At 45.7% G+C, this 130876-nt stretch overlaps 1 protein-coding gene and 1 long non-coding RNA gene across 3 annotated transcripts; both read left to right on the forward strand.

Moving 5' to 3' along the window:
* Nucleotides 1–18447: 18447 nt before the first annotated feature.
* On the forward strand, nt 18448–78312 carry LOC147737345 (uncharacterized). Its single transcript, XR_015296585.1, has 3 exons — nt 18448–18568; nt 31784–31853; nt 77391–78312. It is a non-coding gene; the product is annotated as an uncharacterized LOC147737345 (long non-coding RNA).
* Nucleotides 78313–78742: 430 nt separating this feature from the next.
* On the forward strand, nt 78743–80958 carry LOC147737346 (uncharacterized). Of its 2 annotated transcripts, XM_086925460.1 has the most exons (2): nt 78743–80255; nt 80340–80958. In XM_086925460.1, exons 1-2 carry the CDS (start codon nt 78812–78814, stop codon nt 80597–80599), a joined length of 1704 nt encoding a protein of 567 aa, XP_086781586.1. In that variant the 5' UTR covers nt 78743–78811; the 3' UTR covers nt 80600–80958. The 2 variants fall into 2 exon arrangements, with proteins under 2 accessions (XP_086781586.1, XP_086781545.1); XM_086925419.1 differs by having other exon boundaries at nt 78743–80958.
* Nucleotides 80959–130876: the final 49918 nt, after the last annotated feature.

Raw genomic sequence — 130876 nt, forward strand, 5'->3', positions numbered from 1 at the left:
GCATCAGGCTGGGCACCGGATGAGAAAATCGTCAGCCTGCGCTGAGCCGGCCCGCTGGGCACCCTACGCCGCTCACTTCCCACTCAGAGCAGAGAATCCGCTTCCTCGGGGCTTCCCCACTCAGCCGTCTCGTCCCAGGCGCAGCCTGCAATGGACATCGGTATCAGCGCGGTGGCGATCGCCTCACATGGAACGGCGCCGCATCTAAGTCCTCGGCGCTATGCTACTGTTCCGGCCATTTCCGAGCCTCCAAGAGCCGATGACGAACGGCATTGCAGGCGAGTGTCCGGGGCGGAGGACATTACTTCGATTATCTCCGGCATCCGGGCAGGCTGAAACGTCGGGAAAAGACCGAAGTATTCAGCTCATCCTCACACACGTTCCGCCACCGGGGTCGATCAGGATGGAGAACAGGATACCGTTGCGGAGCTCAAGGGCCGGTGGAGCCGGGTGACTACACGTCTGCTCCGGTCGCCATCTTGGCTCCTCCCCCCACCTCAGTCACTATTGCAGACACCGCCTATGAGTATATGGACAGTTTTTAATCTACATGGGCACACTTTTTCTTTACAATTGTTCTAAAATGCCTAGAACTGTTACAGCCTTCCAGAAGACTTATTTTCTTACCATGCTCACCTTCCTATAATTCTTTATTAGGGCGGAGAGTCACCCAAGGCCGCATGCCACGGTGAGTTGAGGCACATTTCCCGACATCAGCAGATTAACCTTTCTACAGTATATTATTATTGTAGTGAATCTTGTTGTATAAATTATTTTATTTCCCACCTATACTAAGAATAACAGACATTGACTATACAGTATATGGTTGTGTCCTGTTTGAACGGGTTTGTATGTCCTGGACTGAATAGCTTTGAAATGTAACGCTAGCACAGTTGTTCAAATGTCTGACCTAGATTTTTTCAAACCATTCTTATATTTCCTATGTATGTATTCTTTTAGGTACCACCAGTGAATTCACCACTCTATGTAGATCAATATGATCACTGGATGGTTTTGTATATCACAACCCTTCTTTATACTTATATTGGTTCGTACACCATTTTTAGGTTTTGCCTGAGCCAGGCCGCATGCGTTGTTCAGCGAGGCTTTTAGTAAGGGCTTTAAACTCTGAACACATGTGTGTGTGCTTATTTATCCTTGCTGTCTCTGTTTATCACCTTCCCCTTTTCTGCCTTTCCCTCTCTTGCTTTGGGACCTTTTCAATGTTTAACAAAAAGCTGTAAAACCTGCTGACCGACCTTTGTACTTTTAATAAAGCGTTTTTTTTATCACCCTGTGCCAGGAAGCTGTGGCAGATTGGAGTACGACAAACCCCTGAAAAATTGACCTTGTCTGCCGGTTTCTAAGCATTAACCAAGGAGAAATGTATTCCGTGATAGCTTGGAGAGATGAACTGACCAGTCAGAGATCCCATGGCAGCTCTGTGGAGACTCAAATTCAAGAGCTCCTTCTTGCAAGGAGTTATGGGAACCAAATCATGCACGCCATGCCCTCTGACCTTTTGCAGGCGACATAGTTAATTTTAAATCCTCCCTTGCACACAAAAATTCAGAATTCCTAAGAATCCCTTCTTTTGAGGTCTGGAGCGTGGGTCTGTCTTCTATATCTATGCGTTTTAATACAAAATAATGAAAGCGCCTAGATTTTTGCACCATATAAGTCAAGGTAGTTTACTAGAACGCTGCGTACCCCATTGCATCTGTTCCCTGCGGCACGTGCATCATTCCAGAAATCCGACCCAGAGATGGAGGCTCCCGTTGCATTCCTGTGCTTTGGTAGTCTGGTTCATCGAATTGTTGCCTTTTGAAACATTTAACCCCTGTTTGTCCAAAATGCCTTCAGTATTGATACAGTGCCTATTTATTCCTTTACATTTACTTTCCAGTTGGCCTTGTAACATTTTCTTTTTGGGAGGAGGTATGTTTTTGATAATTCAAATGTAAGTCCTGTAAAGGCGCACATTTCCACAGAGGATATCGCATTCACAGTGTATCCTTCCTGCTATATGGTTGATGGGTGTGGGCCGGAACGTTTTTCAAAATCATCCAATTTTCTTTTGTATATTTAGAAAGCTTTTTTCCTATCCTTGTGCTTGCGAACATGACATGTATTAAAAGTACAAGCCTTGACTGAGCCAATAGACTCTTCGATAGATATTGTTTGCTGTGTTTTTCTCTGCCAGGCTCATAACATATAGACTGTTCACAGACTTTCTGTAGTATGCTTCATTCTGGGTAGATCAACTCTAAGCCCCACTCTACTTCTATCCTCGTGTTAGTGCAGCCCGATGTAAATAGTAACTATAATGTATTTGCATTTATATAACGCTTACTGCCCCTGACGAACATTGAGGCGCTTTTTCGGCGAGTAGTACGCTACTCCAGAATCCAAAAATGATTAGTGGTGAATTAGTGTAGGTAAATATAAAATTAATTTGAGAGCTGGACATGTTGGTCTGTTAGTTCGGTTGAAAAAGAGAGTGGAGGGATAGAAGTGGGAAGGTTTTCCATTTATATAGCGCTTACTACCCCTGATGAAGTGTTGAAGCGCTTTTCAGCGAGTAGCATGCTACTCCAGAACCCAAAAAGATGAATAGATAGATCAATTATTGTGGGTAGGTTGTTTTATTATATAAATACAACTGTACGAAAATTTATAAAATTCTGTTGTAAAGTTGTATCCAAGAGGCAAGTATAGTCTCTGATAATAATGTATACAAAGTTGGCTTGCCATCAAGACTGATGCCCCGTAATATTGATGCAAAGTCAGTGGTGCTGAAGTATTTTAGACTCTTGTTGAATTGTAACATCCACCTTGTAGGTACTGTTGTTTGTATCATGTCCACATTGTAGGCAGACACAAACGCCGAAATTATGCACTATTTACATTAAGCATAATGTAGGTGTACAGATGACAGTAACCACTGTACAAGCTGTAGTAGGTGCTTGGAAGTAGAGTGACATAGAGGGCAATAATCACTCCACTCTGTCACTAGCTAAGTACAGACGAACGCCAAAGGTCCTCGTACATAATGAAGCATCAGAGTGCACCCTCCTTCTGCGTCCCATGGGCATTTTGGCTTTTGTTCTACAGAAGAGGCTGCAGGCACTTACATAGCCCTTTATGTAGTGTGGATCACATAGGAGAGATTCTAAGCAGGCATTCTTTCCTTTGTATTGGGCATGGCCACATTCAAATGTGGGAAAACCTTTTGTCTTGCGACTGCACTGTATTACTGACACGGGCGAAAGGGCAAACAAGCATTCAGGAGGCGCACTGATTGTATACCCCCACCTGACAGGATGGTGACAGACCCCAACCACCTGCAGGGGACATGTGCCACCTCATTTCTAGCTGCCAGACGCTTTACTTTGTAAGCAGACTGGTGGTTTATAACTGCGCCTACGTTAGGGCACCACATGCTTTTTCCAGCATAATCTGGTGTACTCCCTCTGTGTGACATGACAGCACCCACTGAAGACTGCACCGTTGTGTAGTCTGGGACAGTGCACCTTCCCTGTAATTTTGAACTGGGCCTTTAAATACGGTACTATTTTGTGTGCCTATTTAATTCCGGTATACAAAGAATGTGGTACTAAGGTAGGATAAGGACGATTGAATTTCTACGGTGGCAGCAATGTTTTTGTCAAAGTGTTTTATGCCCTCAACACCCCCGTACCCTGAACATAATGGGAATACTTAGACTACACCTCTGAGTTCCGAATGCTGCCATTTGCATTTCAAGACAAGTGATTAATGTGGATTTATGAAGTTAAAAGCCATTGGGTGTTCCCGACCTATATGATACTTGCATATGGAAAAGATGGGTCATTTGGAACCTAAAGATAGATAAACATATTCATAGGTCACGATTTAAGTCTGCATCTAAAATAAAACAGTACATTCGGAGAGGTGATAAGTGAGATGTTAAAGGCAGCCGCTAATCGAGCTGCATTAGTACATAGGCCTCCCTATATTATGAGATCTATTCCTGCTTCAGTCCTTAATTTCAATGAATACTTTAATACCCAGGCATGAAGTCATCGTCGAGCTGTTTAAATATCCACCTGTCTCCCCACCTCTTCCCCACTGCATCCTTAACCAGTGGCCTAGTTGGTGTGCCCTGGGCCCTAAGGCAAGAAGGGAAATGTGACACATGCCCTCTGTTTGGACTGTGGAAAACAGCAATAGTCATTGTTCTGTGGGTCCCTCAGATCTCTGAACTGTGACAAACAGCAGCTTTCAGAGTTAAGTGCTTCTTTAAGGCATCTGGGACCTGGTGCCACTGCACCTGCTGCACCAATGGGAAGCTAAGCCTCTGCCCGTAACAGCTTCCATTCTAGCCCCACTGGTGAACCGAAACAGCCAAGTACTGATCTGGCCATTTCTGCAGTCATGCAGCCACCTCTTCCACTGAACGGATTTAAGTTGCATGAAAGCAGCAAGCGGGAAACAACCATTTCTGAGGCAAAGTCAGCAAACACCTTGATTGTTCCAACCTGAATCAGTTTAAAACCAGGGATGAAAAAAGGTTCATTGTCATCTCTTGCTTATCAAAAGGGTAAAACAGATTCATCTAACATTACAGTGTACCACTTAAAAAAAAATGTGATTCTGTGTACAAATTAAAACTAGCATGAATAAAAAAAGGGGAGCCTTTGGCCAAAATAGGAATTTTCCCTACCCATACTTCTAACACATCTTATACAAAAAAATGCTAACTACATTGTCATCCGGAAATAGTTATTAGCGCCTATTCATAAGCAAATGACATTTAGAATTGTCTTTCACTTCAAGCTTTCAAAAGTAAATTGATATAAAAGCAGTATTGAATTTGTTGACATTGTGTACTCTTACCAGAGCATCAATTTTATATGACACACCATATAAAAAAGGAGTTGTTATATACTAAACATCCAGAAATGTTTGATTAACCAGTTATAAAGTCACGTCTAGCTTAGTTAGTTTATAGTCTTCTTTTTTTTTAATAGAAATTATTTCACATTGTTACTGGATCTGCATTGCTAAACACTTATAAGGTCCCAAAGGCGAGACCTATTTGCTATGCCAATGCTTGTTATTGATTGAGTACAATGAGCAGCAGCACTTTTGATTAGGTCCTGAAGAAAGCCGCAAACACTTCTTTGAAGGATTAATAGGCTGAAACATGTTGACCTCTTATTGACTCTAACAGTGCATATATTTTTCTACCACAGTGCCGTTTTTAATCGTAAAAACAACAAGTGATGGACCGAATGTGGATCAATGTCACACATTCCCCCAGTCAAAAGATCTGGGCCCAAATCCATCGTTTTTTTGCACTCCACACCACCCTGGGTTAGACAATGGCGATATGCAAATCAGCTCTGACCCTGTTGCCCCATGGGAACAGTCCAGTCCGAACTACAAAAGCCATGTCCTTCCCAGAACGGAATCAAGTATCCGAGGACCGGACCGGTTTCGAGGTAACACCTCTCATCAGCCCGGCTAGCTTGACTCCAAGTGGTGTGGAGTGCCTGGGACCCACGTCTGGGCATCCCCAGCGCACTTAGGGCGGCAATTGCAAAAACAACAAGTGATGGACTGAATGTGGATCAATGTCACACATTCCCCCAGTCAAAAGATCTGGGCCCAAATCCATTGTTTTTTTGCACTCCACACCACCCTGGGTTAGACAATGGCGATATGCAAATCAGCTCTGACCCTGTTGCCCCATGGGAACAGTCCAGTCCGAACTACAAAAGCCATGTCCTTCCCAGAACGGAATCAAGCATCCGAGGACCGGACCGGTTTCGAGGTAACACCTCTCATCAGCCCGGCTAGCTTGACTCCAAGTGGTGTGGAGTGCCTGGGACCCACGTCTGGGCATCCCCAGCGCACTTAGGGCGGCAATTGCAAAAACAACAAGTGATGGACCGAATGTGGATCAATGTCACACATTCCCCCAGTCAAAAGATCTGGGCCCAAATCCATCGTTTTTTTGCACTCCACACCACCCTGGGTTAGACAATGGCGATATGCAAATCAGCTCTGACCCTGTTGCCCCATGGGAACAGTCCAGTCCGAACTACAAAAGCCATGTCCTTCCCAGAACGGAATCAAGCATCCGAGGACCGGACCGGTTTAGAGGTAACACCTCTCATCAGCCCGGCTAGCTTGACTCCAAGTGGTGTGGAGTGCCTGGGACCCACGTCTGGGCATCCCCAGCGCACTTAGGGCGGCAATTGCAAAAACAACAAGTGATGGACCGAATGTGTATCAATGTCACACATTCCCCCAGTCAAAAGATCTGGGCCCAAATCCATCGTTTTTTTGCACTCCACACCACCCTGGGTTAGACAATGGCGATATGCAAATCAGCTCTGACCCTGTTGCCCCATGGGAACAGTCCAGTCCGAACTACAAAAGCCATGTCCTTCCCAGAACGGAATCAAGCATCCGAGGACCGGACCGGTTTCGAGGTAACACCTCTCATCAGCCCGGCTAGCTTGACTCCAAGTGGTGTGGAGTGCCTGGGACCCACGTCTGGGCATCCCCAGCGCACTTAGGGCGGCAATTGCAAAAACAACAAGTGATGGACCGAATGTGGATCAATGTCACACATTCCCCCAGTCAAAAGATCTGGGCCCAAATCCATCGTTTTTTTGCACTCCACACCACCCTGGGTTAGACAATGGCGATATGCAAATCAGCTCTGACCCTGTTGCCCCATGGGAACAGTCCAGTCAGAACTACAAAAGCCATGTCCTTCCCAGAACGGAATCAAGCATCCGAGGACCGGACCGGTTTCGAGGTAACACCTCATCAGCCCGGCTAGCTTGACTCCAAGTGGTGTGAAGTGCCTGGGACCCACGTCTGGGCATCCCCAGCGCACTTAGGGCGGCAATTGCAAAAACAACAAGTGTTGGACCGAATGTGGATCAATGTCACACATTCCCCCAGTCAAAAGATCTGGGCCCAAATCCATCGTTTTTTTGCACTCCACACCACCCTGGGTTAGACAATGGCGATATGCAAATCAGCTCTGACCCTGTTGCCCCATGGGAACAGTCCAGTCAGAACTACAAAAGCCACGTCCTTCCCAGAACGGAATCAAGTATCCGAGGACCGGACCGGTTTTGAGGTAACACCTCTCATCAGCCCGGCTAGCTTGACTCCAAGTGGTGTGGAGTGCCTGGGACCCACGTCGGGGCATCCCCAGCGCACTTAGGGCGGCAATTGCAAAAACAACAAGTGATGGACCGAATGTGGATCAATGTCACACATTCCCCCAGTCAAAAGATCTGGGCCCAAATCCATCGTTTTTTTGCACTCCACACCACCCTGGGTTAGACAATGGCGATATGCAAATCAGCTCTGACCCTGTTGCCCCATGGGAACAGTCCAGTCCGAACTACAAAAGCCATGTCCTTCCCAGAACGGAATCAAGCATCCGAGGACCGGACCGGTTTCGAGGTAACACCTCTCATCAGCCCGGCTAGCTTGACTCCAAGTGGTGTGGAGTGCCTGGGACCCACGTCTGGGCATCCCCAGCGCACTTAGGGCGGCAATTGCAAAAACAACAAGTGAATGACCGAATGTGGATCAATGTCACACATTCCCCCAGTCAAAAGATCTGGGCCCAAATCCATCGCTTTTTTGCACTCCACACCACCCTGGGTTAGACAATGGCGATATGCAAATCAGCTCTGACCCTGTTGCCCCATGGGAACAGTCCAGTCCGAACTACAAAAGCCATGTCCTTCCCAGAACGGAATCAAGCATCCGAGGACCGGACCGGTTTCGAGGTAACACCTCTCATCAGCCCGGCTAGCTTGACTCCAAGTGGTGTGGAGTGCCTGGGACCCACGTCTGGGCATCACCAGCGCACTTAGGGCGGCAATTGCAAAAACAACAAGTGATGGACCGAAGGGTGGTGTGGAGTGCAAAAAAACGATTGATTCTGGCCCAGATCTTTTGACTGGGGGAATGTGTGACATTGATCCACATTCGGTCCATCACTTGTTGTTTTTGCAATTGCCGCCCTAAGTGCGCTGGGGATGCCCAGACGTGGGTCCCAGGCACTCCACACCACTTAGAGTCAAGCTAGCCGGGCTGATGAGAGGTGTTACCTCGAAACCGGTCCGGTCCTCGGATGCTTGATTCCGTTCTGGGAAGGACATGGCTTTTGTAGTTCGGACTGGACTGTTCCCATGGGGCAACAGGGTCAGAGATGATTTGCATATCGCCATTGTCTAACCCAGGGTGGTGTGGAGTGCAAAAAACGATGGATTCGGGCCCAGATCTTTTGACTGGGGGAATGTGTGACATTGATCCACATTCGGTCCATCACTTGTTGTTTTTGCTGTTTTTAATCGTGGCCCATGGGAGTACAAATAATGGAAACCACATACCCTTTAGCAAGTTTTAACTTTCACTCGGCTGCCCCCACTACCCTGATCTCATTATTGTGGTATTTAGTATAGCTTTCTCTATAACAAACCATGCCTGAACTCCTCCCTCTCAGTGAGGGGGCTGTACTGTGACTAGGTATAACTGTGCGAGGAGTTTCCGAATGAGGAGGCATGCCAACTATGGTGGGTGAGGGAAATCTTCCTTTTAAAGGGATATTTCATTTTAGCTAGGTCTTCATTTGCAACAGTAATCCTCAGAGACCCAAGGGTTTCTTGATTGTGGTAGAAATACATTTTTACCCCTTCATTGTACGTTTAAGCACAGACCATTGCTTGAAATGTTGTGATCAATGTAGGAAAAATACTCTGTGCACTGAGAAAATGTGTTAAAATAACAGAAAGTTGATACTCTCATTTAATACCTTCTCATACCTGGATTTATCTAGAAGAGAAGTTTGTTAATTTTAGCAGGCTTTTGATACCACAAGGTATAATAAATTAGGGGATCTTTATCTGATATCTTTATCAGTAAATTATCTGAAATTAATTAATATAAATGTTTGCAAGTATTATTTCTAAAGATAAAGGAAGGTCAATATTTGTCTTTTCTAAACTAACCCCAGTGCATATGACTCCATACCCACCTCTCTCAAATCAATATTGTGCTTGTTTTAGTGAGAAAGCTAAATGATCTAGGAGAAACCAGGAACTGGCGTCAGTATTGTTCTCAGGATGCTTTAAGTTATAGAGTGAACACATTTTTTAGAATGCCCCAAAAATTGTAATAACGATATTTCATTATGTATGACAAAAAGAATAGGTACATTTCATGACTATATTGAAATGGGAAATAAAATAACAGAAACAAATATTTACACCACATGACAAAAACATTAGAGACTACATTTCAGCAATATATAGGAAATACTGAGGTTCATGTATTAATAATCCATTTGGTAAAAGTGGTTGCTTGTGGAGTCAGCACACTACTGTGTCTGCGATTGCTTTTAAATAAGGCATTTTTAATGCACCCCATTTTACTTTCAGGTTCACAAATGTTCCCTTGGGTTACTACCTCCTGTTACTGTTTTTCAGCCCACATATGGTTTCAAAGCTTAATACATACCTTAAGGATGTATTATATATTCAGAAGGGACACTATTAACAATCCCCTTCCAAATTCTGAATTGTTAAATGGGCTTAGTACATTTCAAAAAGGGGGTTAGCATTTGCAAACTCTGTGAGTTACCGAACCAGTGGATTTTTGAATAAAACCCTTGGTACATGAGGCAATTTTTCTCAATTCCCTCCAAATTAAGTTTGCTAATAATGTTAGTTGAATGATAACCGGTGCACATACCTATTTTGTGATAGTGTTGCTTCAGATCAAATAAAAATCATCACACGTAACTCTTACACAATACTTAAAGACAGAATTTCTGACATCCAGCTTTAATGTTTTGTTAAGTATATTTGCAAATGTTGTCACTTAAACAGGAAAGCATCTAACGCGGTCTCTGGACATAAATTGGATGTAATCATAATCTTTAGATACATTTTCTGAGTTTTAGGACTAATGTGTATCTTCTGGGTTTACTCTAAACCACTATAATAAACATATTCAATCCTTTTAGATTTGATCTGTTGTACTGGTTTCTATTGCAGACAATAATCTAGATTTAGACCAAGGATCAATTCTACCCATGGCTTTTAAAATCTATTTTTCATTGATCTCTTTTAGTGTTATTGCAAATAAAACTGTAATAGAACTGATATTGCCTTGTCAATTTATTGAACACACTATGGAGTTAAAATCTGAATAGATTAGATCCACAAGCATTGCCTTACCACTGTATTTTACATCAATAGATTACTAATCAGCACATTTTCTCTAAGTACAATTCACTCATCTTCTATTTTTCGCGGTGCTCGTGCTGGGTCTGTTTGAACTCTTTTAAAATACGACATTTAAATGTCCAAAAGTTCAGGAACTCTAGTTTCAAGCCTGGTCAAACCTTAATGAATGCTATACCTAAAGATGCCCTTCGGTTCCTACATTTTATTGTGCACCATGATTCAGAAATGGAACAAAATAATTGTTGACGACTTTAACGTGCATATCTGTGGACACCCGACATCGTCAACTTTGGGCTCTCTTGGTTGTGCTAACAGGTCAGGCCTTCACTTTGTGCACTACCCACGAGGCTCTAACATGAACAATCTAATTGACGGTCTGGACCTGAGAATTGCAATGTCCCTGAAAGAGGACTCCTTTATTTACGAAACTCCAACTTATAAAGGCTCAGAGCAAGGATCTTTTATTTACCATATACTCCTATCCGTCGACATGGCAATTTCAGCTATAAATTTTAATATCCATGAAAGTATTCACAGTGACCATAACCCGATCTCTGTGGAAGTTAAAAATGGACTGTTTGAACTCCGTAAAAACCGTAAAGACCCGGGTGTCCTAAAACTAATTAATGGTAACCGTCGACTAAAGTGGTCCTCAATAAACAGTGATGCCCTACTTGAATCCGTTAAACTGAGTTGTGATCAAGAACTCACCCTTTGCACCTCTAATACCACACCTCCGGATCTCATATCTGCCTTTGCTGTGCTGACTCGAAGAGTCGATCAACTACTCTCAGTACCATCAAAGGGACTAAACGAACAACAGCCAAGATGGTTTGATCACACCTGCTCAAGAGCCAGTCGACAACTAAAAATTGCTCTTAAGAATAAACCAAGGGATCCGACATTAATTAAAATCTTGCGCTCCGAATATAAATCTGCTTTGGCATCCCGTAAAAAGGTTATAAAGGCAAACATATGGGAATCTCTACTTGATCCATCTATCCTGGGCAACAGCTCCAAGTTTTGGAGCATAATCAACAAACCGATGTTCGATGATCCTGACGCTGCCACCATCGGTACTGGCATACCTGAAGATGAGTGGGTCTCCCATTATAGCGCAATTTTTAAGAGCGAAGATACTCGGCAAACACAAGCTCCGACACTTCCCGTAGAAACGCCGCTGTTGTTCACGGACAAGAAAGTGGAAAGGGGGATTCGCTGTCTAACTAGTAACAAAGCCCCGGGCCCAGATGGTCTTCCCCCAGACTTATTCAAATCTAACGTCCCCTTCTGGGCTCCAATTCTTACGGCGGTGGTTAACGCTGGAGCTGCTACCGGGGCTCCTAAGTCTTGGGGAGCCTCAACCATTGTACCCGTGTACAAGAAAGGAGACAGAAGCAATGCAGCCTGCTATAGGCCAATCTCCCTGATCAACTCAGTCGCTAAGGTTGTTGGTGGGATCATCCTAAATAGGTTGTCCGTTTGGGCCAAAAACAATAAAGTTATGTCACCAGTACAATATGGCTTTAGACCAGGACATTCTACAATAACACAATGCCTGAATCTATACCTAATTAGTGGCAAATATACTTTGGCCAGAAACGGCACACTAAATATGGCCTTTATGGACCTTTCATCGGCCTTCGATTTTGTTGACAGAAGTAAACTTTGGGATGTCCTGCTGAAAATGGGGGTTGAAAAAAACTTAATCAACTTTCTGGCCGACCTCCACAGCGACACACAAGCAAATGTGCGGTACACCAAAGACTTAAAAGTAACCAGAGACTTCAAAATAAATCGAGGGGTTAGACAGGGCTGTATTTTAGCGCACTTTCTTTTTAACCTTTATATTAACGATCTAGAGGAGCATCTTTTAAAAACAAACACGGACTACCCATACATAGGGAAACGGGGCGTTCCTGTCCTGCTCTATGCTGACGACGCCGTCCTTATCTCCAGAACTGCACTTGGCCTTCAAACTCTACTGGACTCCTTTTTTCATTTTATGAACTCACGAGGCCTGAGCATTAACAACGCCAAGTCATACGTCATGAAGGTAGGATCTGGGTCCAAAAAGTCTTACCCACTTTCTGTCAATGGGGAAAAAATGCCTACTACAACAACCTTCTCATACCTTGGCGTATTGTTTGACAGTAAACTTACATGGGGACCCGCATTAAAGAAAAAGAGAGGAGACCTAATAAGGACCAACGCTGCAATAACTGACTTTGCACGTAAAATGGGTAATACACCAGTGGTTGCGCTGATGAAACTATACCAAGCCAAAAGCATATCAGTTGCCTGCTATGGGAGTGACCTTTGGGGCTTCTTACCTGTGGCCGACCTAGCAACCACTGAAAACAGTTTTTTAAAACAAGTTTTATGTTTACCAAAGAGCACGGCCAACTACTCTACCCACGAGGAACTGGGCATGCCTTATTTAGAGGACAAAATTGCGGTAAACCCCCTCCTGTGCTGGCTAAATTGCTGGATGAACAATGAAATACCTTTCACCCAGAACATTTTATCGGAAGCACTTAACTGGGAAGGGAAATTCAAGATACCCTGGATAAAGTATATTCGAAACTGTCTTCAAGATTTGGGCAGGATGGACCTCTTCTTAACACCACTATTAGTAACAAAGCGAGATGTAATTTTTGTAAAGGACACCTTTTAAATGACTCGCCAGATGGTCAGGGAAGAGGCCGAATTGAAGAAGGGCAGCGTGATGAGTCATACTTTAACTAAATCGTGTATTCAAATAGAACCATATCTATCCTGGCCCATCTCCAGATATGAGCGCTTTTTATTGACTAGATTTCGTTTTGATTTATTCCACCTGTTGCTAGCCGTGCCCAGTGGAGCCCACAAGGGACAAGTGTTGCCAGCTTGCGGCTGCGACAATAAGTCTCCGCAAGACCTGGCGCACTTTTTATTTATATGCTCCTATTACACGTTACCACGAAAAATGTTTTTAAAACCTCTTTTTAAAAAATTTAATTTTGTGCAAATAAGGCCCGCACTAATTTATCTTAAAATGCTGCACAGTGAAAGCACTTTATATGTATGCAATTTTCTAAAAACAGCCCTGAGATTTAGAAAAAGTATGGAAGGTTAACAAGTGTCTGATAAACTGCACTTTCACATTTGCACGAGCTGTGATAGGCTATCATTCTACTGTCTTATATCTAATCTTTTTAACTGATGAATTGTTTATACATGTGTTTTTTTCTGTACTTTTATGACTGAACTTACCTTCAGCCGAATAAAGAAACTTTGAAATTGAAATTGAGTGCTTGCTGCTAGGCTATGGAACTCTCTTCCCGTCCATATCTGTGCGATTGACGGACTCTTGGCTTTCAGGAAGGCTGTTAAAACTTTCCTCTTTCCTTTGGATTCCTAGTGTTGTTGTGTTTTTGTCCCTGGTATTGCTTTGGTCCGGTTTTCTGTCCTGTTAGCGCCAGGACGCCCCTTTGCTGGTGCATCTGTGCGCTCTACAAATCCGGATAACATAACATAACATAACATAACATAACATAACATAACATATACAAGCATCAATTTACATTTACAAGGTGCAGACAATCTCCTACCTTAGCAGAAACCTGCATAACATAACATAACATAACATATACAAGCATCAATTTACATTTACAAGGTGCAGACAATCTCCTACCTTAGCAGAAACCTGCACAGATATGTCCAGGTTCTCTCCTCTCCCTGGGGCTGGGCAGATCTGGTGTCTTGGGGGGGAGTCTGTGAGGGTCGAAAGATGAAGGTAACTGCTCACCAGACACGGCTCCTTCCTCCTCTGCAGCAGGCTGAACACACCAGGAGAGGCCGGGAGTGATGTCAGCACCGCTGCTGGTGTTGTCTCTGCCGCCGCTGACCCGGATGAGCAGGCCTTCTCCCTTTCATCCAATGTGCAGCTCAGTGGGTTTCATCAGCAGGCGAGGAGCACCCTCTAGTGGCCACTGACGGAACCGCCGCCTCCAGCAGTGAATACATTTCACACAAACAAGCATTTATACCTGTAAAGACCTGGGACTTCAGATGTAAGGCCGTGCAGCACTATGAGCCACCTGAGGCCTACCAAGCCACTGCTCACATCAATCACAGACCCGTCCAAAGTCAGGCATGGCGGGGCCTCAAGACAGACAGGGTTGAGAGCCGGAACCCTGGGGAACCGAACCACGACCGACCAGAAGCACGCGCAAGTCTAGAACCCACTCTACCCCATGACGGAGAACTCGTATAGCGCTTATGCCGTGATACTGCTCTCATCGATCATCTTCGCCGTGGGCCTCATCGGTAACCTGTCCATCATGTGCATCATGTGGCATAACTAGTCTGGGTGCACTGCTGACCAGACGGTCACGGACCGGGAAGAGACAGCAGTCTGAACTTGTCTAGTCCAAGTAAGTGTTACTTAAGTTACATCAGCCCAACGGGCAAAGTGCTGCGCGTCAGGCAGAGCCGTGACTGACTTAGAACTGTGCAGTCAGTTTATTATTGGACTTTTGTGTCATTACAGCTGCGGAGCGACACGAGTCTGTCTGATCAAGAGAAAAAATTATTTCACAAACAATAGCATCTGGAGGCAGTTACGTGATTGCTGTTTAAACACTGCCGCCCGGACATCTGCATCCAGCACGCTCCATCCTCACTTACTCTACTTAGACACTTACACACAGTCACACAGCAGAGGCGCTTTCGACTCCCCTCCCCCCCCCCCCCCCCCCCCCCTTGGCCTCCCACTCGTAAATAACAATCGCATAAACTAACTTTGCCCGTCTGTGATTTAAAGCGTTAGGAAATTCCTCAGCCCACCTGACCTATGTGAAAAAATCCCTTACTTAGCCTATACTTCATGGGAATATCATTTTTGGAAAAGCCTCATGTTAGCCACAATTTCGTACCTTGACAATTGACAGGCAATTAATTATTACGTCGTTTGCAGACGAAATAAGAGTCTGTGTTTTAGAATAGCGCGGTTGAAATGAAGCATCACTCTTTTCTGCACCAATAATAACACTCTCTGTGCAGCTGAGGTTGAGATTTGTATAACTGTACAGTGCGCACATTTGCAAAAGAGATTCTGAGTAACTGGCCCGTCTATATTTCTTGACGCACTGGCCTCTAAAACTTCCTTTTTGTCTGCTGCACAGTGTTGATCCACGAGTGAGGTCTTGTCAAGCTAAGCAAGTGTCTCTCAGCCCCATCAAACTTCCTTCTCTTGTGTCTTCTTTGCCGCCATTAGTTTAAAAATGTAGTTATATTACAAAGAGGTTGTAGGTTAGTGACCTTTCATTTCAGTCGTTCCCATTATTTTCAAAATATGTTTAGAGCTTCTCGCTGTTCAAAATATAGGAATGTCTGAGTTGGTCCCCCCCCCCCCGTAACCCTTGCTCGGGTGCTGCGCAGTGGGAATGTAGTCTCAGTCCTGCACGCAGGCGCAGTTGTTAATCAATAGGCAATCTTCAGCGGTGTCTGTCCCCAGCGCATGCGCAGTTAATGCAAAGCCTCTAACCCGCGCTGATAGGTTGTTTGTCACAGGCGCCATTGACAGACCCCTGGGTGTCCAGGTGGGTCTGGGACAAGGGGTCTCAGTTTCTAGTTCCTCAGGGGGCCCCATGGCGGGTGTTTGAAGAGTGGATACAGGTAAACGGAATTTCAAAGCACCTTGCTTCTTGTTCGAGGTATAGTTGAGTGCATTCGGTTTTCTCATTTTTTCTGCTCAATGTAACAACATGTTTACAATAGGAACTGATTCCAGTGTTATTTCTTACAGCTCGATGTTTCCACAAAGCAAATGGTGCACGCACATTAGTTGTGAAGTGTTCACAGCTCTGGGGCCTATTTCCTTTAAGTGCTTAACTCTACAAGATGCTTACACTGCAGAGTTATCAACATTATTTAGATTCTAATGGGAGAACTGTGAAAAGTAGTACATTCTACCTGGTCTTTTCTCACTGGTGCATTGCCCCAACCCCGAGAAAGATGTGTGTTCACGCCCTTGGCTTTGTAAGCACTGGACATGTGTATTGACCTGCCATTTGCACATTTGAGTCTAAATGACCAACCTGTGGCCTGCTGAGATATGTGCCACCCTCTTTGTTTTATCAAAAATATATGTTTTGCTTTAGCACGAAAATGCAAAAGGTGCACATGGAAAAGAGTTTGTTTTAAAAAGGTCGATACTGCTCATGGTAAATTGAAACTAGCATTTGCAATGCAATAGGTATCGAATTTACCAGAGTTTCGTAAATGCGACACCTATTGCATTGCAAATGCCTGTTTGTAAAAACGCCCATGCAGCGCATTAACTTTAATGTTGTCCGGGCCCCTTTTCTTAGACGAGCCGTGTCTAAAGAAAGGGGTGAGTCGCCATTAAAGTGAAAGAGCAGTATGGGGCGCTTTTACAAAACAATCATTTGCAATGCAATAGGTCTCGCATTTACACAAGTTTGAGCTATTGACATTACAAATAACAATGCCTTTTATTTTTGATTCGTTTTTAAAACGTAAATAAAAAGCATTGTCATTTACAATACCAATACCTTAAACTTGTGTAAATGCAAGACCTATTGCATTACAAATGCTTGTACAATGGCTTGTACATAGATTTGTTACCGGAAACAGGCTGTCTTTTACTCAATGCAAACATGGAATGGGAGACAGATGCATTGATACAAAAACAGTCAGACACATCAACACAGCTCCCATTTAACGTCACAGCTACACCTGCCAAAATTTGCGGTATTTCATTTCTTTCTTTTACCAATCAAGGGCATAACGTATGCAAAATGAAGCCGCATCTACTGCAGTTAAATTAAGTAAGCCATCCCTTTCCTCGGGGCAGGAAAACAATGCAGCAGAAGAGAAGTGCGCACATGCTGCTGCTGTTAACCTGCTGCTCGCGGGTGTCTCCGCTCTAGATACAAGCTTCCTAGGACCGGTTTCTGGCATTTCAGCCGTCTTACAAAAGGGGGTAGTAATGGACCGCTTTGTTTAGCTGAAATGCCAGAAACCGGTCCTAGGAAGCTTGTTTCCGGTCCAGGGAAGGCATGGCTTGGCAGTTCGGGCTGGACTGTTCCCATGAGGCACAGGGTCAGACCGATTTGCATATGGCCATGTCTGAACTGGGGTGGCAGAGTGGGCTAAAGAACGGTGAGGGATTAAACCGAGATCTGTTGACTGGGTGTGAGTGTTTGATTGGTTCAGATGCTCCGTCCATCACCACCCCCTTTTGTACCCATTTGAAACCAGGCATTTTCCCCGATATTATGCCACTCCCTTCATGGTGACATCACTCTTTCTGCATGTGCTTCCAGGGTGAGCAATGTTCCTCGCCCCGGCCAGCACATGCGCAGGAGGTCTCTGACCTGCTGTGCCCTCGTCATCGTCCGTCCCTTGACGAAAAATAACAAAACAGTCAGAGTCAGACTGACTGAATTTAATTTGTGACACACGGGGAAGTGAGCAGTTCATTGATTTGACGCCGCTGCATTGCGTGCGTGTGGTACGTGTCTCTCTTGTCTTCCTCCCCGTCCCGACTCCCGAGGCTAGTGGGGCAACGCCCCATTCGCCCCTATGCACCAACCGCCACTGCTTATACCACGTGCAATTCATCCTCCCCAAAGCCAAGCCTCAAGAATTCCTGGGTGTGAAGGGCGGCTGATTCTGATTGGGTGCTTGATAGTTTTCCAGAAACTCATGTTCTTGATTGTTCATGTTTGTCAGTAGTTAATTAAACATGCCCAGGGGTTTTATATCTTCAGTTGACAGAAGCTACAATAAAAGTTTCTTTGTCGTTGCAAAAAAATATGAACGGCTGACGAGCCTTTGTCTGTCAAAGAATGGAAGGGCTGGGGAACTGTCAGTCATCTCACTGCTAAGCAGAGCCATGTCATGCTTCACCCTCACTCAGGTCTCTGATTTTAACCAACATCGTTTAGAACACTGGGACTTTAGAGACCATCCTTTTAATGAGGGAAACAAAACTACAAGTCTCATAAGCAATAGTGGTGGAAGGTGTCACGCATAACCTAGGACAACATCGGATTCAGCACATCCAGTTCCATTTTTTAAGTATTTGACACAACATTGAAGTTATAATCTTTGTTTTTTATGGTCATGAGTCACCAGGATACTAAAACTGTGTCTTTTATTTTCAAGGTCAATTAAGTAATGGTCACCAGCTTGGAAGCTCTGTTCATTCTTCAGTATTTGACATTGATCTCCATGAGTGGCTGGTTTGGGTCTGCCCCCTGCATCATTCCCGATAACTCACACAGGTAAGGAGCTTGTAGCAGCAACATGATACCCCCATACTCGTCTGTAAGAAGTGCGCTCCGAGGCAGGTATCCGATCATTTTTGTGAAACAAGCAAGCACCAATATCTGCTATGTACATTTGTTAAAATAAAACACAATCAATTCAATTCAAAATATACTTTATTCGGCATAAAGCAATACCATAAAAGTACAGTGTTTAAAAACAATATCTCATACATTATAAAAAACATACTAAAAACCTGTTTAACATCAATACATAAATTATAAATGATTCGGCACAGGGATCATCTTATAGAAATGACAAGGAGGTACCCGGTTAAAAATGTTTCATCCATTGTATAGTGCAAATCAGAGCAAATATTGAACACACAGGACCATTATTCCTCCCCTCTACTGGTTCTGAGTTTCATCACTAATCTTAGAAAATGTACTACACAGAAAAGCGTTAAAGGTTCTACTGACAATTTCAGAAACAGTAGGGGCACTTTAGCTTGTTTGAACTTGGCCTTCCTTAAAATACCTTTTAAAAATAGTCACCTAGGGTAAGCGTAAAATGGGCACAGTAGGACCAAATGGAGCGTATCCTGTGGAGACCGTTGGTCGCAGCCACAGGAGCCCTTACTCTCCAAATGCTGTGTATACCCTGCTGGAACCGCCAAAGTATGGTGTAACAAATCTAGCCTGAAACGGGTCATGAGAAATCTGTCTTGAGGATTGTAAATAAGACACAAATAAGGTTCCATGCCCAGGCACGACTTTGTTAACTGATGAGTTCTTACTGATGGCTTAGTCAGCTCTCTTGCTTCCCTATTTGACTTGGCTCTGTTTAAAAATTCGGACTTAATACGGCCCTTATCCTTAGATAGCAATTTGGTCGGGTGGGTAAAATATTCAACACAATCCATGGCTAACAGGTTTTCCTTGATGTGTCTACTCCAAGGAATATTGTAACCCTGTGCTCGTGCAATGCAGTCTGATATTGTTTGTTGACTTAACGCCGCCTCTGGGTTTGTCCATACCTTAATCCAGCATGCGAGGGGCTTCCATTGCAGCCTATCGCACAGATGGGTTATACCCAGTTCCTCATGAACCATGTAGGAGGAAATGCTTTGTGGGACTTTTTAGTACCCGCCTCAAATATTTGTTTCCTTCTATTTGTACCTTAAGCGGGTCTATAAAGCCCCAGAACTCACTCCCATATATAACTTTGGCACAGCTTACAGAACTGTAGAGGTTCAGGATTTGTTCCGGAGACCATCGGCCTAGCCTCTTTGCAAAATTCATAGTTGCCCCTGTTGAATTAATTAGTTTATTGCATTTCTCCTCCACAAGGGCTTTAAAACTAAGGCGACTGTCGAACATGATCCCCAGATATGAAAATGACTTGACCTTTTCCAGTCCCTGTGTGCCTATTGCATACTTAGTTTTGCTGGATGGTCCTTTCCCTACATCCATAACATATGATTTGGTGAGGTTCGGTGACAAATCTAAGCTATCCATAAAATGGACAAAGCCATCTATGAGGCGCTGCAGTCCACGCGCAGTGCGGGCCAAGAGTACCGCGTCATCTGCATACAGTAACACCGGTATCCCTCTCCTACCCATCTGCAAGCAGTCCACCCCTAGAGCTACCAGCGCCTGGGTCAAACCATTTATATATAAAGTAAAGAGGAAGGGGGCCAAAATACATCCCTGCCTCACTCTCCTTGAGCATGGGAAGTGGTCTGTGACTTTTCCCTCCTTATCATATCTGACCTGGGCAGAAGTATTCTGATGCAGTGTCCGTAATATATTTACCAGACCAGGGTCAACTCCCAAGGCCCCCAATAGTCCCCACAATTTCTTCCTATTTACTCGATCAAATGCCGCGGTGAGGTCCATGAAAGCCATGTACACCGTCCCCTCACTGGCTACGGTGTACTTGGCTGCCAGGAGATATAAATTAAGGCATTGATCTGTGGTGGAGCGGCCGTACCTAAACCCATACTGGGTATCCGTAATGATCTTATGTTCCTCCCCCCCAATCAATCAATCGGTTAAGAATGGCCCTACCTAGCACTTTCACAGTAACATCAATTAATGAAATAGGCCTATAGCATTGAGGGCTATTTCTGTCGCCTTTTTTAAATATGGGGACTATTGTGGCCGTAGACCAGGATATTGGCATCATTGTTTGCACTGCGGTATTTATTACTCTGGTGAGTATGGGCATCCAGAGTTCTTTCTGGCTTAAGAGGAGATCTGGTGGAATCCCATCAGGTCCTGGCACCTTATTACGGGTTAGCCTCTCAATCCCCGCCTATATTTCTCCCAAGGAAAAGGTAATCTGGGGTGGGTTCACACTTTCCAGTTCTCAATGCTACCATGGTTATACAGGCCCTTGTAATGCTCAAGCCAGGTTTCTGGGAGGATGTGGCAGGCCTGCTTGGGTTTATTTGAATCCTGAAAGCATGGTTCATTAACAACTCTCCAAAAAGCAGTCGAGTCCTTTGTCTCGGCCGCTTCTCTCAAGTTTTCCCATGCCTGGTTCTACAATACGGTTCTGCGGCATCTTAGTGTTTTATTGTACCTAGCCCTGAAGCTTGATACCTTCCCTCTGTCCCTAGGTACGCATTTCAGAGCCGAGTTCAGATCCCTCAAGGCGAGGGTGCAGTCATGATCGAACCACCTTGGTGCACCGTGTTCCTTGTTGATCTACCTGCTACTAAGTAAGCCATCTATTTGTTTAGCCGCTCCCTCAAATGCCTTGATCAGGTCTGCCCCCTCAACCTCCAAGTCCAAACACTTCCAAGCATTGGACTCGGCCTGTGTCAGTAAGATTCTGTAAAATGCCTCACTGTCCGTGCTGACCCACCTTAGTCTCCTACCTTGGTCAGTGGCTTTAATCAAACCTCCGGACCTCCTACGTTGTGGTAGAAGTACCGCATTTGGATCTATGATGCACAGGAGAAGTAGGTTATGGTCGCTGAAAATGCTAACCTCTATCTCAAACTTTGTAACCTGACACTTTAACATGGGTGTAACGAAAATAAAATCAATTATAGTGCCCTTCGCCCTACCTTTGAAAGTAGGGGTGACCGTGCTATTGCCCTCCCCACCATTAAAATCCATGGTATATGTTAGGGCATGCCTGCCCAGGATCTTATTCAGCGCTCCTCCTTCCCTTGTGTGATTCAGGTGCCACCCCTCTACAATCGGCAAGCCGACCAGTTCCCTTCATTCATTCTTAGGAAGGGGCATGGGTGACAATTGAACTCCCCTGCTAATAGCTGGGAGCACAGTGCCCCTTGCTCCTCCATGCCTGCCAGCCGAGCCCCTAATTCATTTAGGCTTCGGAGAGTTTGTCGTGGAGTAATGGCATTTTAGAAATTTACAACAGTTAAATTAAAACACTTATTACGATATGTGAGTCCCAGTATGCAGTCCTCCCTTGCCCTCCCCGGCGCTGACTTACGTGCTGGGACAAAAACATTTTGTAGCCTTCTATTGCCTGGGTGTTACTATGTACTCCCATGTTTCTTGGAGGAGGATTATTTGATGTTTCTTAATATACGTTAGCCAGTTGTGATTTTTGATTTTTGAGGCTAAGCCCGCTACATTCCAGGATATGATCTTAATCTCTCACACTATTTGACTGCATGCAGTGACAGTTGTAGGGTTAGTGGGCATTACAGGAACTTCACCCAAATTCCCTGCATCTTTCTCCACATTTCTCCCACCGGGCTCTATAACTCTCACATTGGCATTGGAATCATCTGACTGTGTGCGCCCTGGACCTTCATTGTCTCCTATTATGGGTGACCCCTCCCCCCTCGTGCTAGTCTCGTCTTTCAACCCCCCCCCACCAGTCAATCTATTTCATTTAGGGCTGAAGCACAGTGGAGAGGTGCAAATCGTTTAATGAGTGAAACTAGCTGGTCCCCCCGTCTGATGCAATCCTATTCCTCCTATGGTCACCTTGCATATTCCTATGGGCCATATCCCTATAGAAAAAAGCCAACGGGAGCAGTCTGATACTGGACCCTCCATCGCCTTGGTATTGACTGCTGGATTGACTATGGAGGAGCTCATTGACTAACTCTGAGATACCTGAAATTCAAAATCACACAATCTCCTGCAAAGCTCTTTCTGCTACTTCCGATCCAAGCCACCCTCCTTGCCATCAGAATATGTCTGTGTTGTGTGATATTGAAACCCGTGTTTTTGACTTGCCAATGTGCTGTCTTGTTAATTATAGTGCGCAGGGATTCCTCCCTCTCATCCCCGTTAGTAGGACCCCTACAAGGACCACTGTGTAGGGGCTTGAGGCTGGCGGGAGATCCAATGTCGGTAAACCCCTAGTGCTCTGCACAGCGTCTGCTATTGTTAACTTCTCATCACTAACTATTGCCCTTCTTCCCTCCGAGCCTTCTGGGCTGTGTCAGGACAAACCGTATTAGATGGCCCCATTCTGTTTATGCTTAGGGTAGTCCCGTTCGTTTTACCCGCCAAGGCACTCTTGTTGGTGCCCTCACTGTCTTTGCCCAACTGCCCGCCTTCGCGGTGCCCCCTCCTTGACCCTCATAACTAGTTGTGGGCTTTGAGTATGATGAGGCTTCTTCTCCCCCCTCCTCCGGTCCCCTAATTCTTCCTGGCACACTATTCCCCTGATCGCATAGCCGAGATAGTTTTTCCTCAATAACCTTGATTCTTTCGAGCACCGGTCCCAAATGGGTGGAAAAAAGGAACTCTACGTTTGACCGTAATAGGTTTTCCATTCCTTGTCCACTCCCCATCTTCCCACAGTTTGAACATTGCGTGCTACAAATGGGTCCCACGGCAGTGTTCACTCTGCTGATCTTTACGGCACCCTTCTGTTTTGATTTTGGCTTTGAAACAATCGCCCTCTCCCCCCCCATTGTGTGCCCCGGGTCCTTGCGTCAGCTAGAGGTGATACCAACTGCGTAGTAGATGTGTCTTTTATTGCACCTTTTGATCTTGTGATCACTTCTCCACCCCCCTTACTATGGTTCCTATACCTGAGTTTGCCCTAGAGGCTACCAACTCTGATGGCCCTTGTTCGGGCCTGTCAATCACTGGAGTGGACGCGCTGGAATTCTTCTCCACCTCTTCAATACTAATGTGAGACCGGTCAGGGTCAGAATCCGTTATAAGTGGGTCATCAGGGTACATAAGTGAGCCACCCTCCTGTGTCATATGGGGAACATGAGCCATAGCACTAGTGATGCTGCCACTATCTTGCTTTGATTGACCTTGGAGGATACTTTTACTTGGTGTTTTAGACCTTGCTATGGGGCCCATTGATGATCGCTTATGTTCTAGCAGTGTATCTAGCGACAATCTTTTTCTGTGAGCTGAATTTCATGGACTAACGGTGATTCTGCTCTTTGAAGAAATGCATCAAGGGTCCCCTTAACCCCGCCCCCTACCCCAGGAATCACCTTCCGCTTACTCATACTGGGTGGTGTTCGATACTCCCACCGGTTACAGCGCAGATGTGCTATAGAACTATGGCCAGGTCCTACGTTACATACAGTACGAAAAGCACTAAAAATGAAATCGAGTCCACAAAGCACAAGGCGCTGCCTTCCTAGTTGCTAAAACTGATGTAATCAGCTATTACTTCCACTCATTCACTGGAGGACGTGTCCACTATGTGTATCCTCCCGTATTGATTTATCTCCCAGGGGTTTAGAGTTTTCGCAACAATTTTTTTTTTAATGCATTCTCAGATCACGCAATGCTCACATTGGAAATCCATCTGGGGAAGGATTGAGACTCCCAAAACGGTGGGCTTTCAATAAGCAGTACTTAAATGATGAAGACTGGGTAAAGTCCATTTAGTTAGAGATTAGACAATTTTTAAAATCAGAACACTATGTCTGCTGCACCACATATAGGGTAGGAGTAGGAGGGAACGTCCGCATGGGCTGCGGCGTTCCCTCTGTGCAGATTAGGATGTGACCGCCAGGGTGGCGGTCACATCCTCTATCTTTAACATTGCGGCGGGTGCAGCTTCAAGCTGCACCCACTGCAATGTTAAAAATGCATGCACGGTATTTGCGTGCGCAAAGCGGCAGGCACCGCGCGGTGCCTGCTGCTCTGTGCACGCAAATGCAAGGGGGTACCATAGGTACCCCCATGTGCACCCCCACCACCCCTTCACCCAGGGCGCCCGCAACGGGCCCCCGAAGTGAAGGTCCGTATGCTTTTCCACAGCGAAAAAGCCACCGTGGAAAAGCATAGAAATGCAGACATCCTAATATGCCTGGCGGTGTCTGATATTAGCGTGGAAGGCTAAAGAGCAGGTCGCGGCAAATCAAATTAAAGCATTAAAATGCCCCCTGACAGCAGCTCCCACAGAAGACCCAGGGATAATAGGGGACATTATGATGGCCCACTGCGACTCTATCTATGGTAAATCACAAAGGGTTGATGGCCAACTGCTTGCTAAATTCCTTCAAGAAAATCCATCCTCAACCCTGTCTGAAATAGATAATCAATCTATGGCGAGCCCTTTCTCTTTGTCAGAACTGGAGGAAGTCGTAAAAAGTTTGGCGAATGGCAAGGCCTGTGGTCCAGATGGACTACCCGCAGATTTTTTTTTAATTTTTTTTTTAAACCTTTATTAGACAATATAAGCAAACAAATACGGGCCTACAACCGACCGGCCGGCCTCGACATCATTTAAAGCACAATAGCAAGCAGTTGGGCGACTCAGCAGCATAGCAAAGCAAGCACGATCAATCCGAGTTACACTGTAAGTAGTTGCGCTGCCGAGAGGTAGGAGAAGTGAAGGTTTAATTTTAAAGTTTTAAAGTGTGTCCAAAGTAGTAGGAGCTAAGAAGGATCAGAGTCCAAACAATCCGTCCAGGACAGAAGTGGGCAACAGTCTTCAGAAAAACCAGCGAACATTATCCACTAAACAAATGGCTGGAGGCGAGTAGCACAGGAGAGATGACGAGCAAACAGTGTAATACACCCCAGCCACTACCCACATCGCACCAATCCACCCCATGACCCAAAGAAATAGGAGAAGAAAAGAGTAGAAGAAGAAGAAGAAAAAATAAGGCCCATAGGAACTGAAACGAACAAAGAAAAAACCCCCGCACACCCCCCACCCTACACGAATGCAGAGGCTACGGCCTACCCCCCCAGCAGTGTGTCTGTCGCCCCAAAAGAGTACCCGAAATTCAGGAGCAAAGGAAAGAAGGAAAAAGAGAATCACATAAGACCGGAGGAGGGCCAGAGAAATGACCAAAACAATCAGCACGTTTACCCTTGGCCACCCAACCCCGGACCCCGACCTAGTACCTAACCAACATTTACCTCCCATAATTGTCCATTACAGTCCCAGCAATGCACACAACAGGATGCAGCAAAAAGGGAGAAACATCCTCAGCCCTGTCCCCTTCGATCCAGCATGTCGACGGAGTCCAGTTCTAAAGCAGCCATCTTGGACGGAGAAGGCAACTGTGAAATCCACTGCAGAAGTCGAGGCACTTGGGATGAGTCACACAGGCTGGAAGGTCGTCCACAAAAGTCAATAAAAGCCACTACTGCTTGCCCAAGGATAGTGCAGTAGGGATCAAGACAAAGCAAAAGTCCAACTGTAGCAGCATGCCGAGGCAAGGGCATCAAATCCAGGAAGGAACAAAGAGGCACGCCACCAGAACACAAAGGAGATGGAAAACATGGCGTCCGAAGACGATGCACCAGCCATTGCGAAAGATCATTATCGCCAGACCTCTTCCGATCAACTACGGAGAGTACTGCAGCAGAATTTGAGGCTTGACCAGCCAACGCCTCCACATGCACCTGGGTAGACAATCCACTGTAAACAGGTTGAGGATGTGGCGTAGTGTGCAGCACTGAAAGGCAATCACGGCCAGCTGGAGAAATTGCGTCGAGCCGGTTCCCCAATTCTTGGGCAGTGTCGTGAAAGGCAATCCTGAGAGCCTCCAGAGCGTCCAAAACGTCATAGATTCCCAGCGGTGTATCAGGAATAGAGGATGCAGCAGTGTCCCCCGCCCAGGGCGAACGGTCGCAGAGCATTTCTGAAAGCAAGTCGCCATTTCCAATCATCGACTTCCAACTATTCCGCCGAGGATCTGCGAGGCACCGCTAGGACAAAAACATGAGGGCAACTGATCGTGGTGCAGCTCCAACTGAGGTAATACCAGCGAGCAATTAGCCCCAAAAACGTGCAGAGGACTCCACTTGCAGGCGCTTGGTGCCCGATGCGGAAAATGGCGTCCGCTACGGGGGAAGAACAACAAAGAAGCTGACCAGGCCACCGCCAAGCCGGGTGAGGATACAATGTTTGCGCCGCCGGTACAATGTTTCCAAGCGCATAGGGTCGCCGAGCGGAGGGAAGCGCTGCGGCAAGAAGCCCAGCGCAGCAATGCAATACCAGCCGATCGGCTCCTCCTCCACCGCGGCGGCCGCTGTTGTTGTGTCCGCGTCCGGCCGTCCCCCACAAGCTATGGCCCGGCTGCGATTCCTCGAAGGGCCGGGAAGAGAACAAGGACGCTTCACCGCCGGTAGCGCTCGGATTGCGCCGGGAAGCACATCAACGTGATCAGGATCACTTCCCGAGTTCACTCGCTGGGTTAAGGCACAGGATATGCGGCAGGATAGTGAAGAAAAGCACAAGGGTCGGCGGAGCCGAGAGTCTAGACGGCCATCTCGGCTGCAGGCTAGGCTCCTCCCCCCGCAGAATTTTTTAAGGCCCTTTTTGGGGCACTTTCAGATTTTTTTCTATTCCTAATTAATTCTTTATTAGAAGGAGGGCCAGTTCCGGAATCTTTTAGGCAGGGGAACATTGTAAGTTTCCCAAAGAAAGGTTAGGATAAGATGGATCCTAGCTCTTATCGTCCGATCACGCTGCTGAACTCGGACTACAAAATCGTTACAAAACTTTTATCTTGTAGGTTCAATACATTTGCAGCACAGTTGATCCACCCTGACCAGAACGGGTTTCTAGCTGGTAGACAATTGTCTACTAACACTCACTTTCTCGCAGAAGCCCTGGATTCCTAGAGGGTCAGAAGATTCCGTCTCTCATCTTATTATTAGATGCAGAAAAGGCCTTTGACCTTTTGGTCTGGGAGACATTATTTTTAATTTTACACTCTTTTAATATCCCAAGGTCATTGATACTTTTAATTCAGACCCTATATGAGAACGCGATGGCCAATATAATCATCAATTTGTAAGTGGTAGGATCTATTAAAATTAAGCGAGGCACGAGGCAAGGTTGCCCTTTATCATCGATGCTATTCGCGTTCTTTATTGAACCCTTAGCAACAGCTATTCGTAACTGTGTTGATATTTGTCCTCCAATTACAGCAATGCCCAAAATAAAGCTGTATGCTGATGACATCATGCTCTTAATTAAGCCCACAGTTGAGGTGCAATCCAAGGTCTTCAACTTGTTTGAGGACTTTGAAGCTTTAGGGGGATACCGCATTAATAAGGGCAAGACGGCAGTTATTCAGTGTGGGAGTGACGCTATAAATCTACACCCTGATATCCGGGGCTCTGTTAACTCGAATCCAAAGAGATATTTGGGAATATTTTTCTCAAATCTAATTGATGATCTATATAAATTAAACTTTGATCCCCTGATAAAGAAAGTTAAAGGGCTGTTCTCCCGATGGAATTTACTTCCTTTGTCTATTATGGGACGAGTGGCTCTGATTAAGATGTCTGTTTTACCGCTATTTAATTTTTTGTTTGCCTCAATTCCATGCACTTTATCAAATTCCTTCTTTTCTCAGGTTGAGTCAATGTTTACAGCCTTTATATGGGCCAAGAAAGTCCCACGCCTTGCACTTTATATGAAGACTTGGATCAGGGTGGTTTAGCACTTCCCAATCTTAAAAGCTACTATGATGCGTATTTTGCACAATATTTATCGAGGTTTAAGCCCGCACCACAAACACATTGATAGAGGGGTAGAAGAGAGGTAGAGTAGAGGTAGACGGGTAGAGGAGAAGTAGAGGAGTAGAGGAGAGGTAGATGGCTAGAAGAGAGGTAGAGCGATAGAAGAGTAGAAGAGAGGTAGAGGGGTAGAGGAGATGTGGAGGGATAGAAGAGAGGTAGAGGGGTAGAAGAGAGGTAGAGTAGAGGTAGAGGGGTAGAAGAGAGGTAGAGGGGTAGAGGAGAGGTAGCGGGATAGAAGAGAGGTAGAGGAATGAAGAAAGGTAGAGCGGTAGAAGGGAAGTAGAGGGGTAGAAGAGAGGTAGAGGGGTAGAAGCGAGGTAGAGTAGAGGTAGAGAGATAGAGTAGAGGTAGAGGGGTAGAAGAGAGGTAGGGATATACAGGCAAATGAAAAGGAAGCTATCAACTTCAGGAATGTGAAAGAAAGCTCTCGTATTTTGAAAGCTGATGACCCATGAGGAGAGAGGAAAGCCAGATAGCTCCTCTGCTCGTGAGCGCGCGCCCGAGCACGTAACCGCAAGCTCTAGGCCACAGTGGTAGAATTTTCTGAAGCCCACTTATTTAAAGTCTCGCCAGTGCAGGGCATGCGCTGGCTCAGGTGAGACCTAAAAAGATCGCTTTCTGACCGAAGCACTACCTTTTTGCCAAATTTGGGGTAATTCCGTTCAGTAGTTTCGGCTGTAGCCTTGCACAAATTTTCCTATGGGAAATTGATTTTTTTACTCTTAGTTTTTGATTTTCTCAAAAACTACTGAACGGATTTACACCATTTTCAAAAAGGTCGCGTTCTGAACCAAGCTCTACCTTTTTTTCCAAATTTCAGGTAATTCCGTTCAGCAGTTCGGGCTGTAGCTTGTCGCAAAATTTCCTATGGAAATTAACATGGAGAAAACGCTTTTGCTTACGCTTTTCCGCCTCTCCTCCTAATTCCATTTATAGTTCGGAAGCTCAGACAAATGTCCCTCACTGATCTTAATGGCCCCCACATGTTCTCGTCAACCTTGGTACTCTCATCCTTAGAACTCTCAGTGGTTCCACATCAAAAGCTCAGCATCAACATCATCTCCCTCGCAGACGACACCCAGCTGATCCTCTCCCTCACCAAAGACCCTAACACCGCCAAAACCAACTTACACGAAGGAATGAAAGAAGTAGCCGAGTGGATGAAGAACAGCCGTCTTAAACTAAACTCGGACAAAACGGAAGTCCTCATCTTAGGATCATCCCCCTCCGCCTGGGACGACTCATGGTGGCCACCAACCCTGGGAACCTCACCCATACCTACGGACCACGCACGTAACCTGGGCTTCATCCTGGACTCCTCCCTCTCGATGACCAAACAAGTCAACACCGTCTCATCCTCATGCTTCAACATCTTACGCATGCTCAAAAAAATCTTCCGCTGGATCCCCACCGAAACAAGAAAGACAGTCACTCACGCACTGGTCACAAGCCGACTGGACTACGGAAACACCCTCTACGCCGGAACCACAGCCAAACTACAGAAAAAACTCCAATGCATCCAAAACGCCTTAGCCAGACTCATACTGGACATCCCCCGTCAAGCTCACATCTCCGGTCACCTGAAAGACCTCCACTGGCTCCCCGTCAACAAGAGAATAACGTTCCGTCTCCTCACCCACGCACACAAAGCCCTTTGCGACCTAGGACCCGAATGCCTCAACACGCGACTGTCCTTCTACACCCCCACCCGCCAACTACGATCATCCAATCAAGCCCATCCATAGATCCACCATGGGGGGAAGAACCTTCTCCTACTTAGCGGCCAAAACCTGGAATTCTCTCCCCACCCACCTCTGCCTTGTACAGAACCAACTTCAGAAAGCAACTTAAAACTTGGATATTCGATAAGTAAAGTACCCACCCCTCCCTCCCCCCTCCCTCTTCAAGCACCTTGAGACCCTATGGGTGAGTAGTGCGCTATACAAATTTCCGAACTTGAACTTGAACTATATCACATCTTGTCTCCTCACTCCGAGCCATGGAGAAATCAGACATCCAATTCCCAGAGAACTCAACCTAGCGATTTGGCTCCTGAAGTCATAGAGTTTGGTTATTTACAACTACAACCAGACTGTATGAATATTTTCAAGGAAGCTAGAAAGCCTACTACTAGAGCATGTTATGCAGCAAATGGAAACGTTTTGTTGCCTATTGTAACAACAACCATATTAATCATCTTGATGCGTTTGTGCAGAACATAATTTGTTATCTGTTGCATTTACAGCAATGTGGATTCACTTACACATCCGTTTGTTTACACCTGGGAGTCGTAGCTGCACACTTGCAAAATAGACAACACCTATCTCTCTTCAGAGTACCAGTGATTAAAGTCTTCATGGAAGGATTAAAAAGGGTTATGGCGCCAAGTATTCCCCCTGCTCCAGAGTGGAACTTAAACATAGTTCTTCCAAGGCTAATGGGCCCACCTTTTGAACCAATGCACAAATGTCCGTTACAATTCCTGTCATGGAAAGTTGCTTTCCTCATAACGATAAACTCACGAAGGAGAGTTGATGAACTTCAGGCATTAACTATACAAGAGCCTTTCTTTCAACTTCACAAAGATTGAGTGGTTCTACGTACCAATCCTAAATTTCTCTTTAAAGTAGTTTCTGCTTAGTGGTAATTCATATGCAATATCAAATTAAAATAACATATCATTAGCATTTTCATTATTAATTTAACCATCCTAATTCTTGGATAGAATTTATGTGCTGCAATGACAATAGAGCAAAAGACACACAATTGATGGACGGAATGCAGAACAAATCAAAACATTCACCCCCAGTCAAGAGATCTGGGTTAAATCCATCATTATTTTTCTCACCATGCCACCCCAGTTTAGACCTGGCCATATGCAAATCAGTCCTGACCCTGTGCCTCATGGGAACAGTCCAGTCCGAACTGCAATGATAATAGAAGCAGATAAAAGTAATTAGCAAAATAAGCACATTGAACAGAATAAATAGTTCCACCATCTTTCTAAAACAATGTACAGGCATATAAAAACTGTATATAGCATTTTCCTACTATGCTTTCCTGTATGTGTGTGTGTCTGTGTGTGTCTGTTGGTCTCTGTGTTTCTGTCTCCCATTCCCTGTAGGGAAAGTATGTAGCTCCCCGTTGTAGAAGAGTCGGTCAAGAAGGAGCACACTGCATTGAATAATTTCTTGGTATGCACTTTTTATTAGTATTACAGGAAATCACAATGATTGATTGTCTCTGTTATATTCTTCTTTCCCACAGGGTCTTCCACTTCAGTCCCTTAGGTGAGCCTCGGCTGCTGCCGTCCCTCGGACAGAAGGTAAAGACTCAGGTAAGTGTTTTTGCTTTATGGTTTAGTCAAGGGAGGATGTGAGGGATAAATAATAGCTATGAATAAATGTGAAGGGAGGGTGTAGAGGTTGGAGCAACCAAATGAAAAAGAGTAGCCAATGATTTCTGCTCTTGTCTTTGTTTCCGTCTCACTTATTTCCTTTTCCCTGGGTCCCTTTCACCCTCAGCCTCCCCTCCCGACCCTCTCTTACTCAGCCCCTTTCCAAAAAACCCTTAGACGCCCACGCACCTGGAAGAGCCACGTCCCTCCGGGGCCATGGCGGGTGACTCCGCGTCCTTCAGTGAAGTCTGGTCATCTGCTTCGGCTTTCCCTCCTCCGCCAGGTTCGGGTGTTCTGCTCGCCGACAAGCTGTGACCTCCCCAGGGCTGCGGTTCTCTCTCTGGTAAGGCTGTTAGTCCTTCTCTGCTTTTCCGGTCTTCCCCCGCTGGTGTCTCCGCTTCGCGTTCCCATTCAGCGTGTAGCTGTACCAACTACTGACCAACCTGACGTGCTCTCCGCCCCCGCCTTCTTCAAGTGTGTATCCTCTGATGTCCGTCCTCAGCTCCGGCTTAACACCTTTGCTGCGGCGGCTATTCCGCCGCAGTGCTAACGGTCGCGGGGGGCACGCGGCTCACCTTCGCGGGTGACAGAACCGTTCTGTCACGACTCGCGGGTGAGCTGTGCTTGTGACGGAATGGTTCTGTCACGGCCCCGCCCGCTTAATGAAACGCGTCACACAGGCGCTAAATCAGCGCCGCGCAGCCGCGGCGAGCGGGCCGTGACGGAACCGTTCCGTCATGAGCACAGCCCACCCAAGGGGCGTGACGTAACGGTTCCGTCAATAGCGTCAAAAGAGTTAAAGGGGCTGCCTGCCGATTCCCCTCTCTCCACTTCTTGATGACAGCAAAGCGGACAACTGGTAAAAGGGGACTGTGAATATAGGAGGGGAGAAATATATGAAGGGATGGCATGGCACTCCTTATCCTCTATCCCATTGTCTACCACAGGGGCTACCTGACACACCCCAACCCCAGACGCACCCAAAAATAGCTTATCTTAAAAACGCACCTTCCTAAAACAAGATACTAAACAAAAGGAAAATCTTACGAGCTTCAGGTGATGTCCCTAGTGTCTGATTACTGGTGTTTGTTTAGGTTTACAGGAGTCCAGATGTTACATAGCAGACCTTGTCTATGCATGCCATGTATTTTTCATTCATTATTGTAGTATTTATGAAATCCACTCATCACGTGCCAGAAGGTAGATGTATTTGGCTACAGTTGTTTAAATAGCGCCAGACTAGACCAGGTCTGTGTCTCCTCCTCCACAGCTTGTACCCGTAAAAGTGCATCAATGTCTCCTTCCCTTGGAAGCAAATCCACTTGTGTTCCAGTTTAAGCATATTTATTCTCATAGAATCACTTTCAAAATCCACTGTTCCGCAAGTAAATCTAATTTCAGTCTGCCCCAATTCATTTTGGAGGTTCTCCCTTCATCAGGGGATGCATGTGAGGAACCTATGTTGTATGGTTTATTTTTTATTTTTTATTAAATTTTCTCTAAATTACAAGACATAATAAAAAGACAAGGTACATCTACGTCAGCAGTGCGGCTCATACACATACATTTTACAAATGATACAGTTCTTTATAATGGCCGTCTCTGGATTCTGATAGTAGTTCCGCACGCCATGATTATAGCCTCTTATCCATTAAGCGATCTAACCGAACGTACCTAAACCAAAAAATTAACAATAACCACATACAGAAAAGAAAGAAAAAAGGGAAATGTAAATTATACCCAGGACAAATTGTGCATTATCAGTCATAAGTTCGCGTCCATTGCAGATCCTTGACGCCCCGCTGGTCGCCTATTAAGCTGTAGCCTCCAAACCGCGTCATCACTAGCAAGCCCATGCCCCCCATGGGTATCCACATTCAACCACCGCTTACTCAGTCATATTTAACAGATATTGTCTTAGCGACTCCCATACATCTCTTGGCCTTGATCTAAGTGGTAGTTCTTCCGCATATACATTTAGGTTATCCCGACAGTGCACCAGGTCATTCAGCCATTCCTTGAGGACGGGCCGGCGCCCCCTCCCCCATGTGACCGCCACCCTGCGCGCAGCCATCAGCAACGCCAGTCGTACAAAGTTGCCATTTATCCCCCTCACATGTGGCACACAACACAGGAGGCACACCAGAGGGTTGCAAGGTACATCCACAGCAACCATCCTCCGCAAGCAATCCACCACCGGCACCCAGAACTTCGCCACCGCCCCGCAACGACGACCCACCATCACCAGCAACAGACCGCCCGCAGAAGCTGGAACAAGATCACAGCAGACCAGCTCGCCACCTCCCTGAGCCAGCACCCTCCTGCCAGCTCAGCGAACCCCAGCCAGGCCGCCGACAACCTCACGAAGTGGATCAGCAACTGCGCGGACGAACTCGCCCCGCTGAGGACCCCACCTAGCAGACCCGGCAGCAAGAAGGCCCCATGGTTCACCGACGAACTCAAGAGCTCCAAGAAGAACTGCCGAGCCCTCGAGAAAGTCTGGAAAAGGGAACCGACACCGGACAACAGGACCTCCTACAAACTTGCCACCCGGAAACACCACCAGCTGATCCGCGCCGCCAAGAAAACAGCATTCAAGGACCGGTTGGACAACAACGCACACAACTGCAAGGAACTCTTCAACATCGTGAAAGAGCTCTCCAACCCCAGCGCAGAAAACAACGACATCACCCCATCGCAAGACCTCTGCAACTCCCTCGCCTCATACTTCCACAACAAGATCACGGACATACACAGCAGTTTCAACAACCAACCAACGCACACCATGACCGACCAACCACCCCCCCCCCACCACCACCCTCCACGCCTGGACCCCGATCAGCACCGAAGACACCATCCGCACGATGAACTCCATCCACTCCGGATCACCGACCGACCCCTGCCCTCACCACGTCTTCAACAGGGCCGACGCTGTCATCGCACCCCACCTGCGAGACATCATCAACACCTCCTTCGAAACCGCCATCTTCCCTGAGAGCTGGAAACACGCCGAACTCAGCGCCCTACTCAAGAAACCAACAGCGGACCCCACCGACCTCAAGAATTACCGCCCCATCTCGCTTCTCCCGTTTCCAGCCAAAGTCATCGAGAAGACCGTCAACAAGCAGATGGCCGCCTTCCTCGAGACGAACGGATCCCTCGACCCCTCACAGTCCGGCTTCCGAGCCAAACACAGCACCGAGACCGCCCTCATCGCCGCCACCGATGACATCCGAGCCCTGATGGACAATGGAGAAACAGCGGCCCTCATCCTCCTAGACCTCTCCGCGGCATTCGACACGGTCTGCCACCGCACTCTAGTACGGCGCCTCAGCAACATCGGAATCCAGGGCAAGGCGCTGGAATGGATCATCTCCTTCCTCGACGGAAGAACACAGAGAGTCCGCCTACCACCGTACAAGTCAGAGGCCTCCGAAGTCATCTGCGGCGTCCCCCAAGGATCATCCCTGAGCCCCACCCTCTTCAACGTCTACATGAGCCCCCTCGCGGCCATCGTACGCAAACACCACCTCAGCATAATCTCCTACGCCGACGACACCCAGCTGATCCTCTCCCTGACCAACGACCCCGCCGCCGCCAGAGCCAACCTGCACGAAGGGATGAAAGAGGTAGCCGAGTGGATGACGACCAGCCGCCTGAAACTGAACTCGGACAAGACGGAGGTCCTCATCCTGGGCTCCTCTCCCTCCGCCTGGGACGACTCCTGGTGGCCTCCCGCCCTGGGCACCGCACCCAAACCGACAGACCATGCACGAAACCTGGGCTTCATCCTGGACTCCTCCCTCTCCATGACCAGGCAAGTCAACAACGTCTCCTCGGCGTGCTTCAACATCCTACGCATGCTACGAAAGATCTTCTGGTGGATCCCCACCGAGACCAGGAAGACCGTCACCCAGGCCCTCGTCACCAGCCGACTGGACTACGGCAACGCCCTCTACGCCGGTACCACCGCCAAGCTCCAGAAGAGACTCCAGCGGATCCAAAACGCCTCAGCCAGACTCATCCTCGACATCCCACGATCCAGCCACATCTCCGGACATCTGAGAGACCTTCACTGGCTCCCCGTCAACAAGAGAATCACCTTCCGCCTCCTCACCCACGCACACAAAGCCCTACACGACCAAGGCCCGAGCTACCTCAACAGCCGAGTCAAATTCTACGCTCCCAAACGCCACCTCCGATCAGCCAACCACGCCCTCGCCGCCGTCCCCCGCATCCGAAGAGCGACTACAGGAGGAAGGTCCTTCTCCTACCTGGCCGCCAAGACCTGGAACTCCCTCCCGTCCGACCTGCGCCTGACCCAAGACCACCTCTCCTTCAGGAAGAAGCTGAAGACCTGGCTGTTCGAGCAGTAGCGGCACAAATCCCCCCCCCCCCCCCCCCCCCCAGCGCCTTGAGACCCTACGGGTATGTAGCGCGCTCTATAAGTGTCACTGATTGATTGATTGAACTCCACGCCAAATGCATGAAGTCTGCATCGTCCTGTCCGCACCTATCACAGCACGCCGACTCCCGCAGTCCATACCTGCACAATCGAGCTGGAGTGTAGTACACCTGGTGTATATATTTAAAGTGAATTATCTTTAAATTACCATTCATACAGAGCTTCCCCGTTAGTCCGCAAACATGCTTCCAGTTATCTTCAGATATACGCTCAGGCAGACACTCATTCCATCTCTCCCAGCTCCTATCCGCCACACCCACCGTTTCACTTTTAATAAGGGTGTACAATCTAGAGATTAGCTTTCTACTATTAGGCGTGGTGAGGACCATCTGTAGAGAAAGCAGCACTGGCTGTTCACTCGGAAAATTGGGATAATGTGCTCTAGTCGCGTGTCGCAGTCTATGGATCGCAAACCGAAAGAGAAGCGACTGGTTTGTGATGTGCTGTAAACCCTCTTGTGTGACAAAAGTGCAGTTGGGGTAAACATCTCTCATATGGGAAATGCCTGCCTCCCTAAGCACCCTCATAGATGGTGCCTCATACGTGACAGACATTCGCGCATGATGCTCTAGTCGCATTTCCGGTGCGTATAACGGCAGCTTCTGTGCTAGCTTCCCGATCCTCTGCCACGCCGAGACCGTGGTATCAACTGTATTTATTTCCGATCACGGGGTGCCCCGCGAGAAATGCATCCTGCTCAACACCCGCTCGTTCCACAGACATGCCATCGACCTTTGGAATCTACTAGACACCATTTCTCCGGACGTCGCCTTCCTAACAGAAACATGGATGAACGCCTCATCAGCTCCAGACATCACCATAGTCATCCCGGACGGCTACAAGATCATCCGAAAAGACCGCACCATCCAAACAGGAGGAGGCATCGCCATCGTCCATAAGAACTCCATCCACGTCTCAACCAGCTCAGACGACAACCTCACTATCGCCGAACATCTTCACTTCCAGATCCACACCGACCCCAAGACCACACTCAGAGACACCCTCCTCTACAGGCCACCAGGACCCCGTACACAATTCAGTGAAGACATCACTGACTTCATCACCCCACACGCCCTCCCCTCCAAGGACTACATTCTACTGGGAGACCTCAATTTCCACCTGGAAAAGAGCAACGACAGGAACACAACCACCCTTCTGGACAATCTCGCCAACCTCGGACTCAAACAACTTGTAAACACCCCCACCCACTACGCAGGACACACACTCGACCCTATCTTCACCTCCAGCAAGCACATCTCCTTCAATCACACCACAGCTCTCCATTGGACGGACCACAGCTGAGTTCACTTTAACTACAAAAAGACCACAATCCACAACCACCCCCAACCAACTCTGCGAAGCAACTGGAACAAAATCACCATTGAACAGATCTCCACATCGCTTCTTCAAAACCCCCCTGCCTATTCGTCGAACCCTAACCAAGCAGCCATCAACCGCACACAATGGCTTACCCACAGCGCCGACAACCTAGCACCCTTGAAAAAACGTCAAATCAAGCTAGGCAGCAAAAACGCCCCCTGGTTCAACGATGACCTTAAGAAATCCAAGAAACTCTGCCGTTCCCTTGAGAAAGCCTGGAAAAAAGACCCAAACACTAGCACCAGAGACGCCTTCAAAAACGCCACCCGTAAACACCACCAACTGATCCGATCAGCCAAGAAATCTGCATTCAAAGACCGACTAGACAACAACGCCCACAACAGCAAGGAACTATTCAACATCGTCAAAGAGTTTACCAACCCCATTGCCAACTCCAACGACATCACTCCCTCTCAAATCCTTTGCGACTCCCTAGCTTCATTCTTCCACGACAAAATCACCGACATCCATAACAGCTTCGACAACCAATCCGGAGACCAACCCACCCAACCTACCCCCGAACCTAAACCCCCCCGAACATCCTTTATGACTAAAACCAAGCCCTCGCTGCTGTTCCACGCATCAACAAAACCACCATGGGGGGAAGATCCTTCTCCTACTTAGCGGCTAAAACCTGGAACTCCATTCCCATTCACCTCCGCCTTACTCAAAACCACCTAGCCTTCAGAAAACAGCTTAAAACCTGGATATTCGACAAGTAATTCTCCACCCCTCCTCTAGCGCCTTGAGACCCTCTGGGTATGTAGTGCGCTATATAAATCACTTGACTTGACTGACTTGACTTGACTAATCACACTGTGCAGGGGGACGGGAGCCGTGTCACCTTCCTCAACCGCAACATGCGGAGTGAAAGCGTGCGGCCTAAACCAATAATATAGATACTGCGTCTGCGCACTGAGGTAATATGCGTAGAAATCCGGTGCCGCAAATCCTCCCCTCTCGTATTCCTTGGTGAGGAGCGACCACTGCACTCGCGCAGTCTTACCCGCCCAGACCAGTCTGATTAAGTGGCCACGGAGTGTCCTAAAAAATTCCATATTGAGCACTATTGGAAGATTTACAAACAAATATAAGAATCTAGGTAACACCACCATCTTGATGAGAGCGATAGGGTCTTCCAGCGACAATGGCAATAAAATCCAAGTCTCAGCCATGGTCTTCAGTTTCGAGCATGCCCATCCGTAATTCTCACGAATCACCACCGCAGGGTCGCGATGCACCCAAACACCCAGATACTTGACGGGGTCAGTTGACCATAGTAGCGGGTATTCCAGACTAGGCCGAGGTGTGCCAGCTGTGAGTGGGATTACAAAGGACTTCTCCCAGTTAATGTGAAAGCCCGAAATGAGCCCGAAGCGCACATACTCCCGCAACAGCTGCGCCAGGTATCTGGACGGCTCTCGTACAAACAGGACCATGTCATCAGCATATAGTGAAATTGATACCGGTCGGTGTGTAAAATTCAAGGCTGTCTCCCTGTGACGCTGTCGAATAACACAGGCCAGCGTCTCAAGGATGATCGCAAATAATAAAGGCGAGAGAGGGCACCCCTGTTGAGTCCCTCTTTCAATTTGCAGTGCCTCCGAAGTCATTCTGCCCACCCGCTCTCTTGCCGACGGAGCCGTGTAAAGCACCGTTATCCACTGGAGGAACATTGTAGGGAAGCCCATGCGTCGCAGAACTTGATGCATATAATGCCATTCCACTGAGTCAAACGCTTTGGCGGCGTCCAGCAACACCGCCACTGCCTCCAGATCAGGTTCCAAGACGTGGAACATAGAGAATAGCGTGTGGAGGTTATGCGAGGTGGACCGCTCCGGCACGAACCCCGACTGATCAGGCAGTATCAACCCCTGTAGCAATGGCTGTAACTTAGTGGCAAGGACCTTCGCCAGGATTTTAGCATCGATATTGATTAATGACAGCGGGCGGTACGACTCACAGCGGTCCGCCGGTTTGTCTTTCTTAAGCAAGGTGACAATGAGTGCCTCTCTTAGGGATGTAGGGAGCAGCCCCGAGTCATACCCTTCAGCGTAGACTTCTAATAGGTGCGGTGCAATCAGGTCAGCATATTTCTTATAAAATTCGATCGTCAGCCCATCAGGGCCGGGCGCCTTGCCATTGGAGAGTGCCGCTATCGCCAGCTTTATGTCCTGCTCATCTATGGGGAGACATAGATACTTACGCTGCGCGTCTGACAGCCAGGCACAGGCGATATCTTCCAAAAATGCGTCAAAATCCTCCGCTGGCGGCGACCCTCTTGTGCTATATAGATCTTTGTATAAGGCACGGATTTGCTCAGTGATGGCCTCCGGAGTACAGTGCTCTCCACCCTCATCATCTACTATCCTATCCACCCTCTGCTGTTCAAACCATTCTTTTATTTTGAATGCAAGCGTGCGACTTGGTCTGCCTGCCTCTCCATATCGCCTGGCTGTATGTCTACGGGTCGGATATTTCACCTCTGTCTCCGCAAAAGAGTCGTATTCCCCTATCAGCTCTCGTATCCGAGCCAGTGTGGTCGCCGCAGGCTGTCTCTCATATTCGTGCTTCAAGCTTCTCAGTTCACTCTCTATCCTCTGTAACTGCGTTCGTATATCGCGCAGTATGCCAGCAGCTGTCCTGATACACACTCCTCTAATAGTGACCTTGAAGGCCTCCCACAGCGTTCCTGCTTGGTCTACTGTACCTTTATTTAATGCAAAGTACTGAACTATGGCCTCATGTACGGCTTTTTCATACACAGGGTCCAGAAGTGCCTCATACCTAAACCGCCATGTGAAGGGACGGTAAACACCCTTCGGGTTCCTAAGAATCAATTTCACTGGGTTGTGATCGGAAAGCGTACGTGCAAGCACCACCACTTCATCGGCCCAGTTAACCAACTCAACGTCAATCAGCCAATAGTCAAGCCTTGACCATCTTCCATGCATGGGTGTCGCATGCCTCCCCTCTCGCTTTTGCGGGTTCCGCTGCCTGCAGACATCTCTTAACCCAAACTCTTCTGTATCCCTTAGCACTCTCCCAGCGACTCTCGGTGTACGATGCGTCACCGGATTTGGCTTAGCGTTCAGATACGTGTTGAAGTCCCCACCCTAAATGACAGGGGCAGCCGGCCACTCTCTCAGTCGTTCGCAAATACAATCCACACACAATGGGTCATCAGCGATGGGCCCATACATGCTAACAATTATGATCAAGTGGCCCCGTAGCTTCCCACACACCATTGCGCACCTTCCATCACCATCCACATAAGTATGCAATGCTTGAAAATCTGTGCCTTTCTTGACCAGTATCATCACACCTCTGGCATAGGAAGAAAACGACGCCCACCTGTTCAGGGCCCCACACGTCGCATGTGGTGCTAAGTGCGTTTCCTGCAGTAACACCAGTTGTGTTTCATGTCTATTGAGCTATGCTATCGTTTGCCTCACTTTTTTAGGAGAGTTGAGGCCGCGGACATTCCATGTCGTCATCATACATTAGAAATCCCTCTTCTTGCAGCTTATGACCCTGAACCCAAGGATGCATTATATACGCAGCAACAGCACAGCTCTGGCACAGCAACTGCAACAGTACCTGACTCGCGAATCTGACTGAATTCAATGCTGGAAACACATAAGACACAAATAAATCACAAAAACCCCGGCCTACCCCCACCCACCTCCCACTCTAACCTCCCAATCAGGTCGAGATCCAGACCTACCCCCCATACGTAGTGCTTCGATCTTAAGGGCGATACCCTCCTGGGGAAGAGGTACAGCAGCGCATACACGCACCGAAGTGCAGCCGCCGGAACTTGTCAATGTCTTCCCCGCTGGGCACCGAACATGAACCTTGTAATCAACATAACTCAGCTCCTCCCGCCAACCCCAGAAGGACATCCTGTAGGGCTATCAGTCCCGCCATTCCACCCCCTGTACCTATATTCAGTACAAAACAATGCAGTCTCAACAATACCAATGCCAACAGTGCAGGGATAGCATGGTCGCTAGAAGGTACTCCAGTAGTCATCCATTTTGTCTAAGGTTCAGTCCGCATCACAAGTCCCGATGCCGCTTGTTTGTCTTCCACTCGCCTCCGGTTCTGCTTAGTCTTGCAAATGTGTTTTGTAAACTTTAGAGCCGACTTCGCGTCTGTAAAGAAATGGGACTGTTCCTCATGCGTGATCTTCAATTTCGCAGGTTACAACATGGCGTAGGGCACCGCCGCCTCCCTCAGCAACTTTTTTACCGGCACGAACTCCCTCTGGGCCGTTTGCACATTTGGCGTGTAGTCCGGAAAAAAGGACAGCGTATCTCCCTTATACACCACTGGTTCCTTCGCCCTCGCCTCTCTGAGGATAGTGTCTCTGTGGGCATAATTCAATAGTCGTGCAATGATCGGGCGCGGCGGCGCTCCAGGCTTGGGCCTGGGCCCCAAGAATCTGTGCGCTCTCTCTACTGTCATGACACTGGAGAGAGCAGGCCCAAAGAGCTCACGCAGCATTCCGTCAATGAAAGGCTCCATTTTTGATATTGGTGTGGTCTCCGATAGGCCAATGATGCGGACGTTGTTCCGCCTAGACCTTGCTTCTAAGTCCTCATTCTTTGCACTTATCACTTCTAGTATCTTCTCCATTTGTAGGATTTGCGTGCGCGCCTCCGCCTGCGAGTCATGTCCATCCGACACTCGGTTCTCGAGGACATCTAGACGGTGTTCGTGCTTGTTAACTTTTTGACAATTTCCAAGCCAGTTGCTAAGGCATTAATTTTGCTGTCGATAGATTTCATCCCTCCGCGCAGTTCCAGATGTATCGTCCTGGTATCATCTTCTGCATCGTCGTGGTGTCTCGGGGCGCCACGTGGGTCACTCTGGTCAGCCGAACCTTCTGCATTACGCGTCGTCCTCTTATTTTCGAAGGTCAGCTTCACTTGCTTAGTGTCAGAACCCGTCATTTGGACTGAAGTAAAAGAAATTCTGGATTCTAAGATCTCCAGAGGGAAACTGTACTACCTCATCGATTGGAAAGGTTATGGGCCGGAAGAGCGATCGTGGGAACTGGAAGAAGATGTTCACGCTCCCAGATTGATTCATTCCTTCCATCAACGCTACCCTTCCAAGCCCAGACGGAGGGAGCCTGCCTTGTTGGGGGGTACTGTCAGAACCCGTCATTTGGACTCGCAGATATGTGGTTCAATCTCAACCCAAGATGAAGCCCGAATGTACGCATATTCGTCATGGTCGGAGAGGGTCCGATTCTGGAGAGACAAAAAGGCTGCCACAGTGCCGTGGTGCTGTGAGGTTGACGCTCTAGTCGTTTAGCCTCGTTTTGGTGCGGAGAGTACGAGCGGGGCGCAAGTTCTAGAAACTACGCACTTCACCTGAACCGTTAGCGAAGACGAACCTGTGTGCGTAACTCTGGTGATTTCCTTGAATCCTTAGTTCTAAAGTATCCTGGTTGTAGTACTCCATTTGCGTTTAGCGCGAGTGTCGAGGAAATGTTGTTACGGCGTATTAATTCAAACGCGTAATAACCTTCCCCTTTTCCAAGTCCGAGTTCCCAGCGGTGAAGAAAACCTTCGAAGAGTCGACGAAGAGTATAGCGAGTAATGGTGATTTCCTGAGGAGAAGAAGAATTCCAACGTTGAAGAGAGTCAGTCAGCGAACGGAAAGCTAAGTGACAATAAACAGTGTTTGGCCAAACTGAAGATATCCACAGTGACATAAATTGTGTTCTCAAGTGAAGAAAGACTTATTTCTTGAACTTTTGTGTGAAAAGAGAAAAGAAAGACTTATTTCTTGAACTTTTGTGTGAAAAGAGAAAAGAAAGATTACCTGAACTTGCCTCCTTTGAGTCAATTGCCTAAGAGAAAAGACTATCTATAAGTAAAGACTTGTTCAAGAGATTCCTACTCAGTGCAACTTTACAGAACTCCAAATGCAGCGTCATCGATTAGTTAGCGAATAACGACTAACTAGACGAGAAAACCAATACCCCTTAGAAGAGAAGCAAGGTCCAGGAAAAAGTAAAGTGAGTTAATATAGAACCCGTGAATATCAGAGTCAGAGTAGTTGAGGAGGGAAAACTAATGGTGTGCTCCTCTTACAGGTTTCTAACACGCAGACACCCTGAAGGAAGTTGTCTGAAGAAACTTTTCGGACCAGTCTCTTCTCTGTTTGTTATTTTATCCACACCCCCTTCCCGGAGGATGATGTAGGGAGGTTCTTCTAGACCTGCCGACATCGTCTCTTGGGATTCGGGTATTAGCATCTAGTTCCCGAGCCTGAATTCATCTCTGCTCCTGCGCAAGTGAGAGTCAAGACTATACATACCAGGTAATGCTTGGAGCTCTGACAGAGTGAAGTGCCCAAGTATTTTTTGCGCCTGAGCAGAGATGGCCGAAGGAATAGATGTTCAATCGTTAGGGACAATCCTAGACGCAATCCACAAGGAACTGGGGGCAGTAAGAGAGGAGAACCAAAATTTAAAACAAGAAGTAGTTAACGCCCGAAAGGAGACAGCCGAGTTAGCCCTGAGATTACACAGAACTAGTAGTTTAGAGCGAGAGGCCATGAACCCAGTGTTAGAAGCGACAAACAGGTCAACAACACAAGTCTTTCACTCACTGTCTCCAGTTATTCCTCTAGCCGCCCCTGAAAGGTTTAACGGGGATCCACAGAAGGCACAGATATTCCTCTCACAATGCTCCTTGCATTTCCTTTGCCGTCCGTCCATTTTCCCTGACGCGCAGTCCAAAGTAGCCTTCATTCTCTCGTATCTGAGCGGGGATGCAGCGGCCTGGTCCATGCCTCTAGTCACGAGAGAAGACCCGCTGCTGAGGAACTTCGAAAATTTCAAACAAGAATTTCTTCGAATATTTGATCGCAGGAGAATCTCCCAGGTTGTGGACAATGAATTACTTGATTTACGACAAGGTAATCGAGATTTAATAGCATATCTGGCGCAGTTCAATAAGTTAGTGGTGGAGACGGATTGGCCGGAAAGCAAGCGAGCAGCAGTTTTTTATCGTGGGTTAAGAGACGAGCTGAAGGACACGTTAGCCCAAATTCCGAATCGCCCAACGAAGATATCGGCCCTCATCGATTTAGTTCTAGAAATAGATTTTCGTCAAGGGGAGCGAAGAGGGGAAAAGAAAAAGGATTTCCGAGCGGCCGTTCCTAGGTTTGACAGGGCGCGTTCTGAAGGAACAAGAACCTCTGAAGCGACCTCAGGAATTGAACCAATGCAAATCGGAACCATCAGAGGACCCCTAACGAAGGAAGAAAGAGAAAGGAGAAGGACGAATAACCTGTGCATATATTGTGGTTCGAGTGGGCATTTTGTCCGAAACTGTCCGAAGAAGCCCAAAGGAACATTCAAGCCGAAGGAAAACTAGCGGCACCACCCGTGGCTGGAGTTGAACGGGTGGGTGCGATTACAGAAGAGACTCCAAAAGAACACCATGTGGCGAATACCCTACAAGCGGCGGCTCCACATTTGATTCTGTCTATGAGAGTGATGTTCCGATCGACGGTCCTAACCGAAGTCTCAGTAATGATAGACTCTGGAGCGACGGGAAATTTCTGTGACTTGCGTTTTGCGGACAAGGTGGGAATCCAAGCAATAAAGAAAGAGAAGAGTGAGCCAGTCCGCGCCGTAGATGGAACTAATTTATCATCGGGACCCATCGTGAGCCACACGGAGGTGATGGAACTGATTACCGCAGATGGCCATCGTGAACAGATCCAGTTCAATTTGATCGACGCTCCACAGTTTCAGTTAATTCTTGGATTGCCGTGGCTCACGGAGCATAACCCTACGATCGACTGGAACTCCAGGACCGTTCTTATGGACTCAAATTACTGTTGTGAGAACTGTTTTGTTCCAAGGAATAGCGGAGAAGGAATAAACCCAGCTCATGCCTTGAGTCTTGTGGAGCATTCTGTGTGTGCCATCGACACACACCAGATCCCAGAGGTGTATAAGGAGTTCGAGAGCGTGTTCAACGAAGTGGAAGCAGAGCTTTTACCTCCACATAGAGCCTACGACTGCAAGATAGACCTAGAATCTGGAGCCAATTTGCCATGCAGTCGAGTGTACGCATTAACGGAGAAAGAACACCAACATCTTAAGGAATACCTGGACAAGTATTTGGCAAATGGTTTCATCCGACCATCACAGTCACCTGTCTCATCGCCCCTATTTTTTGTGCCAAAGAAGGAAGGAGAATTGAGAACGTGCATCGATTACAGAGCAATCAATAGGATAACAAAAAAGAACAGATACCCTCTGCCCTTGATATCGGAATTATTGGATCAAGTCAAAGGAGCCCAAATCTATACAAAATTAGATCTGCGAGGGGCCTACCATCTAGTCAGAATGCGAGAAGGAGATGAATGGAAGACAGCCTTTCGGACTAGATTCGGGCTGTTCGAGTACCAAGTGATGCCCTATGGGCTATGTAATGCCCCAGCTGCCTTCCAGCACTTTATCAATGATGTCTTGAAGGAGTTCATCGACCAGTGTGCCATAGTGTACATTGACGACATCTTGATTTATTCCTCCGATGTGACGAGACACCATGAGCAGGTGAAAGGAGTCTTGAGAAAATTGCAAGAGAACAAGTTGTTTGTAAAATTGGAGAAATGTGCTTTCGATGTCTCTCAGGTCGAATTCTTAGGATTTGTCCTTTCCCCGTCTGGCATTTTAATGGATCCGAGGAAGGTAGAGGCGGTGACCACCTGGAAATCTCCAACGAGTGTGAAAGAGGTCCAAAGCTTCATTGGGTTTGCCAACTTCTACAGACGATTCATCAGTGAGTTCTCCGGAAAGATTTTACCCCTTACCAGACTATTGAGAAAAGGAACGAAGTTCGAGTGGTCGAAAGAATCCGAAGAGGCCTTCCAAGCCTTAAAAGAAGCCTTTACTACAGCACCGGTACTGCTTCATGCTGATCCATCGGAACCGTTTTATGTAGAGACCGATGCGTCAGACCAGGCGCTGGGGGGGGTCCTGTCGCAGCGTCACAAGAGCACAGGTCAACTGCATCCAGTAGCTTACAGATCTAGGAAGCTGACCCCAGCAGAAATCAACTACACCATCACCGAGAAGGAACTACTGGCTATCAAGGATGCTTTCAAGGAGTGGCGGCATTATCTGATGGGAACACAGCATCAAGTCACAGTATTCACGGATCATCGAAACCTGAAATTCTTGAAATCCGCCAGAACGCTCACGCCAAGGCAACTTAGATGGTCCTTGTACTTTGCAGATTACGACTTTGTAATTACCTTTCTTCCAGGAGCACAAAATGGGAAGGCTGATGCGCTTTCCAGATTGGGCACCGACCCTCAGAGAGCGGCCATAGATATTCAACCGATCATCCCTGAGAACAAGTTTATTGGGGCCACAGTCTCGATCGATATCCAAGAGGCCATAGCAGAAAGCATGAGTTCGGAGGCTAAGCAGGATTGGGTTAAGGAAGATCCTCAATTGTAAGGAGGGAGCTACCCTTTTTGCCAGGAAAAGGATTGGGTCAACAATCTTAAGGAAGATCCTAACAGGACAATTGTTTGTCAGTTGCCATATCATGGGGAGGCCTTGTATGTGCCAACAACGGAATTGCAGCAACAGGTGATGCGTGAATGTCATGATGATAAGCTGGCCGGACACAAGGGAGAAAACAAAACCGAAGAGTTGGTAAAGAGACACTATTGGTGGCCTGGAATGTCAACTGATATTGAGAGATATGTTAAGGCTTGTGAGGTCTGCGCTCAGGGAAAATCTGAACGACAAGCCCCAAAAGGGCTCCTGCAACCCCTACCCACCCCTCCTTATCCCTGGCACACAGTGACTCTTGATCTCATCACTGATTTACCTTTGAGCAGGGGTTATGACACCATTCTAGTGGTAGTAGATGCCTTCTCTAAAATGGCCCACTTCATAGCATTAAAAGGAACTCCGTCAGCCAAACAATTAGCAGATCATTTTAGCTCCCAAATAGTCAGGATCCATGGCATACCCAAGGTGGTCATTTCGGATAGGGGTACCCAGTTTATATCCCATTTTTGGAGGGCATTCATGAAAGGTCTAGGTACTGAAGTTAGGTTTTCTACGAGCTATCACCCAGAGACTGATGGGCAAACAGAAAGGGTGAATCAAGAGCTGGAACAATATCTCCGACTATTCCTCCTGAAAGAGGAAATTCAGTGGGCCGATTACTTGTGGTCGGCGGAATTCGCCCATAACAATGCAAGAAACAGTTCCACTGGTTTCTCCCCCTTCTTCTTGAATTATGGACGACACCCAAATGCATCAATTCGACAAATGGAAATTGCAGTCCCAGCTGTCAAAGACCTGGTATCCCAGATGAGTCAAATCCAGCAAAAAGCAGCAGACAATCTGCAAAGGGCTAAGGAGAAATATAAGACTTATGCAGATAAGAAGAGACGTGCTAGTCCTCCACTGTCCGTAGGAGATAAGGTGTGGTTGAACACAAAACATCTGAGACTAAAAGGAAATCGAAAATTTCAACCCCGCTTTATTGGTCCTTACCCTGTGGAGAAGCAAATTAATCCAGTTACCTATCAATTGACACTCCCTCCTAAGATGAAGATTCACCCTGTCTTCCATGTTTCCTTGCTTAAGAGAACTTCTGCAGAGCTGAGAATGCAATCACCCCCTAAGCCAATTCACCTGGAGAGGGGAACGGAGTTTGAAGTAAAAGAAATTCTGGATTCTAAGATCTCCAGAGGGAAACTGTACTACCTCATCGATTGGAAAGGTTATGGGCCGGAAGAGCGATCGTGGGAACTGGAAGAAGATGTTCACGCTCCCAGATTGATTCATTCCTTCCATCAACGCTACCCTTCCAAGCCCAGACGGAGGGAGCCTGCCTTGTTGGGGGGTACTGTCAGAACCCGTCATTTGGACTGAAGTAAAAGAAATTCTGGATTCTAAGATCTCCAGAGGGAAACTGTACTACCTCATCGATTGGAAAGGTTATGGGCCGGAAGAGCGATCGTGGGAACTGGAAGAAGATGTTCACGCTCCCAGATTGATTCATTCCTTCCATCAACGCTACCCTTCCAAGCCCAGACGGAGGGAGCCTGCCTTGTTGGGGGGTACTGTCAGAACCCGTCATTTGGACTCGCAGATATGTGGTTCAATCTCAACCCAAGATGAAGCCCGAATGTACGCATATTCGTCATGGTCGGAGAGGGTCCGATTCTGGAGAGACAAAATGGCTGCCACAGTGCTGTGGTGCTGTGAGGTTGACGCTCTAGTCGTTTAGCCTCGTTTTGGTGCGGAGAGTACGAGCGGGGCGCAAGTTCTAGAAACTACGCACTTCACCTGAACCGTTAGCGAAAACGAACCTGTGTGCGTAACTCTGGTGATTTCCTTGAATCCTTAGTTCTAAAGTATCCTGGTTGTAGTACTCCATTCGCGTTTAGCGCGAGTGTCGAGGAAATGTTGTTACAGCGTATTAATTCAAACGCGTAATAACCTTCCCCTTTTCCAAGTCCGAGTTCCCAGCGGTGAAGAAAACCTTCGAAGAGTCGACGAAGAGTATAGCGAGTAATGGTGATTTCCTGAGGAGAAGAAGAATTCCAACGTTGAAGAGAGTCAGTCAGCGAACGGAAAGCTAAGTGACAATAAACAGTGTTTGGCCAAACTGAAGATATCCACAGTGACATAAATTGTGTTCTCAAGTGAAGAAAGACTTATTTCTTGAACTTTTGTGTGAAAAGAGAAAAGAAAGACTTATTTCTTGAACTTTTGTGTGAAAAGAGAAAAGAAAGATTACCTGAACTTGCCTCCTTTGAGTCAATTGCCTAAGAGAAAAGACTATCTATAAGTAAAGACTTGTTCAAGAGATTCCTACTCAGTGCAACTTTACAGAACTCCAAATGCAGCGTCATCGATTAGTTAGCGAATAACGACTAACTAGACGAGAAAACCAATACCCCTTAGAAGAGAAGCAAGGTCCAGGAAAAAGTAAAGTGAGTTAATATAGAACCCGTGAATATCAGAGTCAGAGTAGTTGAGGAGGGAAAACTAATGGTGTGCTCCTCTTACAGGTTTCTAACACGCAGACACCCTGAAGGAAGTTGTCTGAAGAAACTTTTCGGACCAGTCTCTTCTCTGTTTGTTATTTTATCCACACCCCCTTCCCGGAGGATGATGTAGGGAGGTTCTTCTAGACCTGCCGACATCGTCTCTTGGGATTCGGGTATTAGCATCTAGTTCCCGAGCCTGAATTCATCTCTGCTCCTGCGCAAGTGAGAGTCAAGACTATACATACCAGGTAATGCTTGGAGCTCTGACAGAGTGAAGTGCCCAAGTATTTTTTGCGCCTGAGCAGAGATGGCCGAAGGAATAGATGTTCAATCGTTAGGGACAATCCTAGACGCAATCCACAAGGAACTGGGGGCAGTAAGAGAGGAGAACCAAAATTTAAAACAAGAAGTAGTTAACGCCCGAAAGGAGACAGCCGAGTTAGCCCTGAGATTACACAGAACTAGTAGTTTAGAGCGAGAGGCCATGAACCCAGTGTTAGAAGCGACAAACAGGTCAACAACACAAGTCTTTCACTCACTGTCTCCAGTTATTCCTCTAGCCGCCCCTGAAAGGTTTAACGGGGATCCACAGAAGGCACAGATATTCCTCTCACAATGCTCCTTGCATTTCCTTTGCCGTCCGTCCATTTTCCCTGACGCGCAGTCCAAAGTAGCCTTCATTCTCTCGTATCTGAGCGGGGATGCAGCAGCCTGGTCCATGCCTCTAGTCACGAGAGAAGACCCGCTGCTGAGGAACTTCGAAAATTTCAAACAAGAATTTCTTCGAATATTTGATCGCAGGAGAATCTCCCAGGTTGTGGACAATGAATTACTTGATTTACGACAAGGTAATCGAGATTTAATAGCATATCTGGCGCAGTTCAATAAGTTAGTGGTGGAGACGGATTGGCCGGAAAGCAAGCGAGCAGCAGTTTTTTATCGTGGGTTAAGAGACGAGCTGAAGGACACGTTAGCCCAAATTCCGAATCGCCCAACGGAGATATCGGCCCTCATCGATTTAGTTCTAGAAATAGATTTTCGTCAAGGGGAGCGAAGAGGGGAAAAGAAAAAGGATTTCCGAGCGGCCGTTCCTAGGTTTGACAGGGCGCGTTCTGAAGGAACAAGAACCTCTGAAGCGACCTCAGGAATTGAACCAATGCAAATCGGAACCATCAGAGGACCCCTAACGAAGGAAGAAAGAGAAAGGAGAAGGACGAATAACCTGTGCATATATTGTGGTTCGAGTGGGCATTTTGTCCGAAACTGTCCGAAGAAGCCCAAAGGAACATTCAAGCCGAAGGAAAACTAGCGGCACCACCCGTGGCTGGAGTTGAACGGGTGGGTGCGATTACAGAAGAGACTCCAAAAGAACACCATGTGGCGAATACCCTACAAGCGGCGGCTCCACATTTGATTCTGTCTATGAGAGTGATGTTCCGATCGACGGTCCTAACCGAAGTCTCAGTAATGATAGACTCTGGAGCGACGGGAAATTTCTGTGACTTGCGTTTTGCGGACAAGGTGGGAATCCAAGCAATAAAGAAAGAGAAGAGTGAGCCAGTCCGCGCCGTAGATGGAACTAATTTATCATCGGGACCCATCGTGAGCCACACGGAGGTGATGGAACTGATTACCGCAGATGGCCATCGTGAACAGATCCAGTTCAATTTGATCGACGCTCCACAGTTTCAGTTAATTCTTGGATTGCCGTGGCTCACGGAGCATAACCCTACGATCGACTGGAACTCCAGGACCGTTCTTATGGACTCAAATTACTGTTGTGAGAACTGTTTTGTTCCAAGGAATAGCGGAGAAGGAATAAACCCAGCTCATGCCTTGAGTCTTGTGGAGCATTCTGTGTGTGCCATCGACACACACCAGATCCCAGAGGTGTATAAGGAGTTCGAGAGCGTGTTCAACGAAGTGGAAGCAGAGCTTTTACCTCCACATAGAGCCTACGACTGCAAGATAGACCTAGAATCTGGAGCCAATTTGCCATGCAGTCGAGTGTACGCATTAACGGAGAAAGAACACCAACATCTTAAGGAATACCTGGACAAGTATTTGGCAAATGGTTTCATCCGACCATCACAGTCACCTGTCTCATCGCCCCTATTTTTTGTGCCAAAGAAGGAAGGAGAATTGAGAACGTGCATCGATTACAGAGCAATCAATAGGATAACAAAAAAGAACAGATACCCTCTGCCCTTGATATCGGAATTATTGGATCAAGTCAAAGGAGCCCAAATCTATACAAAATTAGATCTGCGAGGGGCCTACCATCTAGTCAGAATGCGAGAAGGAGATGAATGGAAGACAGCCTTTCGGACTAGATTCGGGCTGTTCGAGTACCAAGTGATGCCCTATGGGCTATGTAATGCCCCAGCTGCCTTCCAGCACTTTATCAATGATGTCTTGAAGGAGTTCATCGACCAGTGTGCCATAGTGTACATTGACGACATCTTGATTTATTCCTCCGATGTGACGAGACACCATGAGCAGGTGAAAGGAGTCTTGAGAAAATTGCAAGAGAACAAGTTGTTTGTAAAATTGGAGAAATGTGCTTTCGATGTCTCTCAGGTCGAATTCTTAGGATTTGTCCTTTCCCCGTCTGGCATTTTAATGGATCCGAGGAAGGTAGAGGCGGTGACCACCTGGAAATCTCCAACGAGTGTGAAAGAGGTCCAAAGCTTCATTGGGTTTGCCAACTTCTACAGACGATTCATCAGTGAGTTCTCCGGAAAGATTTTACCCCTTACCAGACTATTGAGAAAAGGAACGAAGTTCGAGTGGTCGAAAGAATCCGAAGAGGCCTTCCAAGCCTTAAAAGAAGCCTTTACTACAGCACCGGTACTGCTTCATGCTGATCCATCGGAACCGTTTTATGTAGAGACCGATGCGTCAGACCAGGCGCTGGGGGGGGTCCTGTCGCAGCGTCACAAGAGCACAGGTCAACTGCATCCAGTAGCTTACAGATCTAGGAAGCTGACCCCAGCAGAAATCAACTACACCATCACCGAGAAGGAACTACTGGCTATCAAGGATGCTTTCAAGGAGTGGCGGCATTATCTGATGGGAACACAGCATCAAGTCACAGTATTCACGGATCATCGAAACCTGAAATTCTTGAAATCCGCCAGAACGCTCACGCCAAGGCAACTTAGATGGTCCTTGTACTTTGCAGATTACGACTTTGTAATTACCTTTCTTCCAGGAGCACAAAATGGGAAGGCCGATGCGCTTTCCAGATTGGGCACCGACCCTCAGAGAGCGGCCATAGATATTCAACCGATCATCCCTGAGAACAAGTTTATTGGGGCCACAGTCTCGATCGATATCCAAGAGGCCATAGCAGAAAGCATGAGTTCGGAGGCTAAGCAGGATTGGGTTAAGGAAGATCCTCAATTGTAAGGAGGGAGCTACCCTTTTTGCCAGGAAAAGGATTGGGTCAACAATCTTAAGGAAGATCCTAACAGGACAATTGTTTGTCAGTTGCCATATCATGGGGAGGCCTTGTATGTGCCAACAACGGAATTGCAGCAACAGGTGATGCGTGAATGTCATGATGATAAGCTGGCCGGACACAAGGGAGAAAACAAAACCGAAGAGTTGGTAAAGAGACACTATTGGTGGCCTGGAATGTCAACTGATATTGAGAGATATGTTAAGGCTTGTGAGGTCTGCGCTCAGGGAAAATCTGAACGACAAGCCCCAAAAGGGCTCCTGCAACCCCTACCCACCCCTCCTTATCCCTGGCACACAGTGACTCTTGATCTCATCACTGATTTACCTTTGAGCAGGGGTTATGACACCATTCTAGTGGTAGTAGATGCCTTCTCTAAAATGGCCCACTTCATAGCATTAAAAGGAACTCCGTCAGCCAAACAATTAGCAGATCATTTTAGCTCCCAAATAGTCAGGATCCATGGCATACCCAAGGTGGTCATTTCGGATAGGGGTACCCAGTTTATATCCCATTTTTGGAGGGCATTCATGAAAGGTCTAGGTACTGAAGTTAGGTTTTCTACGAGCTATCACCCAGAGACTGATGGGCAAACAGAAAGGGTGAATCAAGAGCTGGAACAATATCTCCGACTATTCCTCCTGAAAGAGGAAATTCAGTGGGCCGATTACTTGTGGTCGGCGGAATTCGCCCATAACAATGCAAGAAACAGTTCCACTGGTTTCTCCCCCTTCTTCTTGAATTATGGACGACACCCAAATGCATCAATTCGACAAATGGAAATTGCAGTCCCAGCTGTCAAAGACCTGGTATCCCAGATGAGTCAAATCCAGCAAAAAGCAGCAGACAATCTGCAAAGGGCTAAGGAGAAATATAAGACTTATGCAGATAAGAAGAGACGTGCTAGTCCTCCACTGTCCGTAGGAGATAAGGTGTGGTTGAACACAAAACATCTGAGACTAAAAGGAAATCGAAAATTTCAACCCCGCTTTATTGGTCCTTACCCTGTGGAGAAGCAAATTAATCCAGTTACCTATCAATTGACACTCCCTCCTAAGATGAAGATTCACCCTGTCTTCCATGTTTCCTTGCTTAAGAGAACTTCTGCAGAGCTGAGAATGCAATCACCCCCTAAGCCAATTCACCTGGAGAGGGGAACGGAGTTTGAAGTAAAAGAAATTCTGGATTCTAAGATCTCCAGAGGGAAACTGTACTACCTCATCGATTGGAAAGGTTATGGGCCGGAAGAGCGATCGTGGGAACTGGAAGAAGATGTTCACGCTCCCAGATTGATTCATTCCTTCCATCAACGCTACCCTTCCAAGCCCAGACGGAGGGAGCCTGCCTTGTTGGGGGGTACTGTCAGAACCCGTCATTTGGACTGAAGTAAAAGAAATTCTGGATTCTAAGATCTCCAGAGGGAAACTGTACTACCTCATCGATTGGAAAGGTTATGGGCCGGAAGAGCGATCGTGGGAACTGGAAGAAGATGTTCACGCTCCCAGATTGATTCATTCCTTCCATCAACGCTACCCTTCCAAGCCCAGACGGAGGGAGCCTGCCTTGTTGGGGGGTACTGTCAGAACCCGTCATTTGGACTCGCAGATATGTGGTTCAATCTCAACCCAAGATGAAGCCCGAATGTACGCATATTCGTCATGGTCGGAGAGGGTCCGATTCTGGAGAGACAAAATGGCTGCCACAGTGCTGTGGTGCTGTGAGGTTGACGCTCTAGTCGTTTAGCCTCGTTTTGGTGCGGAGAGTACGAGCGGGGCGCAAGTTCTAGAAACTACGCACTTCACCTGAACCGTTAGCGAAAACGAACCTGTGTGCGTAACTCTGGTGATTTCCTTGAATCCTTAGTTCTAAAGTATCCTGGTTGTAGTACTCCATTCGCGTTTAGCGCGAGTGTCGAGGAAATGTTGTTACAGCGTATTAATTCAAACGCGTAATAACCTTCCCCTTTTCCAAGTCCGAGTTCCCAGCGGTGAAGAAAACCTTCGAAGAGTCGACGAAGAGTATAGCGAGTAATGGTGATTTCCTGAGGAGAAGAAGAATTCCAACGTTGAAGAGAGTCAGTCAGCGAACGGAAAGCTAAGTGACAATAAACAGTGTTTGGCCAAACTGAAGATATCCACAGTGACATAAATTGTGTTCTCAAGTGAAGAAAGACTTATTTCTTGAACTTTTGTGTGAAAAGAGAAAAGAAAGATTACCTGAACTTGCCTCCTTTGAGTCCATTGCCTAAGAGAAAAGACTATCTATAAGTAAAGACTTGTTCAAGAGATTCCTACTCAGTGCAACTTTACAGAACTCCAAATGCAGCGTCATCGATTAGTTAGCGAATAACGACTAACTAGACGAGAAAACCAATACCCCTTAGAAGAGAAGCAAGGTCCAGGAAAAAGTAAAGTGAGTTAATATAGAACCCGTGAATATCAGAGTCAGAGTAGTTGAGGAGGGAAAACTAATGGTGTGCTCCTCTTACAGGTTTCTAACACGCAGACACCCTGAAGGAAGTTGTCTGAAGAAACTTTCCGGACCAGTCTCTTCTCTGTTTGTTATTTTATCCACACCCCCTTCCCGGAGGATGATGTAGGGAGGTTCTTCTAGACCTCCCGACATCGTCTCTTGGGATTCGGGTATTAGCATCTAGTTCCCGAGCCTGAATTCATCTCTGCTCCTGCGCAAGTGAGAGTCAAGACTATACATACCAGGTAATGCTTGGAGCTCTGACACTTAGGCTCCGACTTGCCCATTTTAGTCAGCCAGTCGGGCCCAGCTACCAGAGCGCACTGATAGACCAGTCCGAGGAGTGCCACCAGGTTACCTCCGCCACACCTCAATCCGACAGATACTCCGCCACCCAGGGCGCCTCGTTAGGCCTGGCGACAGCTTTCACAGCAAAATGGTGCACAAGACATTGCCAACAGGGTATAGCAGTGCGGCGTTGTTCTTACGCATCCAGCTGCATGGCCGGCTACAGACAGCTGTGGGTCGTACGGCCAATCCCGGCCACCTCAGGGCCCCCCCACAGCACCCTGCCCGCCCTCGATCCGACTGACCGGAGGGCTAGACAAAATAGCCGACAGGGAGCACCCCTCCGGCCCGAGAGTCGACCCGGGACACGGTCCGACACGCTGCGAGGTACCGCTCCGGCCCTGGCACTCCGAGGCCCCGCCGCGCAGGACCCGCAGGGCGCCGCCGCACCTAGAGGGCGCACCACCCCGCCAGCCCCCCCACCACGCACCCCCGGAGATCAGGCCTTCCGTGGCCCCTCACTTACCTCGCCAGAGTCCACGTGCCCCTTTACGGCCGCCTTCAATGCCTGGAGGCCAGACTGCTCTTCTCTTGGCCGTTACTGACGTCGAGCGGGCCCACACCAGCAATCGCGAAGCCGAGTCACTCAGTGGAGAGGGACCGCCGTCTGCCCGGGCGCTTTTCTGATGTTCCGCCAACTCCGCCCCGTCGGGCCTTTGCTGTGTCGTCAAGGCGCTAGCCGCTGCTACGCCTCCGCCAGACAGTGCGCTCCCAGCGCCAGGCCAGTCCTCAGAGCTCTAGTTCAGACTGAGATCGTTCCGTTCTCTCGAGAGGCCGTCGCCATTTTCTCAGCGCCCTCGCAGTCCGCTGCCTCACAGAGTTCGGGGGTAATGCTCGAGACCTCAGCCTCCCGCACCGCGTTAAATCATGCCAGGGTCCTCCCGGGGAGCACAGGAAGGTTTTTTAGCAGTGTTAAAGGATGGTATTTGCCCAGTGTAGGATTCCGGCGCACGGAGCTCCCTTACATGGCAGCCATTCCGCTCCGCACCGTAGCCACGCCCCCAACCTATGCTGTATGTTGTGTGCGGAAAATAGTGACATAAGAATTAACTTGCAATGCAATCTAATCCTACAGATACATACATAAATAGTTTACTACATGTCCTGGTAGAGCCGAACCGCATGTCTGCGTTTGTGTTATACCAGGGTCTCCACCTTTTCAATAGTGAGAGCTACTTCTGATCGAGGAGAATCATCCTGATCTACTGCCTTTATCACGTGGCTTTGCTAAGGGTAGATAAATGCCAAGCAACTTAATTGCTGCCCTAGAGCTCCCAGTCCTGCTGCAGTGAGCACATAGTATTTGTAGCACTGGGTTAGGAAAGGTTTACCTGTAGGGCCCTAAGCCTTTGTAGCACTGTCAGGTTTACCTGCGGGACCCCAAGCATTTATAGTACTGGTAGGAACGGTGTATCTGTGGGGTCCCCAGGGACGCGTTATGTTCATTTTATTTTTATTAACAAATCCCATCTGAGAGGTGAGTGTTTCACTGAGGGTTGTGGTTTCTTTACATGGGATGGCATTGTTCTCTCTGAGTGAGTGTGAAGACAGAAGACTTCTATTATCGGGTGAGTTGCCCTCCTGTTCATTGGCTCCTGTCCAGATCCTGGCCCTGCTTTAAAAATTCAAGATTAATGTTCAGTAGTGGCAGTCACAGTATAAGGACTGTGAGCAAGACCTGCTGTAGAGTTTTCACTATCCTAGGAAAAATGTCTCAATGTAGGAAAGGGTCTGTTTTAGACATGGTTAGCCTTTACTTTTTACCTGGAAAATGATATAGTATTTACTGGAAGTGGACAGGGTCCCTGCCAACCCGGACCCCTTGGACAGATCTCCGTCCCTAAAGTGTACCTATCGTTTCCACGATTGGCACTGCATTATCTCACTTATAAGTCCCTTGTAAAAGATACCTTTGGTACCAAGGGCCTTGTTGTTAAAGAGGGTCTCTAAAGGCTGCAGCACACATTATGCCACGCTAAGGGACCCCTCACCAAGCACATACATACATACATACATACATACTGCCACTGCAGCTGTGTGTCTTGGTGCCAACAAAACTGAAGAGTCGACATGGCACTCATCCCCGTATGCGATGCCCATAGGGACTGTCTGAGATATAGGTAAGACACCTCTCAAGCAGGCCTTATAGTACAGGCTGCTTTAGGGATATCTCCTGTGAGGGCATATCTGCATGAGCAGATATGCCCCTGCAATATCCTTGTCTATTCCGGGATATTGCAAGTGACCAGGGAAGCTCTCTAGTAAGTACATTGGCTGCACACTTGTCATTACGAGTTCCACAGCTCCATGAAGGTTTCACTGAAATATGGGATATTTGGTACCAAACATCTCAGCATAATAAACCTGTGCCAATTGCAGTGGCCGATTTATTAAAAATTGCACACAGAGTGCTCCTTAGAGGGGTCCCCTAAGATCTACCAATCCTTATTGTGATCATCGACTGGCCTGAGTCAGCCTGCTACCACCAGAGAGTGTTCTGTCCTAATGGGGAGAGAGAGTGCCTGTGCACTCTGAGGTCGGGAAAAATCCATTTCCTGGCTGGAGGTGTTCACTCCTCCCCTGGTCAGGAAGAGCTATCTGTGGCATGGATTTTCAAAGGACTTGCCGCCTTTTTAATGCGACCCCAGCCTCTCCTGTTAGAGGAAGCAAGCGATCTTCCTGTCCTCACCCCCTTTTTGGCCGAGGACAGGTGGAAAACCTTAGATAGAATAGGAGGTGTGCCCCCGTCCCCTCTGCCAACTCCACCCCTCAGGTGCTGGAGGCGAGGTGAAGTACACTTTGTAGTGCCCACCATCTTGAAGATGGTGGGACTTATTCAATCAGGGCTAGGACTATGTCCCCTTCCCACAGGAGGTGGGCATGATAAGAGGGTGTAGACACCCCGGGAAAGTGGCCCATTGGCCACTACCTTTTACTCCCTTGTAACACCCTTAAATCAAGATTTTAGGTGGCATCCTCAGACCCTGAATTTCAGTTCCTGCCTTCTCTGCTGGTGAGGCTCTGTAGAGAACTATAATAATAATAATAGGTCCACTTATAAAGCGCAATGGTTACACTCATGCCAGTGTGTCCCCGCGCTGCGGTAGAGTTAGCCAGTAATCAGATGCCCACTACCCTCACCCTACTAAACTTAGGGAAAGAGAAACGTTTTTAGTTTTTTCCTGAAGCATCTCTCCTGGGCCTCCATCCGGAGCTCCATCAGGAGAGCATTCCATTGATTGGCCGCCAATAGGCGGACGGACCGACCTGCCATCCTGGCTTTCTTAATGGCGGGTACGCACACCAATCCTACCCCACCAGACCGCAGCTGACATGTGGGGACATAGGGGGTCAGGAGATCCGACAGATACGGAGGGGTCTTTCCCTGCAGGATCCGATGACAGACACAAAGTTTCTTGAAAGTGACTCTTTCTTTAATCGGGAGCCAGTGTAACGTGGCCAGGGCTTCCCTAGCCGATGTCCTACTTGGACGCCTCAAAATAAGGCAGGCTGCCACATTCTGCACTCCCTGCAGATGGAGCATACACTTGGTTGTCGCGCCTAGATAAAGGATGCTACCATAGTCCAGGCTCGATGTCATCAGGGCATGAACCAGAGTCTTCCTAGCCGCCACAGGGAGTAGGTCCAAGGTTTTACGCAGAACCTTCAAGATCCCAAAACAGGTGCCTGCCACCCGTCTGGTTTGATAGTCGAAGGAAAGACTGGGATCTAACCAAACTCCCAAGTTCTTTGCCTGCACACAGGGCGTAGGTGTCCCTCCCCCCCCCCCAAAGTTCTGGGGCCACCATGCCAATGACCACACAGTCGGGGCCTTACCCCCCACAAGCACCTCTATCTTGTTGCCATTCAACTTCAGGCAGTTGTTAGCCATCCATGCAGCCAATTCTGGCATGCATGCCATGAAGTTGGAGGCAGCCGACTCCGGTGCCTGGGTCAGGGAGACCACCAGCTGCATTTCATCGGCATAGGTCCTGAACCCCTCAGCAATCTCCGCAACGGGAGCTACATAGAGATTAAACAGGGTCGGGCTCAGGGTCAGGCTGCAGCACTCCCTGGTTCAGCTTGATGACCCTAGAGTAGTGTTCGCCCTGTCTCACCTAGAAGCAGCGACCCGACAGGAAAGAATTTAGCCATTCAGGGCATTGCCAGACACCCCACCCTTCCTCAGACACTGTAGCAACGTGTGATGGGCTACAGTGTAAAGGCAGCACTTAGATCCAACAGGATCAAGGCCGCCGTTTGACCTGCATCCACAAATTGCCTGATGGATTCAGTGGCAAGAAGCAGCGCTGATTCTGTCGAATACCCATCTCGAAAGCCGGACATGGTCCCAGCACTACTGGCCTGCCTGCATCCCTGGATGATCCTGACTCAAAAGGCAACTCGTCTTGCAACCCAGCGACCTCCAGAACCTTGTGAGGACTGCCTGACTTCGATAAAGACCGAGGTCTCAAGAGAAAAGCAGACCTATTCACAAAGCAACCCTCTTCAAAGTAAAGGCTCTGTGACCTGAAGAACTGCACAGACTGCCCCCCGATTTTACCTCTGCACCTGATGCCACCAGCCCGAGTCCAAGTGGCCCACCGGTTCAGCAAGGTTCCTCTGCTCTCAAGAGCCCAACTCCACCATGAGCTGACCTCTCCTGGACTCCTAGAAGTTGCCTGCAGCTTCTGCAAGAAGACCCCTCAACCGCGACGTGCACTGGTTAGCCATTTCTGACACCAAAAGACACCCCTTCACCCGTCCATCCTGGGCCTTGGTGAAGAGGACAAAAGGTGTCCCTACGTCCCTGAGCATCATAACTTACCTCAATGGCTGTTAGTTTCTTTCGACCGGCCTCCTGCTGGAGCCAGCAGCCCTTTTCAGATTTGGCCTGCCTCTATTGCTTTTCCTTGGGCACCCGAGGCTGTGTTGGCATCGTGCATCCAGCCGCCCCTGTTTCGCTAGTATTGTAGTATTGGTGCTGCCTTCACCCCTGCTCAGTGTTAGCCTCAGCCCCGGAGACGGTTCCTCCAAGCTACTGCTTCTTAACTGTAAGCAGTCTCTGTCCGATTGCCCCAGTCCCCTTTAATTTGTATTCGGTGACTGACCTCGAACTTGCACCGTGTACCCACCCACCCCTTTGTCGCTTGTGGTGCAATGTTGGTGCTCAACTGAACCTTGCCTTGTACTGACCTTAATTTCTGAAGACTAGTCTTGTACGTCAATGTTGCGTATACGTATGTTTAATGCTTTTTTCCTACCATTGTTAACATTGCAAAGTCTGAAAATTGCAGTGTGTCCACTTTTTATATTGAAAATATATTTCTATTGCGAAAAGTATTTACCTAAGACAAAGTTCTGTGGTTCTGCAAAATAAATCCAACCAAGTGTCATTTTTATGAATTGGTCTCAGATTTAATCATTGAGTGTGTGTCTCTTTTATTGCTACTGTGTGTACAATAAATGCTTACGACTACCCTCGGATAAGCCTAACTGCTCTTTCACACTACTACAAAAGAGAGCATTAGTATTATCTACTTGAGCCTCTGTAAAGCCTTTGGGAATCCACTGGACTCTCTGCACACTCTACCTCTTTTTGGAATAGTATAAAGAGAGCCAGCTTCCTACACTGGTGGCGCAGCGGTAGGGTACACGACACACTCTACCTCTTTTTGGTATAGTATATAGAGAGCCAGCTTCCTCCACTGGTGGCACAGCGGTAGGGTACACAACACACTCTACCTCTTTTTGGTATAGTATTTAGAGAGCCAGCTTCCTACACTGGTGGTGCAGCGGTAGGGAACACGACACACTCTACCTCTTTTTGGTATAGTTTATAGAGAGCCAGCTTCTTACACTGGTGGCGCAGCGGTAGGGTACACAGCACACTCTACCTCTTTTTGGTATAGTATATAGAGAGCCAGCTTCCTACACTGGTGGCGCAGCGGGAGGGTACACGGCACACTCTACCTCTTTTTGGTATAGTATATAGAGAGCCAGCTTCCTACACTGGTGGCGCAGCGGTGGGGTACACGACACACTCTACCTCTTTTTGGTATAGTATATAGAGAGCCAGCTTCCTACACTGGTGGCGCAGCGGGAGGGTACACAACACACTCTACCTCTTTTTGGTATAGTATATAGAGAGCCAGCTTCCGACACTGGTGGCGCAGCGGTAGGGTACATGACACACTCTACCTCTTTTTGGTATAGTATATAGAGAGCCAGCTTCCTACACTGGTGGCGCAGCGTTAGGGTACACGACACACTCTACCTCTTTTTGGTATAGTATATAGAGAGCCAGCTTCCTACACTGGTGGCGCAGCTGTAGGGTACACGACACACTCTACCTCTTTTTGGTATAGTATATAGAGAACCAGCTTCCTACACTGGTGGCACAGCGGTAGGGTACACGACACACTCTACCTCTTTTTGGTATAGTATATAGAGAGCCAGCTTCCTACACTGGTGGCGCAGCGGGAGGGTACACGACACACTCTACCTCTTTTTGGTATAGTATATAGAGAGCCAGCTTCCTACACTGGTGGCGCAGCGGTAGGGTACACGACACACTCTACCTCTTTTTGGTATTGTATATAGAGAGCCAGCTTCCTACACTGGTGGTGCAGCGGTAGGGTACACGACACGCTCTACCTCTTTTTGGTATAGTATATAGAGAGCCAGCTTCCTACACTGGTGGCGCAGCGGTAGGGTACACGACACACTCTACCTCTTTTTGGTATAGTTTATAGAGAGCCAGCTTCCTACACTGGTGGCGCAGCAGTGGGGTACACGACACACTCTACCTTTTTTTGGTATAGTATATAGAGAGCCAGCTTCCTACACTGGTGGCGCAGCGGGAGGGTACACGGCACACTCTACCTCTTTTTGGTATAGTATATAGAGAGCCAGCTTCCTACACTGGTGGCGCAGCGGTGGGGTACACGACACACTCTACCTCTTTTTGGTATAGTATATAGAGAGCCAGCTTCCTACACTGGTGGCGCAGCGGTAGGGTACACCGCAGACTCTACCTCTTTTTGGTATGGTATATAGAGAGCCAGCTTCCTACACTGGTGGCGCAGCGGTAGGGAACACCGCAGACTCTACCTCTTTTTGGTATGGTATATAGAGAGCCAGCTTCCTACACTGGTGGCGCAGCGGTGGGGTACACGACACACTCTACCTCTTTTTGGTATAGTATATAGAGAGCCAGCTTCCTACACTGGTGGCGCAGCGGTAGGGTACACCGCAGACTCTACCTCTTTTTGGTATGGTATATAGAGAGCCAGCTTCCTACACTGGTGGCGCAGCGGTAGGGTACACGACACACTCTACCTCTTTTTGGTATAGTATATAGAGAGCCAGCTTCCTACACTCGGGGCGCAGCGGTAGGGTACACGACACACTCTACCTCTTTTTGGTATAGTATATAGAGAGCCAGCTTCCTACACTGGTGGCGCAGCGGTAGGGTACACGGCACACTCTACCTCTTTTTGGTATAGTATATAGAGAGCCAGCTTCCTACACTGGTGGCGCAGCGGTGGGGTACACGACACACTCTACCTCTTTTTGGTACAGTATATAGAGAGCCAGCTTCCTACACTGGTGGCGCAGCGGTAGGGTACACGACACACTCTACCTCTTTTTGGTACAGTATATAGAGAGCCAGCTTCCTACACTGGTGGCGCAGCGGTGGGGTACACGGCACACTCTACCTCTTTTTGGTATAGTATATAGAGAGCCAGCTTCCTACACTGGTGGCGCAGCGGTAGGGTACACGACACACTCTACCTCTTTTTGGTATAGTATATAGAGAGCCAGCTTCCTACACTGGTGGCGCAGCGGTGGGGTACACAACACACTCTACCTCTTTTTGGTATAGTTTATAGAGAGCCAGCTTCCTACACTGGTGGCGCAGCGGGAGGGTACACGACACACTCTACCTCTTTTTGGTATAGTTTATAGAGAGCCAGCTTCCTACACTGGTGGCGCAGCGGGAGGGTACACGACACACTCTACCTCTTTTTGGTATAGTATATAGAGAGCCAGCTTCCTACACTGGTGGCGCAGCGGTGGGGTACACAACACACTCTACCTCTTTTTGGTATAGTTTATAGAGAGCCAGCTTCCTACACTGGTGGCGCAGCGGGAGGGTACACGACACACTCTACCTCTTTTTGGTATAGTTTATAGAGAGCCAGCTTCCTACACTGGTGGCGCAGCGGGAGGGTACACGACACACTCTACCTCTTTTTGGTATAGTATATAGAGAGCCAGCTTCCGACACTGGTGGCGCAGCGGTAGGGTACACGACACACTCTACCTCTTTTTGGTATAGTATATAGAGAGCCAGCTTCCTACACAGGTGTCGCAGCGGTAGGGTACACGACACACTCTACCTCTTTTTGGTATAGTATATAGAGAGCCAGCTTCCTACACTGGTGGCGCAGCGGTAGGGTACACGACACACTCTACCTCTTTTTGGTGTAGTATATAGAGAGCCAGCTTCCTACACTGGTGGCGCAGCGGTAGGGTACACGGCACACTCTACCTCTTTTTGGTATAGTATATAGAGAGCCAGCTTTCTACACTGGTGGCGCAGCGGTAGGGTACACGACACACTCTACCTCTTTTTGGTATAGTATATAGAGAGCCAGCTTCCTACACTGGTGGGGCAGCGGGAGGGTAGGCGACACACTCTACCTCTTTTTGGTATAGTATATAGAGAGCCAGCTTCCTACACTGGTGGCGCAGCGGTAGGGTACACGGCACACTCTACCTCTTTTTGGTATAGTATATAGAGAGCCAGCTTCCTACACTGGTGGCGCAGCGGTAGGGTACACGGCACACTCTACCTCTTTTTGGTAAAGTATATAGAGAGCCAGCTTCCGACACTGGTGGCGCAGCGGGAGGGTACACGACACACTCTACCTCTTTTTGGTATAGTATTTAGAGAGCCAGCTTCCTACACTTGTGGGGCAGCGGTAGGGAACACGACACACTCTACCTCTTTTTGGTATAGTATATAGAGAGCCAGCTTCCTACACTGGTGGCGCAGCGGTAGGGTACACGACACACTCTACCTCTTTTGGGTATAGTATATAGAGAGCCAGCTTCCTACACTGGGGGCGCAGCGGGAGGGTACACGACACACTTACCTCTTTTTGGTATGGTATATAGAGAGCCAGCTTCCTACACTGGTGTCGCAGCGGTAGGGTACACGACACACTCTACCTCTTTTTAGTATAGTATATAGAGAGCCAGCTTCCTACACTGGTGGCGCAGCGGGAGGGTACACGACACACTCTACCTCTTTTTGGTATAGTATATAGAGAGCCAGCTTCCTACACTGGTGGCGCAGCGGTAGGGTACACGACACACTCTGCCTCTTTTTGGTATAGTATATAGAGAGCCAGCTTCCGACACTGGGGGCGCAGCGGGAGGGTACACAACACACTCTGCCTCTTTTTGGTATAGTATATAGAGAGCCAGCTTCCTACACTGGTGGCGCAGCGGTAGGGTACACGACACACTCTGCCTCTTTTTGGTATAGTATATAGAGAGCCAGCTTCCGACAATGGGGGCGCAGCGGGAGGGTACACAACACACTCTGCCTCTTTTTGGTATAGTATATAGAGAGCCAGCTTCCGACACTGGTGTCGCAGCGGGAGGGTACACGACACACTCTACCTCTTTTTGGTATAGTATATAGAGAGCCAGCTTCCTACACTGGTGGCGCAGCGGGAGGGTACACGATACACTCTGCCTCTTTTTGGTATAGTATATAGACAGCCAGCTTCCTACACTGGTGGCTCAGCGGGAGGGTACACAACACACTCTACCTCTTTTTGGTATAGTATTTAGAGAGCCAGCTTCCTACACTGGTGGCGCAGCGGTAGGGAACACGACACACTCTACCTCTTTTTGGTATAGTATATAGAGAGCCAGCTTCCTACACTGGTGGCGCAGCGGTAGGGTACACGACTTTGCGTTTGCTGGTCCACTCTGACAATAAGTGACAACAGGATTCAATTCAGAAATTGCATTTCGTTAAATTGTAGTTTTGCAAATTGACTATTTTTCTAAATTTTGAAATATGTCAGGGCCCTGGTTCGGTCCCCTTGAGTACAGCTGTTTCAAAAGTCAAACTCTTGCTGTAGTTAGGAAACCAGTATTAGGGATTTTTCCTTTCCAAAAAGGTTCCCATCTTTGTAAAGACAATGAGTGCTAGAAGTAGTCACTCAGAAGAGCTGATACAGGTAAAGGAAATCGACCTCACACCTTATGTCTTTAAATATAAAATAGCTCAGAGGCTTGGGTAAAACCCATAGGCTCAGGACTGGGTCAAACGCTACCAAAGCAAAGCTCCAGGATCTTTTGGCGGAATATGACAAAGAGCATCCAGAGGATGACTTTGATCTTACAGATCAAAATGCTGACAGTGGGAGTGACAGTGTGACACCCCAAGACAAAGAAGCCTCTTCAAACGAAGAGCTTGCTCTGCAAAGAATAGCCAGTAGGGCAGCTCTAGAAGCCCAACTCCTAGCTACAGAAGAGAGAGAAAGGAGATTGGCCAAGGACCCATCTTTGGTGGCATCACAATCATAAATAAGGAGAAAGTAGATTCATTTAACCCTAAAAACCCCAAAGGGATTATGTATGTGATAATATCACCAAGTGGTTCATTGCTTTTGAGCAGGCCTGTTTTAGCAGGCAGGTCCACAGGAAGCCGTGGAGTGCTATCCTGTGGGAAATGTTCTCAGAAAAGTGCAGGGTAGACTCCTGACACTCAGTGAGAAAGAGGCTGAATCCTATGACCTTATGAAGGGTACCCTAAGTGAGGGCTTTGGATTCAGTACGGAGTATAGCACGAGTTTCAGAGAGGCTCGAAAAACTCAGAGCCAGGCCTGGGTAGATTTCGTAGACTATTCACTGAAATCAGTAGGAGGTTGGTTAGTTGGTAAGAATGTGCATGCCTTTGAAGGGCTTTATCATTTGATAATGAAGGAGCATCTTTTAAGTAATTGTTACCAAGGGAAGCTACATCAATTCCTGGTGGACCTTGGTCCACTCTCTCCTCAAGAGTTAGGGGAGAAGGCAGACCACTGGGTCAAAACAAGGGTGACCAAGACTCCTGCTGGTGGGGGGGGGGGGAACCAAAAGAAAGAGGACAGAAAGCGACCCTAGGGAAATGGGGTAACCCGAAAAAGAAAAATTCTACTTCAGGCCCTCAAAAACCTGTTCAAGAGAGACTCTTGACAGCCAAAGGGTGGGTACCAGGGTAAGAACTGGGATCCTTAGATGGGCTTGGTGCCATGGCTGTAGGTCACTTGGGCACTGACCTTGAGACTCTGGCTGTAAAAACAAGGAACGTTTGGGGCGTTCCTGCGCCTCCATTTGTGCGTTATAAGCAACTACATATACGACTTATTCTGTCCGGACTCTAAGAATGGACTGTGCTTCTCGGTTTTCTATGATAGAACTTCGGGTCAGAGTTGTATTTGACGTATTGTTTGGCGTCTGTGCAGCCACGTCTGCTTTAAGATCAGTGAAAGCAGCCACGAAGCATATCTGGATGAGAGTCTTGAAGGTAAGTAACTCTCAGAAGCTCCTGTTAAGCTATCTTCCCTTCAGTGAAGCAAACTTGTTTGTATCTTTCCTAGAGGACCCGGTTATGGCATCCCCCTAGCTTGACACCTTGACCAGACCAGAACTAAAGGCCAGGGATGCACCAGAAGGTGAAGGAGATTTGTAACTCCTGTACCATCTGTCAAGCCAGTGGCTCGACATGTGGGCACCCAAAGGCCCCCTTAATCCCGCTTCCAGTTGTTGGCGTTCCCTTTGAAAGGGCAAAGATTGACATTGTTGGTCCCCTTGACCCGCCTACAGCATCAGGGAACAGCTCTGCTGGTAGTAGATCATGCCTCCAGGTATTCTGAGGCTATTCCCCTCAGGACTCCCACTGCCCCTGCAGTAGCTAGGGCCCTCATTAGCATCTTTACCAGGGTGGGCTTCCCTAAGGAGGTGGTGTCATACAGAGGTACCAACTTGTCTGGCTACTTGAAACATATGTCGAAGGAGTGTGGAGTGAATTACTGGTTCACTACCCTCTACCACCCACAATGTAATGGCTTTGTTTTTTTAGAGTTTTACTATACTTTTCTCAACATACAACCTGGCAGTCAGAGTATACATAGGCATATCATACCAATATGTTCTACGTAAGTAGGTTAATCAAGAAGCAGTCAATAATTACACATGCACTAATCTGCTTTCTTATTCTCCAGGTGATCAATAAGTGTCCTATTTCCCTAATTGGGAATGTACCTTATAATTATCATGTGGAGACACCTCCCTGCTCGTCCCCAGTGTCGTAGTGTTCTGCCTCGTCAGTTTCAGAGCCAGAGTCTGTGTCTGTTGTCACTCGGGAAGCAGGAGCTAGGAGTTATCTGTATGAGCACGGCAAGTGTTTAGTGTATCCTCAAATATGTCATCCTTTCTGCTAAGGCGCATATGTGTCTCCTCAGCTAGGGCCCAGTCGAGCGCATCTCTATGCCAGAGCGCAATCGTTGGGGCATGCTGGGACAGCCATGTGATTGCAATTCTATGTCATGCCAGTACCATAGGTGACTGACCAAAATTATAGGTATATTGCATCGCAGGACCATGGTTAATGTAAGAAATCAGACCCCACAGTGTTGCAGCGCAAGCATATATCTGGGCAAGACCCGACCATTTGATAAAGGTCTTGTGGCGTTAAGTAGGTTCTTCGCATAAAATTATAATGTATCGGTTGAAAATGGGCATTACTAGAAACCATGCATGTTAGTTCACAGGACCGCTGCCAGTCTAGATCTTCCATTGGAATGTCAAAGTCTAAATTCCAGGCCTCTCAGGTCCGTGTGTAGTGTGTAGTGTCTACTGTACTTTTTAAAATGCAGCCCTTCGGGGGTGCGAGGGGTCGTGGCTCCTCCTCATCCTTTCGGGGATGTTATAACCAATATCAGCAGTACCATCCCTATCAGGGCCAACTGCGTTACTCCTCCTCCCTGCAACAGCAGTCGTTTCGACAGCCGCAGGCTGCCTCTTACAAGCAGTACTGAGGGAAATCCTCCTGCTGAGGTAGAGATTCCTCAAAAAAGCAGTGACAAATGCCAACTGTCAACCGCTCTTCCCATCAATCCGACCAAAGTTGGAGGGCGGATCTCCCATTTTTTCTCCAATTGGTCCGCAATAACTACAGATCCATGGGATTTGGACATGGTGTCCAGAGGCCACACTCTGGAATTTGTGAAATTCCCTCCAAATTCTCCCCCAGAGGTCCTCCTCCTGCCCATCTGAAGGAACGTTTATGGCAAATCAATCTCAGGTTAAGGAAAGGAGCGATCAAAGTGTCCCGAATCTTTAAAGGGATGCAGGCTTCTATTCAAGATTCTTCCTAATCAAGAAAAAATCGGGAGAGTGGAGCCCCCTTCTGGATCTTCGTTCCCTCAAAAAGTTCCTCAAGAAGCAAACTTTCCAGATGTTGTTTCTCCTAGAAGTGCTTCAATTACTTGTCTTAAGGGGATTACAAGCCAGCACTGGACCTTCAAGATGCCTATTTTCATGTCCCTATTCTACCCAGACACAGACAATGCCTGCGCTTCAGAGTGGCTGGCAGAGAGCCCATTCTATGCAAGTTTGCTTCCCCACTCAGAATCATGCAGAAATGCATTTTTGATGAACTGGTTAAAAATATATGCTCACGCTTCTACACCGATTCCTCTAGTCGCAAGGGTACTTTGGAAACTGCAGAAAGAACCCTGCAGCATTCTTCTCATAGCCCCCAGATGGCATCGCCAGTTCTGGTTTACGGAGCTCCTCCTTCTGTCGGAGTGCAATCCAATTTGGCTTCCCCCAGTTTCTAATCTCCTTACTATGAACCACGGCCTGATCTGCCATCCGGATCCAACTGGCGCCTGAGCACTATGAGTTTGCTAATTTGATTATTCCTCCGGACTGCAGGGAGGTCCTCAATAACGCTAGAGCACCCTCCACTATCAAAACCTACACACTCAAGTGGAAACGGTTCTATCTTTGGTGTGAAGCGTCAAATTCTTCAGTTTAACTCTGAGAAGACAGAGATTCTACACTGTGCAGTAGATAGAATCCCTCCTAAACTTCCGCTTGAGTTTTGGCCAACATCCCCTGCTACTCCATTGGCTCCCAGTAGCGTGGTACATGAATGAAAAAATGAATGAATGAAAATGGATTTTTAGAGCGCGAATTGCTGCCCTGAGGCGTCCAAGCGCTAGAGGAACCAGATGGAAGTATGATTGAGGTTAGCAGACTGGGAGGAGGGTAGTGGAGCTGAGTTGTTAAGGAGATTTGAACAGATGTGTTTTTAATTGTTTTTAATCTGGGAGTCATGGTTGACAACAAATTGACATTAGAAAACTGTCAAGAAAATTGCTGGAAGTGGTTTTACTCTCATCAGAGCATTTCGGAAAATCCTTCCGATGTTCTCTTACAGAACAGAGCGATGATAGTCCGGAGCACCATCCTCAGTAAGCTGGACTATTGTGATGCCCTGTTACTAGAATCCCTGCAATATCTGATTGAGAAATTGCAGAGAGTACAGACCATGGTGGCCAAAATGGTACTAGTGCAACCACTCCACTCCTCCGCCTCCCGGGCACTCTCAGATTTATGCTGGCTGCCAGTCTCGCAGAGGATACGATTTAAGGCATTATGTATATCATTTAAGGCTCCACATGGTCAAGGGCCCAAATCTCTGTAGGAGAAATTGACATGGTATGTCCCTTCATGAGGTCTGCGCTCCTCATCGGCTAATCTGGTGAGGGTGCCTAGAGTTAGGAAAGTCAAATCAGGAGGTAGGGCCTTCAGTGCGTCAGAGACCTGCCTTTGGAATACTCTTCCATTTGATAAAAGACAAATAGACAACATCCTGCAGTTTAGAAAAAGGTTAAAAACCTGGCTCTACCCTCGAATATGCTCCTTGGCATCCTGCTAACTCCTTCCTGGCAGGGGACACAGTCTCTCGGCCCTAAGCTAGTCGCCTGTATCACAGCGCCAGGTTACCCGTAGGGTGTCAGTTGCTAACTTAAATAAATAAATAAAGGTTCACCCTGTTCACTCTACACCAGAGCAGCTTCTGCCTTTTTTCTTACAATTAGCAAAATCCGGCCACTCTCACTCTACCCTGAAGGTTTTTCTGGATGCAGTTTCTAGATTCCAGCACAATGGCTCCAATTCTCTTTATTCTTCAAGAATTATTCAACAATTTTTCAAAGGCTTATTTCAGATGTTCCCTCCAATCGACGCCCGCCTCCTCCTTGGCATCTGCACATTGTGGTGGCACAACTCATGAAGTCCCCATTTGAGCCCATTGGTAGGGCTGATCTTAAATTCATCTCCTGGAAGACATCACCGCTTTTAGCTCTTACTTCAAGTCAGCGAGATACAAGCTTTTACTATCAAACCACCTTTTCTTCAATTCACCAAAGATGCTGTGGTGCTCCGCACTAATCCAGCCCTAATTCCTAAAGTTCAATCTGATTTCCACCTGAATGAGCCTGTCATCTTGAAGACTTTTTTCCCTAATCCACAGTCGCCAGCAGAAAAGACTTTACATTCTCTAGATGTTAAGAGATGTTTGACATTTTATTTGCAAAGAACAACCAGTATCCGTAAAACTGATCAGCTCTTCATAGCCTACGGCAGGATGCGTAAAGAACCTCCAGTTGCTAAACAGACTATTGCACGTTGGATATCTAGAGAAGTTTCCTTTTGCAATCAGCAAGCAGGCAAGACACTTGAAGCAACGATTCAAGCGCACTCTACTAGAACAGTCTCCTCTTCTACTTCTCTCTTTGCTGGTGTGCCTCTTCATCAGATATGCAGAGCTGCGACCAAGCACTACTGTCTGGAAGCTGCCAACAATGCTGACACAGCTGTTGGGCAAGCGGTGCTACGTAATCTGTTTAACCCCTTCGAGGCTGATGACGAGCTGGGCTCGTCATGGCGTAGCCTCCTCGCACGCTGATGACGAGCCCAGCTCGTCACGTAAAGTGCGATTTGAAAAATCTCAGCGCAGGAGCGCATGAGCTTAAGTAAGGTGAGCCTCGGTTTCTTACCTCCTCCTGCACACATTGTATATATGTATATATTTCTGCTTTGGCAGATGTGCCCATGTTTACTGTTATACTGTAATATACGTATATTATTCTCTCGTACTCTGTTTACAATGTACTTATGGCTTACTATGCACAGTTCTCGAATTACTGCTATCTACTCTGATTCAAGCATGTGAATCTATGAAAGATACCGCAATACTGGAGAAGAACTTACGTTACTTACCTGAAAACTGTGCTTCTCCAGTAGTGATATCTTTCATAGATTCACATGTGACTCACCCACCTCCCCTCAGAGGCTCCCCTCTTCTCCTTGGCTCTTATGCCACACTTGTGCTAAAGAATTGGAGAGCCTGCGCCTCTGAGGAGAAGGTTCCAGAGGGTTCTGTCACCTGATTGGCTGGAGTTTGGACCATATCTAATGACTTGGACATGACTGTCGCCCTCACTCTATGTGTCGCCCTCACTCTGTCTGTCGCCCTCACTCTGTCTGTCGCCCTCACTCTGTCTGTCGCCGTCTGTCACCCTCACTCTGTCTGTCGCCGTCTGTCTGTCTGTCGCCCTCACTCTGTCTGTCTGTCTGTTGCCCTCACTCTGTCTGTCTGTCTGTCGCCCTCACTCTGTCTGTCTGTTGCCCTCATTCTGTCTGTCTGTCTGTCGCCCTCACTCTGTCTGTCACCCTCAATCTGTCTGTCGCCGTCTGTCTGTCTGTCGCCCTCACTCTGTCTGACGCCGTCTGTCTGTCGCCCTCACTCTGTCTGTCGCCATCTGTCTGTCTGTCACCCTCACTCTGTCTGTCGCCGTCTGTCACCCTCACTCTGTCTGTCTGTCTGTCTGTCACCCTCACTCTGTCTGTCTGTCTGTCGCCCTCACTCTGTCTGTCTTTCTGTCGCCCTCACTCTGTCTGTCTGTCGCCCTCACTCTGTCTGTCTGTCTGTCGCCCTCACTCTGTCTGTCTTTCTGTCGCCCTCACTCTGTCGGTCTGTCGCCCTCACTCTGTCTGTTTGTCTGTCTGTTGCCCTCACTCTGTCTGTCACCCTCACTCTGTCTGTCTGTCTGTCGCCCTCACTCTGCCTGTCTGTCTGTCGCCCTCACTCTGTCTATCTGTCGCCCTCACTCACTCTGTCTGTCTGTCTGTCACCCTCACTCTGTCTGTCTGACTGTCGCCCTCACTCTGTCTGTCGCCCTACCACAGCATCACTCAAGGGCACTACAACATGACTATGCGCTACCACAGCATCACTGAACGCCACAGCATCACTCAGCGCCACCAAAACATCACTATGCGCTACCACAGCATCACTGAATGCCACAGCATCACTCAGCGCCACCAAAACCTCACTATGCGCTACCACAGCATCACTGAACGCCACAGCATCACTCAGCGCCACCAAAACATCACTCAGCGCCACCACAGCAGCAATATGTGCAACAATTCAACAACAACTAGTTCAAATATGTTCTCTCAATGTTTCAAGCTTTATTACAAATGTCACAAAAAGATGTTAATATTTTACTTCTGTTCTTGGATTTTCGTCACAATAAAATACACTGAACATAATCTTCACAAAAGTTATTTACAAGAGTTTAAGCAATTGCCGTTATAAATTACAATAACTTTTACTTAAGTATTAATTATTTAAAAAAATTAAAGCCATTGTTATTTGTAATATCAATGATCTAAGTCACGTAAATACAACACATATTTCTTTACAAATGCTATAGGTGTCACATTTGTGAAAGTTAAAACTATTGACATTGTAAATGACAAAGCTATTAATTTAGCTATTTTCAAAACCAACACATAAATAAAAAAATGTGTCATTTACAATACCAATAGCTCAAACTTTCCTAATGCAAGACCTATTGCATTGCAAATGCTTGAAGGGTGTGATAACACCACATAACACCGCATAAGCAACACGTGCAGATTAAACCACAGGGTCCAAATAAACCCCCACACACACCGTAACATTAAACCTGTACTAAACACACACGCCGGATTAACAGGTACATCATAAAAAGACTGATGCACATAATGAAGCAGACCTAGAGATACATGCATAGCACCGACAAGATAAAGGTCTTGATTTAGAGTTTGGTGAGCAAGGTACTCCTTCACAAGCGTGGTAGAGTACTCTGTCCAACAAACGGATAGTCTGCCTGTAAATACATCGGACGACCATTACTTTTTAGATCAAGCAGTCTGATGTATTTTTCTCTTACTCAGGACCACCAGGGAATATCTGGCAGCTGTGATGAGAATTTGTTTTTAAATGAATCCCACTTCCTGGGAGTAGATTAATCAGGGAGAAAGTTCCAAGGGTGAGAGGGTGATTAGTTATTGGTTTTTAAAAACAAACTCCAGCTTTGGAAGCTTGTTTTTGAAAAACACAAAAGTTGGTGAATGGCCGCCTGAAACATCCCCAAGGGATCCAGAGAATTGTAGATCAACTTCCTATAGATGGTTGAGATTGCTTTTTCGGTCAGGGGATTAGTTAGCAGCTGGTCCTCCAGTAGGGATGCATCAGGCAACTCCCCCCCCTTCCCAGATGTTACCTTGCAGAGCGTGACCCACCTGCAAATCTCAGAACCGTTTCTAGTCGCCTAATTCATACCAACCGGACCATCGAGTTGCACCTCCACCAGCGAATGGTCTGAGATTCCCCCTGCTATGTGCGTAGCGGCCCTAAAATCATCTTTATGGACAGTCCGGGTGAAAAGATAGTGCAGGCATGCCAGACTACCATGTGCTGCAGACAGGTGCGTCCAGTTCTGATACCCTCTTCCCCTCTAGGGGCATTTAGGAGTATCATGAATATAGTATAGGGTCAGTTCTGTCACTTCAGTCACCCCAAGGCGTGTATGCTCTGTCGTAAGTGTCTTACCCTTTTGCAGGATGAGTCAGTCTTGTCTGGGTCTCTATCCTGTTTCCCGACATTTGAATGTCATGCCCGAAGACTCGAGAGAGCAGTGACCCACCAGCAGGCTTTTGTGGAGCGCTTTTGTCTTGGATATAGTGGTGCATTCAGTAGGGCACCCACTCTCTTTTCTTTGCAGTTGCCTGAAGATCAGCAGTCCCAAGGTAGCAGTCACACCTGGCCTGTCTGTAAGTTCAGCCCCCTCTGGAGGCCTGACCATCAGCAATTGAGCCCACATTGTGGCCGGCTGGACCACAGGCGTAAGCTCAGGCAGCTCGTTCGACACTGGAGTAGTTGTAGTCCCTCATGGACCTCTGACACAGAGTAGTCAGAAAATCAGCAGCTAAAAGCCCAACACAGGCTCTCCAGGAAGTCAGTAGATTCAGACTCTGTTGTATTAGGAATTTGGCAAATGCAACCTTGAATGGGCCTGTTGGCAGCACACAATCGTCCTACTGGGCCTCAACAATCATGTTGTCGTAGTGTTTTATTTTCTGCCTTGAACTGGTGGGAGAGTCTTGGCATCCCTTAGACTAGCTGGTCCTGCTGGATGGATTTCCGGCTCGCCCTACAGATAACGAGGATGTGTCGTACCTTGCTTTTTCCAGGACAGCCTTGTCCTCCTGCTGGATAGTGAAACTCCCTTCCCTTTCTTACCAGACAGGCAGGCTTCTAGGCAGACTTCTAGGCTCTTCAGGACAAGTACACAGCTTCTCCATTAAGTAATTCAGCCTGCAGGTGATGTCCCTTCAACTTATATAAACTGTCAGGCTGACACCATCCCTGGTGCCACAGCAGGCACCTGTGTACTTTGTAGAGCACTTTATTCCTTGGTAACAGAGGACTTTGAACTCTGGTATAAATGAGGGATAGATGGTCCCACTTGTATACACAACTGGCAGGCAGGAGATGCGGTTTACTCTGTCGCACTCTCACATTGCATTTATGCTACGCGCACCAACACCCTAAACATGCACTTGATGTTATCGCAAAGTCTGGGCATAGGCATAGAAATGGAGCATTACATGGGTGTGTCAGTAGAAAGCCACTCCACTGACCATGATGCAAAGTTCTAATCAGGCTATTGATCCTTACAACAGGGTGCATTGCCATCACCGCTCTAGCTGTTAAACCCATGACAGTCCTCTGCCTTAAATGAGGGCACACTTGGTGTAACCCTCCAGGTCACAGGACCGGTCCAAGATCTCTCATAGTCCATTGTTAAAAGTTGCACAGTACTGCGGTGCCAGAAAAATCTTATGTAATTGTTTTGTGGTCGATTTATCCCAGTAACGTGCAGTTACAGGTTTGACGCCATGTACTGGGGAGTTGCCACGAGGAACAGATTCTTCTGTCTGTCTAACCACATGCCATTTACTATTTCATAGTGCTTTTTTGCTTTTATTTACCACTTGTTTTAAGCAGGTGGTAGATGTATGCAAGTGGTTGGTTGGGGAGGGAGATGGGCGAAGCAGGGGAGGGAAGGGGAAAGATATTTCTAACAGAGGGAAGAATTGTGTGTTTCCCCCAGTTATTAAAAAAACAGCATAAGCCTTGGCTGCTTCTGCTGCACCCAAAGTCTTGTGCGTCTTTTCAGTCTAATTTTTCTGTCTGGAAAAAATTGTGTCCTGTTTTTCTGCACCTGGTAAATCCAGGTGCAGAAAAGCCTAACGACTGATAATCAGGTGGAATAAAATGAACACATGAAAGTACTCCTTAATTTCATTGCCCTTGATTCATACTCTGGACCATAGTTGAGGGATAGGTCTAGGCATAGTCCTCGCAACACACAATAGGTTTACGTGCGGCAGAGCTAAAAAGTCAGGTTACCAGATACAAGTAGGTGGTAACTCAGGGCAGGGGGGAAACGCCTGTTGTCCGTGGAGGGGAAATTCCGATTCTAAAAATCTACATTAAAAATGAATTAATAGTATTCTATTTTAAATATCTTTTTGGTGCCAGTCCATATGACTTTAAAGTCTGCTTTTGGGATTCTATGTTACAAGTCCATAGGGTACATGTATTCTTTCTGAGCTTAATAAAATGTTGGAAATTCTACAAATCCTCACTCCTAGATCCAAGGTCTCTCAGGCTACCATTCTACACTCTTCTCTGTCTGAAGAACAGCTAAACACTTTCAAAATTCTGCAATTCTGCTTTGATATGGCTTGTAAATTATTTTTGGGGATATTTACATGTATTAACTATTTAATTTTAATCCTATAGGTGATTGAAATTACGGACGAAGAAAGCAAGATTTAGCACCAGCCAACTGAATGTTAGTGCTATAAGAAGGATTATTTTGAAAAACTGAATGACATGCAGCATTCTAAGTAGAAACAATTTCCAAAATCTAGGTGTAGCGAGGGAAGTACTGTACCTGTAAGTGAAGTCTCTAATGTTGCATTTCATTAACCCAGAGCAAAGTCATATCTGTGCACAAAGCATCCAAAATAGTGCCAGAAAGACCAATCACAACATCCTCATCTGAAATATTATCAGAAAGACAAATTGCCTCAGCATGACAGAATAACAAGTCAAGTCAAAAAAATGTACCTAGCGCACTACTCACCCAGAGGGTCGCATGATCTAAAGCATCATGTAATTCTACAGAGGAAGCACACACTGCATAAAAGAAAGATATAACAAAAGGTTTATTCTGCAAACCATCAAAGAAAAGACACTGAAAGAAGACTCCGAAGCTGAAACGCTAACAACCAAAAGATTGGAAAATCACCTTTGTTCAACAACCGTTTTTAACCTGTTACGCAAGTTTGAGACTATCTGCTTCGGGATATAACACCTCGACCCACTCTGCTAACTCTGGCGAAAACCTTAAAAATTCACCACTTTATTGTGTTCATGACTATCTCAGATTGTCTCCTTTTTATTGTGTACTGTTCTGTAATTCTATGTAAATCACCTCAACCTTATCTGTTGTGCAGGAGTGATATTTAAAACTGTTAAATATAAAAATGGATTAAATGAGCACCATTGCGCTAGCTAATGTAAATAAATCCTTGTCTTCAGAACTACAATCCTTAACCTTACACCAAACACAGAACGGGTAAAAGGAACTGTTGTTCTGCGACTGATGAGCCACAATATTACTGTGCATGTTCTAACGTTCTCAGTTACTGCCATTGCGCCAGTGCAAAAAGGTACTTCTCAGTTTAATCATTAAATATCAGACTAACACCTTATCACTGCATTGCTAAGAACCTATACAAATAGATTTGAGAAAAACTTCAGTCACAAAATAAGTTGCTGCCGGAGAGGCTATAACCAAAAGACTATTATCTGCTACAAACATTTCGACTGGTGTTGCAGGGCTGCATCCAGACATATTTTGCTCAATTCAAGTGTTAAGAAGATTACACACAATATCTTTTAGAGATAAATGCTGAACATTATCTAAACAAGCCCAACTCTAAAATCGGGTTCACTCTTACCGTGGCATATAAGCAAGAGAAAACTAAATATAGAGATATTAACTCTAGGAATACACCTTTTAAAAACACGGGCTGTGAGAACAATTTCAGTGTTCAAACCCGCCTCAATCAAAGCAAAATAACCCAAGTTGGGGAAAAAGTTACCTGTGCCAAAAAAGATTCAGCCATAAATCTCATCTCACTGAATTTGAGAGAATGCACACTGAGAAAATCCTCTCTCAGTGCTCTGAATGCCACAAAAGTTTCAGCAGTAAATCTTATCTCACTGCGCATATGAGAATCCACACTGGGGAAAAACCTTACCAGTGCTCTGAATGCCAGAAAAGGTTTTGTAACAAACAAAGTCTTTCTAATCATGCAGTGACCCGTTCTGTGGAACAACCTTATCAGTGCTCCGAATGCCAGAAATGTTTCAATAAAAAACACAATCTAACGGTGCATATAAGAACCCACACTGGGGAAAAACCTTATCAGTGCTCTGAATGCCAGAAATGTTTCAGTTTAAAAAGTAGACTCACTCGTCATACAAGAATCCACACTGGGGAAAACCTTTATCAGTGCTCTGAATGCCAAAAAAGTTTCAGCTGTAAATCTTATCTCACTGAACATATAAGAATCCACACTGGGGAAAACCCTTATCAGTGCTCTGAATGCCAAAAAAGTTTCAGCTGTAAATCTTATCTCACTGAACATATGAGAATCCACACTGGGGACAAACCTTACCAGTGCTCTGAATGCCAGAAAAGGTTTTATAACAAACAAAGTCTTTCTCGACATGTATTAACCCACTCTGTGGAAAAACCTTACCAGTGCTCTGAATGCCAGAAATATTTCATTGAAAAAAGAGACCTTACTGTACATACAAGGACCCACACTGGGGAAAAACCTTATCAGTGCTCTGAATGCCAGAAAAGGTTTTGTAAAAAACAAAGTCTTTCTCTACATGTATTAACCCACACTGGGGAAAAACCTTACCAGTGCTCTGAATGTCAGAAATATTTCAGTAAAAAAATAGGACTTATTGTACATACAAGGATCCACACTGGGGAAAAACCTCATCAGTGCACAGATTGCCAGAGATGTTTCATTACCCAAAACGAGCTCACTCGGCATAGAAGAACCCACACTGGAGAGAAACCTTATCAGTGCCCGGAATGCCAGAAATGTTTCATTGACAAAAACGGTCTCACTCATCATATAAGAACCCACACTAGGGAGAAACCTTTTCAGTGCTCTGAATGCCAGAAATGTTTCAGTGTAAAAATCAGACTCACTCAACATACAAGAATCCACACTGGGGAAAAACCATATCAGTGCTCTGAATGCCAGAAAAGGTTTTGTAACAAACAAAGTCTTTCTAATCATGCAGTGACCCATTTTGTGGAACAACCTTATCAGTGCTCTGAATGCCAGAAATGCTTCAATGAAAAACGCAATCTCACGGTGCATATAAGAACCCACACTGGGGAAAAACCTTATCAGTGCTCTGAATGCCAGAAATGTTTCATTAAAAAATGTAGTCTCACACGGCACATAAGAATCCACACTGGGGAAAACCCTTATCAGTGCTCTGAATTCCAGAAAATGGTTTGTAACCAACAAAGTCTTTCTCAACATTCAATAACCCATTCTGTGGAACATCCTTATCAGTGCTCTGAATGCCAGAAATGTTTCATTGAAAAACGCAATCTCATGGTGCATATAAGATCCCACACTGGGGAAAAGCCTTATCAGTGCTCTGAATGCCAGAAATGTTTCAGTAAAAAAAGTAGTCTCACACGGCACATAAGAATCCACACTGGGGAAAAACCTTATCAGTGCATTGAATGCCACAAATGTTTCAGTGAAAAAATCAGTCTCACTCACCATATAAGAACCCACACTGGGGAAAAACCTTATCAGTGCTCTGAATGCCAGAAATGTTTCAGTGAAAAAAGACATCTCACACTGCATATAAAAACCCACACTGGGGAAAAACCTTAGGAGTGCTCTGAATGCCCAAAACATTTAAACCGTAAATCACTTCTAACTGCGCATGTGAGATTCCACACTGAGGAAAAACCTTATCCATGCTCTGAATGTCAGAATTGTTTCAAAAACATTCGAAAAACATGTGGATGTCATCTGCCAGCAATTCTTGACATCTCGGGCATTTTGGTGGCGGTGAGGGGGCGAATTTCCCGATTTTATAAGGAGTGTAGTATAGCCTATTGACCACGAAAAAATGGTTCTTTTTCAGACAGGCAGGCTTTAAATGTGTGTATAGTGTCTTCAAAGAGGGTTCAGGCATGCCCTCTGCCTGTGGTGCCATGGATAAATTGTTCCAAACCCCCTCTGCCGAAGCTATCCCAGTGTCTTCACCCTTTAGTAGATGTTGATACCATACCGAGATTTCTTTTATAATGGGTGTGAAGGATTGACTTAACCTTTCTATTTCCTCATTACTTATTATCTCCTCACGTTCTGCTGTATGCCAAGACACCAATTGAAGATATTTAAATCTTGATAAATCTGTCCCTACCTTTGCCCTCAAGTTCTCCCATGGGTATATCCCTTCCTCATCCATTAACTCTTTCTATTTTGTAATCCCAGCTCTTTTTATAGGTACTGCCAAGGCATCGTTCAAGCAGTCAGGGGTACCAGGTGAATCCCAAATTGGAGCTGAGTCTGAATAGTACCCAATCCTACTGCTTACCCTTACCCTGTACCATGTCTCTAGGGCGGTTTTTAGTATCTTCAAACAAACCCGCTTGAAGAATCTAGGAGATCTACATTTATTCATAAAGGTATCGCTTCCCCTTCTGCTCTCACCATCTCTCCCAGCAATCTGCCCCAGGATGAGTCGTCTGGCTTAGTAAGTAGAATGCGTAGGCTCTTAAACTGGAATGCCACTACATATAGACTAATATCGGGGAGAGCTAACCCACCTTTTAATAACCTTCTTCTGAGTTTCTTCCAGGTCAGGCGCACCCCTTTGTCCCCCCACACAAAACTACCTATTTTGCACTGTATCTTATTTATGTCTTTCTTAGGGAATGTTAGCGGTATTGTGGAAAACAGGTAGGAGAGCTTGGGGAGAATGACCATTTTCACTAGATTCACTTTCCCATATATTGACAATGGGAGGTTCTTCCATCTGCTAAACCAACGGTCCATTTCCCTAGTTGTTCTGTCCAGATTTAACTTAGGAATTCGATCCAATTCCCCCACAATATATATTCCCAGATATCTAAACTCCCGACTCTCAGTGCCATACCATTGATCTACGTTCCAACACATGACCTCAGTCTTGGATCTGTTCACCTTGTATCCTGATAATGCCCCAAACTCTGCTGTCAGTTCCTCGATCCGAGGAATAGCTGTACCTAGATCACCCGTATATAAAATCAAGTCGTCCCCGTACAGGGCCAGCTTAGAGCTATACTGACCTGACTGAAATGTGAGATTCCACACTGGGGAAAAAACCTTATCAGTGCTCTGAATGCCAGAAATGATTCAGTGAAAAAAGAATACTCACTACACATACAAGGACCCACACTGGGGAAAAGCCTTATCAGTGCTCTGAATGCCAAAAATGTCTCAGCTGTAAATCTGATCTCACTGCACATTTGAGAATCCACACTGGGGGAAAAACATCAGTGTTCTAATTGTCAGAAAAGATTCAGAGGTAGTGATGGTTACATGCACCATAAGAAAACACACCATCAAAAATACTTCAGTGCTCCAAGTGCCAGAAAAGCATCCATTTTAAATGCAATCTCACCTACATGAGCAGACGCACACAGGGAAAAAAACATTACCTATTTTGCGAATGCCAGAAATTCCTATTTTTTGATAGGCACAGCCTCACTAACCATAATCTACTCCATACTGATGAAAACCTTATGAGTGCTCTGAATGCCAGAAACTCCACACTGAAGAAATACTTATGCCATAAAAGCTTGAATCTGAAAGACAGAGTTATGCTTCATGAGAGATCCCACTCTGGGGAAAAATCTTATGAGTGCTCGAAATGCAAGCAAAGTTTTTGTCACAAATTACGTCTCACTTGTCATGAGCAGACTCACACGGGAGAAAAAAGCTGTATGTGTGTTCTGAATGTCAGATAAGGTTTAATCACAAATACATTGTCAATTCACATGAGAGTTGCAGAAAAGCTTCTAACAACCTGACTTTACATGAGAGAGCACATATTGTAGTTGCAATAGGATTAATCAAGAAATTCTTGCAGGATAACTTAGGCTGCCCGCATGCAACCTCCAAAGAAAGTTCAGGCCTTGAAAATGTTTTAATTGCAACAAAATCCACAATTTGAGTATCTGAAAGTTACAAAACTCTCAAGGTATTTACTTGACACAGAGAAGTGTTAGTACTTGCAAACATCAACTAATTAACAAAAAATTCACAATATTAATGTCTTAAATTTTCTCCACCCAAAAGGTTTCTACTCACACTTGTTTCTTAACATATCACTGAAATCTAGATTTTCATGCTAAGATTAGGCCTAGGCGGTGTTCCTCAATGAAGAACTCGGCAAAGTGAAAAAAAAACTCAACCGCTGAACGCGGAGTTCTGCGAGCAGCAGAGTGCATTAGGGTCAATTTGAACCGCTTTTTCGGCGAGTAGCACGCTACTCCAGGATCCCAAAATGATTAGTGGTGAATTAGTGTAGGGAAATATAAAATGTATTTGTGAGCTGGACATGTTGGTCTGTTAGTTGGGTTGAAAGAGAGACTGGGGGGATAGAAGAGGGAAGGTTTTGCATTTATATAGCGCTTGCTACCCCTGATGAAGTGTTGAAGCGCTTTTCAGGGAGTAGCATGCTACTCCAGAACCCAAAAAGATGAATAGATAGATCAATTATTGTGGGTAGGTTGTTTTATTATATAAATACAACTGTACGAAAATTTATAAAATTCTCTTGTAAAGTTGTATCCAAGTGGCAAGTATAGTCTCTAATAATAATGTATACAAAGTTGGCCTGCCATCAAGACTGATGCCACGCAAAATTTATGCAAAGTCAGTTGTGCTGAAGTATTGTAGACTCTTGTTGAATTGTAACATCCACCTTGTAGTGTTGTAGAAAAATGTAGGACCCTAGTGTAATTTTTCCCGATTCATGCCCTTATATAGGTATAACTTATTATATCCTTATATAGGCATAAGAATCATAACCATATTTAGACATAGCCAATGCAGTCCAAATACGGCATGGCTACTTCCACAAGTTCCTAGAATCCACAACGAATTCTTGGAGAAACTAAACTTCAGCAGTCCAGGACTTCCCCTTGCTTAAGTATTGATTTGTCCAAGAACTCATGGAGTTTTCAAAGAACTGTGAGTTCTTAGTGACGTTATTATGTCCAATCTTACGTCAAACTCGGCACCTCCCAGGTATAAATATAACCACATCTGCCCTAGCAAACACACAGTGGTTTGAAGCAGATTGACTAACTACTTGCCCGATGCCCTGCTGTAGCGAGTGCCGAAGGAAGCCGACCCTTCAGCTGACGCACTGAAAAAGTCACTGTCTTTTCTCCTGCCGAGAAACCCAGCTCCAGTGTTTCCCTGCTACCCTTGCGGGTTACTGGGAGATCGAGTTCTGAGAGAGAGATACAAGACCTCCTTCATTCTAAAACCAAGGTACGGAGCTCATTAGACCCTTAGAGATATCTTGGATAGATTCTTGCCAAAAATACTGAACTTAAGCTACACCTCACTTACTTCTTCCCTCGTACTAGACTTAGGTTAGGTACACCGTGGTAGGCGTATTTTAGAAGCACCAGTTGAGTACTTTTAGTCGTTATTTATCATTATATGTATTATATCCGTTTTATGTATCTTATGGCTTAGAAACCATATCATGCTTTACAGTATTATTTCATAATACTCTATTTACTGTACGCACTTTACTTTATAACAAGCATTGCCATTGTAGCAATTCACTTCTCTTGCATGAGAAAGAAGACTGCTCAATAAATAACCTTTTTTATTGAAAACACCTGTCTCTCTATTTCTCTGCAAATCCTGGTAAAACGAAGCATGCACAATTGACTGAGGGAAATAGCAATCTATTATTTCCGCGACTCTAGAGATATATCTTATTCTTGGGGAACAAAGTTGTCATGTTTATGCGGTTGTCAGAAACTAATCCCTTCTTGTGAATTCGAGAAAGTTTCTAGTGGCCTCTGAGCTAGCTGGCATTCACAATTAAGTCTAACATATTCAATAGAGACCTAGTCGACTTCTGTCTTACGTCTAAACTATTGTTTATGTTATTCCAATGCGCAGAGCCTATTGGGAATATAGGAACTACACTACAGCAGGTACTGTTGTTTGTATCATGTCCACAATGTAGGCAGACACAAATGCCGAAATTGTGCACTATTTATATTAAGCATAATGTAGGTGAACAGATTACAGTAACCAATGTACAAGCTGTAGTAGGTGCTTAGAAGTAGAGTGACAAAGGGCAATAAACACTCCACTTACTCTGTCACTAGCTTAGTACAGACGAACGCCAAAGGCTTCGTACATGATGAAGCATCAGAGTGCACCCTCTTTCTGCGTCCCTTGGGCATTTTGGCTTTTGTTCTATAGAAGAGGCTGCAGACACTTACATAGCCCTTTATGAAGTGTGGATCACGTTGGAGAGATTCTCAGCGGGCATGCTTTCCTTTGAATTGGGCATGGCCAAAATTGTGATTCTGTGTACAAATTAAAACTAGCATGCATATAGAAAGGGGAGCCTTCGGCCAAAATAGCTATTTTCCCTACCCATACTTCTAACGCATCTTTTTCAAAAAAATGTTAACTACATTGTCATCCGGAAATAGTAATTAGCACCTACTCATAAGCAAATGACATTAAGAATTCTCTTTCACTTCAAGCTTTCAAAAGTAAATTGATATAAAAGCAGTATTGAATTTTTTAACATTGTGTACTCTTACCAAAATTTAGAGCATCAATTTTATATGACACGCCATAGAAAAAAGGATTTCTTTATATATACTAAAACTCTAGAAACATTTGATTAACCAGTAATAAAGTCACGTCTAACTTAGTTAGTTTATAGTCTTCTTTTTTAAGAGAAGTTATTTCACATTGTTACTGGACCTGCATGGCTAAACACTTATAAGGTCTCAAAGGCGAGACCTATTGGCTATGCCAATACTAGTTATTGATTGAGTACAATGAGCAAACAGGTGAAAATTTCAATATATGTGAAAACACTCTGGAGATAATTAAAGTATTAAAACAATTTATTAAACATACATTACATCCATTAAAAACTGAAGATTGGCTAGCCGGGAACACGAGAAAACAAGCACGCGGGACGTCTTGGATTTAAACACACAAGGGTCTACAGAGAGGAAATTACCTCGTGTAGCGAGTATCGTTGGTCTGGAACCTTGAACTCTGAACCTGTAATTTCACCGATTCCTTGAAATGCTTTATTAAGAAGTGGAAGTCGGAACCTATCACAGAATTACCGCGTGCTTTAGACGCAGCCTTTTCTAACTTTCTCCTCCAGTTATTTTGCTGGATGTTTTCACGACAATGAAAGACGTTTAAGCGCTTCTTGTCACTGATTTTAAATAGTATCCTGAACAGATATAGAAGATTATTCGCTGGACGAATATCTCCACTCAATGATAAGGAGGCTTACTACCCCTTATGATACATTGTCAGATCAATCTCCTGCTTGAGAAAATATTTGGGAAACATTGTTTATACACTGTCCTGATGAAGGCAGATTCAATTGATTGTACCGCCGAAACGCGTCGACGCCCAAGGAGCTAATCTGGGATTATAAATTAAGGAGAAATTCAAAATTAATGGTTTTTGTTTGAGTCTAATCCTTTTTCCCTGTAAACTCCTTTTTATTGGAATGTTGTTTTTATTGATTATTGTACCGTCCTGTATGTGTTTCCCAATCTTCAGTTTTTAATGGATGTAATGTATGTTTAATAAATTGTTTTAATACTTTAAATATCTCCAGAGTGTTTTCACATATATTGAAATTTTCACCTGTTTGCATTGCTTCCTTGTGATATGTGAGGTGTTGGGTAGTTTTTTGTATGTTTGTGAGTACCTATGTACTACTGTAAATTCGCCCAAAGGGAATTTCTTTCTGACTTGCGTCAATTGTGGAACCCTATCCCTTTGGTTTCGGGTCCCTCTCTCTTTTATTAGAGAGTTGAGTACAATGAGCAGCAACACTTTTGATTAGGTCCTGAAGAAAGCCGCAAATGCCTCTTTGGAGGGTTCATAGGCAGAAACATGTTGACCTCTTATTAACTTTCACTCTGCTGCCCCCACTACCCTGAGCTCATTTTTGTGGTATTTTGTATACCATTCTCTATAACAAACCCTGCCTGAACTCCTCCCTCTCAGTGAGGGGGCTGTACCCTTTACTGTAACTAGGTATAATGGTGGGAGGAGATTCCGAATGAGGAAGCATGCCAACTATGGTGGGTGAGGGATATTTCATCCTAGCTAAGTCTTCATTTGCAGCAGTAATCCTCATAGACACAAGGATTTCTTGATTGTGGTACAAATAATTTTTTACCCCTTCATTGTACGTTTAAGCACAGACCATTGCTTGAAATGTTGTGATCAATGTAGGAAAAATACTCTCTGCACTGAGAAAATGTGTTAAAATAACGGAAAGTTGATAAGTCTGTTAATTCTAGCAGATTTTTGATACCACAAGGTATAAGAAATTAGGGGATCTTTATCTGATATCTTTATCAGTAAATTATCTGAAATTATTGGACATAAACTTTTGCAAGTATTATTTCTAAAGATAAAGGAAGTTCTATATGTGTGTTTTCTAAACTAACCCCAGTGCGTATGACAACAAACACCACCTCTCTCAAATCAATATTGTACTTGGTTTAGTGAGAAAGCTGAATGATCTAGGAGAAACCAGGACTGCGCGTCAGTATTTTTCTTAACAAGCTTTAAGGTAGAGAGTGAAAACACTTTTTAGAATGCCCCAACAATTGTGACAAAGATATTTCAATATGTTTGACAAAAAGAATAGGTACATTTCATGACCATATTGAAATGAAAAATAAAGTAATAGAAACAAATATTTACACCACATGACAAAAATATTAGAGACTACATTTCAGCAATATTGGAAATACTGAGGTTCATGTATTAATAATCCATTTGTTAAAAGTGGTTGTTTGTGGAGTCAGCACACTACTGTGTCTGTGATGGCTTTTAAATAAAGGCATGTTTAATGCACCCCATTTTACTTTCAGATTCACAAATGTCCCCTTTGGTTACTACCTCCTGTTACTGTTTTTCAGCTCACGTATGGTTTCAAAGCTTAACACATACCTTAAGGATGTATTACGTATTTAGAAGGGACACTATTAACATTCCCCTTCCAAATTCTTAATTGTTAATTGGCTTAGTACATTTGTAAAAGGGGTTTAACATTTGCAAACTCTGTGAATTACCGAACCTGTGGATTTTTGAAAATTAAAACCCTTGGTACATGAGTCAATTTTTCTCAATTCCCTCCAAGTTAAGTTTGCTAATAATGTTAGTTGAATGATAACCGGTGCACGTACCTATTTAGTGTTAGTGTTGCTTCAGATCAAATAAAAACCATCACACACAATGCTTAAAGACAGAATTTCTGACATCCAGCTTTAATGTTTTCTTAAATATATTTGCAAATGTTGTCACTTAAACAGGAAAGAATCTAAACCGGTTTCTGGACATAAAATAGGTTGTAATCATAATCTTTCGATACATTTTCTGAGTTTCAGGAACAATGTGTGTCATCTGTGTTTACTCTAAACCACTATAATAAACATATTCAATGCTTTTAGATTTGATCTGTTTGTACTGGTTTCTATTGCAGACAATGATCTAGATTTAGACCAAGGATCAATTCCACCCATGGCTTTTAAAACCAATTTATCATTGATCTCTTTTAATGTTATCGCAATAAAACTGTAATAGAACTGATCTGAGAGATGGACCTTCAAATATTATGCTCAGTCAATTTATTGAACAAACTATGGAGTTAAAATCTGATTAGATTAGATCCACAAGCATTGCCTGACCACTGTATTTTAAATCAATAGATTACTAATCCGCACATGTTGTCTAAGTACAGTTCAATCATCTTCAATTTTTCACGGAGCTCATGCTAGGTTTGTGTGAATTCTTTTAAAATATGACATTTAAATGTCCAAAAGTTCAGGAATTCTAGGTTCAAGCCTGGTCAAACCTTAATGAATGCTATACCTAAAGATACCCTTCTGTTCCTACATTTTATTGTGCACCATGATTCAGAAATGGCATGTTTTTGCTTTCGGAGGTAAAATTCTAAACATGTTTATTATTGTTGCCATCTGACACATTATCACTAATTGGGAAGATAGCAACAAGTGGTCCTGTGATGCTTGCTGGAATGGGAAGTGTTTAATCAAAAGGTGGATTGAATTCAGGTTTAGGTGACAATTTTACAAAAGTGTATGGATTTTGTATGTATTTAAAATTGTTGATCTCCAAAAAGGCCTAAATCAATAAATCGAATTGAAATTCAAGTTTATCATTTTAATCCTATTGTTGGAAAAGATGTGATTTTGAACCCCATGTGAGGCGGTTCCTGTCCAGAAAGCATTCAGGTTGTAATCATGAGTCAAATAATGCTGAGAAGGTTAAAATATTAAAATTGAATTCTAATTACACATGAAATGTTCATTGTTCAATATATTTCTCTTAGTATTTTAATGTGAGGACTTTATTGCTTAAGGAAAATAATTAGTATTTGTTTTTCTATATGTAGGAAGCATTACATTAATGAAACCACTGTATTCCACCTTCTTTCTTTCCTTTCCTGTTCTTTTTGAATGTTTCTATTGTTGAACTTTAAAGACTGCCCGAAATAAAGAATTGTGCTCTACATAACTTTGCTGTGTTACAGTTTGTTGATTTTTGTGTACAGCTTTCGTCTCTTATGTGTATGGCAACTGATGTTCTGTTTTGCTTTAATAATCGGCTTATGTTTATTAGGTTTTATTATTCAATAAAATGTTTCAAACACAACAAATGGTAGTTGATATGTATTTACAACTGCAGCATTTTTATTGTATGGGCACTTTCAAAGGGGCCAAAAATATGGTCTGCGGGTTGACGGAGTACCACATTGGCATCAGGAGGGAGAGGTTTGGGCAGGTGATTGGGGATACATGTAAAGTTGGAAGTAGGGGGAACAACGCATGTACATTGTGTGGACTGTGACTCCTGGAGTTATTGTGAGGGATACCGTGCTACCCTGTAAATTAATCCGCTAGTGATCATTATGTTATGTTATGTTATGTTATTTATTCTTTTGTATAGCGCAACGGTTACTCAAAAAGAGTGTCCCGGCGCTTTAGGTAAGGAGAACAGATTTCAGAATAACACAACACAGATAAAAGAGGTTAAAAGGCAAACAGAGCAAAAGCGGAACTACTGGCAGACCTATTGGGAAAACAGCCAGGTTTTGAGACCTCTTCTAAAATCAAGGAGAGTAGTCGCCCCCCGCAAAGGGAGCGGTAATGAATTCCACATCTGTGGGGCCAACAGACTGAAAGAGCGGCCCCAAGGCGAGCCCTCTTCACACGCGGAACAGCGGCCAAAAGTAGAGATTCCGACCTCAACGAGCGAGTCGGGTGGTAAAAGGTCAGTCTCTTTTGGAGATGTTTAGCTCCCACAGCATGGAGCGCTTTGTAGGCCAAGGTCAGAGCCTTAAAGGCGATCCGTTTGCGGATGGGTAGCCAGTGTAACGTCACCAACAACCCAGAGACGCTGGTGCGTCTACTTAGGCCAAAGATGGCCCTGGCCGCCGCGTTCTGTGCAACTTGAAGCCTCTGCAGCAGATACTCTGGCAGGCCCAGGTAAAGAATGTTGGCATAATCCAACCTGGAGCCTATCAGAGCCTGCACCGTCAGCCTCCTATGCTCCTCGGACAAGAGAGGCAGAAACCTCCGCAACATTTTAAAAGGCCGAAGCAGGTGCCGGTTACCCCCAGGATCCGGGCTTTCATCGTCAGCCCCTTGTCCATCTTAACCCCCAAGTTTTTAGCCATGGGAGAAGAGCCGGACGGAGGGAACATGTCGATGGGCCACCAGGCCTGCCAGCTAGGCTCCGTATCGCACCCGAAGAAGAGTACCTCCGATTTGTCGGAATTGCACTTGAGGCTGTTCAGTTGGAACCATGCGAACACAGCCCCAAGGCAATTCTGGATACTCTCCCCGTCAAAGTCAGCCCCTCTCTCGCAAGAGAAGAGGAGCTGGGTGTCGTCGGCATACGACACGATCCGGGCACCAAATGACTCCGCCACCGCCGCCAAAGGGGTCATAAAGATGTTAAAAAGGGTTGGGCTCAATATAGAGCCCTGAGGGACCCCGACTCCCAAAGGCGGCATTACAGCGGTGTCAGATGATGTCCAGATCGTTTGCCGGCGGCCGGCCAAAAAGGAAGAAAACCATTTGAGCACCGTCCCCCGCAGACCAATCTCAAAGAGTCTTGCGAGCAGGCCCTCATGGGGGACGGTGTCAAAAGCCGCCGACAAATCCAACAACACCAGCATGACTTTGCCCCCGGTATCCAACACCCCTTTAATGGTTTCAGAAACCTCAAGGAGCGCGGTCTCGGTGCTGCGATTTGAACGGAAGCCCGACTGGGAGTCATGTAAGATCTCATGGGACTCCAGAAAATTGGAGAGCACCGACTGAACGTGCTTCTCCAGAATTTTTACAAGAGCCGGCAGCAACGAAATTGGCCTGTAATTGTATTCGGTTTTATAAAAGAAAAACATAAAAGTCATACATAAAATGATAAAACATTTTCCAAGGTACAAGGTACAGATAACAGCGAACCGTAAAACGTAAAGCGTATGAGGTTGAGCTGAAACCGGGTCATTGAAAATGATTATAGATGCTTTTAAGCCCTAGAAGATAAGGTTCGCTGGTTGGTACGGTTTTTAACACGATGTACATACGCACACTAGGCTTACACAGCTCATTTCCCTCTCTATCACAGTGGCTCATTCCTAAAAAACATTCTTTGACCAGTGAAAATTCACTCTTACATCTGCGCTCACGGTTAGCAAATACTTCCTACCTACCCTGGAGAGGCCAACTCTTATATACTGGAGCCATTGGATGTGTAAGACACTGTCAAATGAAAGGCGTTCCCATAGGATGTCTTTGCTAAGTGTATTTTCTTGCTTAGCCCAAATATTAAGCCACAAAGCCAGGGGACAGAAAGCCAGTACATGAACAACATGAAACGAAGTGCTTTGTGGGACAGAAAGGGCCCTTCGCAGGAAAGAGTTTTCAGTACTTTGCACTGCTCCTACCCCAATGTGGCCCAAAATCTCACTCCCATAACTAACCTTCGAGATATATTTGTCTTCATACGTCTTCAAAAGAGCCCCTATTGGCTTCCCTCCCCCCCTGCTGGCAAAGTTAAAAACAGCTGCAAAATCTTTCACTAGATCCCCTTTCTTCCAAGTAAGCAACTCAAGGAATCGTCAAACACAACTCCAAATAGGAGAAAACATTGGTCTTTGGTATTGATGAAAGTCAGAATTTAAAATTGAACTGCTTAGCTTTATGAGGTCCCACCTGCATAATGAACGACTTGGAATGATGAAACAACAGGTCCAAGTCCTCCATTAAAAGGGCAAAAGAATTCAGAAGAAGTTGTAGGCCCCTAGCTGTCCTCGCCAAGAGGACTGCATCGTCAGCGTATAGGAGGACAGGCAGGCTATGCTTGCCTACCTGGGGAAAATCCGCATTCGTGGCCAAAAGGGCCTTCTCTAAGGAATAAATAAAAAGGTTAAAAAGAAAGGTTGCTAACATGCACCCTCTCTTGATGTCAAGCTGACAGGACACATTCAGGTCCATGAAGGCTAGGTATATGGGGCTGGAACGAGCCACAGTGTATTTGTTCAGAACCATGTACAGGTTTAAATACTTCCACAGTGGAACGACCTGGGCGAATGCCGTTTTGGATATCGGATAAAAAGTTGTTTTGCAGCGGGAATCTTTCTGGATTCATTATGCTGTGCATTATTCCGCGGTCTTGTGGTTGGGTCCGGAATCGTAGTCTTTTGTTTGTTTTTTTAATTTTTATTTTTTAGCCCAGGTGGGCGTCGACGTCCCACCTTTTGGTGTATTTCCGGTGACGTCTGCACGCTTCCTGCGGAAGCACCCACTCTTGGGGCCATCTTTAGATTCTTTTTCCGCGGTTGGGTCTGGATCATTCCCGAAGGGGCTCCAGACTTTTTTGGCGAAAGAAGAAGAAATTCACGCAAGTTTTGGACGAGAAGAAATTGAGAAGGCTAAATCATCGAGGAGGACGACGAAGGAAGAAAAAACTTCGAGAACTTAGACATCCATCGGGGAATGCACGCTCAGGGGGACCCCTGAACGCATGAGATGTACAACACTCCTTTCAAATTCTGCCGTAACTGCCACCACAAATACGCACAGAAGGACGAGCACCAGGTTTGTAAGCTTTGCCTACCGGTCGACCACGAGAGCGAGGACTGCAATGCCTGCTCCGCCTTCACACCGAAGACTCTTCGAGTCAGAGCGAGGCAGAGGGTAGCCAACGCCACCATGCAGGCCAGCCTCCGTCCCTTCGAGACCTGGGGCTATCTTCAGACCAAGAAGACAACGCTGCCGCAGAAAACGATAGCTGCACGGTCGTAGAGACCGATAATACGAAGATTCCAAAGAAGGTAGGAGACTCTACGGCCCCTAGACCCCGAGAGACCCTGAGTCTCGGAAAAATGAAGGCCAAGCCTCGAAGCGCCAACGCCGAAGACTTCGCGCCCGCTGCTAAACCGAGGCCCAGCGGATCCTCTGAGCAGGAGTACCCGGCGCCGAGAGCTGAAGAACAGCAAAAGATGTCGAAAAATATCCCCGAAAAATAGCGTTCGACGCCGAGGGAAAAAGACCCGAAGAGATCTTCAGTGCCGACGAAGGACCTGAAAGCCAGCTCGGCACTGAAACCTTCGACGACGGCGCCGACCTGTCCGCCGAAAAGACCGGCCGAACCATTCGACGCAGACCACGCTGCCGAAATGGAGAAAAAGAAGAGACGCTCGAGGCCGAGATGGAAAATATCCTGCAGTGGAAGGAGTTCATAGCCAGGATGAAAGACTTCGTAATCCCTGCAAAGCCCAAGCAACAGGTGGTCGAGAAAACGGAGGAGGAGGAGTACGACATTGAAGGACAGTCGGAGAACGTCGAGATTTTCGACGATGCAAAAGAGGAAGAGGCCTCCTACTACGAATATGAAGGGGACGACGACCACAGGATGCTCCTCGGGTCTGCATCTTCGGAGACTCAGGAGATAGAATGGCAAGACGTCGACAATGAGAGCCCTGAGGAAAGCGTCGACACGTATCCCTCGAGGCCTTTGCCGCCCGATGACATTGGGGCTTACAACACAGTCATCAGGAATGCAGCTGCAGTTTTAAAGGTAAAACTCGATGAAGACAAGCAGAAGGCAGACTTCCTTCTAGAGACAATGCTCCCCACGCAAACCTGGAGCCAGTACCTGCCCATGCTCGAAAGCGTCATGGCAACGTGGAAGGAGGCTTTCAAGAAGCCTGCAACCTGCAAAGCAGTCACGCCCAGGGCGGTGAAAAAGTATAAACATTCATCAAAGGACCCACCCTACATCCAGGGCTCGGTGTCAGCAGACTTCATCATTGCAGCCACAGCAAGAAAGAGGGCCAATGTGCCCACTACTTCAGGGCCACCTCCAGAGAAGGAGAGCAAGAGAATGGACCTCGTGGGGAGGAGAATTGAACGGAATGCCGCAATGCACTGGCGCATGGCAAATTCCAACGCGCTGCTCAACAGACACCAGTACCAGATCCTGGAAGAACTGGGCCAGTTAATTAAGAACATTTCTCTGGCATTCAAGGAGAGAGCTGAAAACCTGGTCGAGGAAGAGAAGAATGTGGCAAACTCCTGCATCAAGACAGCCCTGGACGGAGAAGACACCGCCAGCAGGCTCATGATAATGGGAATCATGGAAAGGAGACAAGCCTGGCTCAAGATTTCAGGCTTCAAGCCAGAGGTACAACACAGCATCCTCAACACCCCGCTCAACGGAGAAACATTGTTTGGGGCCCCGGTAGATGAGAAGCTCAGCCAGCTGAAGAAGGACAATGAGACTGCAAGATCCATGGGGGCATTGCAGTTCAGGGGTACTAAAAGAGGCACCTCGTCAAGAAGACCTAACGGGAGAGGTGGAAACCAACCGGGAACATCGCACCAGGCATTCCAACAGGCCCACCAGGCAGACACCCAAACAAAGCATGGGCAACAAAAACAGTCCAGGCAGTACCAGCAGAGAGGACAGTCCTTTCGCGGGAGCGGGAATGGACGTGGTCAGAACAGGAGAGGGGGACAGCAACCCCCCTCCAAGTGACTTGCTCAAGCAACTGGTCCCCACCCAAGCAAGACCTCCCAGTGTGAAGCACAAACACAAGAAACAGAAGTTACACGAATTAAACACCTGTGAGCATGCAAAGCCCGTGGGCGGAAGGCTGAAACACTTCTCCCAGGAGTGGAGAGCAATAACTACAGACAAATGGGTTCCAACAACATTCAGTTCGGGTACTGCATTGAGTTGGAAGGGAAACCAGCAAACAGAAAGCTGAAAAGAAGGCAGATGGCAAGGAAAGAGCTAGAGCTACTTCAAGAGGAAGCAAAAGAGCTCTTGCAAAAACAGGCCATAGAACCAGTACCTTACCGAGAAAGGGGCGTGTACTCAACATACTTCCTGGTACCAAAGGTAAACGAAACAATGATACCCATCCTGGACCTAAGGTTGTTAAACAAATTCATAAGAACACAAAAGTTCAAAATTACCTCCCTACAAGAGGTACTTCCTCAGTTACAAAGCGGGGACTTCATGGTCACCATAGACCTAAAAGACGCCTACCTGCACATCCCAATGAACAGAGGGTACAAGCATCTGTTCAGATTCACCATCGGAGAAGACCATTACCAGTTCACAACCCTGGCGTTCGGACTCAAATCAGCACCAAGGGTCTTCACAAAGTGCCTGGCAACAGTTGCAGCACACCTGCGAAGGGAGGGAATACACGTATACCCTTACCCGGACGACTGGCTAATAAAAGAAAGCTCATACAAAACGTGCAAGGAACACGCAGGGAGAGTGACAAGCACACTGATGGACCTGGGATTCTCCATCCACTGGGGGAAATCCTCTATGGAGCCAGAACAGATAAAAATCTTCCTGGGAGCACAGATCGACACCTTACAAGGCAGGTGGATCTAGTGGTTGTAACGCACTCAGTGCAGAAAGAAATGGCATAGTGGAACATGAGGAACAAAACAATGGGAAAGCCCCTGACGCCACCGGTGACCATAACCACAGATGCATCCCAGAAGGGATGGGGATCTCACATGGAGAAACTCAGAGTGAGGGGTCTGTGGACACGAGCAGATGCGGTCAGACACATCAATTATCTGGAGTTGAAAACAGTTTTCCTCACTATAAAAGCCTTCCAGACAAGGCTGTACAACCAGAGAGTGCTGATCCAACAGACAACACAACAGCGATGTTCTACATCAACAAGCAAGGCGGGACACAGTCAGCCCCACTTTCGAATCTAGAGCAGGAGATATGGATATGGACATGGGCAATCCCGCTCAACATAGACCTGCTAGGCATACATCTGCCAGGGAAGGACAATTTAGAAGCAGATTGGCTCAGCAGACAGACATCGGCATCCCACGAGTGGGAACTCAATGCACAAGAGACGAGGAGGCTGTTTCACAGGTGGGGGACACCGTCGGTGGACCTTTTTGCAACACGCCAAAATGCAAAATGCCAAAGCTTCGCATCCAGACTGCCAGGAAAGGGGTCCCTGGGGAATGCCCTATGGATAGACTGGTCGAGGACATTTGTTTACGCTTTTCCCCCGATACCTCTGATGCAAAGAGTGCTCAGCAAGTGCAGAGCAAGCAACATGACACTGATACTGGTCGCACCGCAGTGGGCCAGACAGAAATGGTACTCACAAATCATAGAGATGGCACAGTGTGCACCCCACAGATTCGGGAGAAGGAAGAACCTACACTCCATGCAAAACGGAGAGGTGCTTCACCCAGAACCAGAGACCCTGAGCCTGGTAGCGTGGCTCCTGAAGACATAGAGTTTGCGCACCTGAAACTGCCGGAGAGCACCCTGAGGGTGCTTCGGGAGGCGCGAAGGCCCAGCACACGAAAATGCTATGTATCAAAGTGCAGGAGAGAAAAGCTACACCATAAGATGCAGAAGTACTCGACGGTGCTAAGATACCTCACGCACCTGCTCGAAAAGAAACTAAGCTCATCCTCATTGAGAGTTCACTTGGCAGCGGTAGTCGCTTACACAAGAGGAGAAACATGTAGGAGTTTCTTCACATCACAGGTAGTTAAGATATTCCTTGAACGAGCAAAGAGGGATGCACCACCCAGGAGGGTGCCGCCACCCGCATGGAACCTTAACCTAGTCCTAACGGAGCTCATGAAAGGGCCTTTCGAGCCGATGCACAAAGCATCCCTAGAGAAGCTGACCATGAAAACACCCTTCCTGGTAGCGATCACCTCGCTGCGCAGAGTGAGCGAGCGGGTGGTAATGAGAACGGACCCACACTTCATGCCAAAGGTGGTGTCCAGGTTCCACATGAACCAGACTATACAGATACTGAGTTTCTTCCAGAAGCCGGCCACAAGCGCTGAATGAGCTCTGCACACCCTAGATGCCAGAAGGGGGGGTCATGCACTACATTGAGAGGACAGAGAAACACAGGAAAGCAAAGCAGTTCTTTGTGTCCTTCGCTAAAAGTTTCATGGGGAGACCAGTAACTAAAGGTACAATTGCGCGATGGAACCCACAAACAATACTTTTCTGCCACAAGCAGGCAGCACAGGAACTAGCAGGTGGGGTATGTGCCCACTCTACCAGGAAAAAGGGAGCTACAATAGCCTTCCTAGCTTCACACCCATTCTGGACATATGCCTGGCAGCAACATGGGCTTCAGTGCACTCGTTCACGAAGCACTACTGTGTGGACATACAGATGAACAAGGAAGCACAAGTCAGACAAAAGGTGCTTCAACACATATTCAATAACCAACGCTCATCTTCCACCCAGCCGCCACAAACATGAGAAACAGCTGCAAAGTCTATGGACAGCATAGTGAATCCAGAAAGATTCACGCTGCAAAACGAATAGTTTCTTACCTGTCGGTGTAGTTTTGAAGCTTGAAGATCTTTCTGGATTCACTAGCGAACCCACCCACCTCCGCCAGAAAGATGAGGCTGGAGAGGAATGGGGTTAAAACATGGACACATACTTGAAAAAACAAACCTTGGAGGTTAAAGTGGTGAATGACTTACTGGAACATTGCCATAACTTCGGTAATAGAACGAGCACGAGAAAAAAGAACCCGAAGAGGGCGCCCAAGAGTGGGTGCTTCCGCAGGAAGCGTGCCGACGTCACCGGAAAAAAAAGACTACGATTCCAGACCCAACCACAAGACAGCGGAATAATGCAGAGCATAGTGAATCCAGAAAGATCTTCAAGCTGCAAAACTACACCAACAGGTAATAAACTATTTGTTTTTCTCAACCGATGATATAAGTGTATCAAGTACCATGCGGCCCACCACCTTCACCACAGAGTCCAGCAGAGAAATTGGCCTATAACAATAGTTACTGTCTTGGTAATCCTTTTTAAATGCCGGAACTATAATCGATAAAGCCCAAGAATTTGTGCGGCCAATCTGGACTGCAGTATGGATGACAGCTGTGAGGACAGGCACCCAGGTTCTTAAGTGGACGATGTAGAGATCTGGTGGGATCCCATCTGGCGCGGGGACCTTGTTTTTAGATGGACCCAGAATACCTGCACTCACCTCTTGCGTGATGAAAATAGACTTTCCTTCCACCCTTTCTTGCCCCTCAATTGGAGGGATATCCGACTGGAAGATACCCTCAAAATGATGTACCCAATCGTCCTCTGTCATTTGGGCATTCAGTAAATTAGCATTATTTCCAGATCGAAATGGGCGGTTAATAATGCCCCAGAACTTTGAGCTATCTCACAGTGTACTAGCCTTCACTAAATTGATCCAGGCCTCCTTCAGGACATACTCGCGAGTTGCTAGAGCAGCCTTATATGCTCTTTGTAGTCCTTTGACTGCCACCCAGTCTTGGGGCTTAACACCCAAGGCCTTTCTCAGGTTCCTGGAAGCCTGGGAGCACGCCGAGTCAAACCATCGTGGACCTGGTTGCTAACAGGCCCTGTAGAAAGTTCCTTATGACAGTAGACATGGATCCAAATGCACCCATGATGTCTGGAGCACTTGCCTCATCGTAGAGACAGGTGGCAAACTCGCTGAGACACCGAGTTAAAATGGACTCGTGGAGTAGCTCTGGGACAATACACCCCCACTTTATGCTCCTTCCCGCTTGCACCTCTTTAAGTGGGACACCAGCCCCGCGCCCACCTTGGTATGTCCAAGTGTTAGGGTCCAGCCAGTTAAGACACAAATGGGGTTGTGGTCACTGCATTCACTCGCCGGCACAGAAAAATCAGTAACCAGAGAGTAAAAGGGGGTAGTTACAAAGGTGAAATCAATAACGGCCTCACACCCTCTCCCAATAAAGGTGGGAGTAATGTCTGTTTTCCCCAGAGGCAGCTTATTTATTACAGATGTTAGCTCAAATCCAAGCAAGATGAAGTTAAGCTCAACACCCTTGGGAGTATGTTCCATGTGTAAGCCTGCTTGTCGTGCACAGCCTATATCTTCCACTCCTTGCATGATGTCCCTACACATGAGTGTTAAAGCCCCCTGTTAAAAAAATGTAGTGATAACTCTGACCTTTCAAGATGCTATGCTGAAGTACAGACCCCAGCAGAGTTATATTTCCCTCATCCGGGTGTGTAACTCCAGCATTGAAGAAGTTACCAGAGCAGCTTGCTCCTTCCACTGGGCAACATCACATGTAAATTGAGAGAGACATACAGTGAGGTATTGTACGAAACTGGCTCTGTATACTGCACTAAAGTGAGGTATAGTGTGTATAGAGTCCAAGGGTCTCCAGAGGTAGGCAGGGGTTAAAGTTATATAGAACCTTACTCTTTAAAGTGGTAGCTTGGTCGAGCAGTAAGGCCGTATCAGAGGACAGTGTTAAGCATTTGATGTACACACTCAGTCAGCAAATGAATTCACACACTCAAGAACTGAACTCTAGGCCAATTGTTTTTGTATAAAAAAATATACTGCTTTATGTCTAGAACCAAGCAAGCCTGGCACAGGTAAGCATAAAAATACTTTGCAGTAATAATTTACTTGTATGAACACAGTTCAAGTATGCAGTAGAAATTGTACTTTGTTTGATTTAGAGGGGAGAAGTAGTATGCAACACTTAGCAAATACAGTACATTGATATGAATAGGCTTTTCACTAAATTGCAGTTAATAACTTTTTGCTTTACTTTTCTAACTCAGTGCTGGATACCTAGATTCAGCACTGGTATATTTCCTAGAAACAGCCAAGTAATTACTTTTTGGTTATTCGCATGATTTTTATAGAATATTTTCAGTTTTCAAAACTCCACACTTGGAAACTTTTTGGAGCAGTACATTGAAATGAATGGGCTTCTACAATAAATTGCAAGTAATTTACTTTCGTGTTACTTTTCTAACTCAGTGCTGGATACCTAGATTCCTTCCATCATCCCCTTTTGTATCGCTTTGTTAGCCCTAAGTTGGCAGGGTATGCTAAGATGTGAGTCCCTTGCTCACTTTGCCACTTGATAGCCTGGCTGATGAGGGTTATCAACCCGAAACCGGTCCCAGGATGCTTGTTTCCGGTCCAGGGAAGACATGGCTTGGCAGTTCGGGCTGGACTGTTCCCATGAGGCACAGGGTCAGACTCATTTGTATATGGTCATGTCTGAACTGGGGCGGCGGAGTGAGCTAAAGAATGGTGATGGATTAAACCCAGATCAGTTGACTGGGGGTGAGTGTTTGATTTGCTCAAACGCTCTGTCCATCGTCTCCATCATCCGCTTTTGTATCGCTTTGGATACCTAGATTCAGCACTGGGACATTCCCTTGAAACAGGTAAGTAAACACGTTTTGGTTATTTGTGCAATTTAAAAAAATATTTTTAGATTTCAAAAAGCCACACTTCGAAACATTTTGGAGAAAAAGTGTCCATGTTATCCTATGGAGGGAAAACAGGTTAACAGTTCTCAGGTAAGTAATTGACTGTGGGAGTTAAGGTTCTGGGGTTAGACTCAGGGGGTCACCCAGGGTCAGTGATGCACTGTTGTTGCACCCTCAGCGTCACTAGGACGGCCGGGTGCAGAGTGTTGAGGTCCACTGTTATCCTATGGAGGATAGGGGGGCTTCATTTGGAGGCTGGCAAGCAGGCCACAGGATTGTGGGAGCAAAGCTCCTAGGGTTTAGCTCGGGGCAAGTTGGGGACCAAAGGTGCACCCTCAGCGGCACTAGGGCGGCCGTGGCAGGGTCTGTTTTGAGGTCGGGTGCCCTGTTGATTTCAATGGAGATTCTCCGGGACAAAGAAACACTGCAGGCTTGTGGACGAGGATCTTCCAGGAGCGACCACCACTTTGCGTGGTAAGTTGGGATCTTGAAGGTTGGTTAGGCACCGCTGGGTTGGGCACACAAGGCCGTCGGGCGTCGGATGTAGGGGTGCCTTTGTACGTCGGATTTTCTTACCCGCTCCGGTCAGGGTAGGGGGGGTCCTCTCGATTGAGGCGACAGATGTCTTCTGGAGGGTCAGGATCGCCGGGGGGAAGTCCTTGTGGTGTTTTTCGACTAGAGCTCGGGTCGGATTCGGCAAGTGTGGAGTGGGCTGGATTCTCGGTCTCTGGCTGGCACCACAAGCTGCAGTTTAAACACGTCCGGTGTTCACAGGAGAAACAGTCTTGAAAGTGAAGGCAGGCAGATCCTCTGGGATTTGTGAGAGTGGGGGAACATCCTTTACAACGCAACTTTTACAACGCACTACCATTAGAACGAAACTTTTACAACGCAAGTGCTTTTACAACACATGCTATTACAAAGCATGCTATTACCACGCAGATGTTATTACAAGTCTTAACAACGTAAGTATCATTATTTTTTGATGAATTTTGTAGTTTAAAATATAGTAATTTTTGTAAAATAGCATTAGTTTATTGCAATTAATTTAAATTTAAATTTGTACTCAAGTAATAAATAAGTATATTAAGTAATATATTTAATATTTTAGTCTTTAAAATTGTATTTAATACTTTAGTATAAAGATTAATTTAAATAATACTAAGTTAAAACTAAATTAATATACAAGTAATAAATAAATCATGAAAGTTATATATTTAAAATTTTACATGAACAAACAAGTTTGTAAATTATAAGTAACAAATAAGTCAATTTAAAAGTTTCATTAAAAATTAGAGGAATAATACTAAATTAATACTCAAGTAATAAATAACTCATGATAGTTATATATTTAATAAATTACATGAACAAATACTTAAGTAACAAATAAGTCAAGAAAGTTTAATTTAAAAATAGAGGAGTAATACTAAATTAATACTTAAGTAATAAATAAGCTATGAAAGTGATATATTTAATATTTTACATAAATAAATAAGTTTGTAAATATAATTTTTATTAACCTAATATTTGTATTAAAATTAATACTAAAATAATATATAAGTATTTAAAGAAATATATTTAATAAATTAGTATTAAAAATGCATTTACAAATTTAGTATAATAAAATTCTTTTTAATAAAATAAAGCATTAATACTAAAAAATACTCAGGTAATAAATTAGTAATACAATACACTAAGAAACACATACAACTGCGTACTTCACTCTCTGTTGCGCCGGGACGCCCCTGGGTAAGCTGAGCGCATTATAAATTTCATATTATTATTATTATTCTCTACTCACACAAAGACACACTTGCCCCCTCAACACACTCACACACTCTGATCACACCCTTAGCCTCATCTATGGCAAAGCACACTTCCTCTCAACCTTCACACATGAACACACATGCACACCTTTCCATTTATTCTCTCCCTCTTACACACCCCGTATAAGGAGATCTGCACCCTCTTTTTTCAAATATTCTCAAACAGGCACAGACCTACACATTCCATATCTGGCCCATGTTCACATATATCACTGATGGATTGGTGTCAGTACAACGCGGTTTTTTACAACGCATTCCGTTACATCGGAATTTTTACAACGCAGGATCCATTACATCGGATGCCATTACAACGCATGGCATTACATAGCAAATGCTATTACAACGCATGGCATTACATCGTAAGTATAGGTAAGTATACCTTTTTTAAAAAAATGTAATTAAGTTAATTTTATTAATTTAATTTAATTAATTAAATTAAAATACTTTTTAAAATAGTAATTAATTTAATTTAATAAAATAAAATCTATTTATTTAATTTAATTTTAATAAAAAATTGTAATTAATTTTATTAAATTAATATAATGAAATTAATTTAATTTAAATATTTTTTTAAATGTAATTTAATTAAATTAATGAAAATAATTTATTTAATTTAATTAATTTAATTAAAAAATGTAATTAATGTAATATAATTTATTTAATTTAATAAATAAATTTTAATTAATTTAAAAATGGTAAATATAATTTAATTAGCCCTAAACAAAACCTACCCCTACCCCTAAACCCTAAAATACCCCTGTACCCCAAAACCCAAACCCTGCCCTAAAACCTAAAAACACCCATGTACCCCAAAACCCAAACCCAGCCCTAAAACCTAAAAACACCCCTGTACCCCAAAACCCAAACCCTGCCCTAAAACCTAAAAACACCCCTTTACCCCAAATCCCAAACCCTGCCCTAAAACCTAAAAACACCCCTGTACCCCAAAACCCAAACCCTGCCCTAAAACCTAAAAACACCCCTGTACCCCAAAACCCAAACCCTGCCCTAAAACCTAAAAACACCCCTGTACCCCAAAACCCAAACCCAGCCCTAAAACCTAAAAACACCCCTGTACCCCAAAACCCAAACCCTGCCCTAAAACCTAAAAACACCCCTGTACCCCAAAACCCAAACCCTGCCCTAAAACCTAAAAACACCCCTGTACCCCAAAACCCAAACCCTGCCCTAAAACCTAAAAACACCCCTGTACCCCAAAACCCAAACCCAGCCCTAAAACCTAAAAATACCCCTGTACCCCAAAACCCAAACCCTGCCCTAAAACCTAAAAATACCCAAACACCCCAAAACATATACCCCAGTACCCCAAAACATATACTCCTATACTCATACTAATTAAAAAAATTACTTAAATTAATATATTTAATTTATAATATTAAAAAACATAAATAAATTAATTTATTTAAAATTAATAATGATTAAATTAATTATATAATATTAAAAAAAAAAAATTTATATACTTACCAATACTTACGATGTAGTGGTATGCGTTGTAATAGCATCTGCTATGTAATATCCTGCGTTGTAATGGCATCCGATGTAATGGAACCAGCGTTGTAAAAGCTGCGTTGTAACAGCATTACGACGTAAAAGTTGCGTTGTAACAGTGACATACCATCACTGATACAGACCGGCACAGTTATCACTCCCACCGCCCAAACATGCTCACACATTTGCTCCCACATTCTCGCTCCTTACAAACCAGGTAACCTTTCACACGCATACTCTCTCACATTCGCACAATTTGGACAGAGGATGAACTGGCTTGGTGCCTGTTCCTACAGTTATTAGCTTATGCTGAAACCCAGTTAAAGCCCCAGCAAACCATTCTTACCTAGGTCCTATGCCATGCCAGGATTAAGTGATACTGAGATGCCAGCGAAAATTCTCTGTGTATACCACACTGAACTGCAGGCTGCAAGGATGGGAGGGGGTTGGAAGCTCGTAATTCCAGGGCCACTGGAATTATGTGATTGTGTGGCCGCCGCGATTTTAGCATCCGTATAGATTTTCCACATCGTCCATTATCTGCCGCATAATCTGCAGATTGTAACAATAACAGCAAATGTTTCTAGCTCCAACGGTTCAAAAGTTACTAGAAATGCAGCGACATGTGTTCAGTGGAAGGTCCTTTGCAGAGGTGCACTGGTCAACTTTCTGTTGCTTATTGCTATATTTATGTGCTAAACGTTGTACTAATGAGGTGCAACCAATGCGCAGACAGTGTTACCACGTTTAAAAATGATGAAATAATTAAGTAATACTGTAACTAAACATGCTGCACTGTGCTGCATAATTTTCTGTTTCTTTGTTCATAATTTACTCTACCCAGCTGCTTAATTTGGCCCTCTCCTGCCGCATAATTCCAGTGGCCCTGTCTATTACCCACACCCGATTCCAAATGCATCACTTTAATGTCACTCCCTAATCATGAACAGGCATTCTGAACTAACTCTAGCACAGCAGGACACCGCCACACCCTTCCTCTGGATTCAGCATGCCATTACCAGAAACAAGGATACCTGTTCTCTCTTCACAAGTTGGCCAAAATATAAACCAATATAGGAAACACATTTATTTTACAAAGCCGTTGAAAACAAGCATTGGTGATGCCAATAGGCTTTGTAATTGCTTTATGAGTTCTCAGTCTAATTCTTTTAGAGAAGTATTTCAGTGAAAGCTGCAGAAATGTGGCCTCCTTTAATAGTGCAGTGTATTTGATTACTCACCCTCCGTTATTTTCTTATAGTTTTATTTGTTTTGCACTATTGGCTACAGTGTTTTCGAGGCTAGAATAAAATAAACTTTCGGGATTGTGACTACTGTAATAGCTTTTGTCAGTAAATCATTTTAACTGTCGACATCTTGGCTTACAGGTTTTAAGTCGCTGTGGGCAAGGCTCTCTTTTTCCTTCCGACAGATGTTAGTGAAATGTGGTTTAGTCTTTTAAATCGCTGGTTTGTGGCTTTGTAATTGCTTTATGAGTTCTCAGTCTATTTCTTTTAGAGAAGTATTTCAGTGAAAGCTGCAGAAATGTGGCCTCCTTTAATAGTGCAGTGTGTTTGATTACTCACCCTCCGCTATTTTCTTATTTTCCCACTGTAAGGTTGTGCCATTCGGATACATCATCACTGTACTGGTAAACATGCTTGAGGGCAGTTTAACAATTCGTATAGTTTCGTTTCCCACAGAAAATAGGCATCCCTTATGTTCCCCTCGCATCACCACATCAAAGGCAGCCCAGCCTCCCTCCCACAAGCTTCTTCCAGCATGCGCTCTGCCTCAGGCCAGCATTTCTCCTCCCCTAATTATTCACTGCATGGCCTGCTGCAGAGCGCACGCTGGGAGAAGCTTGTGGGAGGGAGGCTGCAGCCGTGTACGTGCTAAGGGTGGGTGGGCAACTCCGCTACGCCCACGGAGTGGGCGTAGTTCTGCCTACTCCACACTTTGCGGAGTATGCATAGCCGGCAGCACTACGCCCACTCCGTGGGCGTAGCAAAGTTGCCCGCCACCCGCCTCCCTCCCGCCCTCCCTATATACTTTAATTTAAATGTTATAAAGAATTAAAAGGCACTTACCTTGCCCGCCGCTGCCCGCCGCGTCCCCGGGGCTCCCTCTCTTCATCGCCGCCATCTTGGGTACTAATGCGCATGCGCGGGCGGCTGCGCATGCGCATTTCTCATGAGAAATGCGCATGCGCAGCCGCCTGCGCATGCGCATTACTATCCAAGACGGCGGCGATGAAGAGAGGGAGCCCCGGGGACGCGGCGGGCAGCGGCGGGCAAGGTAAGTGCCTTTTAATTCTTTATAACATTTAAATTAAAGTATTTAGGGAGGGCGGGAGGGAGGGAGGCCTGTGGTGCGTAGTGGGGCTATGCGGAGTGCGTAGGTGGGCGTAGTTTCTCACCCACTTCACGTAGCTCCGCGAAGCCCCACTACGCCCACTACGCCCACCCTTAGTACGTGCTTTCCTACATCTGACTATAATGTCTAATACAATGTTATATTCATTTTATTAAAGGGACCATCCCATTTTTCATATTTCAGTAGGAGATGTGTTTTGGTACACGTCCAGGAAAAAAAGACATTGAGGGGCTGATTAGGATGGCGGACGGACGCGCGTCCGTCTGCCACCCCAGAGTTGGAGGGAACGTCCGCAGGGGCTGCGGCGTTCCCTCGGTGCAAATTAGGATGTGCCCGCCACCCTGGCGGTCACATCCCGTATGTTTAACATTGCGGCGGGTGCTGCTTCAAGCAGCACCCGCCACAATGTTAAAAAAGTAACCAGGCAGGAATAATTCAATACATTTCATCCAACCCAGCTTAGCTTTTCTGGGTGAATACCTCTTTTATTTTAGTTATTTTTGTATCACTTTTTTATAGAAATTCATTTTTTCATTATAAACACATCTTATCAAAAGGTCAAAAATCAAACAATCAAGAAAATATACAAGAAAAATGTGTGCAATATATACAAGTGAAACAGTATCACAACAATTATACAGACACCAAAATCGTTTTTAGAAAAAATGCCTAAGAATTATCAGTTTTGTTCACTAGGCAACAGTCCATAAACTTAAAGACACAAAAACAGGCGAAAAACAAAATACATTAATCCTGCCTGTCTACACAGAGAGCCAAGGTATATCTACTGCAAGGGTTACACTTCTAGGGAAAGATGATTGCACTTTGATTGTTAGCCCCAGTGGCACTCCTCTTTCTTTTCCCTGGGCTCGGTGTGATGTCAACGCGTTTCGAACCTCTATATTATTTAGGGTTCTCCTCAGGACAAGGACTGTCAGGTGTCGCAACTTCAACAGATTGCGATTCACGCCGGGCTTCGTCACATAGTAGTTCTCCTCATCTGATATATCTCATGGTGCTGAGAACACTCTCGTGGCTGGAAAAGGAGCTACCCGTTCTCTATTCCGGGGCTTCAGAGCAAGGTTGCTCTCAGTGGCTTCCAAGCATGATTGCTCTCACACCATGATTCGTGTGATCTCGAAGCGAAGACCCACTGTCTCCAAAGTACGAGGTTTATGGAAGCACCGTTCGCAAGTCCAGGGCTCCGGAGCGTGTCCGCTCAAGGACGTACGCTGGTGGGATCTAATCAAAGCGGCGTCTGTCTTTACTGTTGCAGCTCGGCTATAGATCCCACCAGCGTACGTCCTTGAGCGGACACGTGATGCGAGGGGAACATAAGGGATGCCTATTTTCTGTGGGAAACGAAACTATAAGAATTGTTAAACTGCCCTCAAGCATGTTTACCAGTACAGTGATGATGTATCCGAATGGCACAACCTTACAGTGGGAAAATAAGAAAATAGCGGAGGGTGAGTAATCAAACACATTGCACTATTAAAGGAGGCCACATTTCTGCAGCTTTCACTGAAATACTTCTCTAAAAGAAATAGACTGAGAACTCATAAAGCAATTACAAAGCCACAAACCAGCGATTTAAAAGACTAAACCACATTTCACTAACATCTGTCGGAAGGAAAAAGAGAGCCTTGCCCACAGCGACTTAAAACCTGTAAGCCAAGATGTCGACAGTTAAAATGATTTACTGACAAAAGCTATTACAGTAGTCACAATCCCGAAAGTTTATTTTATTCTAGCCTCGAAAACACTGTAGCCAATAGTGCAAAACAAATAAAACTATAAGAAAATAGCGGAGGGTGAGTAATCAAACACACTGCACTATTAAAGGAGGCCACATTTCTGCAGCTTTCACTGAAATACTTCTCTAAAAGAATTAGACTGAGAACTCATAAAGCAATTACAAAGCCTATTGGCATCACCAATGCTTGTTTTCAACGGCTTTGTAAAATAAATGTGTTTCCTATATTGGTTTATATTTTGGCCAACTTGTGAAGAGAGAACAGGTATCCTTGTTTCTGGTAATGGCATGCTGAATCCAGAGGAAGGGTGTGGCGGTGTCCTGCTGTGCTAGAGTTAGTTCAGAATGCCTGTTCATGATTAGGGAGTGACATTAAAGTGATGCATTTGGAATCGGGTGTGGGTAATAGACAGGGCCACTGGAATTATGCGGCAGGAGAGGGCCAAATTAAGCAGCTGGGTAGAGTAAATTATGAACAAAGAAACAGAAAGTTATGCAGCACAGTGCAGCATGTTTAGTTACAGTATTACTTAATTATTTCATCATTTTTAAACGTGGTAACACTGTCTGCGCATTGGTTGCACCTCATTAGTACAAAGTTTAGCACATAAATATAGCAATAAGCAACAGAAAGTTGACCAGTGCACCTCTGCAAAGGACCTTCCACTGAACACATGTCGCTGCATTTCTAGTAACTTTTGAACCGTTGGAGCTAGAAATATTTGCTGTTATTGTTACAATCTGCAGATTATGCGGCAGATAATGGACAATGTGGAAAATCTATAAGGATGCTAAAATCGCGGCGGCCGCACAATCACATAATTCCAGTGGCCCTGGAATTACGAGCTTCCAACCCCCTCCCATCCTTGCAGCCTGCAGTTCAGTGTGGTATACACAGAGAATTGTCGCTGGCATCTCAGTATCACTTAATCCTGGCATGGCATAGGACCAAGGTAAGAATGGTTTGCTGGGGCTTTACCTGGGTTTCAGCATAAGCTAATAACTGTAGGAACAGGCACCAAGCCAGTTCATCCTCTGTCCAAATTGTGCGAATGTGAGAGAGTATGCGTGTGAAAGGTTACCTGGTTTGTAAGGAGCGAGAATGTGGGAGCAAATGTGTGAGTGTGTTTGGGGCGGTGGGAGTGATAACTGTGCCGGTCTGTATCAGTGATATATGTGAACATGGGCCAGATATGGAATGTGTAGGTCTGTGCCTGTTTGAGGATATTTGAAAAAAGAGGGTGCAGATCTCCTTATACGGGGTGTGTAAGAGGGAGAGAATAAATGGAAAGGTGTGCATGTGTGTTCATGTGTGAAGGTTGAGAGGAAGTGTGCTTTGCCATAGATGAGACTAAGGGTGTGATCAGAGTGTGTGAGTGTGTTCAGGGGGCAAGTGTGCCTTTGTGTGAGTAGAGAGTGAAGTACGCAGTTGTATGTGTTTCTTAGTGTATTGTATTACTAATTTATTACTTGAGTATTTTTTTGTATTAATGCTCTATTTTATTAAAAATAATTTTACTATACTCAATTTGTAAATGCATTTTTTAATACTAATTTATTAAATATATTTCTTTAAATACTTATATATTATTTTAGTATTAATTTTAATACAAATATTAAGTTAATAAAAATTATATTCACAAACTTATTTATTTATGTAAAATATTAAATATATATAACTTTCATAGCTTACTTATTACTTAAGTATTAATTTAGTATTACTCCTCTATTTTTAAATTAAACTTTCTTGACTTATTTGTTACTTATAATTTACAAACTTATTTGTTCATGTAATTTATTAAATATATAACTATCATGACTTATTTATTACTTGAGTATTAATTTAGTATTATTCCTCTAATTTTTAATGAAACTTTTAAATTGACTTATTTGTTACTTATAATTTACAAACTTGTTTGTTCATGTAAAATTTTAAATATATAACTTTTATGATTTATTTATTACTTGAGTATTAATTTAGTATTAACTTAGTATTATTTAAATTAAACTTTATACTAAAGTATTAAATACAATTTTAAAGACTAAAATATTAAATATATTACTTAATATACTTATTTATTACTTGAGTACAAATTAAAATTTAAATTAATTGCAATAAACTAATGCAATTTTACAAAAATTACTATATTTTAAACTACAAAATTCATAAAAAAATAATGATACTTACGTTGTTAAGACTTGCGTTGTAATAACATCTGTGTTGTAATAGCATGCGTTGTAATAGCATGTGTTGTAAAAGCACTTGCGTTGTAAAAGTTTCGTTATAATGGTAGTGCGTTGTAAAAGTTGCGTTGTAAAGGATGTTCCCTCACTCTCACAAATCCCAGAGGACCTGCCTGCCTTCACTTTCAAGACTGTTTCTCCTGTGAACACCGGACGTGTTTAAACTGCAGCTTCTGGTGCCAGCCAGAAACCGAGAATCCAGCCCACTCCACACTCGCCGAATCCGACCCGAGCTCTAGTCGAAAAACACCACAAGGACGTCCCCCCGGCGATCCTGACCCGAGATCCGGCGACCCTCCAAAAGACATCTGTAGCCTCAATTGAGAGGACCCCCCTACCGTGACCGGAGCGGGTAAGAAAATCCGACGTCCAAAGGCACCCCTACATCCGACGCCCCACGGCCTTGTGTGCCCAACCCAGCAGTGCCTAACCAACCTTCAAGATCCCAACTTACCACGCAAAGTGGTGGTCGCTCCTGGAAGATCCTCGTCCACAAGCCTGCAGTGTTTCTTTGTCCCGGAGAATCTCCATTGAAATCAACAGGGCACCCGACCTCAAAACAGCCCCTGCCCCCGGCCGCCCTAGTGCCGCTGAGGGTGCACCTTTGGTCCCCAACTTGCCCCGAGCTAAACCCCAGAGCTTTGCTCCCACAATCCTGTGGCCTGCTTGCCAGCTGCCAAATGAAGCCCCCCTATCCTCCATAGGATAACAGTGGACCTCAACACCCTGCACCCGCCGTCCTAGTGACACTGAGGGTGCAACAACAGTGCATCACTGACCCTGGGTGACCCCCTGAGTCTAACCCCAGAACCTTAACTCCCACAGTCAATTACTTACCTGAGACCTGTTAACCTGTTTTCCCTCCATAGGATAACATGGACACTTTTTCTCCAAAATGTTTCGAAGTGTGGAGTTTTGAAATCTAAAAATATTTTTTTTAATTGCACAAATAACCAAAACGTGTTTACTTACCTGTTTCAAGGGAATGTCCCAGTGCTGAATCTAGGTATCCAAAGCGATACAAAAGCGGATGATGGAGATGATGGACAGAGCGTTTGAGCAAATCAAACACTCACCCCCAGTCAACTGATCTGGGTTTAATCCATCACCATTCTTTAGCTCACTCCGCCGCCCCAGTTCAGACATGGCCATATGCAAATCAGTCTGACCCTGTGCCTCATGGGAACAGTCCAGCCCGAACTGCCAAGCCATATCTTGCCTGGACTGGAAACAAGCATCCTGGGACCGGTTTCGGGTTGATAACCCTCATCAGCCAGGCTATCAAGTGGCAAAGTGAGCAAGGGACTCACGTCTGAGCATACCCTGCCAACTTAGGGCGAACAAAGCGATACAAAAGGGGATGATGGACGGAATCTAGGTATCCAGCACTGAGTTAGAAAAGTAACACGAAAGTAAATTACCTGCAATTTATTGTAGAAGCCCATTCATTTCAATGTACTGCTCCAAAAAGTTTCCAAGTGTGGAGTTTTGAAAACTGAAAATATTCTATAAAAATCATGCGAATAACCAAAACATAATTACTTAGCTGTTTCTAGGAAATGTGTCAGTGCTGAATCTAGGTATCCAGCACTGAGTTAGAAAAGTAACGTAAAAAGTAACTTACCTGCAATATACTGAAAAAGGCCTATGCATTAATGTACTGTATTTGCTAAGTGTTGCATACTACTGCTCCCCTGTAAATCAAACAAAGTACCATTTGTACTGCATACTTGAACTGTGTTCATACAAGTAAATGATTACTGCAAAGTATTTTTATGCTTTCCTGTGCCAGGCTTGCTTGGTTCTAGAAATAAAACAACAATATATTTTGTTATACAAAAACAATTGGCCTAGAGTTCAGTTCTTGAGTGTGTGAATTCATTTGCTGACTGAGTGTGTACATCAAATGCTTAACACTGTCCTCTGATACTGCCTTACTGCTCGACCAAGCTACCACTTTGGAGAGTAAGCTTCTATCTAACTTTAACTGCCGACCTCTGGAGACCCTTGGACTCTATACACACTATACCTCACTTTGGTGCAGTATACAGAGCCAGTTTCTTACAATACCTCACAGTATGTCTTTCTCAATTTACATGTGATGTTGTTGCCCAGTGGAAGGAGCAAGCTGCTCTGGTAACTTCTTCAATGCTGGAGTTACACACCCGGATGAGGGAAATATAACTGCTGGGGTCTGTACTTCAGCATAGCATTGTGAAAGGTCAGAGTTATCACCAAAAAATTTTAACAGGGGATTTTAACACTCATGTGTAGGGACATCATGCAAGGACTGGAAGATATAGGCTGTGCACGACAAGCAGGCTTACACATGGAACATACTCCCAAGGGTGTTGAGCTTAACTTCATCTTCCTTAAATTTGATCTAACATCTGTAATAAATAAGCTGCCTGTGGGGAAAACAGACATTACTCTCACCTTTATTGGGAGAGGGTGTGTGACAGTTATTGATTTCACCTTTGTATATACCCCCTTTTACTCTCTGGTTACCGATTTTTCTGTGCAGGCGAGTGAATGCAGTGACCACAACCCCATTTGTGTCTCAACAGGCTGACCCTAACACTCGGACACACCAAGGTGGGCGCGGGGCTGGTGTCCCACTTAAAGAGGTGGAAGCGGGAAGGAGCGTAAAGTGGGGGTGTATTGTCCCAGAGCTACTCCACGGGTCCATTTTAACTCGGTGTCTCAGCGAGTTTGCCACCTGTCTCGACGATGAGGCAAGTGCTCCGGACATCATGGGTGCATTTGGATCCATGTCTACTGTCATAAGGAACTTTCTACGGGGCCTGTTAGCAACCAGGTCCACGATGGTTTGACTCGGCGTGCTCCCAGGCTTCCAGGAACCTGAGAAAGGCCTTGGGTGTTAAGCCCCAAGACTGGGTGGCAGTCAAAGGACTAAAAAGAGCATATAAGGCTGCTCTAGCAACTCGCGAGTATGTCCTGAAGGAGGCCTGGATCAATTTTTTTATTTATTTATTTATTTTAGGTTTTTCTAGAGCACGTAGTCACCCAGAAGGTATCCCAGCGCTGAACCTCTTACTCACAGGGGGAGAAAGTCAGGAGAGATAATGGCTCAGGGGAAGAGTAGGGTTTTGAGAGATTTCCTGAATCGCAGGTGGTTTGGTTCTGCTCTGAGGCTCAGGGGGTGTGCGTTCAATTTTTTCCCGTGTTGACCGAAAAACGGCGGCCACCTATACGGGCCTTCTTCACCTTGGGGATCGTGACGAAGTTTCCATGTTCAGAACGAAGCGCTCTCGTGGGTCTGTAGGGTTTGATCCAGTTATTTAGGATTGGGGGGCCAGTGTTGTGAAGTACCTTGTGGGCAAGACAGAGGGCCTTGAAAGTCACCCTTTCCCTGATAGGGAGCCAATGCAGCGTCCTCAGTGCGGGCTTGGCAGATGTTCTGGCCGGGGTGTTCGTTAGAAGTCGGGCTGCGGCATTTTGAGCTTTTTGCAGAGTTTGGAGAGTGGATTCTGGAGATCCCAGGTAAATGGCGTTGCTGTAGTCCAGCCTGGATAAAATTAGGCCTTGGATCAGCAGGAGACGCGACTGGAAAGGCAGTAGAGGGATCACCTTCCTGCAAGATCTAAGTAGTCCGTAGCATGTGCCGGCCGTCTTTCTTGCCTGTGTCCTGAAGGTGAGATCAGTCTCCAGCCACACTCCGAGACTCTTGACCTCCGTCTTGGGGGTGGGGGGTTCACCCATGCAGGCGGGCCAGATGTTAGGGGGGAGGTTTGTGGTGTTATGCCCTAGGAGCAGGATTTCTGTTTTGGAGCCGTTTAATTTCAGGGCAGAGTCACTCATCCACTGATGTACGTTGGAGAGGCAGTCGTGGAGATTGGAGGGCTCTAGCTTGGGGTGGGAAAGCGTCACCACCAGCTGTGTATCGTCGGCGTAGCTGACGATAGTGACTCCAAAGGGTGAGACCAGTTCCTCCAGTGGGGCCATGTACACGTTGAACAACGTGGGGCTCAAGGATGAGCCCTGTGGCACACCACACTGGAGGGAGATGGAGGGGGAGCGACTTTCACCTTCCCAAACTTGGAAGGAGCGTCGGGAGAGGAAAGATGAGAGCCATTTCAACGCCCTGTCTTTTACCCCGATGTTATCGAGACGTTGGATTAAGACCTGGTGACTGACCGTGTCAAAGGCCGCGCTCAGGTCTAGGAGGACCACTGCCACTGATCCTCCTGTATCGATAATTTCCCTGGTCTTTTCTACTGCTGCGAGGAGAGCAGTGTCCGTACCCTGACCTGGTCTAAAGCCTGTCTGTGAGTCATTGAGCAGTTGATTTGACTCCAGGAAGTGTGACAGTTTTTTGTTCGCAAGTTTTTCGGCGACCTTACCTATCCAGGGGAGGAGTGAGATAGGTCTATAGTTGGATAGATCTGCCGGGTCTAGAGAAGGTTTTTTGAGGAGCCCTTTTACGACAGCCTCCTTCCAGTTTGAAGGGACCTCTCCCTGTGCCAACGAGATGTTAATGAGGGCTGTCAATTGGGAGACTATGGTCTGAGAGATGTTTTTGACGAACCGTATGGGGACTGGATCGCTAGGGGCTCCGCTCTTGGTTGATGTGAGTGTAGCAATCACTTCCTTTTCTGTAACTGGTCCGAACGACACCAGATAAGGCTTGTCGGGTGGGGGCGGCGGTTCTTTAGCTCTCTCTATGGAGTCAGGGTTGGCGGCAGGAAGGGAGGTGAGGATTTTTTTGATTTTTTCGTCAAAGAAGGTGGCCAACTTGACGCATTTTTCCTCCGCTGCTTTGGGGTCCATGGGTTTCTGCGAGGGTCAGGGACATGGAGGAGCTCTTTGAGGATGGAGAAGGTCTCCTTGGCTGAACAAGAGGAGCTTTTTATTTTTTCCTCGTAGAAGGCACTTTTTGCGTCGTGTAGGGCTCGTTTGTACGCTTTCATGGAGGATTGATAAGCACTTTTCTCTGCCGTTGACTTGTTTTTCCTCCAAGTGCGTTCTGACTTTTTGCATTCCTTCTTAAGGGCGTTGAGGGCGGGTGTGTACCAGGGAGCGGGGTTGATTCTTTTAACGTGTTTTAAAGTATTGGTAAGTGGGATGAGACTGTCTAGGGGGTGGGCTAGCCAATCGTTGAATTCTCTGTCCGCGGTGTTCGGGTCCGTGGATAGAGGGCCGATAGTTTCACGTAATTTGGCTTCCCATTCCTCTGGCACTAACTTGTACCACTGTCTAGTTCGTATCCTTGTTTTCTGTTTGAGTGCTGTTGTCGTTTTGAGTGACCAGTGCATAGGGATTAGCATATGGTCTGTCCAAGGTAGAGGGGTGGGATCCTGGGCGTTTAGGTTTTTGATGTTGGTGAAGATTGGATCAAGGAGTTGTCCTTTCTCATGGGTGGCCTTAGAATTTCGAAGATGGAGATCAGCTGTAGTGAGATCAGCCAATAAGTTGGCTGCGGCATTGTCCGCGGGGTCAAGAAAGTGCATGTTAAGGTCCCCTAGGAGGAGAAAGTTAGAGACTGAGATAGTCTTGAGTGAGATGTGATCCATCAAAGTACTGGTGAATTCTCCTAGAGAGCCTGGCGGACGGTACACTAACAGTCCCGAGAGGGAGATTGATGGTGAGATCTGGATGGTGAAATTACAGTTTTCACAATCTTTGACGGTTCCACATTCAATTCTACATTTAAGATGGTCTTTGTAGAGTATGGCTAGGCCGCCACCTCTACCGACTGGTCTATTCAGGCAGCAAATTTGGTAGCCGGGAGGTGTTGCATTGACCATGGCGAAGTCACTGTGCGGGGTCAGCCATGTTTCAGTCAGAAACAATATGTCTAGCATCAAATCCTGGACGAGGATGTTGGTTTCGTGGGCGTGTTTTACTAAGGATCTGCAATTCAGGAGGCCAAGCCGAAGTCCTTGGTGGCGTTCCGTTTCCTCGGGTTTGTTACAGAGGATACATCCTGCAAAGGGGGCGTCTTCCTTGAGGATGTATTTGCACTGGGGATGTTTTTTTGGGTTCCAGGCAAGCAGTGTATCTTGGGTGTAAGAGATACGTTTCTGCAGGTTGGGCATAGTGTCTAGGCCTGAGGCCGTCTGGGCCCGGACGGGCTTGCCTTTGGCGCGCCTTCGCCGCGCTGACGGCGCGCCCGCTGCGCCCGTCCGCTGCGCGTCCGGTGGTTGCACATCTTTTCTAGATGGAAAAGGGGCGGGAGGGCGTGGCCTAAGAGTAGGCGTGGCCTCGTTCCTCGCCGTCAATGGCGGCAGAATAGTTTGCTTTTTGCCGTTTGGTGCAGCGAAGAGTTCGCTGTTTTTAGGCGGTTCTGGAGCACGCTCCGGTGGTGCCAGACGGGTAAGTGTGGTTAAAATACAAGATTTTCTATAAGTGACACAGGAAATACAATTTTTAAAATCAAAAGATCTCCCGGCTTCCGCCTCAGGAGTGTGCAAGGTTGTGATCAGTTGCGCTGTCGGCAGCGTTTTATACTGCGGTGGGCGGGAGGGCGTGGCCTAAGAGTAGGCGTGGCCTCGTTCCTCGCCGTCAATGGCGGCAGAATAGTTTGCTTTTTGGCGTTTGGTGCAGCGAAGAGTTCGCTGTTTTTAGGCGGTTCTGGAGCACGCTCCGGTGGTGCCAGACGGGTAAGTGTGGTTAAAATACAAGATTTTCTATAAGTGACACAGGAAATAAAATTTTTAAAATCAAAAGATCTCCCGGCTTCCGCCTCAGGAGTGTGCAAGGTTGTGATCAGTTGCGCTGTCGGCAGCGTTTTATACTGCGGTGGGCGGGAGGGCGTGGCCTAAGAGTAGGCGTGGCCTCGTTCCTCGCCGTCAATGGCGGCAGAATAGTTTGCTTTTTGGCGTTTGGTGCAGCGAAGAGTTCGCTGTTTTTAGGCGGTTCTGGAGCACGCTCCGGTGGTGCCAGACGGGTAAGTGTGGTTAAAATACAAGATTTTCTATAAGTGACACAGGAAATACAATTTTTAAAATCAAAAGATCTCCCGGCTTCCGCCTCAGGAGTGTGCAAGGTTGTGATCAGTTGCGCTGTCGGCAGCGTTTTATACTGCGGTGGGCGGGAGGGCGTGGCCTAAGAGTAGGCGTGGCCTCGTTCCTCGCCGTCAATGGCGGCAGAATAGTTTGCTTTTTGGCGTTTGGTACAGCGAAGAGTTCGCTGTTTTTAGGCGGTTCTGGAGCACGCTCCGGTGGTGCCAGACGGGTAAGTGTGGTTAAAATACGAGATTTTCTATAAGTGACACAGGAAATACAATTTTTAAAATCAAAAGATCTCCCGGCTTCCGCCTCAGGAGTGTGCAAGGTTGAGTGGAGGCTAGTACAATGTGTAATAGCTCAAAGTTCTGGGGCATTATTAACAGCCCATTTCGATCTGGAAATAATGCTAATTTACTGAATGTCCAAATGACAGAGGACGATTGGGTACATAATTTTGAGGGTATCTTCCAGTCGGATATCCCTCCAATTGAGGGGCAAGAAAGGGTGGAAGGCAAGTCTATTTTCACCACGCAAGAGGTGAGTGCAGGTATTCTGGGTCCATCTAAAAACAAGGCCCCCGCGCCAGATGGGATCCCACCAGATCTCTACATCGTCCACTTAAGAACCTGGGTGCCTGTCCTCACAGCTGTCATCCATACTGCAGTCCAGATTGGCCGCACAAATTCTTCGGCTTTATCGATTATAGTCCCGGCATTTAAAAAGGATTACCGGGACAGTAACTATTGTTATAGGCCAATTTCTCTGCTGGACTCTGTGGTGAAGGTGGTGGGCCGCATGGTACTTGATACACTAAAATCATGGGTTGAGGAAAACAAATAGTTTATTACCTGTTGGTGTAGTTTTGCAGCTTGAAGATCTTTCTGGATTCACTATGCTCTACATTATTCCGCTGTCTTGTGGTTGGGTCCGGAATCGTAGTCTTTTTTAATGTTTTCTTTGTTTTTGTAGCCCAGGTGGGCGTCGACGTCCCATCTTTTGGTGTATTTCCGGTGACGTCGGCACGCTTCCTGCGGAAGCACCCACTCTTGGGTGCCCTCTTCGGGTTCTTTTTTCTCGTGCTCGTTCTGTTACCGAAGTTATGGCAATGTTCCAGTAAGTCATTCACCACTTTAACCTCCAAGGTTCGTTTTTCAAGTATTTGTCCATGTTTTAACCCCATTCCTCTCCAGCCTCATCTTTCTGGCGCAGGTGGGTGGGTTCGCTAGTGAATCCAGAAAGATCTTCAAGCTGCAAAACTACACCGACAGGTAAGAAACTATTCATTTTGCAGCGTGAATCTTTCTGGATTCACTATGCTGTCCATAGACTTTGTAGCTGTTTCTCATGTTTGTGGCGGCTGGGTGGAAGATGAGCGTTGGTTATTGAATATGTGTTGAAGCACCTTTTGTCTGACTTGTGCTTCCTTGTTCATCTGTATGTCCACACAGTAGTGCTTCGTGAACGAGTGCACTGAAGCCCATGTTGCTGCCAGGCATATGTCCTGAATGGGTGTGTTAGCTAGGAAGGCTATTGTAGCTCCCTTTTTCCTGGTAGAGTGGGCACATGCCCCACCTGCTAGTTCCTGTCCTGCCTGCTTGTGGCAGAAAAGTATTGTTTCTGGTATCCATTGCGCAATTGTACCTTTAGTTACTGGTCTCCCCATGAAACTTTTAGCGAAGGACACAAAGAACTGCTTTGTTTTCCTGTGTTTCTCTGTCCTCTCAATGTAGTGCATGACCCTCCTTCTGACGTCTAGGGTGTGCAGAGCTCATTCAGCGCTTGTGGCCGGCTTCTGGAAGAAACTTGGTATCTGTATAGTCTGGTTCATGTGGAACCTGGACACCACCTTTGGCATGAAGTGTGGGTCCGTTCTCATTACCACCCGCTCGCTCACTCTGCGCAGCGAGGTGATCGCTACTTGGAAGGCTGTTTTCATGGTCAGCTTCTCTAGGGATGCTTTGTGCATCGGCTCGAAGGCCCTTTCATGAGCTCCGTTAGGACTAGGTTAAGGTTCCATGCGGGTAGCGGCACTCTCCTGGGTGGTGCAACCCTCTTTGCTCATTCAAGGAATCTCTTAACTACCTGTGATGTGAAGAAACTCCTATATGTTTCTCCTCCTGTGTAAGCGACTACCGCTGCCAAGTGAACTCTCAATGAGGATGAGCTTAGTTTCTTTTCGAGCAGGTGCGTGAGGTATCTTAGCACCGTCGAGTACTTCTGCATCTTATGGTGTAGCTTTTCTCTCCTGCACCACAGTGTAAGTCTCTTCCACTTTGATACATAGCATTTTCGTGTGCTGGGCCTTCGCGCCTCCCGAAGCACCCTCAGGGTGCTCTCCGGCAGTTTCAGGTGCACAAACTCTATGTCTTTAGGAGCCACGCTACCAGGCTCAGGGTCTCTGGTTCTGGGTGAAGCACCTCTCCGTTTTGCATGGAGTGTGGGTTCTTCCTTCTCCCGAATCTGTGGGGTGCACACTGTGCCATCTCCATGATTTGTGAGTACCATTTCTGTCTGGCCCACTGCGGTGCGACCAGTATCAGTGTCATGTTGCTCGCTCTGCACTTGCTGAGCACTCTTTGCATCAGAGGTATCGGGGGAAAAGTGTAAACAAATGTCCTCGACCAGTCTATCCATAGGGCATTCCCCAGGGACCCCTCCCCTGGCAGTCTGGATGCGAAGCTTTGGCATTTTGCATTTTGGCGTGTTGCAAAAAGGTCCACCGACGGTGTCCCCCACCTGTGGAACAGCCTCCTCGTCTCTTGTGCATTGAGGTCCCACTCGTGGGATGCCGATGTCTGTCTGCTGAGCCAATCTGCTTCTAAATTGTCCTTCCCTGGCAGATGTATGGCTAGCAGGTCTATGTTGAGCGGGATGGCCCATGTCTATATCTCCTGCGCTAGATTCGAAAGTGGGGCTGACTGTGTTCCGCCTTGCTTGTTGATGTAGAACATCGCTGTTGTGTTGTCTGTTGGATCAGCACTCTCTGGTTGTACAGCCTTGTCTGGAAGGCTTTTATAGCGAGGAAAACTGTTTTTAACTCCAGATAATTGATGTGTCTGACCGCATCTGCTGGTGTCCACAGACCCCTCACTCTGAGTTTCTCCATGTGAGATCCCCATCCCTTCTGGGATGCATCTGTGGTTATGGTCACCGGTGGCGTCAGGGGCTTTCCCATTGTTTTGTTCCTCATGTTCCACCATGCCATTTCTTTCTGCACTGAGTGCGTTACAACCACTAGATCCACCTGCCTTGTAAGGTGTCGATCTGTGCTCCCAGGAAGATTTTTATCTGTTCTGGCTCCATAGAGGATTTCCCCCAGTGGATGGAAAATCCCAGGTCCATCAGTGTGCTTGTCACTCTCCGTGCGTGTTCCTTGCACGTTTTGTATGAGCTTGCTTTTATTAGCCAGTCGTCCAGGTAAGGGTATACGTGTATTCCCTCCCTTCGCAGGTGTGCTGCAACTGTTGCTAGGCACTTTGTGAAGACCCTTGGTGCTGATTTGAGTCCGAACGCCAGGGTTGTGAACTGGTAATGGTCTTCTCCGATGGTGAATCTGAACAGATGCTTGTACCTTCTGTTCATTGGGATGTGCAGGTAGGCGTCTTTTAGGTCTATGGTGACCATAAAGTCCCCGCTTTGTAACTGAGGAAGTACCTCTTGTAGGGAGGTCATTTTGAACTTTTGCGTTCTTATGAATTTGTTTAACAACCTTAGGTCCAGGATAGGTCTCATTGTTTCGTTTACCTTTGGTACCAGGAAGTATGTTGAGTACACGCCCCTTTCTCTGTAATGTACTGGTTCTATGGCCTGTTTTTGCAAGAGCTCTTTGGCTTCCTCTTGAAGTAGCTCTAGCTCTTTCCTTGCCAGCTGCCTTCATTTCGGCTTTCTGTTTGCTGGTTTCCCTTCCAACTCTATGCAGTACCTGAACTGAATGTTGTTGAGAACCCATTTGTCTGTAGTTATTGCTCTCCACTCCTGGGAGAAGTGTTTCAGCCTTCCGCCCACGGGCTTTGCATGCTCACAGGTGTTTAATTCGTGTAACTTCTGTTTCTTGTGTTTGTGCTTCACCCTGGGAGGACTTGCTTGGGTGGGCACCAGGTGCTTGAGCAAGTCACTTGGAGGGGGGTTGCTGTCCCCCTCTCCTGTTCTGACCACGTCCATTCCCGCTCCCGCGAAAGGACTGGCCTCTCTGCTGGTACTGCCAGGACTGTTTTTGTTGCCCATGCTGTGTCTGGGTGTCTGCCTGGTGGGCCTGTTGGAATGCCTGGTGCGATGTTCCCGGTTGGTTTCCACCTCTCCCGTTAGGTCTCCGTGACGGGGTGCCTCTTTTAGTACCCCTGAACTGCAATGCCGCCATGGATCTTGCAGTCTCATTGTCCTTCTTCAGCTGGCTGAGCTTCTCATCTACCAGGGCCCCAAACAATGTTTCTCCGTTGAGCGGGGTGTTGAGGATGCTGTGTTGTACCTCTGGTTTGAAGCCTGAAATCTTGAGCCAGGCTTGTCTCCTTTCCATGATGCCCATTATCATGAGCCTGCTGGCGGTGTCTTCTCCGTCCAGGGCTGTCTTGATGCAGGAGTTTGCCACATTCTTCCCTTCCTCGACCAGGTTTTCAGCTCTCTCCTTGAATGCCTGAGGCATGTTCTTAATTAACTGGCCCAGTTCTTCCAGGATCTGGTACTGGTGTCTGTTGAGCAGCGCGTTGGAATTTGCCATGCGCCAGTGCATTGCGGCATTCCGTTCAATTCTCCTCCCCACGAGGTCCATTCTCTTGCTCTCCTTCTCTGGAGGTGGCCCTGAAGTAGTAGGCACATTGGCCCTCTTTCTTGCTGTGGCTGCAATGATGAAGTCTGCTGAGACCGAGCCCTGGATGTAGGGTGGGTCCTTTGATGAATGTTTATACTTTTTCACCGCCCTGGGCGTGACTGCTTTGCAGGTTGCAGGCTTCTCGAAAGCCTCCTTCCACGTTGCCATAACGCTTTCGAGCATGGGCAGGTACTGGCCCCAGGTTTGCGTGGGGAGCATTGTCTCTAGAAGGAAGTCTGCCTTCTGCTTGTCTTCATCAAGTTTTACCTTTAAAACTGCGGCTGCATTCCTGATGACTGTGTTGTAAGCCCCAATGTCATCGGGCGGCAAAGGCCTCGAGGGATACGTGTTGACGCTTTCCTCAGGGCTCTCAGTGTCGACGTCTTGCCATTCTATCTCCTGAGTCTCCGAAGATGCAGACCCGAGGAGCATCCTGCGGTCGTCGTCCCCTTCATAGTCGTAGTAGGAGGCCTCTTCCTCTTCTGCATCGTCGAAAATCTCGACGTTCTCCGACTGTCCTTCGATGTCGTACTCCTCCTCCTCCGTTATCTCGACCACCTGTTGCTTGGGCTTCGCAGGGATTATGAAGTCTTTCATCCTGGCTACGAACTCCTTCCGCTGCAGGATATTTTCCATCTCAGCCTCGAGCCGTCTCTTCTTTTTCTCCATTTCGGCAGCATGGTCGGCGTCGAATGGTTCGGCCGGTCTTTTCGGCGGACAGGTCAGCGCCGTCGTCGAAGGCTTCAGTGTCGAGCTGGCTTTCAGGTCCTTCATCGGCACTGAAGATCTCTTCGGGTCTTTTTCCCTCGGCGTCGAACGCTCCTTTTCGGGGACATTTTTCGACGTCTTTTGCTGTTCTTCAGCTCTCGGCGCCGGGTACTCCTGCTCAGAGGATCCGCTGGGCCTCGGTTTAGCAGCAGGCGCGAAGTCTTCGGCGTCAGCGCTTCGAGGCTTGGCCCTCATTTTTCCAAGACTCAGGGTCTCTCGGGGGTCTAGGGGCCGTAGAGTCTCCTACCTTCTTTGGAATCTTCGTATTATCGGTCTCTACGACCGTGTAGCTATCGTTTTCTGCGGCAGCGTTGTCTTCTTCGTCTGAAGATAGCCCCAGGTCTCGAAGGGACGGAGGCTGACCCTTGCCCTGCATGGTGGCGTTGGCTACCCTCTGCCTCGCTCTGACTCGAAGAGTCTTCGGTGTGAAGGCGGAGCAGGCGTTGTAGTCCTCGCTCTCGTGGTCGATCGGTAGGCAAAGGTTGCAAACCTGGTGCTCGTCCTTCTGCGCGTATTTGTGGTGGCAGTTACGGCAGAATTTGAAAGGAGTGTTGTACATCTCATGCGTTCAGGGGTCCCCCTGAGCGTGCATTGCCCGATGGATGTCTACGTTTTTTCTTCCTTCGTCGTCCTCCCCGATGATTTAGTCTTCTCAATTTCTTCTCGTCCAAAACTTGCGTGTTTTTCTTCTTCTTTCTCCAAAAAAGTCTGGAGCCCCTTCAGGAACGATCCAGACCCAACCGCGGAAAAAGAATCTAAAGATGGCGCCCAAGAGTGGGTGCTTCCGTAGGAAGCGTGCCGACGTCACCGGAAATACACCAAAAGGTGGGACATCGACGCCCACCTGGGCTACAAAAAAAACCAAAAAAAAACAAAAACACTACGATTCCGGACCCAACCACAAGACCGCGGAATAATGCAAAACAATTTTTTATCCGATATCCAAAACGGCATTCGCCCAGGTCGTTCCACTGTGGAAGTATTTAAACCTGTACATGGTTCTGAACAAATACACTGTGGCTCGTTCCAGCCCCATATACCTAGCCTTCATGGACCTGTCCTCAGCATTCAACTGTGTTAATAGGTCAAGCTGTGGCAGTTGATGTCCTCCATTGGCATTGACAGTAACATCATTTTATTCACCATGATTAAACTGCGGTTGTCCGCTATTTAAAGGACCTGAACGTGTCCTGTCAGCTTGACATCAAGAGAGGGTGCATCTTAGCACCCTTTCTTTTTAACCTTTTTATTTATTCCTTAGAGAAGGCCCTTTCGGCCACAAATGCGGATTGTCCCCAGGTAGGCAAGCATAGCCTGCCAGTCCTCCTATACGCTGACGATGCAGTCCTCTTGGCGAGGACAGCTAGGGGCCTACACCTTCTTCTGAATTCTTTTGCCCTTTTAATGGAGGACTTGGACCTGTTGTTACATTATTCCAAGTCGTTCATTATACAGGTGGGACCTCATAAAGCTAAGCAGTTCACTTTTAAATTCTGACTTTCATCAATACCAAAGACCAATGTTTTCTCCTATTTGGAGTTGTGTTTGACGATTCCTTGAGTTGCTTACTTGGAAGAAAGGGGATCTAGTGAAAGATTTTGCAGCTGTTTTTAACTTTGCCAGCAGAGGGGGGGAGAAGCCAATAGGGGCTCATTTGAAGACGTATGAAGACAAATATATCTCGAAGGTTAGTTATGGGAGTGAGATTTTGGGCCACATTGGGGTAGGAGCATTGCAAAGTACTGAAAACTCTTTCCTGCGAAGGGCCCTTTCTGTCCCACAAAGCACTTTGTTTCATGTTGTTCACAAAGAGTTGGGAATACCTTTCCCCTCAAATGTACTGGCTTTCTGTCCCCTGGCTTTGTGGCTTAATATTTGGGCTAAGCAAGAAAATACACTTAGCAAAGACATCCTATGGGAATGCCTTTCATTTGACAGTGTCTTACACATCCAGTGGCTCCAGTATATAAGAGTTGGCCTCTCCAGGGTAGGTAGGAACTATTTACTAACCCTGAGCGCAGATGTAAGAGTGAATTTTCACTGGTCAAAGAATGTTTTTTAGGAATGAGCCACTGTGATAGAGAGGGAAATGAGCTGTGTAAGCCTAGTGTGCGTATGTACATTGTGTTAAAAAACGTACCAACCAGCGAACCTTATCTTCTGGGGCTTAAAAGCATCCATAATCATTTTCAATGACCCGGTTTCAGCTCAACCTCATACGCGTTACGTTTTACGGTTCGCTGTTATCTGTACCTTGTACCTTGGAAAATGTTTTATCATTTTATGTATGACTTTTATGGTTTTCTTTTATAAAACCGAATAAAGTTTGTTGATAATGATCACTAGCGGATTAATTTAGAGGGTAGCACGGTATCCCTCACAATAACTCCAGGAGGCACAGTCCACACAATGTACATGCGTTGTTTCCCGTACTTCCAACTTTACATGTATCCCCAATCACCTGCCCAAACCTCTCCCTCCTGATGCCAATGTGGTACTCCGTCAACCCGCAGACCATATTTTTGGCCCCTTTGAAAGTGCCCATACAATAAAAATGCTGCAGTTGTAAATACATATCAACTACCATTTGTTGTGTTTGAAACATTTTATTGAATAATAAAACCTAATAAACATAAGCCGATTATTAAAGCAAAACATAACATCAGTTGCCATACACATAAGAGACGGAAGCTGTACACAAAAATCAACAAACTGTAACACAGCAAAGTTATGTAGAGCACAATTCTTAATTTCGGGCAGTCTTTAAAGTTCAACAATAGAAACATTCAAAAAGAACAGGAAAGGAAAGAAAGAAGGTGGGATACAGTGGTTTCATTGTAATGCTTCCTACATATAGAAAAACAAATACTAATTATTTTCCTTAAGCAATAAAGTCCTCACATTAAAATACTAAGAGAAATATATTGAACAATGAACATTTCATGTGTAATTAGAATTTAATTTGAATATTTTAACCTTCTCAGCATTATTTGACTCATGATTACAACCTGAATGCTTTCTGGACAGGAACCGCCTCACATGGGGTTCAAAATCAAATCTTTTCCAACAATAGGATTAAAATTATAAACTTGAATTTCAATTCGATTTATTGATTTAGGCCTTTTTGGAGATCAACAATTTTAAATACATACAAAATCCATACACTTTTGTAAAATTGTCACCTAAACCTGAATTCAATCCACCTTTTGATTAAACACTTCCCATTCCAGCAAGCATCACAGGACCACTTGTTGCTATCTTCCCAATTAGTGATAATGTGTCAGATGGCAACAACAATAAACATGTTTAGAATTTTACCTCCAAAAGCAAAAACATGCCATTTCTGAATCATGGTGCACAATAAAATGTAGGAACAGAAGGGTATCTTTAGGTATAGCATTCATTAAGGTTTGACCAGGCTTGAACCTAGAATTCCTGAACTTTTGGACATTTAAATGTCATATTTTAAAAGAATTCACACACACCCAGCATGAGCTCCGTGAAAAATTGAAGATGATTGAATTGTACTTAGACAATATGTGCGGATTAGTAATCTATTGATGTAAAATACAGTGGTCAGGCAATGCTTGTGGATCTAATCTAATCAGATTTTAACTCCATAGTTTGTTCAATAAAGACTGAGCATAATACTTGAAGGTCCATCTCTCAGATCAGTTCTATTACAGTTTTATTGCGATAACACTAAAAGAGATCAATGATAAATTGGTTTTAAAAGCCATGGGTGGAATTGATCCTTGGTCTAAATCTAAATCATTGTCTGCAATAGAAACCAGTACAAACAGATCAAATCTAAAAGCATTGAATATGTTTATTATAGTGGTTTAGAGTAAACACAGATGACACACATTGTTCCTGAAACTCAGAAAATGTATTGAAAGATTATGATTACAACCTATTTTATGTCCAGAAACCGGTTTAGATTCTTTCCTGTTTAAGTGACAACATTTGCAAACATATTTAACAAAACATTAAAGCTGGATGTCAGAAATTCTGTCTTTAAGCATTGTGTAAGTTATGTGTGATGGTTTTTATTTGATCTGAAGCAACACTAACACTAAATAGGTACGTGCACCGGTTATCATTCAACTAACATTATTAGCAAACTTAATTTGGAGGGAATTGAGAAAAATTGACTCATGTACCAAGCGTTTTAATTTTCAAAAATCCACTGGTTCGGTAATTCACAGAGTTTGCAAATGTTAAACCCCTTTTAGAAATGTACTAAGCCAATTAACAATTAAGAATTTTTAAGGGGAATGTTAATAGTGTCCCTTCTAAATACGTCATACATCCTTAAGGTATGTATTAAGCTTTGAAACCATACGTGAGCTGAAAAAAAGTAACAGGAGGTAGTAACCAAAGGGGAAATTTGTGAATCTGAAAGTAAAATGGGGTGCATTAAATATGCCTTTATTTAAAAGCCATCACAGACACAGTAGTGTGCTGACTCCACAAGCAACCACTTTTAACAAATGGATTATTAATACATGAACCTCAGTATTTCCAATATTGCTGAAATGTAGTCTCTAATATTTTTGTCATGTGGTGTAAATATTTGTTTCTATTACTTTATTTTTCATTTCAATATTGTCATGAAATGTACCTATTATTTTTGTCAAACATATTGAAATATCTTTGTCACAATTGTTGGGGCATTCTAAAAAAGTGTTTTCACTCTCTACCTTAAAGCTTCCTAAGAAAAATACTGACGCGCAGTCCTGGTTTCTCCTAGATCATTTAGCTTTCTCACTAAACCAAGTACAATATTGATTTGAGAGAGGTGGTTTTTGTAGTCATAGGCACTGGGGTTAGTTTAGAAAAGACAAATATAGAACTTCCTTTATCTTTAGAAATAATACTTGCAAAAGTTTATGTCCAATAATTTCAGATAATTTACTGATAAAGATATCAGATAAAGATCCCCTTATTTCTTATACCTTGTGGTATCAAAAATCTGCTAGAATTAACAGACTTCTCTTCTAGATAAATCCAGGTATGAGAAGGTATTAAATGCAATTATCAACTTTCCATTATTTTAACACATTTTCTCAGTGCAGAGTATTTTTCCTACATTGATCACAACATTTCAAGCAATGGTCTGTGCTTAAACGTACAATGAAGGGGTAAAAATGTATTTCTACCACAATCAAGAAACCCTTGTGTCTATGAGGATTATTGCTGCAAATGAAGACTTACCTAGGATGAAATATCCCTCACCCACCATAGTTGGCATGCTTCCTCATTCGGAATCTCCTCCCACCATTATACCTAGTTACAGTACAGGGCACAGCCCCCTCACTGAGAGGGAGGAGTTCAGGCATGGTTTGTTATAGAGAATGGTATACGAAATACCACATAAATGAGCTCAGGGTAGTGGGGGCAGCAGAGTGAAAGTTAATAAGAGGTCAACATGTTTCAGCCAATGAACCCTCCAAACAGGTGTTTGCGGCTTTCTTCAGGACCTAATCAAAAGTGTTGCTGCTCATTGTACTCACTCAATAACTAGCATTGGCATAGCCAATAGGTCTCGCCTTTGGGACCTTATAAGTGTTTAGCCATGCAGGTCCAGTAACAATGTGAAATAACTTCTCTTAAAAAAAGAAGACTATAAACTAACTAAGTTGGACGTGACTTTATTACTGGTTAATCAAATGTTTCTAGAGGTTTAGTATATATAAAGAAATCCTTTTTTCTATGGCGTGTCATATAAAATTGATGCTCTAAATTTTGGTAAGAGTACACAATATAAAAAAATTCCATACTGCTTTTATATCAATTTACTTTTGAAAGCTTGAAGTGAAAGAGAATTCTAAATGTCATTTGCTTATGAGTAGGCGCTAATTACTATTTCCGGATGACAATGTAGTTAACATTTTTTTGAAAAAGATGCGTTAGAAGTATGGGTAGGGAAAATGGCTATTTTGGCCAAAGGCTCCCCTTTCTATATGCATGCTAGTTTTAATTTGTACACAGAATCAAAATTTTGGCCATGCCCAATTCAAAGGAAAGCATGCCCGCTGAGTATCTCTCCAACATGATCCACACTTCATAAAGGGCTATGTAAGTGTCTGCAGCCTCTTCTGTAGAACAACAGCCAAAATGCCCAAGGGACGCAGAAAGAGGGTGCACTCTGATGCTTCATCATGTACGAAGCCTTTGGCGTTCGTCTGTACTAAGCTAGTGACAGAGTAAGTGGAGTGTTTATTGCCCTCTGTCACTCTACTTCTAAGCACCTACTACAGCTTGTACATTGGTTACTGTAATCTGTTCACCTACATTATGCTTAATATAAAGAGTGCACAATTTCGGCGTTTGTGTCTGCCTACAATGTGGACATGATACAAACAACAGTACCTACTGCAGTGTAGTTCCTATATTCCCAATAGGCTCTGTGCATTGGAATAACATAAACAATAGTTTAAACGTAGGACTGAAGTCGACTAGGTCTCTATTGAATATGTTAGACTAAATTGTGAATGCCAGCTAGCTCAGAGGTCACTAGAAACTTTCTCGAATTCACAAGAAGGGATTAGTTTCTGACAACCGCATAAACATGACAACTTTGTTCCCCAAGAATAAGAAATATATCTCTAGAGTCGTGGAAATAATAGATTGCTATTTCCCTCAGTCAATTGTGCATGCTTCGTTTCACCAGGATTTGCAGAGAAATAGAGAGACGGGTGTTTTCAATAAAAAAGGTTATTTATTGAGCAGTCTTCTTTCTCATGCAAGAGAAGTGAATTTCTACAATGGCAATGCTTGTTATAAAGTAAAGTGTGTACAGTAAAAAGAGTATTATGAAATAATACTGTAAAGCATGATATGGTTTCTAAGCCATAAGATACATAAAACGGAAAAAATACATATAATGATAAATAACGACTAAAAGTACTCAACTGGTGCTTCTAAAATACCTAACCTAAGTCTAGTACGATGGAAGAAGTAAGTGAGGTGTAGCTTAAGTTCAGTATTTTTTGCCAAGAATCTATCCAAGATATCTCTAAGGGTCTAATGAGCTCCGTACCTTGGTTTTAGAATGAAGGAGGTCTTGTATCTCTCTCTCAGGACTCGATCTCCCAGTAACCCGCAAGGGTAGCAGGGTAACACTGGAGCTGGATTTCTCGGCAGGAGAAAAGACAGTGTCTTTTTCAGTGCGTCAGCTGGAGGGTCGGCTTCCTTCGGCACTCGCTACAGTAGGGCATCGGGCAAGTAGTTAGTCGATCTGCTCCAAATCACTGTGTGTTTGCTAGGGCAGATGTGGGTATATTTATACCTGGGAGGTGCCGAGTTTGACGTAAGATTGGACATAATAACGTCACTAAGAACTTGCAGTTTTTTGAAAACTCCATGAATTCTTGGACAAATCAATACTTAAGCAGGGGGAAGTCCTGGACTGCTGAAGTTTAGTTTCTCCAAGAATTTGTTGTGGATTCTAGGAACTTGTGGAAGTAGCCATGCCATATTTGGACTGCATTGGCTATGTCTAAATATGGTTATGATTCTTATGCCTATATAAGGATATAATAAGTTATACCTATATAAGGGCATGAATCGGGAAAAATTACACTAGGGTCCTACATTCGTCTACAACACTACAAGGTGGATGTTACAATTCAACAAGAGTCTAAAATACTTCAGCACAACTGACTTTGCATAAATTTTGTGTGGCATCAGTCTTGATGGCAGGCCAACTTTGTATACATTATTATCAGAGACTATACTTGCCACTTGGATACAACTTTACAAGAA

The sequence above is a fragment of the Lissotriton vulgaris genome, chromosome 1_1 (assembly GCF_964263255.1).
Source record: "Lissotriton vulgaris chromosome 1_1, aLisVul1.2, whole genome shotgun sequence".
In the NCBI taxonomy this organism is placed as follows: Eukaryota; Metazoa; Chordata; class Amphibia; order Caudata; family Salamandridae; genus Lissotriton; species Lissotriton vulgaris.

What these genes read in the sequence shown, in the direction of transcription:
- LOC147737346 (XM_086925419.1), top strand. Translation starts at nt 78,812, where the DNA reads ATGCACACTGAGAAAATCCTCTCTCAGTGCTCTGAATGCCACAAAAGT.